General features: G+C 45.3%; 1 protein-coding gene across 1 annotated transcript; it reads right to left on the minus strand.

Annotated features, from left to right (window-relative positions):
* Nucleotides 1-66635: 66635 nt before the first annotated feature.
* Nucleotides 66636-112749, minus strand: adprs (ADP-ribosylserine hydrolase). Its single transcript, XM_072501135.1, has 6 exons — nt 112557-112749; nt 106989-107085; nt 87231-87438; nt 83796-83980; nt 72640-72734; nt 66636-70168 (listed from the first exon to the last, which is right to left on the minus strand). The coding sequence occupies exons 1-6, from the start codon at nt 112729-112731 to the stop codon at nt 69855-69857; spliced, it is 1074 nt and encodes a 357-aa protein (XP_072357236.1). The 5' UTR covers nt 112732-112749; the 3' UTR covers nt 66636-69854.
* Between the last annotated feature and the right edge of the window lie 31157 nt (nt 112750-143906).

Here is a 143906-nt window from a genome sequence, read left to right on the forward strand (position 1 = left end):
CTTCTTTTAACGCCCTAGGATGTCGGCCATCAGGCCCTGGGGACTTGTCTGCCCTCAATCCCAAGAGTTTGTTGAGTACCGTTTCCCTATTGATGCTGATTACCTTTCTATTACCTCTGAATTGCCCATTCCCAAAGGAATGGTACTAGTCGCCTCCACCATGAAAACTGAGGCAAATTATTGATTTAGCATCTTTGCCATTTCTGTGTTCCCCATTATTAACTCAGTAGTTTCATCTTCCAAGGGACCAACATTCACCTTAGCGACTCTCTTCCCTTTTATGGTCCTGCAGAAGCTTTTGCTATCCTTTTTAATATTCTGTGCTAGTTGTTTTTCGTAATTTACCTCAAGTTTTTTAAATTACTTTTTTAGTATCCCTTTGTTTATGTTTGAAAGTTTCCCAATCTTCCAGTCTGCCACTGGCCTTTGCAACATGATATAACTTAGTTTTTGTCTTTATAATGTCCTTGACCTCCTTGTTTGACCATGGATGTTTTTTACCCTCTTCCCATTTTTCTTCCTCACTGGGATATATTTTAGTTGTGACCATTCAATCCGCATAGCCCTGAACTGTTTCCAATTTGCCAAATATTCGGGATGAGAATCAAATCTCAATCTACATCAAGGTTTTCCCAATAAACAGGTTCAACACAGAGGTTGAAATTCATGAAAAATAGATTATCTCTGTTCCCCAAAAGCAAGTCTGAACCCAGATCATCCCCGCGCCCCCCCCCCCCCCCCCCCCCACCCCCCCCCCAAACCCCCTGCTTTTGCTGCTGATCTTTCCACACATCCCTTTGGGGTAAAAATTCTTGTACAGTTTCTCAAGGTTAATGTGGGAATATAGCTTAAAGTCTAGCGTATGCATTTAAAGAGAAAAAAACATTCCAATGTTGTGATGTGCCTGAGGCAGGATTTGTGTTAATGTGAAGATAATCAAGAGTTGTCAGCCACACAGACCCTGTCACACACCTGTAAGGAACGAAAATACAGCAAAACTCAGAAACAGACAGCGTCAGCACTCAAGCAAATCAACTGCTCAAGGCGTGTTAACCCTTGGAGCAATTTGGGAAATAAAGTATATGGGGAATTGACAGTGGGCAGTACAAGGTAGAGAACAGCAGAAAGATATCCTTTATTCTGTCATGAAAGATATATTTCTGGGCGTTATGAAGGTCTTTCTCACGACACAACTCAACTATGCATTCCATTATTCCTACCATACATTCAGTTTATGTAGCATCTATTCAATCTTATTGTTACTTGCAATTTTGTTTTGATAGGAATTGCTACAAGCACAAAGAGTAGTTCAATATCCTATTCTGCTCTGTGAGCGCTCTCTCATCACTGGATGGGACTGGGGCTGATTTCTGGATCAAGGTTCACGAAAAAAATCTGTGTTCAAAACATACTGCTCTGTATGGGAACACTATTTACGCCCAGCTTTATCCCGCCACACTGCACTACGTTTAAGACTGTTTTCCTCAAATCACTGAAGTAATCTTGCATAACATTGCGACCAAGGATTCACCGATTCCTTAGGATTTAGAACCCTTTGCGTTCCAACTCTGCGAGTTCAAAATACTGACACATGTTTGAGTGAAATGGTGAGCTCCTGGAGAAACACGCAGGATTTGGGGGGGATATGGAAATGAAGAAGAGCTTTCAAATGATGGGAATCTAGAAATAAAATCTGATGTACAATAAATCCATCAGCATCAGAAAAAAGTAGGCTAATAATGTCAGTTAAGCATTCGTCTTTCAGATGCTGCCAGACCTGCTGGATATTTTAAGCATTTTCTGTCTTTCTCTGTGAATTTGGCAATGCTGCAAGCAGTCCCAGTTTCTGTCATCATGATACACAAAGAAAATGACACAGGCATCTGTAAACAGTTCTCCTTCCAGAAACAATGTCAAGAGCAAAATTCACAAGTTCAAATAAGTTATGAGTGCTGTCATGGTAATTGGCATAAACACCCATGAGGACATTCCTAGGATAGCACAATACTTATCTTTTAATTGAATTTTTAAAATAGAACAATAGAACATTACAACGCAGTACAGGCCCTTCGGCCCTCGATGTTGCACCGACCTGTGAAACCAATCTAAAGCCCATCTACATTATCCATTAGCATACATATGTTTATCCAATGACCATTTAAATGCCCTTAATGTTGGCGAGTCCATTACTGTTGCAGGCAGGGCATTCCACTCCCCTATTACTCTCTGAGTAAAGAACCTACCTCTGACATCTGTCCTATATCTATCTCCCCTCAATTTAAAGCTATGTCCCCTCGTGCTAGCCATCACCATCCGAGGAAAAAGGCTCTCACTGTCCACCCTATCTAATCCTCTGATCATCTTGTATGCCTCTATTAAGTCACCTCTTAACCTTCTTCTCTCTAACAAAAACAGCCTCAAGTCCCTCAGCCTTTCCTCATAAGATCTTCCCTCCATACCAGGCAACATCCTGGTAAATCTCTTCTGCACCCTTTCCAAAGCTTCCACATCCTTCCTATAATGCGGCGACCAAAACTGCACGCAATACTCCAAATGCGGCCGCACCAGAGTTTTGTACAGCTGCAACATGACCTCATGTCTCCGATACTCAATCCCTCTACCAATAAAAGCTAACACACCCTCCGCCTTATTAACAACCCTATCAACTTGGTTGGCAACTTTCAGGGATCTATGTACATGGACACCGAGATCTCTCTGTTCATCCACACTACCAAGAATCTTACCATTAGCACAGTACTCTATATTCCTGTCACTCCTTCCAAAATTAATCACCTCACATTTTTCTGCATTAAACTCCATTTGCCACTTCTCAGCCCAGCTTTGCAGCTTATCTATGTCCCTCTGTAACCTGCAACATCCTTCCGCACTGTCCACAACTCCACGACTTTAGTGTCATCTGCAAATTTACTTACCCATCCTTCTATGCCCTCCTCCAGGTCATTTATAAAAATAACAAACAGCAGTGGCTCCAAAACAGATCCTTGTGGTACACCACTAGTAACTGAACACCAGGCTGAACATTTCCCATCAACCACCACCCTCTGTATTCTTACAGCTAGCCAATTTCTGATCCAAACCGCTAAATCACCCTCAATCCCATGCCTCTGTATTTTCTGCAATAGCCTACCGTGGGGAACCTTGTCAGACGCTTTACTGAAATCCATATACACCACATCAACTGCTTTACCCTCGTCCACCTGTTTGGTCACCTTCTCAAAGAACTCAATAAGGTTTGTGAGGCACGACCTACCCTTCACAAAACCGTGTTGACTATCCCTAATCAAACTATTCCTTTTTAGATGATTATAAATCCTATCTCTTATAATCCTTTCCAAGACTTTGCCCACAACAGAAGTAAGGCTCACTGGTCTATAGTTACCGGGGTTGTCTGTACTCCCCTTCTTGAACAAGGGGACAACATTTGCTACCCTCCAGTCTTCTGGCACTATTCCTGTAGACAATGACGACTATCTTCCTTGAGAATCCTAGGCGAAATCCCAACCGGCCCAGAGGACTTATCTATTTTCACACTTTCCAGAATTGCAAACACCTCCTCCTTATGAACCTCAATCCCGTCTAGTCTAGTAGCCTGTATCTTAGTATTCTCCTCGACAACATTGTTTTTTTCCCGTGTGAATACTGACGAAAAATATTCATTTAGCGCCTCTCCTATCTCCTCGGACTCCACGCACAACTTCCCACTACTGTCCTTGACTGGCCCTACTCTTACCCTAGTCAATCTTTATTCCTGACATACCTATAGAAAGCTTTAGGGTTTTCCTTGATCCTACCTACCAAGGACTTCTCATGTCCCCTCCTTGCTCTTCTTAGCTCTCTCTTTAGGTTCTTCCTGGCTAACTTGTAATTCTCAAGCGCCCTAACTGAACTTTCACGTCTCATCTTTACATAAGCCTCCTTCTTCCTCTTGACAAATGATTCAACTACTTTAGTAAACCACGGTTCCCTCGCTTATCCACTTCCTCCCTGCCTGATAGGTGAATACTTATCAAGGACACGCAGTCGCTGTTCCTTGAACAAGCGCCACAATTCAATTGTGCCCATCCCCTGCAATTTCCTTCCCGATCCTATGCATCCTAAGTCTTGCCTAATCACATCATTATTACCATTCCCCCAGCTATAACTCTTGCCCTGCAGTATATACCTATCCCTTTCCATTGTGAAAGTAAACGTAACCAAATTGTGGTCACTATCACCGAAGTGCTCACCGACCTCCAAATCTAACACCTGGCCTGTTTCATTACCCAGTACCAAATCCAATGTGGCCTCGCCTCTTGTTGGTCTATCTACATGCTGTGTCAGGAAACCCTCCTGCACACATTGGACAAAAACTGACCCATCTAAAGTACTCGAACTGTAGCGTTTCCACTCAATATTTGGAAAGTTAAAGTCCCCCATAACAACTACCCTGTTACTTTCGCTCCTATCCAGAATCATCTTTGCAATCCTTTCCTCTACATCTCTGGAACTTTACGGAGGCCTATAGCAAACTCCCATCAGGGTGACCTCTCCTTTCCCGTTTCTAACCTCAGCCCATACTACCTCAGTAGACGAGTCCTCATCAAACGTCCTTTCTGCCACCGTAATACTGTCCTTGACTAACAATGCCACACCTCCCCCTCTTTTACCACCTTCCCTGAGCTTACTGAAACATCTAACCCCGGAACCTGCAACAACCATTCCTGTCCCTGCTCTATCCATGTCTCCGAAATGGTCACAACATCGAAGTCCCAGGTACCAACTCATGCTGCAAGTTCACCCACCTTATTCCGGATGCTCCTGGCGTTGAAGTAGACACACTTCAAACTACCATCCTGCCTGCCGGTACACTCCTGCGATCTTGAAACCTTACTCATGACCTCACTACTCTCAACCTCCTGTACACTGGAGCTACAATTCAGGCTCCCTGCTGAATTCGTTTAAACCCTCCCAAAGAGCATTAGCAAATTCCCCCACCCCCCAAGATATTGGTACCACCTACCCCAGAATGAGCCCAATTATCCAGGTATCTGATCCCTGTCTCCTGCACCATCCCTGTAGCCACGCGTTCAACTGTTCTCTCTCCCTATTCTTCGTCTCGCTAGCACGTGGCACGGGTAACAACCCAGAGATAATAACTCTGTTCTAGCTCTAAGATTCCACCCTAGCTCCCTGAATACCTGCCTTACATCATTCCTTTTCCTACCTATGTCGTTGGTACCTATATGGACCACGACTTGGGGCTGCTCCCCCTCCCCCTTAAGGATCCCGAAAACACGATCCGAGACATCACGGACCCTGGCACCTGGGAGGCAACACACCAACCGCGAGTCTCTCTCGTTCCCACAGAATCTCCTATCTGTCCCCCTAACTATAGAGTCCCCAATGACTAATGCTCGACTCCTCTCCCCCTTCCCTTCAGCAGTATTAACTACTGTGCCACCATGCTGCCGTGTTAGAACTAGAAAGCTGGATGAAATATCTTGCCCTTACATGGCACCTTCACACACTCTGAAGTTGCCATGAATGCAATACAGTTAGTGATTTACTTTTTGAAGTCATTGCATCTTCCATCAGTGGTGGCCCTGCAGCTTCTGCATCTCTCAGTTCCTCAGTGTGGTGGCTCGAGACATACACTGGAGGTTCCAAGTAGTTAACCAAGGGGTTTATTGATGAAAAGCAAAGGCCGTTAGATAACAGGCATGCAGCATTATACAACAGGTCTTAACAGTTTGGCTCCCTGAGAAACCAACTCCACTCTGCAACCCAAATGTCAAGCATTTTCCGATTTAATTGAAAAGAACAATATAAAGTCAAGCATATTATAAAGATAAAGACTGAACAGAGAGGCAACATTTTCCCAAGCTCATAGTGGGCTTGGAGGCAGTGGGTGAGGGGTCGGTGGGGGGGGGAGGGGGGGTCTGGGAGCTGCATCAGGTAAGTACCCCCACACATTCCTGATGGCAGGGATTTTTCCCAGGGGCGGGCGAGAAATAGGATCAGCCACTGGCATCTCAGAAGTAGACAGTCAATTCTATTGGTTAAAGCCCTAATTCTGTGGGCAGGTGAGCCTGCACCTACAGCCCAAACAGTTCCTCTCGATGGGCTTTCCCTCTGCTCAGAGGGGCCTATTGGCTCTGACCCTCATAATCTTTGAATTGAACCTGGGGCGAAATTCTCCCCAAACGGCGCGATGTCCGCCGACTGGCGCCCAAAACGGCGCCAATCAGACGGGCATCACGCCGCCCCAAAGGTGCGGAATGTTCCGCATCTTTGGGGGCCGAGCCCCAACATTGAGGGGCTAGGCCGGTGCCGGAGGGATTTCCGCCCCGCCAGCTGGCGGAAACGGCCTTTGTTGCCCCGCCAGCTGGCGCGGAAATGACATGTCGGGGCGGCGCATGCACGGGAGCGTCAGCGGCCGGTGACAGTTTCCCGCGCATGCGCAGTGGGGAGAGTCCCTTCCGCCTCCGCCATGGTGGAGACCGTGGCGGAGGCGGAAGGGAAATAGTGCCCCCACGGCACAGGCCTGCCCGCGGATCGGTGGGCCCCGATCGCGGGCCAGGCCACCGTGGGGGCACCCCCCCAGGGTCAGATCGCCCGCGCCACCCCCAGGACCCTGGAGCCCGCCCATGCCGCCTTGTCCCGCCGGTAAATAGGTACTCTAATTTACGCCGGCGGGACAGGCAATTTATCGGCGGGACTTCGGCCCATCCGGGCCGGAAAATCGAGCGGGGGGGCCCGCCGACCGGCGCGGCCCGATTCCCGCCCCCGCCGAATATCCGGTACCGGAGACTTCGGCAACCGGCGGGGACGGGATTCACGGCGGCCAACAGCCATTCTCCGACCCGCTGGGGGGTCGGAGAATGACGCCCCATGTCTCCGAGGACTCCTCCATGTTGAGACACTCTTGTGTTCCCCAACTTGCATTAGCAGCTCCTACATCTCCTGATGGGGCTACTGAGGCTCCAGAATGCCACCCTCTGATTGAACTGACAGCATTGGGAGGTAATAATAATAATCTTTATTATTGTCACAAGTAGGCTTACAATTTTATTGCAATGAAGTTACTGTGAAAAGGCCCTAGTCGCCACATTCCGGCGCCTGTTCGGGTGCATGTGAAGGAGAATTCAGAATGTCCAAATTACCTAACAGCACGTCTTTCTGGACCTCATGAGAGGAAACCGGAGCACCCGGAGGAAACCCACGCAGACACAGGGAGAAAGTGCAGACTCCGCACAGACAGTGACCCAAGCCAGGAATCGAACCTGGGACCCTGGCGCTGTGAAGCAACAGTGTTAATCACTGCTACCGTGCAGACCGCCTCCTGAATGTTTGTGCCACTGGTGTCGTTGCTGACAAGTGCTGATTCTGGAGCCCATTTGGTCCCAACACTGGGGTCCCAATACCTGCTGAAAATCCATTCCTATGTGGCCTATTGTTTCCTCCCACCATTAGTGAATTTTGAGATGAAGATTTGCTGTTGATTTCCTTCAACTGCTAAATTTATCATTTGCGTCATGTGGTTATTCTCTAAACTCCTGTCCAATGATAACTGTTACACAAGTGTTGCTAGCTTCTTAATTTTCACACATACACTTTCTACAGCTTGCTGAAACCCTGGCTGATTTTCCCCTTCCCAAGGGCCACTGGCCAAATTTTATGGTGCTTAATGGTGCATGATCCAGCTCTAATATAGTGCAAAGTAGCTGTGCTACCCTGTAGTAGAGAGGGGGCATAGTGGTTAGCACTGCTGCATTCAATTCCAACCTTTGGTCACTACCTGCGTGAAGTTTGCACGTTCTCCCCGTGTCTGCATGGGTTTCCTCTGGGTGCTCCGGTTTCCTCCCACAACCCAACAATGTGCAGGTTAAGTGGATTGTCTATGCTAAATTGCCCCTTAGTGTCCAGGCGTGTGCCGGTTCGGTGGGATTATGGGGATAGGGTGGGGTGGTTGGTAGAGTGGGCCTGGGTACTGTTCTCTTTTCGGAGGGTCAGTGCAGACTCAATGAGCCAAATAGCCTCCTTCTGCACTGTAGGGATTCTATGCCGCCGATTAATCAGGACCTTTGTGCTGGACATGCATAAGTGCAATCGCAACCGAACCAAGATTGGTGTGTATATCCCTAGCAACTGAACACTCCAGGAAACCCCAACTTAAAATGACCCCTCAGGAAGCCAGAGTGCAGACTAGCATTCTCAGAGGTCAAATAGCACTCTCAGAATGAAGTGCTCTCGTAATTGGTGGCTAGCTTCCACTAATGACTGGAGCTGGTAGAGCCAGGTTGTAAAGTCACAATTCCATAGATAATTTATGATGACTGGATTAGATAAACAATACGTGAGAATGACCCGAAGGAAAGGCAATTTTACCTGGTGATCTGCAGTTTGTTATTTGAGGGTAGAAGAGTAAAAAGAGTTGATCTGGGAAGCAACAAGTCTGATTTTCCTGATTAATTAAAATTTGATTGTAAATCCTTGCCACATGTCTAAGACGGTAGTCACCAAATTTCCTCAGGCAATGAAAGTTGACTGAAGGTTTAAGACATCTACAAAGTAAAGTCAAATATCACCCAATGTTTTAAATGCATTATCAGTATATAGTAAGGAAAGGGATTCATTTAGGGAGGGTAGACAGATTGTAAGACTTTTAAGGGTGATTTAAGGAATAGAGAAAGAGAACTTGAATTAAAGAGTTCTCAGAAACACCTCAAAATGCTTTACATAGAACCAAAGCAAATATTGTTATTTCTATTTTTTAAATAAATTTAGAATACCCAGTTATTTTTTTTCAATTAAGTGGCAATTTAGCCTGGCCAATCCACCTAACCTGCACATCTTTGGGTTGTGGGGGGTGAGACCCACGCAGACACAAGGAAAATGTGCAAACTCCACACAGACAGTAACCCGGGGCTAGGATCGAACCCGGGTCCTCAGGATGGCAGCCGGTGACAAGTGGTGTTCCGCAGGGGTCTGTGTTGGGACCACAGCTATTCACGATGTACATTCATAATCTGGAAGAAGGAACTGAAGGCACTGTTGCTAAGTTTGCAGATGATACAAAGATAAGTAGAGGGGCAGATAGTTAAGGAAGCATGGAGGCTGCAGAAGGACCTGGACAGGTTAGGAGAGTGGGCAAAGAAGTGGCAAATGGAATAGAATGTGGACAAGTGTGAGGTAATACACTTTGCTAAGAAGAATAGAGGCATAGACTATTTTCTAAATAGGAAAAGGCTTCAGAAATCAGAAGCACAAAGGGACTTAGGATTCTTAGTTCAGGAGATTCTTAAGGTTAACATGCAGGTTCAGTTGGCAGTTAGGAAGGAAAATGCAATGTTAGCATTCATGTCAAGAGGGCGGGAATACAAGAGGAGGGATGTACTGTTGAGGCTGTATAAGGCACTGTTCAGACCCCATTTGAAATATTGTGAGCAGTTTTGGACCCTGTATCTAAGGAAGGATGTGCTGGCCTTGGAAAGGCTCCAGAGGAGATTCACAAGAATAATCTCCAGAATGAAGGACTTGTCATATGAGGAGTGTTTGAGAATTCTGGGTCTGTACTCGATGGAGTTTAGGAGGATGAGGGAGGATCTCATTAAAACTTACAAAATACTGAGAGGCCTAGATAGATTCGACGTAGACAAGATGCTTCCGTTAGTAGGAGAAACTAGAACCCGAATGCACAGCCTCAGACTGAAGGGACGATTCTTTAAAACAGAGATGAGGAGGAATTTCTTCAGCCAGAGGGTGGTGAATCTGTGGAACTCTTTGCCGCAAAAGGCTCTGAAGGCCAAATCACTTAGTGTCTTTAAGGCAGAGATAGATAGGTTCTTGATTAATAAGGGGATCAGGGGTTATGGGGGGAAGGCAGGGGAATGGGGACGAGAAACATATCAGCCATGATTGAATGGTGGAGTAGATTTGATGGGGTGAATGTCCCAATTCTTCTCCTAAATCTTATGGTCTTCTAGTCTTATTTTTCCTGGATAGTTGCTGACTGGGAACAGTCAGTCTGTCACCATCGAGCACACTGCATCTGGGAGAATGAAGTAGTGCCTGGATTTCCTCTGAGTTTCACCAGCAAATTGAACTATCTGGAGTTCAGGTGGAGATACAGGCCACAGATAAAAGAGGAATTGCAAAAGCAACTTGGCCCTTAAAGCCAGCAGCGCCATTAAAGTAACAGGTACATTAAAAGCTTAGAATACCTAGGATATAGTCAATTAGTACTGTTTGTTGAAGCTTAACCTTCGGGTGGCTAGTTCTGAGTAACTGAGAATTATATAATCCATTGTTAGCCTGAAGCAGAAATATGAAAGTCCCAGCTGTTCTTAAGGTGCTTCACTGCCCACAGTATTGTCATGTGAGAGTACTTTTAAGACATGGATGTTGAAGCAATGTACCTTTAAGAAAACAGTGATGTCAGAGAGTGGGTGAGGCTGAGGTCAGGTCAGCCATTTTGCAGTTTAGTTTTGACAGGTTTTTAGTTTCAGTTTTGAAAAGAGCTGGGTGTGTGTCTGTGTTTTGCAATGAACTGGATATCTGCCATGAAAGACTATGTCTGGATCATTTGGGTGATTTAAAATTATAATAGTGAAGCCTTTAACCTGATGTGATTTTGTTTAAAGGTGTTAAGTCTCTTGGAAGTTTGAAGGACCATTTTAAGGAATTATTTACGGTTGCAATATTTTCTGAGTTATCTTTGAAGTAAGGGGTGTTATGAGATCCAATGTTTATTTAAGATGTTAAGTTGAGTTCATGGAATAAACAGTGTTTTGTGTTTAAAAACCCACGTGTCCGTAATTGTAATCCCACAGAACAAGTCGTGTGCTAGGAAAAGCAACAATCACATTAAAGGGAGAGGTTGGTTGAACTCCATGATACATTTTGGGGTTCTGAAAACACCTCGCCCATAACAGTATCAATATTTTTGTGCTGCTATATCGTGGATGGAACTGCAGCAGCGCCGGCTCCACGAGTCTAGGTCTCCCTGCAGACTGTGTTGGAAGAAAGCTGGTAAGAGGGTAGCACCAGAGCACCATGAAGTGGAGGAATGGGGAAAATAAGTTGTGATTGAATTCTATGTGCCGCTGGCAAGAATGTTTCTGGTGAGGGGGGGCATGTAAATTGGGGTGGGCACCCATCCCACCACTTCCCTACCCAACCCAGAACTCACCACGGTAATACTGGGCGCCAAATTCAGCAATCCACCCGCCATATTTACATCAACAACAAAGGGCCAGTTAGGCTTGTTATTCTTCTGCACATTGGCCGGGATTTTTTCCCATATCCACAAAGGTCGATATTGGATGGGAAGAGCAGTGCTGAAGCCGTCAACAGCAATGCCGGCTTTCTCCCTTGTATGGTGCAGAACTTCAACGTACCGCTGGCGAGGCAGCCTCCAATTTGCCCACCCCATCAGCCAGTGCAAATTCAGCAATCCAGTTCACGTCCTGTCACCCCCCCCCCCCCCCCCCCCCCCCGTCTCCCAGCACTACTCAGGCACTCCTAGTATACTCAGGCACTCCTTGGAACTGCCACAACACTATTCTGGCACCCCCTGGCACTACCAGAGCACCCCATGGCACTACCCAGGCACTAACCCGGCACCTCCTGGCACTACCCAGGCATGACCCTCTCTCCCCCCTGAGCGAAGCACTGACATCCCCTGGAAGAACTGCTCGCTAGGTGCACATCTTCGGAGACCAGTTGTGCTTCATGCTGTTCTGACAACACGCTGCCATGGATGGATATTTTGATGTGGGGTATGATTCTGAGGTTTGGACCTGATAGTTATATGTAAATATATTATAATGAGGTTCCTGCTGTTGAATGTCAGGAAACATGGCCCGTCACTGACAGGGAAGAGGACAATCTCATCATGCTTCCATGTCATTGTGAAATGAGACTTTAGACTTCTCGCGATATTTTCTGCTCACATCGGCGAATATGCCCAACATGAATGGGGGCCTAAAATCCCAGCCAGTATATGAAGAATGTTATTGTGGGAATAGGAGGAGAGTGTTGGCTTTACTCAGGGCGTTGATTTTCATTCCCAGTATCATGGCTTAGGTTAATGATAAGGAGGGGAAGGAGTTTTTACTCTGAAGCAAGAGAGCAATTGTTGATGGCCCTGGAAGAGCCTAAACTTCAGCACCATTGATGGAATGCACTACTCAGCTGCCCCCAAATAAGCCAAATCACAAAACCAGTGTCCTTCCTCTCAGGCAGTCCTTCAAGATCGAGGATTACTTGTTTCCACTCTGGTTTGATGAATTTTTACATGGCTGATAAGTTCTATCTACATTCTGCACACTCTGCCACATGTGAGGCAGACTGTGTTTGCAGTTGGGTAAGTGGATAGTTTGGAGGCTTGTACACTCCCTCCAACCCCCAACCTCACCTCTACACTACTGATGAAGTCTCTCGGTGTATTTGTTGCCTCCTCAAATGACACTTCTCCATTTTTGTTGGTTGTTCACAAACCAGGGTCTCCCATGAGTCAGGAAGGTTGTTTAACCTCTCCAGGGATATTTTAGCACATCACCTGTGTATTCCCATTGTTCTCCTGAGAGTGTCCTGACGTGACTGAGTTTGGAGTAGAGCAATCACTTCGGTAGTCTGGTGTCAGGCATATGAAGAAAACCAGGGTACACACACAACTGAAAAAGGCTCCATCAGCGAGTGAGCAGAACTAGCACTATTCTGCCACAAATTCTGAAGCTGCAAAATAAAAATGTTTCCTGACAAGGCCAGCCTATTACTTAAAGCAGCAATCTCAATGCAGTAACACCAGTTTTTTCTGGAAGATATCTGCCCACAACCACATCAGGTACTATTACACAAACCCTTAGTACATGTGCATCAGATATTGCTGAACCTCAGACACAATGCTGTATAGCCACCTGAAATGTCACTGAGGAAATTCACAGGAGTGTAATTTATTCAGGTGCAGAATGGGGAGAATGATTAGCACCTATTACGACCCCGGACCAGACCCCAACAGTGGCTAGGATACTGGACAGAAACTCCAATATTTTAATTAATTTTGTAAGACTGTAAGGAAAGGATTCCTCGGTCCAGGAGTGATTTCATGCAAAATAGGGTTTTGGTATATTAAAACAAACTTTATTACAATGCAGTATTAAAATATCTTTAACTTCACACAATAAAATAGCTTACAATCAGCCCTTAAATAATATGAATCAATACAGTGACACAAAAACCCTTAACTGCTATCTTTACTTCTACTCAAACAACAGAACCATCTCAGATCTCAATCCACTTTTAAATACAGTTAGCAGACTCAGGAATACTTGATGTAAAGCAATTTCTTTTGGGGCTGTTTGAAAAGATAAACATAAACCCTGTCAGAACAACACAATCTCTGGCTGTATTTCTTCAGAAACCTCTCAGCTTGCCTTCCAGACACAAATTAAAGCTCCCTGAAAACCCTTGGCCCCTGACTGCTTCAACCCTGGCTCCACCCATTAACTACATCATCTCCCCAAACCGAACACAATGTCACTAACTACTCCGCAGGGAACCCTCTTAATAAAAACAAATATCCATTAACCCAAACTTTTACAAGACTTTAATTACACCTCCGGCTCCCAAAAAGCCTAGCTGTCTTGCAAACCAGGGTTGTTAAAAACACTACTGCAGCATGCTTTAAACCCTTTACTGCACAATTGCAGATAATACATCTAAAATTCCTACATTCATCACACACCTGTAAAAGTGACTTCTAATTTCCATATGAGCTTCCCAAACAGGATGAAAATTCAACATTTCAGACAAAGTTCAGTACCTACCACATCACAGCATACACTCTCCATGTACTCATAGGTCGCTTTTGCACCAGAAACTTCTCTCAAAAGCGAGAATGTTATGGACCCCTTGAAAGGGCCAGGTTGTGAAGGGCCATGTGACCTGATGGGCCATAGCACATGGATCCAGGGGACTGATCGGGGGTTTCCCCAGCAGAATCAACCCTGAAGCTGTAGAAGTCGCTACCACAGCCTAGTACTGCATACATGGTTATAGATATTCTAATTAATAGTTTGTTGTTGTTCAAACCTGCTGGTGGCCAATCACTCAGATATTACACTCTCGATTGAGCCAAACTGAAGAAAAAGTGGTTGAGGGAGACAATTTCACCGGAAAGGGGGTGCAATGGCCAAGAGAATGTCGTGAGTGATGGAACAGAGAAAGATTGTGGGAAAAAGCAATGACCTACAGCCCTGGCTGGAGACCATCAGGCAGGTAGGCTGGGTTGAGGCCATGGAAGAACCTGAAATTGAGGTAAAGGAGCTTAAAATCAATAGATTGCAGCCCAGGAAACAGGTGGAATTTGTACAGGATGGAGCATTGGGTATATATGACTTTGTTTGGAAAGCATTGAACTTGTGAAAGCTACTGGCAAGGAAGGTGTTGGAGAAGTTAATCCTAAAGTGATGAAGTCATGGATTAGGATAGCGACAGTAAGTGATCAGTATTCCAGAGGGAAAAGAATATGATGTGACAGATGTGAAGTAATAATCTCAGTTTGGGGGTCAACAAAGGGATAATTTTACCTCACTGAATTTCAGCTGTGAGGAAAGCAGGGAAAGATGATGGATATGCAATCTGAGGAACGCTGGACTGGCCGCCTTTTACCCTGCTTTCTTTGAGCTGAAAGGAATTTTAATCCCTTCAAAATTTGGAGTTGAACAAACATTTGGACAGGATAGCAAGAGCCTTAAATTCAGTGATGATCGATGAACCTACGTGTCCTGCTTACGGATTCCATCATTGGTCAGTCACAATTACTTCACAACTCCCCTTCAAATCTATTTTCTTTCAAGACCTCAAGTCTGTGAAACATCCCAGCTGGGCTTTTTTTAGGAACTAGTTGATGTATGATTTACACCACCAGCATGTGAGAATGCAAGTTCGACATAGCGACAGTACACTTGCTGCCAAGTAGACAGCAATTATTGAAGATCTTCAGATCTCATCTTGTTCATTTCTCTTGGATATGATGGTTACGCCGCAGATAAAACTGATCACTTGATGGATGATAAAGTTCTGAGTTTATAACTGTGAACAGATAACACTGGTCAAGAATTATAAAAACCATGCATCTTGGGCGTTGTTAGTATTTGTTGTTTGTCCGTGGGATGTGGGAATCATTGGCTGGACTAGCATTTGTTGCCTATTCTTAATTGTCCAGAGTGGCTTTGCTAGGCCATTTGGGATGGCATTTAAGAGTCAATCACACTGCTGTGGACCTGAAGTCACATGTAGGCCAGACCAGGGAAGGTGGCACGTTGCCTTCCCTAAAGGGGACTGAACAGTGGCACAATGGTTAGCACTGTGGCCTCACAGTGCCAGGGACCCGGGTTCAATTCCGACCTTGGGTGGCTGTATGTGTTGTGTTTGTGCGTTCTTCTCGTGTCTGTGTGGGTTCCTCTGGGTGCTCCAGTTCCTCCCACAGTCCAAAAATATGCAGGTTTGGTGGTTTGGCCATGCCAAATTGCCCCTTCGTGTCTAAAAAGGATAGGTGGGGTTACTGAGGTAGGATGGGGAATGGGCCTGGGTAGGGTGATCTTTCAGAGGGTCAGTGTGAGCTTGATGGGCCAAATGGCACTGTAGCGATTCTATGATTAGTGAACACAATGAAATGAATGAAATGAAATGAAATTCGCTTATTGTCACGAGTAGGCTTCAATGAAGTTACTGTGAAAAGCCCCTAGTCGCCACATTCCGGCACCTGTTCAGGGAGGCTGGCACGGGAATTGAACCGTGCTGCTGGCCTGCCTTGGTCTGCTTTAAAAGCCAGTGATTTAGCCCAGTGAGCTAAACCAGCCCCAATCGGTTTTTGTGACAATCAGCAACAGTTTCAAGGTCGTCATTCGACTTTTAATTGCAGATATTTATTGAATTCAAGTTTCAACATCTGCCGTGGTGGGATTCGAACCCAGAGTACTATCCTGGGTCTCTGTATTACTAATTGAGTGACAATGCCACCACACCATTGCTTCCTCCAAAGTCAGTGTTCTGTCTATTCCATAATTCCTTCACTCCACGCGCACCGTGTTTATGTGGATCCCGGCAATTTCCTTCCTACCATTGCCCCATTAAGAATAGTCAGACACTGAGTTTAAACCAGGAAGTCAGTTATTAAAAGCTTAAGTGAGAGAAGTGTGGTATTCCACTGCTACCCACTGTGTATTTGAAAGTTATTAAAAATTGACTGACAGGTTGATATTGAAAAGAAGTAAGACAGAACAGCATTAAATTTAGATGACATCAGTGAAGCTGAGATCAGTCTCAGGCACAGACATAATGACAGCAACACAGGCCTTCCACAAAATCCTCTGATTCATTTTTTAAAAATTTGCTACAAGCATTATAACTACAAAAGGTATATTCAATCATCTGGGTTGCAATTACACATTTCAGAAATATCAAACAATCGACCTGTATTAAATCCTGTGGAACTATACATTTTAAGCCAACACGCCATTGCCTTTCATCAAAAGTCAGTGCGGCAGCACTCTGGTTAGCACTGCTACTTCATAGAACCAGAGACCCAGGTTCGATTCTGACCCTGGGTGACTGTGTGGAGTTTGCACATTCCAGGTGGGTTTCCTCTAGGTGCTCCGGTTTCCCCCCACAGTCCAAAGATATACAGGTTAGGTGGATTGGCTGCGGTAAATTGCCCCTAGGTGGGTTTACAGGAATAGGGTAAGAGATTGGGCCTAGGTAGGTTGCTCTTTCAGAGGGTTGGTGCAGACTCTTCTGCACTGGAGGAATTCTATGATTCTGCACATGTAATATACATGGTAAAAAGTTTCAATGTCTCAGACATATACTTGACATCTTTTGGCAGGACAAGTTCATCAACTCAGAGGTCCCGCACCATTTTAATTCTATCACCATACAGTCATTGCTAAACCTATAATGTGTGCCCTGGCTTAACCACGTTCATCTGAAGATGGTGGACATTGATACTGAAAACGGGGAGACAGTCACTGAGGTTGTGACCTCTGGCGGCTGACTGTTTGGCCAAGACAGGGGCCCAGAGACAGCAGAGGCCAGCGAATTGTGCAAGTGTTCAGCCCAGTGTCTTCCTCTGCAGCAAATGTGGCTGATTCTGCCATGCCAGAGTGAGGCTCTTGAACCATACCAGGCGATGCTTAACACCAAGTTGATCAGCACAGCCCACATCATCACCTTACGAAATGGAAGGCTGACTTGTTTTGAAAAAAAAAATTTTAGAGTACCCAATTAATTTTTTCCAATTAAGGGGCAATTTATCGTTGCCAATCCACCTACCCTGCACATTTTTGGGGTTGTGGGGGCGAAACCCACGCAAATATGGGGAGAATGTGCAAACTCCACACGGACAGTGTCCCAGAGCCGGGATTGAACCTGGGAGCTCGGCGGCATGCGGCAGCAATGCTAACCACTGCGACACCTTGCTGCCGGGGCTGACACTTTGATAATAATGACAAGGGGCATCCACACTGAGTAAAATAAAGAAATGTAGTTTTATTTACACATGATATTTATACTGCTCGGTACATCCCCATCGGGTTCCTGTTCTGGTCGGTGGCCGGCCTTTTATACAGAGGTTAATTGAGATCCCCCGTCTCTGGAGGGGGAGCTCGTACTCTGCAAGGACCACGGGGAAGACTATCATTTCTACCCCACAGGCCCCATGCAGGCTATTACAGCCACCATCATACACATGTCTTTTTTTGAGAAATTGCTGCTGAATCACCGCTTTTTCTACCTTTATATATATATATATATTGTCAGGTAAAAATCCTGGAGCTCTCTCCCTAACAGCACTGTGGGTGTACCTACACCACATGAACTGCAGCGGTTCAAGGAGGCGGCTCACCAACACCTCCTCAAGGGCAATTAGGGATGGGCAACAAATCCCTACAACCCTTGAATGAAATTCTAAAAAGGTACACATCGTTAGCCTAGCATTGAACACAGTTTCTCCTTTGTGTATGTATGATGGTAAAGAACCAATTGTCCACCAGCCATCTTAAGCAGTAATTGCGATTAGTCCTTGCTGGTGAGAGCAAATTTCATTCTGCTCTATCATTGCTAGTGACCGGCTGCTTGACCCGGATGCAGGTCTTGTTGAATCGAACAGCTTTAATTAAAAAATACGTTGCTTATATTTTCATGTATCTTTATGTAGGTTTCAGCTTTTGATATTTACTATGAGGACTTCATACGCTGAGTGCCATCATGTGGCATGCCATTGTATTACATATGGAGCAACGAGAGGTGAATTGACAAGATGTTTTGTGTTGCTCAACGCCAATATTCACACTAACAAAGTAAACAGGATTTGTATTTATATAGTGCCTTGGGACACCCCAAAGCACTTTATAGTGATTTTTTGAAGGGCAGTCACCATTGCACTGTAGCCAATTTGTACTCAGCAAATTCCCACAAAAATTAATGTAATAATAACCAGATGATCTGTCTTAATGATGTTGGTTCAAAGATAGATATTGCCCAGAACATCAAGGAGCTCCCCTTTCTCTTCTTTGAATAGTGTCAGACTATTATCTGAATGGTCACAAATTGGAAGAGAGGAATGTGCAGCGGGACCTGGGTGCCCTTGTACACCAGTCACTGAAGGTAAGCATGCAGGTGCAGCAGGAGGTAAATAAGACAAATAGTATGCTGGCCTTCATTGCAAGAGGATTCAAGTAGAGGAGCTCGGATGTCTTGCTGCAATTCTACAGGGCCTTGGTGAGGCCACACCTGGAATATTTTGTGTGCAGTTTTGGTCTCCTTATCTGAGGAAGGATGTTCTAGCATTAGTCGGAGTGCAGCAAAGATTTACCGGACTGATTCCTGGGATGGCAGTACTGATGGAAGAGGAGGTATTGAATCAGTTAGGATTGTACTTGCTGGAGTTCAGAAGAATGAGGGGGGTGTGATGATATGCATAAGCAATCATGTACATAATGATCTAAACGACCTCCGACCAGCAGGTGGCAGTGTAAATCTACCATGTGACTCTGTACCTCGAGGCGTTTGGAAGATAGTCGTGTTAGTGGATAGTCACATTTGCAATAGCTCTAGGATAATTTATCAGTATCAGTAATTTGTAATATATTTCTTATATATTTCTTTACCGCAAATGTACAATTCACCTAACAAGCACATCTTTCGGGACTTGTGAGAGGAAACTGGAGCACCTGGAGGAAATCCACGCAGACACGGGGAGAACGTGCAGACTCCGTACAGACAGTGACCCAAGCAGGGAATCGAACCCAGGTCCCTGGCGCTGTGAAGCAACAGTGCTAACCACTGTGCTACCGTGCCACCCAAAGCCAAGTCAGCATAAAGGACTACCGATTGCACATGAAGTTCCTACCCGTCCTTGATACAAAATCACTTTCATGTCCATGGCACTGACTTCATCAAGATCGCCGACTACCAAGTACCCCATTATTCGACACTGCACATTACATCAAGCACAACTGTCACACACACTTGAAGTGCTATTTTCAATTTATTTGGTGTGCCTAGAGAGATCATTTTAGAGGGAACAGACGGGGTATAGAAGGATACAGGCGGTTAGTCTAAATGGGACTACTAATCGGCGCAGGCTTGGAGGGCCGAAGGGCCTGTTCCTGTGCTGTATTGTTCTTTGTTCATAACAGTTTGCAATTTATTGTGAAGCCCTTTCAGAATATGTGTGGGAAATGGAATATTGACCACACTACTTCTTCTTCTTATTACCCCAGATCTAATAGCCCAGCTAAACGAATTAACTGCATGGTAAAATCCTTAATTTTTAAATGTATACAGGCCAAGCAATGTTACATCTGACAGCGACACCTTTGAGTACAACTATTCCATCACCAGTATAGCCGGGTTTGGCAGACCAGTGTGCACCAATTTACCGACTCTTACCCATTAACAATGACACTGAAGTCGTCATCAAGGAGTGTGAGAAATGTCAAGAGCATATGCCAAGGCAGCATAAAGAACTACTGATTGCACATGAAGTTGCTACCCATCCTTGATACAAAATTGCATCCAACCTATTTCATGTCTCTCAGGAACTGAGTCATAGAGTCATATAGCATAAAAAAGACCCTTCGGCCCATCGGGTCTGCATTGACAATAACTATCTCTAATCTCACCCTAATCCCATTTACCAGCACTTGACCCATATCATTGAATGTGGTGGTTTTTCAAGTGCTCATCCCAGTGCTTTGTAAAGTTATGAGGTTTCCAGCCTCCATTACCTTCCCAGGCAGCTTTATCCAGATTCTCACCACCCCTCTGAGTGAAATTTATTTTTCTCAAATCCCCTCACAATCTCCTCACCTTAAAACTATGTCCCCTTGTGATTGACTCCTCAACCAAGGGAAACAGCTGCTCCCTATTTACCCTGACCAAACCCTCCAAAAACCTACACACCTCAATCTTATCCGTCTTTCAACCGTCTCTGCTCTGAAGAAAACAATCCAAGCTGACCCAGTCTCTCCTTATAGCTCAGATGCTCCATCCCAGGCAACATCCTGGTGAATCTTCTCTGTACCCCCTTCAGTGCTTTCACCTCCTTCCTTTAGCGAGGGGTCCAGAGCTGCATGCTGTATGCCAGCTGTGACCTAACCAACGTTCTGTCCAGCTCCAACATAACCTCCTTGCTCTTACATTCAGTGCCACGACTGATAAAGGCAACTGCCCTGCTTAACTGTCCTTTTCACCTGCTCTGCCGCCTTCAGGGATCTGTGAACAAGTACCACAATATCCATCTGTTCCTCTGAGCTTCCTATTGTCCAGCCATTCATTACACACTCCATTGTCCTCTTTCTTCTTCCGAAGTGCATCACCTTGCACTAATCAGGGTTAAAAAATAATTTGTAATCCTGCCATCTGCCACTGTTCTGCAGATCTGACCAACACATTTATATCTTCTTGTAACCTACGACCCTACGTCGGCCGACGCCGGAATTGGGAAACGCTAGTGTCACTTTGACACTATTGTGTCAAATTGGGCGAAGAACAGGTTCCGACGGCGAAATCGATTGCGCACCAAATCGCAATTCTCCGCCGTCTCGACAGCGGCGTCAATGCATTCCACTCCTCACGTACAGTAAACACCGTGTGCATATCATTAGCAGACCCGACCCGGTATTCTCCGGGGCCTCCGAGATTGTCTGCCTTCGATGGGCCAAGGTCCAGATGGCTTGGTTCACTTGTGCTTTTAAAAATCATGAAAACTGCATCGTGGCCAATGAGGGAGAAGGGGGGGTAGGACACGCAGAGGTGCGACTGCAGGCTGCTGGGCCGGACACTGGCTGGGGTGAGGGGGGACCCTGCCAGTGCCTGGGTAGTGGGGGGGGGGGGGGGGCGTGACGGGGGAATGTGCCGTGCCGGGTGGCTGGGTTGACCCTCCATGGGACTGGGGCAGTGCCCAAGAATCGACCTTCATTGCCGCAGCCTGCAAGGCAGCCATCTTGTTGCGCACCCCAGTGACCAGCCACCTTGGCCCCTGATTCTGTAGAGTGACACAAGCTTATGGGTGCCCCACACACCCCCACGTGAGCAGAGCTATCCCCTGAAGCTCCCCTGCCACCTGGCACTGTCAGTTCTGGAAGCCCACTCTGGTTTCAACCAGGGTCTGCATGCTCGCGGCAAGGGAGAACAGGGAGTGGACCATCACCTTCCGGGTCTGTGTCACATCAGCCAGTGATTGGGCCATCTCCCCCTGGCACTGGAACACCTCTCTGAGTCTGAGCCACATCAGCCAGCACCTCGGCAATGCCGCCGGTGTTCCCAGCCATGGCCCCCTGTGACTGGGCCACGCTCAGGAGCACCGCTACGATTTCCAGGTGGCTCTGTGAGATGGCAATCCTGTCCTGAGCCACGGCCCGCACCTGCACAGAATGCCCCAAATCTTGGACATGCTGATCCATAGCCACAACCCTCGGCCCCAATGCCTCCATCGCAGACACCACCTGTGCGGTGTTGGCCTGGGTGGCACGCATGGTCGGCACCACTTCCTGCTCCTGCTCACTGTTGGACTCCTCCAACTGCACCTGCACGTGCTAGGTAGATGTTCGCCGACACCCCTCATGTAGTCCTTGGCTCTCGACTGCACCTCCACTATAGTTGGGGCTGTCCGTTCCAGAAGCCCGAAGCCTGATGGCAGCTAATCCCTGGAGTCGGTCTGCCCTCCGACTGTCCGCCCCCTCGGGAGCTCCTACCTCTACCTGATATACCAGAGCAGCTGTGTGGTGCACTTCAGATAGTGTCTCAAAAGCCTCTTCACTCAAGTACCCAACCTAGGTGAATTCCTCTGGGATGGTGGAGGGTGTTGGACACAGCTGTGATGGGAAATCTCTGTCATCCCCGGACTCGAGCTCCAGGGTGTCTTGGGTCTCGCGTCGAGGGCTGCCGTCCATGCTGCTGTTATCATCGCTACTCAGCACATGGGGGTCGCTCAGGCTGTGGCTGTGTCTGTGGCACTGACTGGGAATGGGGAACACCAAAAGGACCCACCCCATCACTAGCAGGTCCTGCAAAACACAAGACAAGACTCATGATTAGGCTTGATTAGCAAGTCGTGGGGGGTGGGGTGGGGGAATGTGGGTGGTGGGGGGAGGGGGTGTAGAGGTGAAGATGGGGGTTGAGAGTGGTGGAGGTGAGGGCGGTGTGGGGGTGGCGTTGGGGGGGGGGGGGAGTTGATACACGTGGCATGGGGAACCGCAACTAAGCGGGGTCTCACTTCCTCGCCCGCGGCTGATCTCCACCCCGGTGACCTCCCTTACCTCTGGGCCTAACCCTAACCCTCCTCCTGGAGGGGGGTGGAACAGAAAATGACAGTGTTAGACGTGCAGCCCAGGGGGTGTGTAGCTAGTGGCCTCCATGGCCAGGGCATCTGGCCATGGCAGCCGGTATGAGTGCCGGAATTTGGTGCAGGGTGGGGGTTCGGACAACCTCCAGGTGGGGGGTTGGGTCAGGCTATGGGTGTGTGGGATGCGGGTTAGTGCTAGGGGCACAGTGCTGCCTACTCACCCTGGCTGCCCTGAGCAGGTCATGCAGTTTCTTCCGGCACGGTAGGCTGGTCCGGCGGACAGTGTTGCTGACGACACTAACCACCTCTGCCACCTGCTCCCTGGGCACAGCGAACGCCGGTAGCTGGCAGCGTCCTTCCCGGGCCGGGATGCCTCTCCTCCACCGCATCCAGGAAAGTCTTGAGTTCGCCATCAGTAAATCTTGGCATCTTGCTGCCATCTTGTTGGCTGGGGTGGTGTGTATGGGGAGTGCAGTGTGTATATGCGGCTGCAGCTTGTCAGCCTCCTGAGCGTCAGTCACGAAACCGGTGAATCCTGCCCCATTGGGTGTTCCACGTGGCGCCGGTGCTAGCCCCTCAATAGTCGCTGAATTGGTCCAGGTACAGCGGCAGTCTTGCTGTCGTAGAACTCCACAAGTCCTGCCCGGCATCAACACTTCGTTCAGGAACGGAGAATCCCACCACATATGTTTCAACCTTCTCACTCAGTCTCCCATGTGGGAGCTTGTCAAATGCTTTGCTAAAATCCATTCAAACTACATCAACTGCACTTCCTTCATCAACACACTCAGTCACTTTATCAATAAATTCTATCAAATTTGTTAGGCATGACCTCCCTCTGACAAAGCCATGCTGACTATCCCAAATTAATCTTTGCCTTTCCAAGTGGGATTAAATAAATGTTCTCCTTCAGAATTTTCTCCAATAGTTTCCCTATCACTGATGTGAGACTCACCAGCCTAGAATTCCTTGGTTTAACTCTACCACCCTTCTTGAAAAGTGGAATACCATTAGTTGTTCTCCATTCCTCTGGCATTTCCCCCATAACCAGAGAGGAAGTAAAAACTTGCTTCACAGCCCATGCAATTAACCTGCCTCACCTCCCACAGCAGCTTGGGATGCAATTCATCTGGGCCTGGGGACTTGTCCATTTTTAAGCCCGTCAAAGTCTCCAATACCTCCTCACTTCCTATATCAAACTGCTCAAGGTACTCAAAATCCTATTTCCTGAATTCTATACTTACGTCCTCCTTCTCCCGAGTGAAAACTGATGAGACATAGAACATAGAGCAGTACAGCACAGAACAGGCCCTCCGGCCCTCGATGTTGTGCCGAGCTTTGTCCGAAACCAAGATCAAGCTATCCCACTCCCTGTCATATTCAATTAACACCCTAGCAATGCCTTGTGGCTTCACACACAGATTGCCCCCTTGGTCTCTAAAGTACCCTGGGCGGAATTCTCCAACCCCGCGCCTGGTCGGAGAATCGCTGGCGGGCCGCACCACGCTGCCCCGATGCCGGGACGTGATTTATAGCGGAGAATCGGCACCATTGGGGCCGCGATTGGGACCCACCGATCGGCGGGCCGGCCTCTCTGTCTCCCGGCCTCCTTTCGTCCGTGCTGGCGCCTGTACTCCTGCGCCATGTTGGGTCGGGGCCGGGACGGACAAGGGAGACACCGCGCATGCGCGGACATCGTACCGGTGGCACTGCGCATGCGCGGGTTCGCGTCGGACCTACTGCACATACGTGTGAACCGCTCCAGCGCCATGCTGGCCCCCTGTAGAGGCCAGAATTGCTGATCCTGGGGCCGTGTTGACGCCGTTGAGAAACACTTAGCCTCAGGATCAGAGAATCCTGCCCCCTATTCGTTCCCTGGTTAACCTCTCCCCCTTACTGCTTTTAAAGAATATCTTAGGCAACTCATTTTTCATGCCTTCTTTTTGCTCTTTTAATTGCTTTCTTAAGTTCCCTCTTGCACTTCCTATATTCCTGATATGTTCTTATCAGGTTGCTTCCATTGGTCGGGGAAAGCAGAACTAGGGGGCATAGCCTCAAAATAAGGGGAGGTAGATTTAGGACGGAGTGTAGGAGGAACTTCTTCACCCAAAGGGATGTGAATCTCTGGAATTCCTTGCCCAGTGAAACAGTTGAGGCTCCTTCTTTAAACGTTTTTAAGAAAAAGATAGATGCCTTTCTAAAGAATAAAGGGATTCGGGGATATGGTGTACGGGCCGGAGAGTGGAGCTGAGTCCACAAAGATCAGCCATGATCTCATTAAATAGCGGAGCAGGCTCGAGGGGCCAGATGGCCTACTCCTGTTCCTAGTTCTTATGTTCTTATGTTCCCTAGGGCCGCAGCTGATTTTCTCAAAGCCTTTCTCTTCTTCCTTGTCCAGTCCTAGGTTGTCCTAGACATCCAGGGTTCCCTGCACTTATTGTTCCTACATTTCCCCCTATAGGGAAATGCTGGACCTGTACTCACCCCATTTCCTTTTTTAATGTCCTCCACTGCTCCGCTATAGATTTTCTCGCAAGGAACTGATCCCAATCAACCTTAGCCAGATCCTGCCTTATTTTAGCAAAATCTTTCGCATGTCATCTTTTTCCTTGTCCATAACAAACGTGAACAGTACCATGTTGTGGTCGCTATCACTAAAATGCCACATTGAACACTTGTCTGGCTTTGTTCCCCAGAATCAGATCCAGAACTGCGTCATCTCTTGTTGGGCCTTCTACGTATTGATACAAAAAACCTCCCTGATTACATTTCAAGAAATCAACCTCCTCTAAACCCTTTACACTATGACTATCCCAATTTATGTTGTGGAAGTTGAAACCACCGAGTATAATTACCCAATTATTATTCATACACACCTCAGTAAATTATCTACTTAACTGCTCCTCTATTTCCCACTGACTCTTTGGAGGCCTATAATACACTCCCAGTAATGTGGCTGCCCTACTTGTATTCTTAAGTTCTATCCATGAAGACTTGTTTGAAGACCCTTCCAAGATACCATCTCCCCTCATTGCAGTAATTGATTTCTTAATTAATAGTGCAACACCACCTCACTTTTTACATCCACCTCTGGTCTCACCTAAAGATCCTGTACCCCAGAATGTTAAGTTGCCAGTCCTGCCCTTCCCTTAACCATGTCTCTGTGATGGCAACAATACCACAATTTCATGTGTCAATCCAAGCCCTTAACTCTTCAGTCTTAATTATTACACTCCTAGCATTAAAATAAAGACCATACTCTTACTCTCTGGACATTCAACATAGCTGAACTCACTCTGATCTGCTTCCTTCGCCATAGCATGATGTGTCTCTATTTACTGATACTCTGTGTCCCCACCCCCCTGCCAAACTAGTTTAAACTCCTCCCAACAGCACTAGCAAACCTACCTGCAAGGATGTTGGTCACAATGTGGTTCAGGTGCAGACCATCCCTCTTGTACATGTCAAACCTTCCCCAGAAATGGTCCCAATTATCCAAGAATCTAAAACCCTCCCTTCTGCATCTGCCCTATTTTCCTATTTCTATACTCACCAGCATGTGGCACCAGGAGTAATCCAGAGATTACAACATCGGAGATCCTGCTTTTTAATCTACTGCCTAGCTTCCTGAATTCTTGATACAAGACCTCATCCTGCAATCTACCTATATTGTTGGTACTATTCACCCTCCTCTTTAGGATGCCCTGCAACCATTCAGTGACACCCCTGACCCGGGTGCCAGGCAGGCAACGCACCATCTTGGAGTCACTTCTTTGGCCACAAAAATGCCTGTCTGATCCTCTGATGATTGAATCCTCTATTAGAACCATAGAATTCCTACAGTGCAGAAAGAGGCAATTTGGCACATCGAGTCTGTATCCACTGTAATGTTCTTGTCGCATGGCCTGATTTATATTACGAGAACACTTGTAGCTAAAGCTATAAACTATGTATTAACATTAACTGTGGGTCAAATGTATACAAACAACAGATGAATAATAGTATGAACTTGCACAAGTAACCTCTCTCTCAGCACCCTAGTCAGTCTGAGGCACCTGACTCGAGCATTCATTTATATACTAATGAGACTCCTGGTGGTCAGATGGTGAATTACAACACAACCATGATATCACTACATCTCATTTCCTTTGAATGAATAAATGAATACATTATCATCACTATATTTACATTAGCCTGTGAGTCTAAAAGTATTAATTTTTATGTTTAAAATTTTTAATACTGGTCTTGATCCGAGATTGACTATAAAATCATATTGAGTTGCCGTATATAGATTATGTGTTAATTAAAATAAAATAAATGTAATTTTAACTTGTGAGTAACGTATAATACGGTTCCAGTTTTCACAGGGTGAGATCTTACTCTTCCACCTCTTATCTCATTATTATTCTTGGTCACTTTCTTTTTCTAGCCCTTGAGTGGGGTGATCTGTGCAGGGAGAAAATTCACTTCTTTGTTTTTGTTTTCGATTGCAGTTATCTCTTTACATAACTTGTGTTTATTCCATAATCTATATAATTTGAATGTGATCTCAGAATAATTGGATTGATACCCCTTTCTCTCTGACACTCCCCATTTGCAAATCATCTCACTCAAATATGATTCAAAATAGCATTGTGCATGGACTTAAAATATTCTCCAGCTCTCCAAATTGTCTGTATCCATCTTGTGGCTATTCCTCGCCAGGTTTACTTGCTACCAGGCCCTTATGTGTTCTTATCCAAATGATTTACCCTGTCACTTCAATTGTGCTCATTTTGACAGGTATCAGTGTGTTTGATGCGATCCCAATTATTTTAAAGTCAGTTTCTCTATGAAATATGTGCCAGTGCCTTGATCACTTAATGATGTTGTTTCACTCTGTTGACCCTATTGACCATTTTCAGCCATGCTGTTTGTCAAGCAGTGTGCATGCATGGGATCTGCTCTTCAATGCATAATGGTAAGGAGTTTCAAACCCCTGATACGGTCTATTGTGAACTGGTTTCCTGCCTATTAGTTACTTCACACATAACTCTGCACACGCACGTAGTACCCCCAATGTCATATCACACATTCCTGAACCTTTTGTGATCTTGTCAAACGAGCTCAAAGTTGTTGCTTATCTCTCCATGTATGGTCTAGATGCTTTGGATGGTGGCCAGAGTATCAAACTTTGTTCCCTTAAATAAAAGCATAGACAAGGCCACAAGCATTACCAAGAGACAGTATATAAATTTACTAGCCTCTAGACTTTCCCCTTCATATTAATGTCAGGTTGAAATATTCCATTGAATTGCACCCAATATTCCAATTTCCATTTCCTGTTTTGATTTCCTGTTTCAATTGCCGACCCTCAATTACTTAATCCTACCCAGCCATAAGCCCTGGGGAAATCTTGCAGTCCAATAAAATACCTTCATGTTTAAACCAGAAATCAAACATTTTCATTTTATTCCAGGTAGTAACATTCTGATTGCTTGTTCTTTGTCTTAAATTACAATTTTTTTTGAACATAACTTGCAAAATTATATTGCCTTACTACATCCAGAATTGTCCCAAATTCAAACAACAGTGTTGTCGGCTTTCAGATTTTTATTAATGTCCAGTTCATCTCTCCTTTGTCTTAAGTTGTAGAATCGCTTCTTCAAAACAGGCTTTGTCCTTATGTCCATAGGCACCAGCTAACTGCAAATCTTGATCCACTTGCAGTTACCTGTGAAGTAAAACACAAAAGATCCATTCTGCTTGGGGCAAAAAGTTAATTAATCGGAACATATCTGACAATTCAAACTTAAAATTTGTAATTCCCAATTCCTGCAAAAATATTAACACATCTTCAGCTGTTAACAGGCAAGGGTTAATTTTCTGCTTGTTTGAAATAGGGTGGAGTTAAAGTTTTCAAATGGACTCCATTAGGTCACGACCTCTCTTTGTTTCGACCAAAGGAGCGAACATGATCATGAACTTTTCTTTAATGATCCCTGCTTTACAATCCGATCTCAGAATTTTCTGTCTTTCTTCTTGTATCAGTTGTGTTAGAAATATTCTTTTTAAAATTCTGACAAGACATTTTAACACAAGATAAATTCAACACAGGATTGGTTAAAATCATTTTGGAAACCAAAATTCCAATAAATCCTATCAAATTAAAATGATCTCACTCTTACATGTGTGAATTTGTATCCTGATTAAAATTCCCACATATTGATCACAAATATCTGGAATCCTCTGGCCGGAAAAACATGACTCCAGGTTTTGTTAGCTGGTTGCTCAAATATTACAATTTTGACAGAAAATATGAAGACTTAAACCTTATATCGAGTAATTTAGACACTTAAGTTTCTGGGCAATTTAAAAATCAATCAATTGCCTCCTGAAATAGTTAACTTCTGAGCTCCAATTTATTTTCCTTTATCCTTTATTTTTTTTCTTTAAACTGATTTCAATTTTGTTACTTAACCAAATTTTAAAGAAATCGTAACATTTCAATTTTAACTTGTTTTGAAGAATTCAAATTGGATCACTGCCAAACTGTAAGCTATAATCCTGACCTTGACTAGACAATACAAGCTTGTATTTTTCTTGTCTGGATATGTTTGCGCAGTACTTTCAATTGGTCATTCATATGTGTTGTTTCCCCCCAGACCCTTTTAATATCTTCCAAGGATTTCCAGCTACTATTTCAACTCCAAAATAGTTTTTTCTAACCCTGGGCCTCAAGTCATAGACTATTCTCTAGTCGGGGGATTGCTATATATATATATATATATCTATTATGCCATATAATACATATATACCATCATCAGACGCCTCTCTGTTACTGGGACTTGGGCCAATTTCAACCCGGAAGTGTTCGTAAGGAGTGCATAGGAGGTCATCTGACTCTAAAAGGCCGCAGACGTGAAGGTCTCTTACCTTGAGAGTCGACAGCCCGGTTAATTGGTGTTGTCAAAAATACAACTTTATTGCTAATTATTCACTTGAATACACTTGAATAAGAACTGAATCAAACCGTAGAAACAAAATATCAAACATTACATACAAGGGTCAAACAAAAAAAAGCATTAAACATAAAAGCATAAAGAAATCACTTTGAACGTAAACAAATGGATAGAAGATTCAAGAACTCAGGAAGGCAGAAAACCAGGAACAAAAACTTGACCATGAGGTCTTATGTTTAAGGGAATCTTTATCATTGGTCTAATCCCTCATTTACTCTCATTGGTTTCTAATTCTTAGCTGAGACCTCCTGATTTGTTCAATTAGATGTCTATTATTTAGAGGATAATTTATAATCAAACATTGGCCATTACTTCAGATTGACTAGTACCCATTAGGAATAAATTAGTGTCTGCGTGCACGCCTCATGAGGATAGATTCCTCACGGCACTGCTGGCCATTGATCTTATTGTAACTAATTATTTGATACATTTTTATTACTAAATGCACTGAATTACAATGTCTATTCATTATATGGAACATTTGTTAAAACAATGTCTGAATCTCTACAGAAATTACCCTAAAGTTCAATAGTTGATTTATCATCTGAAATAATCAGTTTGCATTTTTTAAGTGCTGGAGAATTTTTTGATGTCTCCAAAAGATTATTTTTCTCTGTTATTACTCCTATAAACAATGATGTTTCATCACTGGAGACTGTCTTCAACTGTGCTGACTGATCTGGGGTTGAGCTGAGAATAACAATTCTGAGCACAGTGATTTTTCTTCCTTTGCACCTGGAACAAAACTTGCCAAACGTTGAGCACTGTCTTCATTTGTGCCTTTAACCACATCTTTTACACAGAAATACTTCATCCTGATCTGTAACCTGTTTGTTGGTGTGCGAGGATAATTTAAAAACATTAACTGTGCGTCAAATATACACAAAAAACAGATGAATAACAGTATGAACATGCACAAACAAGGGGCGGGATTCTCCATTGCCCAACGGCGATATCGTAATCGGCGATTAGGCAGAGAATAGATCCGACGTCCAAATAAGGGACTGCGCTGGATTACGCCGGACAGCATGCTCCTCCCCCTCAAATATGGCGTCATCGTGCCGCGCACCACGTGCCGTTGCAACAGCTTTGACTTGTCATCGGCTGTCTCTCCAGCGATGCTCCGCCCCCGATGGGCCACGTTCCCAACAGGGCGGGACATGTGTGGTCTCAGCAGTCGAGAACCCCGCGTGGTGACTGCAGACTGTGTCCAGCACCGCCACACTCGGCCGGGATCTATGCCGCTGGTCAGGGGGTTTCCGCGAGGACTGGGTGAACTAGTGGGCGTGGCCAGCGGATGGCCAGGGAATGGCTTGTGGGGTTCGCGGTTGGCGGGTCGGGTCCGCGCATGGCCAACGCCATGTTTTACAACGCAACTGCTGCAGATCATCAGCCATGTGCATGCGCAGCCAGGGAGCCAGCCATTCTCCGGCCGTATTCAGGGCGGGAGCCGATAGTTTCACCTGGCGCCGCTGCTAGCCCCTCACCAGTCCTGGAATTGGTAAGGGGTCAACACCGATTTTTTTTTCCTGGTAAACCTCCCGCAGATTCTCCGTGCAAGCTGGCACTTAACCGCAGAAATGGAGAAGCCAGCCCAACTTCTCTCCCAGCTCCCTAGTCAGTCTGCGGTCACCTCACTCTAACATTCACTTATATACTAATGAGACTCACAGTGGTCAGTTGGTGAATTACAACACAACCATGATATCACTACACCCACCCTCTGAAGATAATTCTGCCTAGACCCACTCGCGCACACTATCCCCATAACCCCACCTACCTGCACAGCTTTGGACTGTGGGGAGAAACTCACACAAGCATGGGAAGAATGTGCAGACTCCACACAGCCAGTCACCCAGGAATTGAATCTGGATCCCTAGCGCTGTGAGGGAGCAGTGCTAACCAATGTGTTAGACTCCTCACATGTGACAGGCCACACATTCCATTCAACTGTCCTCACCTGATATGTCTTAAAAGTAAAAATCTGTGGACTCGGAGCCCCCGAAGTCAGGGTGTGGGTCAGTGACATGGCTGGGTTTCTCCGGCTCGAGTAGATTTTTTGTCCTGAGGGGATCGATGCTGGGGTTTGCCTGGAGGTGGCAGCCGTTTATAGACTTCTTTGGGAAAGATTAAGCTGTCAGCAGTGGGGGTTGGGAGTGCCGGGGGGGGGGGGGGGGGGGTAAGATGGGGAAGGTTAGTGGGAAATTGGGATTGGGGAGTTGTTTATGTAAGCCATGTTGGCTGGGTTTTGTTGTTGGTTGGTTGTGTGGTGTTCATCTTGCTCTATTGATGTCTTGTCAAAATTGTTAAAATTATAAATGCCGCAATAAAAATAAATTTTTAAAGAGTAAAAATTTGTGCGTTAGACTAGAACAAATCTAGATACAAGTAATACTTTTCCAATTAATAATACATTCTTTTTAGCTTCAACTATTTAAACACAGTACCTAATATCAGTTTCTCTCCAACCAATCAGCTTTCCACCTTCCTGTGATGTCCCTCGCAGGTCCGATGCTCTCTTCTGTCTGAAGATAAGTGAGTTACCAGAGAGTAACTTTTAAAAATGCAAGAGAAGATGACCAACGTCCACAATAACAATGTATGTACAGAATCGTCAAGTTTACAGTTGGAAGGGCAGCACGGTGGTGCAGTGGGTTAGCCCTGCTGCCTCACGGCGCTGAGGTCCCAGGTTCGATCCCGGCTCTGGGTCACTGTCCGTGTGGAGTTTGCACATTCTTCCTGTGTTTGCGTGGGTTTTGCCCCCACAACCCAAAGATGTGCAGGGTAGGTGAATTGACCACGCTAAATTGCCCCTTAATTGGAAAAAAATGAATTGGATATTCTAAATTTTTTTTAAAAGGAGAAAGAAAAAAAAAGTTTACAGTTGGGATAATAAGTTCACATCTAGGATCCCACAGAAGTTACATGGCAACCAGCCAAAGTGACAAGGATTTGTTTGGAACCAAGGTCCTATGAAGTAATTACACACAAAGGTACAATGGTGAGGCATAACCAAGAACAAATCTGTTCTATTCCATCTCTTTAACCACCATGCAGTCCCAATGCATTGAGGGAAATGCAGCCAGGAACAATATCCAAGAATGACAATCCCACAGATCACTATGTGCGATGAAAGAAACCTCCAGGCACAGTTACCACCACAATATCTAGGCTTACAAGCAAATTACTTCTGCGCTTTAGAAACTCATAGATTCATCAGTTCTAAATACTTATATAATGACAACTAGACATTTACATATATTGTAAATAGTTATAATTCTTTGGAACGGGGAATGTATTTTTAAAAAGGAAGCAGAAAGTTGTAATGTGTCTTTAAGGAATAGCAGAATGCCATCACTAGAAGGGAAGTGTGTCATGAGATCCAGTCTCAGCTTAACTTTGGCACATGGGTAGAGAACACAGCACGCTGTTCGACTGCTGATGTCTTGAACATTATACCTCTATACATATGTTGTCATCTGCCTAGTCTCAATAACTGAACCCAATTGTTTATCCAATCCTTTATGAGTGATCGGTGTCTTATTGTAACAGCAGAGCACTATTAGTGATAATTTGCTTGGAAGACTTAAGGCTCCTGACTGAAGACGTCAGAGTCTTGTTACATGTTATTTAGCAGATTTACTTAGCCATACTGAAAATGTGTTATCATCGTTTGAAAAGCTGCCAGGACCTGTCCGACTTTTGGAAAGAAAGCCCTCTGCTGGCTGACTGGCTGTAAGTAACATTGATGTGGCCATGAACATCATAGTTCAAATTGATCAGCATAGGGCAGCCCATCTCAGGGCAGAAATTAAATTGGGTGTATTGAATTTTGAGGAAACTTGGCGTGTCTGGTTATGGCATGGAGCTGTGCCGGGTGAATTTAATCAGGAGTAATCAGAACCTCAGTCGACACAAGTACATTTCATGTGAAATATTGTGTAGCTATTGTATCGATCACTTTTGTGTCAGTGCTTCTGAAAAACCAAATTCACACAGTGTATTTATTTTCACTACTGGAAGTTACAATCAGTCAGGTCGCAACAACCTATCAATGTATTACAAAAGGTTTAGATTCTTGCATTTGACAATCAGTAACAATTGCAACTGAGAAACTGCTCATACTGATCTGTGTCACAGTGACAGTTCATTATTTCATGGTGTCACTAGCAAGAAATGAAAGATATGTTTCACTCTTGCTTACCCACCTGTGTAAAAATGAGAGAACATGGCAAAAATACATTACAAATGAAGCAAATCAAAATCCAGAGTAATATGCAGGCAGCCCTATCTTTCTGGTCTGATTTATTGATGGTGATTTATTTTTAAAATTTCACCAGCTGTAAATAATTTTTGTTTCATTAGCTGTCCATTTCTGTTGTTTTACTCTTAATTTAAAATAGCAAATGGTAGTTTTGGGGAATGAATGAAGCCTGGAAGGTGGAGAGAGTATCAGTGGGAGAAGTGGTAGTGATCATAATTCAGTTAAGATTTAGCGTGGTCCTGGAAAAGAAGAAGGATAAAATAGGAGTAAAGGTTCTAAATTGGGCGATGGCCAATGTTTCTAGGCTAAGTTGTGACGTAGTGGTATTGTCACTAGACTAGTAAACCAGAGACACAGAATAATGCTCTGAGAACTCGGGTTCAAATCCTGCCACTGCAGATGGTGAAATTTGAATTCAATAAAAATCTCGAATTTAAAAAAAGTCGAATGATGACCATGAAACAATTGTTGATTTTCGTAAAAACCCATCTGGGTTCACTCATGTCCTTTAGGGAAAGAAAATGTGCCGTCCTTACCTGGCCTGGCCTACACTTGACTCCAGACCCACAGCAATGTGGTTGGCTTTTAATAGCCCCCTCGAGGGCAATTAGGGATGGGCAATAAATTCTGGCACAGCCTGCGACGCCCACATCCCATGAACAAATTTTTAAAAAGTGCGCCATCAATGGGACCGGAAGATCACGCTGGCAGGAACGGTCGGAAAGTACCGGCCCATGAGTTTAATAGTGCAGAAAGCCTCAATGAGGAGAGAAAATAAAGGGGTAAAGATCAGTAACTGGACTGATCAGTAGACAAATGGCATGGTTCCCTTTATTAGTCGAAGCACAGAATATAAGAGCAGGGAGGTTATGCTAGAACTGTATAAAACACTATTTAGACCATACAGTTTTGGTCGCCACATTTCAAGAAAGATATGAATGCACCGAGGAAAGTGCAGAACGGATTTATAGGGATGTTGCTAGGACAGGAGAATTTTAACTATAGGGAAAGATTAGATAGGCTGGGATTGTTTTTCTTGGAACAGAGGAGACTGAGGGGTGGTTTAAATGAGGTCTATAAAGTTATGAGGGACTTGGATAGGGTAAATAGGAATAAGCTATTTACCTTAGCAGAGGAGTCAAAAAACAAATGGCATAGATTTAAAGTAAATGGTGGGAAGATTAGAGGGGAGGTAAGGAAACATATTTTCACCCAGAGGTAGTAGGGACTCGGTACTCACTGCCTGAAAGAGTGAGAGGGGTAGAAATTCTCCCCCCATTTAAAAAGGACTTAAATGTTTACTTTAATAGTTGTGGCCTACAGGGCTATGAATCCAGTACAGGAAGGTGGGATAAGGCTAGATAATTCTTAATTTACCAGCCCAGACACGATGAGTAAAATGATCTCCTCCCATGCCATAAAAGTTCTATGATTTATAAGAAGGCAGGTAACATGTCTGCCAACTGAACTTGGGCAGCACAGTAGCACAGTGGGTAGCATCGTGTCTTCACAGCTCCAGGTTCACAGGTTCGATTCCTGGCTTGGGTCACTGTCTGTGAGGAGTCTGCACGTTCTCCCCATGTCTGCGTGGGTTTCCTCCGGGCGCTCCGGTTTCCTCCCACAAGTCCCAAAAGACGTGCTGTTAGGTAATTTAGACATTCTGAATTCTCCCTGTGTACCCGAGCAGGTGCCAGAATGTGGCGACTAGGGGCTTTTCACAGTAACATCATTGCAGTGTTAATATAAGCTTAAATGTGACAATGAAGATTATTATTATTATTATGTCCAATGTGAAGGGGTTCCTGCTTTTGTCCTTGCAAGTCAGGTGAACCATTAATAAACATGGAAGAAATCAAAAATAATTCATACAATTCAATTTCAACAACTCAATCACCTCGCATTATTCAGTTAAAGCTTATTGATCAATGGAAGAGAGGAAGGAACACAAGTAATAATGAGGATGGGCGTCATTCTCCAACCCCCCGCCGGGTTGGAGAATCGCCGGGGGCTGCCGTGAATCCCGCCCCCGCTGGTTGCCGAAGTCTCCGGTACCGGATATTCGGCGGGGGCGGGAATCGGGCCGCGCCGGTTGGCGGGCCCCCCCCGCTCGATTCTCCGGCCCGGATGGGCCGAAGTCCCGCCAATAAATTGCCTGTCCCGCCGGCGTGGATTAAACCACTTTTTGAACGGCGGGACAAGGCGGCGTGGGCGGGCTCCGGGGTCCTGGGGGGGGGGGGGGGGCGCGGGGCGATCTGACCCCGGGGGGTGCCCCCACGGTTGCCTGGCCACCGATCCGCGGGCGGGCCTGTGCCGTAGGTGCACTCTTTCCCTTCCGCCTCCGCCACGGTCTCCACCATGGCGGAGGCGGAAGACACTCCCCCCACTGCGACCGCTGACAGTTTCCCGCGCATGCGCCGCCCGGAGATGTCATTTCCGCGCCAGCTGGCGGGGCAACAAAGGCCGTTTCCGCCAGCTGGCGGGGCAGAAATTCCTCCGGCGTCGGCCTAGCCCCTCAATGTTGGGGCTCGGCCCCCAAAGATGCGGAGCATTCCGCACCTTTGGGGCGGCGCGATGCCCATCTGATTGGCGCCGTTTTGGGCGCCAGTCGGCGGACATCGCGCCGTTTTGGGAGAATTTTGCCCAATATTGTTAAAGCTGAGGCCTAGACTAACAAGTCCTCAGGTCCTGATGAGTCTTAAAACAAGTAGCTAATGAGATAATTGATGCGTTGATTTTAATTTCCCAAAATTCCCTAGATTTAGGAAAATAAGGAATTGTAACTACTTTATTAAAAAAAGGGGTGGTGGCGAGAGACAGAAAGCAGGAAACTACAAGCCAGTTAACCTAACATCTATTAGATGGAAAATGTTGGATGATATTATTAAAGATACTGTAGCAGGGCACTTGGGAAAATTTGAGGTAATCAGACAGTCAATACAGTTTTGTTAAAGGGAAATCATGTTTAACCATTTTGGAGTTCTTTGAAGAAGTAACATGAGTTGTGGATAAAGGGTAACTAGTGGATGTACTCAATTTTGATTTCCAGAAAGCATTTGAGAAGGTGCCACATAAAAAGTTATTGCAGAACATAAAAGATCATGGTGTAGGTATAACATATTGGCATGGATAAAAGATTGGCTAGCAAATAGAAAACAGAGAGTAGATTTAAAGTGGTCATTTTCTGGTTGGCAAGGTGCAACAAGTCATGTGCCACAGGGATCAGTGCTGGGGCCTCAACCTTTTTACAATTTATAGAAATGATTTGGATGAAGGGAGCAAAGGTATAGTTGCTAAATTTAACAAAACTGTATTGACTGTCTGATGCAAAGACAGGTAGGAAAGTAAATTGCGTAGAGATCGGAAGCTAACAAAGGTATTTCGATCGGTTAAGTGAGTGGGCAAAGATCTGGCAAATGGAATATAATGTGGGAAAATGTGAAATTCTCCATTTTGGCAGGAAGAATAAGAAAGAAGCTTATTATCTAAATTATGAGAGATCGCAGAGGGACCTGGGAACCCTTGTGCATGAAGCACAAAAGGTTAGCATTAGTATGCAGGTGCAGCTAATAGGAAAGCTAATAGAATGTTGCTTATTGCGAGGGGAATTGAATACAAAAATAGGGAGGTTATCATTCAGTTGTCCAGGGCATTGGTGAGATCACATGTTGAGTACTGTGTGCAGTATTGGTCTCCTTATTTAAGGCAGGGTGTAAATGCTTTGGAAGCAGTTCAGAGAAGGTTTTCTAGACTAATACCAGGAATGGGTGGGTTGCGTTATGAGGAAAGCTTGGACAAGGTAGGCTTGTGTCCGCTGAGTTTCAAAGTGTAAGAGGTGAGTTGACTGAAACAAAAAAGATCCTGAGGGATTTTGACAGGGTGGACGTGGAGAGAATGTTTCCTCTTGTGAGAGAATCTAGTACCTGGGGCGAGATTCTCCGACCGCCCGCCGGGTCGGAGAATCGCCGGGGGCTGGCGTGAATCCCGCCCCCGCCGGTTGCCGAATTCTCCGGCACCGGATATTCGGCGGGGGTGGGAATGCGCCGGTTGACGCCACCCCCCGGCAATTCTCCGGCCCCTGATGAGCCGAAGTCCCGCTGCTAGAATGCCTGTCCTGCCGGCATGGATTAAACCACCTCTCTTACCGGCGGGACAAGGCTGCGCGGGTGGGCTCCGGGGTCCTGAGGGGGGCGCGGGGCGATCTGACGCCAGGGGGTGCGCCCACGGTGGCCTGGCCCGCGATCGGGGCCCACCGATCCGCGGGCGGGCCTGTGCCATGGGGGCACTCTTTCCCTTCCGCCTCCGCCACGGTCTCCACCATGGCGGAGGTGGAAGAGACTCCCTCCACTGCGCATGCGCGGGGATGCCGTGAGCGGCTGCTGACGCTCCCGCGCATGCGCCGCCTGGCAATGTCATTTCCGCGCCAGCTGGCGGGGCACCAAAGGCCTTTCCCGCCAGCTGGCGGGGCGGAAATCAGTCCGGCGCGGGCCTAGCCCCTCAAGGTTAGGGCTCGGCCGTTCAAGGGGCGAAGGATTCCGCACCTTTGGGGCGGCGCGATGCGGGACTGATTCGCGCCGTTTTTGGCGCCGGTCGGCGGACATCGTGCCGATTACGGAGAATTTCGCCCCAGGAGTCACTGTTTAAAAATAAGGAGTTGCCAATTTAAGACAGAGATGAGGAGAACTTTTTTTCTCTCAGAGTTAGTGAGTCTCTGGAACTGTCTTCCTCAAAAGGCAATGGAAACAGAGTATTTTAATATTTTTAAAACAGAGCTAGATAGATTCTTGATTAATAAGGGGTGAAAGATTGTTGGGGGTAGGTGGGAATGTAGAGTTGAAGTTAAATCAGATCAGGCACAATCTTATAGAAGGGAGGCACAATCATATAGAGGGGTGGAGTTGGTTTGATGGACCGAGTGGCCAACTCCTGCTCCTAATTCATATGTTCGGATGAAACAAAAATGTTAAAAATCATATTGCTTTAAACATTGACATTTCAAAGCCCTATGGCCATATCCTTGAGAACAAGGTCACTTTAACAATTGATTAAAACATGAGTCTTCTTTCTTTACAACGATGGTTATATTTTAAGGGAATAATTGATTTATTTCTGTAATAAATCAGAATTAATACAGGCTTCACTCATTTCTTTATTCAGTCCAGTGTTCAACAGCAATGTGAATTCTTACAGCTTTAGTGTGATTGACTCGTTATGCATTGCTTTATTTTTTCTGTTTATAAAATGTAAAGTGGTATTGAACATTAGTTAGGAATTATTGTTTACTGATCTCGAAGGCTGAATCTCCCAAAACAAAACTGTAGAAATGGAGAGCCAGATGCAGCTCTTTATTCAGTGTGTTCTGAAGAAACTTCAAACAGTAACTTTTATATGAAACACAAAAGGCTGACTATTATGTCACGCTCCAATAGGCAGGACTTGCACCCAGGAATGGATGGTTCCCCAACTTCTTCCCCCGCTGCATACAGTACGGCAATCATCCAATTACTGGCTGCAGGGTAAGTTTGCAGCCTGCAAAGTTGTTCAATTGTCATTCCCTCATCCAATCACAGATGGGGACGGATATCCTGCCACTGAATTTGCAGGCCAATACCCAGAAGGAGGTCACGGTCGCTAACTTAAAGGCACCTGTCACCGGACAGAGCCTGCTACACCTGTGATTTACTGAAGGTGGAAGCAAGCAGAATGTTTATGAATTTTGCAAGATTGACAAGCATTGGCTGAAAAAAGTTTTATTAAAGTGGATAATGTGTGCCCTGACCTGCAGCTCAGGAGACCAGAGCCAGGGTGACCGGGATACAGGGAGCCTGGACATCCAGCCATCTCCTTGGACCTCACAGGAAGACAGGGAGGAACAATCGGTCCTCGTGGTGGATTGAGTAGCAGATGCTGCCATCTGGAAGCACCTCTCAGGGCACTTCTGATGGAGCGGCCCCCTGGCGTTGGTACAATCACCCTCAATTTCTGCAGCAACAGAAGGTCCACCTGCCAGTCAGCAAGATTCTTCGAATGTGGCGGGGCCCTCAAGACCTCAGTCACACAGAAGATGCCTGTCAAAACCATCCAGAGCAAGAGGACGCCTGTCAAAGTCATCCAGGGCAAGGGAACAAGCAGCTCAGCAGCCTCTCTCCAGTACAGAAAGTGAGGGCGGAGCACTACACCACAGCACACAGGAAAAAATTAAGAATATTCCACAGTGGTCACAGACCAGATCACATGAGTGTGTTATGTTCATGTATTCCTTAGTGGGACCTTCGGCAATTTGTGAATAAACCATCTATCTATTAATCTTCATGCGGAGGTTGATAAAAAAAATCACAAATTTTAATGTTCGTCAGGATTCCAGAACGTCCAAGGTACTGAGAGTGAGTTTTCTGAGAGTACTTTCTCGTGAGCTTGCACTGTAGATGGAATGATATTGAGTCACAGGCAGTACATGCATTTCAGAGGCCAATAATGACTGACGTACTAAAACCACTGCCTTATTAAGGCCTCCCACATATAACAGTCACTCCCAGCAAGCACTTGCACTTCTCCTTCAGGGTATTCCAGCACCTCCTCATCAACCTCACTATCAAAGGAATTTTTGCTATTTTACATATCCCCTTCCTCTAGGGTATCCCCTCTCTGAATAGGAGGTTAAGCAGAGCACAGGACAAAATGACCATCAGTGAAACTTTGGATGGAGTGTACTACTGTGCTCCACCTGCTCTATTTAGGCATTGGAACATCATCTTTAGCAGCCCAATTGTTTGCTTCTCAATGGCGCTGATAGTCCTGTGGTTGTCATTCTAGCTCTTCTTCGTGTCGGTCCTAGGAATCCGCACTGGCATCTTGAGCCATTTCTTCAAAGGTAACCCTTGTCACCCAGAAGCCACCACCCAGGGAATTAGATCCATTAAATGTGTCTGGCTCCTGGGAGGATTCCTGAGAATGTCGGAGTCGTGGCTACTGCCAGGGTATCTTGTTGTGCAGATCTGCATAATTCTTTGATGGTGGTCACAGGGCAATTGGACATTTAAAGAATGATAGCCCTTCCTGTTTATAAATGTACAGGGCTGGCCTGCTGGAGCTTCAATGGCAATGTGATTGCAGTCGATTGTTCCCTGAAACATGGGGAAATCTTCCATTACCGCAAAGCCTCTGGCTCTTTCAAGTTGACCGTGGCCGTCCATGCAAAAGGCAATGTACTGACCTGCCCTTCAGAACATTGCACCCGTAAAGACCTTAATGAAGTTGTGGGCAGCAGGCTGTGTAATGTCACTGAGGTCTCCAAACGTTGCCTGATAGGATCCAATGGAAGATAAATTCAGTGGCACAATGACCTTGATGACTGTAGGCATTATCTCCCCTGCCAGCATCTCACAGAGAGAGATCACTCTCAAGAGCCCCTGACACTGTGTCTCAGACATTTGAAGGTAACTCATTCTCTGCCCAGCTACTCAGCTGGCATTATAAGTTCTCACTCTGCATCTCCATGGTTGCAGCATCCTGCCTACAGCAGCTATTTGCTTTGGCGTAAGTCTGCCATTCTCATTCATCTCCAATGCTTCCTGCCCCTGACCATCTGGCCTATCTCCCTCTCAATCTCCGTCTCCTCATCTCCTCCTCACTGGAGGACATGCCTCCCAAGGACACCACTATTCCCATCTTTTTAAAACCAAGCAGGCTGATAGCACAGTGGGTAGCACTGTTGCTTCACAGATTCAGGGCCCCAGGTTCGATTGCCGGCTTGGGACACTGTCTGTGCGAAGTCTGCACGTTCGCCCCGTGATTGCATGTGTTTCCTCCGCATGCTCCGGTTTCCACTCGCAAGTCCCAAAAGATGTGCTTGTTAGATAAATTGGACATTCTGAATTCTCCCTCTGTGTTCCCGAACAGGTGCCGGAGTGTGGCGACTAGGGGATTTTCACAGTAACTTCATTTCAGTGTTAATGTAAGCCTACTTATGACGATAAAGATTATTATTAAAACAGCAAAAGCATACCTTGGAACCACACACTCTAATCGCGAATGAAAACAGCACTGGCAGCAGCCAGTCAAACAAAGGACCCAGCTGCAGTCTTTAAACCTGCCTGCCCTTACAACCATTGAGTTTGCTTCACATCTCTAACCATTTCATTCTTGCTTTGTGTCAATCAAGTAACTAATTGAACTAAATCAAATAAACTGGGCGACAAATTAAAGAGGCAGACCCATAAAGGGATACTACCGCAAACAAAAAGCTAATCACAAATTAAACTTAAAACCTAACCATTTTATTGCTCCTAGCACATACTATTGCAGTAAATTGCACCTCTACTAAGCTTAACTATCTAATTTTAAACAATTTGAACATGGTGGCAAACTATTAAAATCTAAGGCTGCCTGCCTAGTGTATTGTTGCGCTCTGCCGTAATGACATTGGCAACGCGACCCGATGTCATCAAACCTAATAAAATGTCAGCACAGGCAGGGCACCGGCCTATTTCTGCCATGTAATATTCAGCTCAAAGTGAATTCATTTTGTTTGTCGGCAATAGAGCACAAAGGGCAGGAAAACTGTTGGCAAATGTCACAGAACCTGTTTTTATAAGCTCTCTCATCAAAAACATGTGAACGGTTCATGCCATTTTCAAATCACGTTGAAAACATCTCAAGCCATTTTCCTTGCTGCTGTGTTTGTACCTTTTCTTTCTTGCTGCCATTTATTGATTTTTATTTTGGTCGAAGCAGCTTCACAGCCATTTTGGCAAGCAAATCCCAACATTGCTGTCCCTTAGTCACCACAAACTTTAAAAATGAAACACTGCCTGGCTTCATCAGCCTGAGAAGAGCAATTAGATTTTTCTGTTTCCTCAGATAATTTTATCTCCTCGATTTACTCAGCATTGTTAATTTGCTAATTAATTTTGCATGCAACCACAATTAATAATGTTGAAGAAAAACATCCACTAATTGCCAACAATTTGCTTACATCAAGACTTTGCTTATCAGGATTGCAAAAAAAGGTGAATTAATTCTGTGCTTCAGCAATTTATGGTCTCAATTAATTTGGCAAAAAGTCTCATCTAAGTTTAACAGATGGTCAAAAGGTTATAAAACACGGATATAAATACGAAATGGTCCTCGTAATGATATGCTGGCTTTGTCCCAACAACATTCTCAGCAGAAACAAGCAGCTGCTTTCAGAAACTGTGCCAAAAGCAGATGTTCCGATACGTACAGGTCAGTGACAGGCAGTTTGAAACCTTCAGCAGTTCAGCCACTTCAACTCGAGCTTCCCCATTCTCCCATTGGGTTTAGGAGTGCCGAATGTGAATGAATCAGAGCGTGAGTGATTCAGATTCCAAATCTCACCTCGCAAATTAGCCAATGGATTAAGGGTGATACTCAGTCGAGAGTAAATCACACATTTAATGATGGCACCAATCTTGCTGCATATTATGAATAACAGTGGAAACGAAAGTGAGAGTATCTGACATTGATATAATCCAACAGGACTGCGTCTAACATTGCCTGTGGCAGAATACTCTTCTTTCCCTACCGTACCATTTTAAAATAGATCTATAATTCATTGGAGTGCCGTACAGGCAGTGCAGCGCTTATCCTCAATTGAGAAAGATGACAACAGCACAAAATCAGATAAATAGATGTGACAATGTTGCTGCTCCAGTAAAATAAAATAAGTTTCCTGTCCCCTCTGTTTTCACATTCAGTTGTCTTCATCCAGAAACTGGCAAAACCTGTTTCAGGTTTCTCAAGAAGTAAAACTGTGACACTTGTTGTGTTCTGTGTTATGGCTGTAGTGATGATGTACACGGAACATCTAGTTCTTTAACTAGAAAGATGATTTATTAACAAACGCATGGAAACATAACTAACAAACTATAATACAGCCAATTGATTATGAATTAATTCAGTAAATTCTCCTGGAGCTACTCCAAGTGACTATCCTCTTATACGACTTACTACTAACTGGCGGGTGTCTCAAGTCACATGATAGATCTCTATCACCACCAACTGGTTGGAGGTCGCATCGCTAACTATATACAGAACTGTGCACAGGCATATCCCCTTCCTCTGGAACTGTTAACATTTACATACAACTGTAACTGTCTTACAAAACATGATCTGCATCCTAGTTTTAAACATGCCATATGTACAAATGCAACTGTGCTTTACAAAACATGATATGCCTGATAACTTTAAATGTGTCCCTTGTGCACAGCTTATTGGATATTCACAACAACATCACCCCATCGGCTACTGATGTCACTTCAACTTTCGGAAGACCGGTTTTCTGGCTGGCTGTGTGTCCTGAAGACCGGTTTTCTTGCTGGTCTTCTCTGCGTCACCAACGTTTTCAATTTTCTAACTCGATGCTTCCTACCCCGTCTTTGTTTGTTTTCTTGCCTTTTGGCTGCATTGCCGATGCCTTCCTCTTCAGTGTCGTGGGTGCTCACGGTCGACCCGCTGTATCTTCAAATCCTCAATTCTTCTTTTCTTCCACTTCCTTCTCATGGGAATGATCCTCTGACTACGCCTCCTTTTCCTTTTGACTTTAGTGACATCCTTCTTGCTGCTGGACTCCGCCATGGGCCTAGTTGCTTCTGGCGCTTTTGCCATAGTAACTGCTTTTGGATCACCTGCAGTGCAAGGTGATTCTGGCTCTTCTGCCACCATGGCTGATTTCGGAGCCTTAGCTGGACCCAGGAGCTTTGGTTGATCCATGGCGCTTACGTTCAAATGTTGAACTACATGCCCACCACCTGGTGAAACATCCCTTGTCGGCTTACTTTTGGATGATTGTGCAGTTGCAGTTAAGTCTGCAACTTCAGGAGGGACCTGCAAACCCTCGCATTCCGGTATCTTTGTATTAATGTCCTCCACGTTAGGCATTGCTTCTTCACCTTGTTTTAACCTCAACTGGTGGCTCATCCTCACTTGGTATGATGATATATGGTTTTTCTTTGGTTGGGGATCTGAGTAGTGGCTCATCCTCAGCCGATATTACAATACCTGCGTCGTCTTTTGTTGTGGAACTGCACGCAGATGTATCCATCTGCTCTTCTTACACGTCTTTTGGAGGAGTGTCCTCAAGAATTGGGTGTCTGCTACAGGAACCATTCCATGGGCATAGGATGATTCATCGTACTGCCCTGGAGCCAATTTCTCCAAAATGGGGATTATTTCTTCAATTATGTTTGTTGTTTGCAGTTGATTTGCTCTCAGCTGATGTAGCTACTGCTGCAATCTCATTTTCAACCTCTGCACACGCCATTTCAGAAGTTTCACACTTATCGTTGTCCTGTGCAGATTGGGAATTCCTTGTGACCACCTCATCACTGCTGCCAAACCACCTGAGTAGCATTTCATAGTCGCCCTCTTCTGGCTCATCATCTGAGTCTCCATTCCCCTCATCGCAATCATGGTCATCAGAATTATCATCGTCGTAATCATCATCAGAGTCATCATCATCTGCAAAGGCTTCTCCTGCAAAGTATGACATTACACATGGAATTACGTGTTGACGCACAAAGTGACCAATTTCAAAGTCAGCAGCGAGTCTTACTGTAGAACTTTCATCCAACACTCCATGCTCTGGAACTTCAGGAGGACTGAAGAAATTGAAAAAAAAGTCATTTGGTGCAATTTTCATAACTGTTTTACCAGTGTCCCATCTCTTATGGTTCTGCTTCGTTTTCATGGTTTTCAGCTTGACATTTTTTCCTTTCTTCTAGTCGATCTGGCATCCTGTGCATCCCATGATTTCTGGTTCGGTAAAGAATAAAATGTCTACCTCGTCAGGCTGCGACTCCATCTGGTATGTTTCTGTGACTACCTCATTTGTGAAATACTTATTCAGCTCTAACTTAAACTCGGGAGTGAAACTCATTGGCTGTCCAGTCTCTGAACATTTTACTTTAACATCTTGTAGATGCTTTAGGATGGGCTCTTTATGCTCCTGTATCATGTCATTAAGCACATCCACATTTCTGAAGCCTGTTAACCAGAATTCTGGAATTCCCTTTGGCTCCTCCATCTGGTTTGTCATCCTCCACTTTAACTTTTGCGTGTTTCTCATCGGATAACTACATCAATATATCTCATTGCCAGTCACAATGATCCTCTGTCGCAGCACTGTCTGGAATGTACAGCCACTCTACGAGGTTCAAGGCTTCACACGCTTCCATCCCTATGATGGACTCGCATTTTGTGTCCACAATAAAAATGGTATGCTGTGTCTTCTGCTGTGTACCCATGCTTCGAGTTCACATGCACCCAGCATTGCAATCCCATTCCCATTGTAGTTGTTCAGCATTCTTGTTTGATTGATGATTTTCAATTTAACTCACAGCCCGTTCAGATCGGACAAGCTGAGGAGGTTGTCTCTCGCTCCCATGTCGAGCTTACATTTTATCAATGTGGCATTCAGCATCACTGAAATTGTCCATCTGTCTTCGATGGTATCAGCTTTACCAGCGCTACTGCCACAACTGGTCAGTAAAATTGCAGCTTAAAATGGCCACCTGCACCGGGTAGACCATGTTTTTTTATTCACTGCATCACAGTGTTTGCAAAATGTTTTAAGTTAAGCGTAATAATCTGCTGTGCAGCTATCTCACATGCATGGCCAATCTTGATAGTGTTTTCGAATTTCAGGTCTTCTTCACTCAATAACCTCTCACGTACTTTACCATTCAATGTCCCAAACATTATCTGGTCGAGGATCATTGACGACATTAAAGTACTAAAATTGCATGACTGCACCTTCAACTGCAAGTCAACAAAGCTATCAAAAGACTTGCCTGCTTTTTGGGTACACTTATGAAATATATAATATTCAAATATTTTGTTTTTCTTGGGAGAGCAATGCCATTCAAAGTACTTTATTACTTCATCAAAGCTCTTGCTTTCCTCTTCGCTGGCGAACATGAAGGTGTTGTATATTTCTATTGCTTGAGGACCAGCTACTGTGAGCAGCAACGCAATATGCCTCTTGTCAGACTGTGGCTGCAGGCCAAGGGCTGCAACATAGTCTGAATTACTGCTTGAAAACACGCCAATTTTCATTTATGTTACCCGTGACTTTAAGCTGGTGGGGTGCCTTCAAACCTTCCATCTCTAACTTCAGTCTTTCAGTGCGTTGAGTTCCAGTTGTCTGTAGTTCACCAGGTAGGCAGAAGAAATTTCTTTAAAAAAATGTTTTAAAAAAGAATTCTCCTCCTTTTTCATATTTTCTCCCACATTTACACCCATCAACAATATTGCCATGCGCCCACCAACCCCGGCAGAAGAAATTTATTTTTACTTTTCTTCAGCCTGTTCCGTCCCACCTGCTCCATTGTTATCTTTAATTGTTCTGCACTCCTGGTACCATGTTGTTTTCTGTGTTATGGCCGTGGTTATGATGTACACAGAACATCTAGTTCTTTAATGAGAAAGATGATTTAACAAACAAGTGGAAACACAACTAACAAACTATGATACAGACAGTAAATAATGATTGAATTCAGTGAACTATGCACCAAATATCCACAACACTGATGAGAGATCAGGGGCTTGATTCTCCGCCCCGCCACACCACTTTTCTATTTCAGCATGCCGGTGGGATGCTCTGTTATGCCGGCCGGTCAATGGGGTTTCCCATTGTGGGGCAGCCTCATGCCATCAGGAAACCCCCGGGCTGCCAGCAAAAATGGAGCATCCCACCGGTGGAGAATCCAGTCCCTGGAGTGGGAACTCTGGTTCTTTTCCCCTCCTATGCACAGAACACCAAGACCCTAATAGCTCTACTGATGCTCTAACTGAACGAGGAAATTTGTCACATCCTGGGTAGCAAAATCTGAGCTGTGTTCTTTTGAAGTACCATATAAGCTGCCAATCACATATGCACACCATCACCAAGACCTCCTATTTCCATCTTTGTAACACTACCCTACTCTGCCCTGCTTCATCTATGTTTTTGTTAACTTTAGACATCATTATTCCAATGCACTCATGGCCGGTTTATCACATTCTAGCCTCCGTAAACTCTGCTGTCATGTCCTATGTCGCATTCACCCATCATCCCATTGCTCACTGACATATATTGGCTCTCAATTAAGCAACATTTTCATCCTTGCTTTCAAATCATCCCTTCCTCTCCCTGCAATCTTGTCCAGCCCTACAATCCTCCAAGATATCTGTGCTCCACCAGTTCTGGCCTCTTGAGCATTCCCAGTTAGAATTGGTTCACCATTGGTAGCTCTGCCTTTAGTTTTGAACCTAGGTTTTGGAATCTCTTCCTTAAACATTTCTGCCTTTCATAATCTCCTTCCTCCTTTGAGACACTCTTTAAAACCTACCTCTTTGCCCAAGTTTTTGGTCACCACGGCAGCACAGTGGTTAGCACTGTTGCTTTACAGCGCTGTAATGATATATATATATATATAGTCAGGATAGCGAAGGGTTAATAATTGCATCAATGTGTAAATCAAACACTAGAGGTCGTTACTAATTCACTGTATTTAAGACAGCCTCTCTAGGAATTCTGGGAGAAGCTGAAGAGAAGATGGAGAGAGCAGAGTTAAAATTGATTAGAGATATATAGCACGAGGTCAAGTCATAGTGTAGTTAGTGGTTAGATAGAATATTGAATACTGTAGTACAGATTCAATATCATTTGTTTATCATCTATAACTCAGTAGAGTATGCAAACTTAATTTAATTAGTAGTGTAATAATAAATTAGTTTGTTTCAATCTTTTGATTGGTATATTCTTTGTCAACACTACATTGGGTCATTCTGGAGGAAAAGACAAAGAATCCAACATATTACCAGTCGTGGTAATATAACAAGCGCCAGGGTCCCAGGTTCGATTCCCGGCTTGAGCCACTGTCTGTGCGGAGTCGGCAGGTTCTCCCCATGTCTGCGTGGGTTTCCTACCACAAGTCCTGAAAGACGTGCTTGTTAGGTGAATTGGACATTCAAATTCGCCCTTTGTGTATCTGAACAGGTGCCGGAGTGTGGCGACTAGGGGATTTTCTTTTTTTTTTAAAAAAATATTTTAATTCAAATTTTTTTTACATATTTTCGACAACCCCCCACCCTTTACAAAAATAAGAAAAAAACAAAGAACACATGAATAAACATCTTATAGCTATGTCACGTATTCCCCCAATATATAAGCCCCCCATTAAACGATAATAAACACAGTTGTACACACAAAGTACTACCCCCCCCCCCCGTGTTGCTGCTGCTGCTGACCACCTCCTAACGCTCATCTAGAAAGTCTAGGAACGGTTGCCACCGCTTGAAGAACCCTTGCACAGATCCTCTTAAGGCAAATTTTACCCTCTCCAGTTTAATGAACCCTGCCATGTCACTGATCCAGGCTTCCACGCTTGGGGGCCTCACATCCTTCCACTGTAGCAGAAGCCTCCGCCGGGCTACCAGGGATGCAAAGGCCAGAATACCGGCCTCTTTCGCCTCCTGCACTCCCGGCTCGTCCGATACCCCAAATAGGGCGAGCCCCCAGCTCGGCTTAACCCGGGTGTTGATCACCTTAGGCACCGTCCTTGCAACCCCCCTCCAGAACCCATCCAGCACTGGGCACGCCCAGAACATGTGAGCATGATTTGCTGGGCTCCCCGAACACCTCACACACCGGTCCTCCACTCCAAAAAACCGACTCAGCCTTGCCCCAGTCATGTGCGCCCTGTGCAGAACCTTAAATTGTATCAGGCTAAGCCTGGCGCAAGAGGAGGAAAAAGTTACCTTACCCAGGGCGTCCGCCCACGTACCCTCGTCTATCTCCTCCCCCAGCACCTCCTCCCATTTACCTTTCAGCACCTCCACCGAAGCCTCCTCCTCCTCCTGCATCTCCTGGTAGATCGCCGAGACCTTGCCTTCTCCAACCCACATCCCCGAGAGCACCCTATCCTGGATCCTATGTGCTGGCAGCAGCGGAAATTCCCTCACCCATTCTCCCCGGGACAAACCGATGGTTCTCCCGGATCGTGGACCACACCGAAGCCTCTGCCTCCCCCCTGTGGCGTCTCCACTGCTCCCAAATTTTGAGGGTCGCTGCCACCACTGGACTCATGGTGTACCTTGACGGCGGGAGCAGCAGTGATGCCATCACCAGCGCTCTCAGGGTCGTGCCCACACAGGCCGCCCCCTCCATTACGCATTTGTGCCACATTGGCAGCCCAGTAGTACCCACACAGATTAGGCAACGCTAACCCTCCTCTGTCCCTACTCCGCTCCAGAAACACCCTTCTCACCCTCGGGGTCTTTTTCACCCACACGAATCCCATGATGCTCCTGCTGACCCGCTTAAAAAAGGCCTTAGGGATCAGGATGGGGAGGCACTGGAATATAAAAAGGAACCTCGAGAGCACCGTCATCTTCACCGACTGTACCCTACCCGCCAGGGAGAGTGGCAGCATATCCCACCTTTTAAACTCCCTCTCCATCTGCTCCACCAGTCGCGTCAAGTTGAGGTTGTGTAGGGCCCCCCAGCTCCTGGCCACTTGGATCCCTAGGTACCGAAAACTCCTTTCCGCCCTCTTCAGTGGAAGCTCGTCTATCCCCCTTCCCTGGTCCCCTGGGTGTATCACGAATAGCTCACTCTTCCCCATGTTGAGCTTATACCTGGAAAAGTCTCCAAACTCCCTGAGGATCCGCATCACCTCCGGCATCCCCCCCACCGGGTCCGCCACATACAGTAACAGGTCGTCTGCATACAGTGATACCCGGTGTTCCTCCCCCCCCCCCCCCCACCCCGCACCAGCCCCTTCCCTCAGAGCCATCGCCAAAGGTTCAACTGCCAGCGCAAATAGCAGGGGGGGTAGGGGGCACCCCTGCTTCGTCCCCGGTACAGCCGAAGGTATTCCGACCTCCTCCAATTTGTGGCCACACTCGCCACCCGGGCTTCATACAGTAGCCTAACCCAATAACGAACCCCTCCCCGAACCTCCTCAACACTTCCCACAGGTACCCCCACTCCACCCTATCGAAGGCCTTCTCCACATCCATAGCCGCCACTATCTCCGCTTCCCCCTCCACTGCAGGCATCATGATTACATTTAGGAGCCCCCACACATTGGTGTTTAGCTGCCTTCCCTTCATGAAACCCGTCTGGTCCTCGTAGATCACCCCCAGGACACAGTCCTCAATTCTGGTAGCCAACACCTTCGCTAACAGCTTCGCATCCACATTGAGGAGCGAGATTGGCCTATACGACCCACACTGTAAAGGATCCTTGTCCCGCTTCAAGATCAGCGCCCTGGACATCATTGGGTTAGGGCCCTTCCCCCCCAACCCGCCCCCTCGCCTCATTGAAAGACCTCACCAGTAGTGGGCCCAACAGGTCCATATACTTCCTGTAAAATTCCACCAGGAACCCATCTGGCTCCGGTGCATTCCCCGCCTGCATACGCCCCAGCCCCTTAGTCAGCTCCTCCAGCCCTACCGGTGCCCCAAGTCCTGCCACCTGCCCCTCCTCTACCCTCGGGAACCTCAGCCGTTCCAGAAAACGACGCATCCCCCCCCCTCCTCCGTCGGGGGCTCAGACCTATACAGCCCCTCATAGAAGTCTCTAAATACCCCATTTGTTCCCACCGCACTCTGCACTGTGTTCCCCCCTTTATCCCTAACTCCCCCAATCTACCTCGCTGCCTCCCGCTTCCGAAGCTGGTGTGCCAACATCCGGCTAACCTTCTCCCCGTACTCATACACCGCCCCTTGCGCCTTCCTCCACTGCACCTCCGCTTTCTTGGTAGTCAACAGGTCGAACTCGGTCTGGAGGCTTCGTCGCTCCTTGAGTAGTTCCTCCTCGGGGACCTCTGCATACCTCCTATCTACCCTTAAAATCTCCCCCACCAACCTCTCCCTCTTTCCCCTCCTTGTGGGCCCTAGTGGAGATTAGCTCTCCCATAATCACTGCCTTCAGCGCCTCCCAGACCACACCTACCTGCACCTCCCCATTATCGTTCACCTCTAGGTATCTTTTAATGCACCCCCTGATCCGCCCGCTCACCTCCTCATCCGCCAGCAAACCCACCTCCAAGCGCCACAGCGGGCGCTGGTCCCTCTCCTCCCCTAGCTCGAGCTCCACCCAGTGTGGGGCATGGTCTGCGATGGCTATGGCCGAATACTCCGTGTCCTCCACCCTCGGGTTCAGCACCCTGCTCAAAACGATGTCAATCCGGGAGTAGGCTTTATGGACATGGGAAAAGAAAGAGAATTCCCTGGCCCCCGGCCTAACAAACCTCCATGGGTCCACTCCTCCCATCTGGTCCATAAACCCTCTCAACACCTTGGCCGCCGCCGGCCTCTTACCCGTCCTGGATCTAGAGTGGTCCAATGCTGGATCCAATACCATATTAAAGTCCCCCCCCCCCCCCATTATCAAGCTCCCTGCCTCCAGGTCCAGAATCCGGCCCAACATACGCCGCATAAATCTGGCATCGTTCCAATTCGGGGCATACACATTCACCAAGACCACCCGCACCCCCTGCAGCTTACCGCTCACCATCACATACCTACCTCCCTTGTCTGCCACGATGCTCAGCGCCCCAAACAACACCCGCTTCCCCACCAAAATCGCCACCCCTCGATTTTTTGCGTCCAACCCCGGGTGGAAGACCTGCCCTACCCATCCCTTTCTCAGCCTAACCTGGTCTGCTACCCTCAAATGCGTCTCCTGGAGCATGACCACATCTGCCTTCAGTCCCTTCAGGTGCGCGAACATATGGGCCCTCTTGATCAGGCCTCTCACATTCCAAGTTATCAGCCGGATCAGGGGGCTGCCCCCACCCCCCTCCTAGGCCAGCCGCGTGCCCGCGCCTCCTGCACTCTCCGTTCCCCCCAGCGGCAGACCCCCGCCCTGTCTCTCTCTTCAGGCTCCAGCTCCTCTTTGGTCAATTCAGCAGCAACCCAGTTCCCCCCCCCCCCCCCCCCCCCCCCGCAAGCTAGGTGACTAGGGAATTTTCGCAGTAACTTCATTGCAGTGTTAATGTAAGCCTACTTGTGACAATAATAATAGAGATTATATCTCTCCTACTATTTCCTTCTGTGACTCAATGTCACCAATTTCTTTGGATAACATTCTTGTGAAGTACCTTGAAATACGTTACTACGCTAAAGGCGTTGCATAAACATAAGTCTCTGTTGTCCTGATGGTGTAATTCGCAACTCAGCCCAGCCAATACCTTTCTTTCTTAACTACAGAAAATTATTTTAGAAGGCTTATCAATAAATAAATGTGGGTTAAAATAGCTTTTGACCTTACTGTTTTTATCATTTGTTGTGCAAGGCAAGTTGATGTCAAAATGCCACGGCATCGATCAACCTTTTTTGTTCGAAGACCTTGGCTGGTTACACTATGCAAGTGTCAGGACAAGAATAATTTGTCCTTGCGAATTAGAAATTCATTCAGCAAGGCTGAGCTGTTGAAGGATAGTGTTGCAATGATCCAACAAGGATGTGCATTCTATATGGATTGTATTAGGCTATTGGTCTTCACCTTCATGAAATGGAAAAACCGCATGTATCGATTTAGTTTAAACTTTTTAAAAAATTGAGGACAATCTCAATTCCTAAAAAAGTCTTCAGGCTGCTTTTATTTATAATACCTCTGTTTATTTTCACTTCACTTGCATTTCTAATGTACAGTTTTCTGCGATGATTGTGACACCACAACCTGATTGCACTCTCGAGCTTGGTAGTACTAAATGCAAACTTCATGTTCACAAATAAACTGAATAGTTTGGAAAGTAAATCTGTATTAGGGAACCTCTATTTATCAACATTTAGATCAATTTGGGATATATGTTCTTTGTACCACAACAAAATATTAATGTAAAACAATGCGGTAACTGACCTAACACCCCCATAATGTATATATTACAGGAGAAAATATTTTTCATTTGCTATTTGTTTGTCATGTTGTAGAACGAGGGAGATTTTTATTCCATCTCTAGCGCAATGAAAAGAAATCTTCCTATAATATTCAGGTCTAAATTCTTTTGACCCGTCTAGAATGGAACTTCAAAGGCTTGTCGGAGTAGAGTTAAGAGAGAAATCAGGAGAGCAAAAAGAGGACATGAGATTGTCTTGGCAGATAAGGCAAAGGAAAATCCAAAGAGCTTTTACAGATTATAAAGGATAAAAGGGTGACTAGGAAGAGGGTAGGGCCTCTTGAAGATAAACAAGGTCATCTATGTGCAGATCCATTAAGGATGGGAGGGGTCCTAAATGCATATTTCTTGTCAGTATTTACTGTTGAGAAAGGCACGAATGTTAGGGAAATAAAATGTGATGTTTTGAGGAGTGTACATATTACAGAGGAGATGCTGGAGGTATTAAAGCGCATCAAGATAAGATGAATCCCCAGGACATGAAATGTATCCCAGGATGTTGTGGGAGGCTAGGGAGGAAATTGCCGGCCCTCTAGCTGAGATATTTGAATCATCGCCAGCCACAGGAGAGGTGTCTGAAGATTGGAGCGTAGCAAATGTTGTGCCCTTGTTTAAGAAGGGCTGTAGGGATAAGCCTGGGAACTACAGACCGGTTAGCCTTACTTCTGTAGTGGATAAATTGTTAGAAGGTATTCTGAGGTACAGGATCTACAGGCATTTAGACAGGCAAGGGCTAATTAGGGAAAGTCAGCATGGCTTTGTAAGGGGAAAGTCATGTCTCACGAATTTGATTGAGTTTTTTTGAAGGGGTAATCAAGAAGGTATATGAGGGCAGTGAGTCAATGTTGTCTACATGGACTTTGGCAAGGCCTTTGACAAGATACTGCATGGTAGGTTGTTGCAAAAGGCTAAATCTCATGGAATCCAGAGTAAGGTAGCCAATTGGATACAAAATTGGCTTTGCGACCAAAGCCAAAGGGTAGTTGTGGAGGGTGATTTTCAAACTGGAGGCCTGTGACCAGTGGTGTGCCTCAGGGATCGGTACTGGGTCCACTGTTATTTGTTATATATATATATATATATTAATGATTTAGATGAGAATGTAGATTTATCTATCTTGATGTGCTTTAATATTATATATGTATATTAATGATTTGGATGAGCGCAGAAGGCTTTGGGATGATCTTATAGAGGTCTATAAAATAATGAGGAGCATAGATAAGGTAGATAGTCAACACCTTTTCCAAAAGGTAGAGGAGTCTAGAATTAGAGTGCAGAGGTTTAAGGTGAGAGGGGAGAGATACAAAAGAGACCAGAGGGGAACTTTTTTCACACAGAGGGCGCTGAGCATCTGGACTGAGCTGCCAGTGGTAGAGGCAGGTACAATATTTTCCTTTGAAAAACTGTTGGACAGTTAGATGGGCAGGGTGGGTATAGAGGGATATGGGCCAAACGTGGGCAAGTGGGACTAGCTTAGTGATAGAAACTGGGCGGCATTGACAAGCTGGGCCAAAGGGCCTGTTTCCATGCTGTAAGCATCTATGGCTCCATGACTCTAAAAGTCTTTGATTCTATAAAAACATTTAAAAGACCAAACCGGCGATATTAAAGGAGCAACAGGGAAGACTAGGCATAGAAAAGTTACAACACAGAAGGAGGCCATTTGGCCCATCTTGTCCATGCCAGCTAGGACACCCAGGTTCCCCTTCTAATCCCACCTTCCTGCATTCAACCCATAGCCCTGTAGCTTAGAGCACTTAACATGCAAATGCAAATCCAGTATGTTTTAATTGAAAGAGCTTAGAGTCTCTACCTCTACCACCACCTCGGGCAGCGAATTCCAGACTCCCACTACCCTCTGGGTAAAACATTTCTTCCTCATGTTCCCTCTACACCTTCTGCCACTTATCTTGAATCTATGTTCACTGGTTCCAGAATTCTCCGCCAAGGGAAGTTGATGTGAATTGATGTGACTTCGTGAGCTAAAGGGTTCACTATTCTGAGAACTTATAATAGTAAAAAATTGGAACTTTGGTGTTGAGTGTTGCTGAAGCACTGGACAAGATCAGCTGTGCGTATAGATTGCTGCAATGCTACATTATCTTTCCAGCTGGTATAGTACTTCCAGCAGTTGCAGCTGGTTCTAACATCCAAATTTCTGCCGAGTTTTAAAAACAATTTAAACAGAGTTTTTAAACTCCCAATCTTGTCATTAGGAACAATCTTTTTTGAAGCAAAGGAGCCGTACAATTTCCCAAACTTAAACTGCATAATTGAGGCAAAATGTTTGTAATCGGTTACTTGCCTGGGAATGGATGGGGAAAAGAGAGAGAGACATGAATATGAAGAGAACAGGGAGACTGCTGTAGCCACCTGGTTTTGGCCACTTCCCGACTTAAAATGGAGAACCGCAAAGACTGAAGGGAAATTCAGCCAACACAGGCAAAATTCAGCAAGTGCAGAAATCATGTGTATTGAAACTTGCAAAAACCAGACAGCACTGCATAGTAATGAGCGATTCCAAGGCACAATCGCAACACTTAAGGTGAATAAAGCCAAGCCAGACTCCTCGGCGTCAGCAGGAGCCAAGACAAAGGAAGGCAAACGGACATTTAGGGACCGCCCAGCGATCAGGGAACAACTCCAGTATTGGAAAAATCGATCCAAATGATCAGAACGCAGTCCAATCATTTGCAAACAGGTACGGGGTCCGCCCTGAAGGGCGGGAAGCCCCTGGGGACTATAAAGTAAAGCCCCCAAGTTCAAATCATCCTTCTTTGGCAGGGTCACTCAGCAACTTGAATCAACCAGTGAGAGTGACCTGTCTAAGCTGCCGCATCAACCAAGTAAGTCTCCAGTCAATGCTCGCTACGAGATAGGTGCTCCTAGCTCCAAGTCCATACCAGCTTTTGAATCCTGCAGACTCAGGACCTGAACGAAAGGCCATTTGTTCCCCTGACCTGGTGGGCCAATTCCAAAGCTAAGTATAGGCCTTTTAGTGATAGAAATAATCTAGAAAGTAGAGTTATATGCATAAGTAGTGACTTACTGTATATAATAAATGTGTTTTGATTTGAATCTTACTAATTGGTGTGTTGAGTTATTGATCAGTTCTTGAACTTGAACCTCGTGGCGGTATCATAAAGATACCTGGTGACTCTAGAGCAAAGGTTAAACAAACAGAGCAAATTACGAATTAAGAGCCAACCAAAAGTCAGCAACACTGCTCACAAAAAAAAATACTTTATAGAACAAAAGAGAACATTCTGAATGGAGGGAACATCTAGCAGTGGCAAAATACAGAGCACAGTTTCAAAAAAAAAACTTATTAATCATGAGGTAATATATTGCAAACATTAAGTACAGAAAAATCTCAGGAAAAACAGCATCACAGAAAAAAAAAATGGAGCACACATTGTGCAACGTTCACAGCTACTGGCTCTGCCTGCAGACTGTATTCTTCTGAGGCAGAAAGTTGGCAAGGAGAAAATATAGGTATTTTGTTTCTCGGGTAAGAAATATCACTGCTTATGAGTTTGTTCAAAATAAAATAGTGCTGTGCTGGTCAAGGGTTAATTTTGCCTTGCATCATCTTCAGTTACAAGGGTATGAGAGTTGGCATCCCCTCATTAAAGAAGTCAAAATGAGTACAAGGTCTTTTAAGAAATGTTGTGAAGCTCCAGGAAGAGACACAATGAACATCATGTCCTCAGCGAAACAGATTCAAGCTGTTTGCTACTATAGAGTAACAATACTGAATGGAGCCAACTCCTCGACAGTGGTTCCAATTCGGAGATCATGGTTAACCACAAACTTATTTTGCAACAACTTTAAACTGAACTAGAGAGATGCAACTTGGTGCTCTAATAACCTACAATCAATACATAATGACCTCATTAATGGATTAATATTGCATTTTCTTGTTGATTGCCACAATTTCCATTACTTTCATAATCCTACATAGTCTCTCATCTCACAAATGGCTTAAGTTTACATTTTCAATTCACCATCAATCTAGGAAAAAGAATTATCTCACCAAAACCCAAAAGAATGAAAAATGAGCACCAGGGCAAAGGATCAGTGGCTCTCTATACCCAAGGAACTGTAATTCAGTCAGGGCTATCAACTTCAGCATAAGTGTCAGGTAACTGTAGTTTTAGGTAATTTGTATTTGTGGCCATTAGAAACCAGGAATATCTTTAAGTAAGGTTAATATTGTTTTTCTGTACAAAGGTTAAAACTTTAGTTAGCTTCATGCTAAACAAAGGTGCATGCATGTCTGTGGGTTTTGGTCACTTTAAACTGTGTCTTCATTGTAATTAAATGGGTTACAATGTGAAAGAAACAGGGTTTAAAGGAAAATTAAGTTGTTGCTTAGTCACCCCAGGTTAGAAATAACATTTGAGGTTACTTTTGAGATGGACCCAGAAGCAGCTGGACAGGGCAACGGAGCACACTTTCCAGAAGAACATCTTCATACAGCCTGTAAAGCAGTAGTGTTCTGTTGGCATGGCTGGGTACCTGAGAAATTGTGTGGAATCTTGAATGCATGTGAAATAACCTACAATGAATGCATAATGACTTCATTACTGGATTAATATTGCAGAATAATACCTAAAAGAGAGTCTGAAATTCTGGAATTAGATCCTTGGTGAAGACATCTGAGAGAAAGCTTTGTTTGGAAGATTCGGAGACATGTTTTTTTAGAGTAGCGTTTGGAAACTCATGTGGAAGTCAGAGTACCAATGATATCAACTGACTCAGTGTGATAAGCAATTACGATTTGATAGGAAATGCACAGAAATTATATTGGGTGGCATCTGTTACTTGGTTTCATTGTCTGTCTGACCATATTTTGATGTTGGTTGACATGGACTGTGCACTTGTACACTTTTTAAAAATATATTTTTATTAAAGGCATTTCACATATGTACACGAAAATCTCAGAAGACCAAACGTCAACAGGAATAGAAACCTCAGGCCCCCAACATCCGCCGATACCAACACCCCCCCCCACCTTCCTATTTTTTCTCCCCTTATCTCCCCCCTCCCCCCAACTCACCTTGAAGTAATCAGTGAACAGTTTCCACCTCCAGGTGAACCCCTCCTCGCCCTCCTCACCCCCCCCCCCACCCCGACATGTGAACCTGATCTTCACCAAATGCAGGAATTCTGCCAGGTCCCTCGCCCATACCCCCGTCTTTGGTGGCTCCGAGGATTGCCAGCCTGACAAGTTCTGTCTCCAGGCTATCGGTGAGGCAAAGGCCAATACATCAGCCTCTCTCCGAACTTGGACTCCTGACTTGCCGAATATTGCCACCTCCAGACTCAGGACCACCCCCACCACACCCAGAATCTCGGACATCACATCCAAGAACCAACACCAGAACCCCCTCAACCTCGGACACATCCAGAACACATGAACGGGATTTGCAGACACCTCCCCGCCCCGCGCACAGCCCACACCTATCCTCCACCCCTGCAAAGAACCGGCTCCTCCTCATAACCGTCATGTGGGCCTGATCCACCACATTAAATTGGTTGAGGGTTAACCTCGCAAACCGCGGACACATTCACCCACCGCAGGGCCTCCTTCCACAACCCGGCCCGTGCCTCCCCCCACCAATTACGCTCGATTTCCTCCACCTGAGCCCCCTCCCTCAAATTTCGGTAAATGTTTGACACTCTCCCCTCCCCAATATCATCCTCCGACAACAGCTCGTCTTGCAACACCGGAGGCAGCAGCCCTGGGAAGGACAGCATCTCTCCCCTCACAAAATCTCTCACCTGCAGGTATCGGAAACCATTCCCTTTGGGCAGCTCAAGTCCCTAAAGTACTCTACCCCCACCTGCCGTCTCTCCCAGAACCTTGCATCCAGCCCCGCCAGTACAAACCTATGATTGTCGCATATCAGCGCTCACGACATTCCCTCTAACCCGAAATATTGCCTGCACTGGCACCACACCTGCAATGCTGAAACCACCAGTGTGCTCACGGAGTACCAGACCGGAGAGGAAAGGGCGCCAACAACAGTCCCCTCAGACCCACCCCCCTACACAACGCAGCCTCCATCCACCCCCACACTGACCCCCTCCTCCAATGCCCATTTCCTCACCATTGCAATGTTCGCCGTCCAATAATAATTCATCAAACCCGGAAACGCTAGCCCCCCCCCCCCCCCCGACCTCTCCAAAAACACCCTCCTCACCAGCAGGGTCTTCCCTCCCCAAACAAAATTGTCTGGTTTACCTTCCTAAAAAGGACTTGGTGACAAAGATGGGAAGGTTCTGGAACACAAACAAGAACCTGGGCATCACCGCCATTTTAACCATTGACTCCTGTGCAGCCAGTGACACTGGCAACACATCCCACCTCTTGAAATCCACCTTCATCCACTCCACTTCCACCAGCCGTGCCAAGTTCAATTTATGTATCTGTGCCCAACTCCGCACCACCTGGATTCCTAAATACTGAAAACTCACCCCCACCACCTGGAACAGCAACTCCCCAAGCCTCCTCTCCTGCCCTCTAGCATTAATCGGGAACACCTAGCTCTTCCCCATATTCAATTTATACCCTCAAAAGATCTCCATGACTCTTTTGAAGATGTTTACCAGGTCCAAGATATCTAACAAGAGCGTCCGCATACGGCGAGACTCTGTTCAGCAACCCCACCCCAGCTCAATCCCTTTCCAACCCCTCGACACCTTAAGTGCCATTGCCAGCGGCCCTATTGCCAAAGCAAAAAGCAACGGGGACACCAGAAACCCCTGCCTCGTCCTCCGATGCAGCGAAAGTACGCCAAACTCATCCTGTTCGTCAGGACACGAGGCATCGGCGTCCTATACAACAGCTGAACCCACTCCACGAACCCCTAGCCAAACCCAAAGCGACCCAGCATCTCCAACAAATATGCTCACTCCACCCGATGGGACGTTTTCTCCGGAACCTTTGCCACTAATACTTCTACCTCCTGCCCCTTCGAGGGAGTCATAATAACATTAAGAAGTCTATGCACATTTGCCGACAACTGCCGCCCCTTCACAAATCCTGTCTGGTCTCCCCCATCATCCCCGGCACACAATCCTCTATCCCTTTGCTAACACCTTCACCAACAACTTTGCATCCATATTAAGCAATGATATCATGCAGTACGATCCATACTGCTCCGGTTCCTTGCCTTTCTTCAAAATCAGCAAAATGGATGCCTGCGACAATGTGAGGGGGAAGAGCTCCCCCCTACCCCTTGCCTCACTGACAGGGGCCCCAACTCCACACCAAACTTACTGTAAAACTCCACTGACCCTCCACTGTCCAGCCCCAGGGCCTTCCCTGCCTGCATCAAACCAATGCCCTCCATCACGTCCCTCAGCTTGATTGGGGCCCCAATCCCTGCACCCTCGCCACTATAGGGAACTCCAACCCATCCAGGAACCACCTCATACCCTCCTCCCCCAGCTGAGGCTCCGACTCAAACAGCCTTCTGTAGGCCTCAAATACCCCATTTACTCCCTTTGGGTCTGACACCATCTTACCCATCTCATCCCTCACCCGAACAATCTCCCTCGCCATTGCTTGCTTCCTTAACTAGTGGGCCAGTGTCCTATTCAACTTTCCCCCGTACCCGTACACCTCCCCTCTGGCCCTCCCCAATTGCCATACCGCCTTCCCCGTAGACAACAACATGAACTCCAATTAGAGCCTCAGTCTTTCCTTTAACAACTCCTCCTCTGGCACCGAGTACCTCCGCTCCACCCTCAAAATCCCATCTACTAGCCTTGCTCTCTCCTCCAGTTTCACCCGCTCCCTATGCACCCGGGTCAAAATAAATTTGCCCCTAACTACCGCCTTAAGTGCCTCTCACAGCATGGTGGCCGAGACTTCCCCCTTGTCAGACCCCTCCACATACCCTTGAATGACACCCTCACCCTCTCACACACCCTCATCTACCAACAACTCCATCTCCACTGCGGCCATTGGGCCTCCCCCTGTGGCGCCCACAAATTCACTCAGTGCAGTGCGAGGTCAGAAACCACAATTGCCGAATACTCCGGGTCGGCCATCAGCCCCAGCAGCGCCTGGTCTATCACAAAGAAATCGATCTGGGAGTACACCTAGTACATGTGAGAAGTACAAGAATTGCTTCGCCTCGGCCTCCCAAACCTCCATGGGTCCACCCCTCCACAGGTCCACGAATCCCTTCAGATCTCCAGCCACCACCGACACCATTGACGACTTGGTCGGTCAATCCTCCGATACATAACCATGTTAAAATCACCACCCGTTATCAACAGATGTGTGGCCAGTTCTGGGATCTTCCCCAACACCCACCTCAAAGTCCACGTTGCCCCAATTTGGAGCATAAATATTCACCAGGACAACCGGCATCCCCTCCAGCTTCCCACTGACCATCACAATCCTGCACTTCCCATCCCGGATCAGCTGCAATGCTTCCCACCTCAACAGCCACTTTCCTACTGACCTGCACCATCATCCCCCTTATCTTCATGTCCAACCTCGAGTGGAAAACCTGCCCCACCCATCCCTTCCTCGCCTGGCCCTCAACTACAGGTGCATCTCATGCAAAACTCAACGTCTGCCTTCAAACTCAAGCACACAAAAACATGCGACCACTTAACCAGCCCATTCAACCCTGGCACGTTCCAAGTATCCATCCTGGTTGGGGGGGGCTCCTCATCCCCTTCCCTGCCGATCAGCCATAACCCTTCATTAGCCAGCTACCCCAGCGCACGTCAACCACTCTTCCAGGCCCACCCCAAGATGACCGCCGTCCTCACCCTTCCCAACTGCGACACACCAACCACACCCATGTCAGCAGCCCTCCAACAAAGAACCAACCCATTGCCCCTTCCCCTGCACCTTCCTCCTGACAACCCCCCACTTTATTCTCTTTAACAAGCCGACCGAGCTAGCATGGTGGCCCCTGACCGAGGCCTTTGACTACCCCTCATCTCCCCAATCCGTCCCTCCAAACAATCATCAAAGGAAAACAAAAGGCACAGTCAATCTCACTGCTCCCCCATCGTAACCTGCCCCAATGCACCCACTCAATGTGCCCCATAATTTAAACAGAACCACACCCCAAATTTCAGTGTTCTAACACTCCTCCAAGTCCATGGTCCTTCAAAGTCCATCGCCTCCTCCGGCGAGTCAAAATAAAACTGCTTTTGGTGCGTCATCTACAAGCGGGCAGGGTACAAAACCCCAAACTTCATCCCCTTCTTGTAAGGGCGGCCTTAATCCGGTTATGCCCGGCCCTCCGTTTGGGCAACTCCACACCTAGGTCCTGGCAAATCCGCAGCTCACTCCACTCCCAGGTACTCTTCTTGGTCTGTCTCGCCCACCTCATTTATCAAAGAACGATGCAGCCCCACCACCATCGCCCTTGGCAGCTCCCCACCTGCGGTCTCTTCAGCGCCCCGTGCACTCGATGCATCTCTAAAGGGCCGGCCAAAGGCCCCCTCCTGCATCAGCTCCTCCAACATGCTCGCCATATATTGGCAGCCTCTGCCCCTTCGGGCATCCCCACAATCCACAGGCTTTGCCTCCTGGAGCGATTCTCAAAGTCCTCCAGCTTCTTCTTCAGCCTTTTCTGGCTGCTCAATACAATCCCGCCTCCAGCAGTCACTGATCCTCATGCTCACTCACTGACCCCTCCACCTTTTGGATCACCAGGCCATGAACCTCCTGCCTCTGCTCCACCCGCTCAATCACAACCCTAAGCGGCTCCACCAAATCTTGGTCAAATCCTCAGAGGCCTCCTCCTTCCGCTGCTGAAATTTGCTATTGAAGAATTCCACCAGCTGCTCCATAGACCACTGTGCAGCCAACACTGCTCCTTGACTGCCACCATCTTCTCCTGTGTCGCACCACAGAAACTTTCTTGCTCCAGTTGCTGTCTCTTCCGTGTGGCACTCCTTGACCAATGAGTCACAACTTCATACTTGTGACAATAAAAGGTTAAAAAGAACACACCAGAGGAGTATTACATTCCCTGGGCACTCATGCACCCGTTGCCATTAAACATCACACCATTAGGGTGGGGACATACCAAAAAACCACAGTGAGCAGAAGCCACCAAATGTGCAACCACTCAGGTCATGGCCACCACAAGTCATGAACTGTATACTTGATGAGAACATTAGAATTTAAGATATGTTGCAACTCGTTTAATCCTTATAATTGTATATATCCATTAAGGTGTAGGGGGAGTAAGGCAGTAGTGTATTATAATTATATTTTTGTTTAATAAATGTTTTATTCTTTTGTGAAAAGTTAATTGGTAATACTTTGTCTCTGTTCATCCATGTCTAAACAAAAAAAAAAAAGTTAATCTATTGAGCCAGGGTTTCATTCTGAGACCTGACTGTCCAATGGTAACAGCAGCTAGGGTTGTAACAATAGGATAAGGGGAAAAGATTGAGCTAGAATGCCACAAAACATGAACTTTATGGATTACTTTCTATGGCGTTTCTTCTTCCTTCCCTCAACTGTTAAGATATTCAGTGGTGGAATGAAAACGTAAACTGCGTACATCTAGAACTGCATTGTTGATTCTATGAACTGTTAGCTTCCAAGTACTTGCATTGTCTGCTAAGTGCAGCACAGGCTAGGTCTAGGATCACAACCAGATGCGCGAGTGACACTGATCTATGTGGTTGTGTGCACATTGTACATTCAGTCAAATGGAGTTATCTTCTAACGTTTATGCTTTTTGAAAGCTGCTATAGAATTGGATAGTAATAGGTTTGAGTCTAAGGACAAGGTCATTATTTGAAGCTACGAATGATAGCAGAAAATTGTTTATCAATTCATTCCCAACCTGCCAGGTGGAATTTCTGCTTTTCTGCAGGGGAGGAAAAATAATCCTAGTCAAATTCATATCCACTAACATTTTGACCGTGCACTCAACTTAATAGAATTATTAAGAGAGCATTCCATATATGGTTGTGCTTGCCTTCATGCATCCATATTTCACCAGGAGAGTCTACTTGCTCAGTACTCTTGCTGCAGTTAATAACCAATGCACAAGTAGGAGGGCGGGATTCTTTTTCCTGGTACATCAAGAGAGGGAACCAGAAATTTTGTATGATAGCTTGGAAGTGAGTAGATACACTATTTCCTACCATCATTAGTCATTTCAATTGATAACCTTGACATTGGAACCAAATCTATCACTATACAATTTGTAACAGTTTTCAAAAAGCATAGGCATCAGAAGACAACCTACAACTAGGGCACTAAATTTAATGGTTTTAATCACATTTGAAATTCTGCACTTTTAAACAAATATCTATACATTTTTGATTGCGAGCTTTATGGTCACACAAGCTACAATTTAAATCCTTTAGCATTCAGAAACAAAGAGCTACAGCATTTCTCAGGGTACAAACTGTTGTTTATTTTGTATCTCGGAGTTATGCAGAGATGATGCACCAGCCTATATATGTATAACAGGCATTCATTCACAGTGGTTTAGAATGTCTGCTTTCTCAAGCTTTGCAGCTTCTCAAGTTTGTTTGCTTATTTGAATCCACATCCAGGCTTAACTACTCAAGCACAGTGAGCATTAGAAATGAACTCTCAAAACGCAGAATAATTGAACGCTACATAAACCACAATTTAAGCACACCAAAAAGCTGTGCGTCATTGCCACCCTATCGTTTGGGGGTTGAGTGCTCAGAGGCAACAATGGTAACTGTTGAACAGAGACTCTGGCCAGGACGTGATATTTTTCCACCGGTTAATCAATAGAAAGATTTTACCTGCCCTAATTTTTCATTCTTTCAGTTCCCTGATGGACCATTCAGTTCAGGGCTCCAACTGGCTAATGAAGAACTTCCTAGGAAGCATCTGTAGTGGAACCCAATAGCGAACGGCGGGCAAAAACTGGGATTGGTTCTGAGGCTTCATTATACACGAGTGCATGATTTTTAGCTCCAAGGCCCCATCATGATGTTCAAAACTATTATAGACAAAGCCATTTGCTCAACAACTCCCCTCCATGCTCTAACTTTGGGGTGCACCAATCGTCAAGCATTAAAAAGGGGTTACAGTGGGAAAACATTTAGGAAGCACTAAAATAGGCACTTTATAGCCTTCTGCGCCCAACATAGGAGTTCAAAAGTTGCAGACCATTATCTCTGTCTCATCTGGTTTCCTTTTCTGTACAGCAGCTGTTTAGCATCCTGCCATTCACTTACTTTGGACACAACTGTTTCTTTATTGTCCCATTACTACTTCCTTTCGCTCTGCGCCACTCTTTTACCATTTAATGACTCCCATTTTAATCCTATCAAAGGGTCCCCCTTTTTCCACTCGTCCCCATTTTATTTTATAAAAACCATTTCTAACCATTCCCAGTTGAGGAAATGTCAATGACTGAAGCGTTAGTTAACTATTTCACTCTCCCCAGAGGCTGCCAGACCTGCCAGCATTTTTATTACAAGTTTCAGTGCTGCAATGGTTCACAGCTGGAAATGGTGGAAGATAAAAAGCTCAACAGCATTGAGATTTGGTTTAAGCTGTAGCTCGGATATTTGTGAGGAACACATAAAAAACACATTAGTTTGAAACCAAAGAGAAACCAACATTTTCTTGGTATAAGGATGTATTATGTATATTTACATGAAATAGGTCTTCTGGAGACTAGTAATCACAAATGATTTTTCAATACATTATTAATGCATTTTAATATGAAAAGCATTTCCTGGTTTTACTGTAACTGCTGGCTGGAAACACACTTTCCTAAGTTGCTATTCTCTAGAATTTAACACAAACGGCAGACAATGGCAACAGACTGGACAAACATCTTATCCTGTCACACTGTATTCTCAACTTTACACAGAAACAATTTCAGACCATCAAGCCTGCTTCAGGCAAGTTGCTTTTTTTTTTTAAAGGATTCACAATTAAGGGAAAAAGCTTTATTGAAGTGCAAATAATTTCGTAGATTTGTTTTAATAATGAAGAAACATGTTTTATGGGCTAGATTAGAGAATACATTTTAAATTACCTGGATGACAATGGCTGAAATCTTAATTCACAAGGGAAAGCCAGTGATGTCCTCATTTTTTAACTGTTTTGTCAAGTTGATAAAACTATTCAGGAAAAAACATACAAGATTCCCAAGTTTATAAAAAGAGGCTTACTGTGCAAAAGCAAAGCAGTAGTACTAAATCTATACAAATCTTAGTTGAGCTGTAATTAAATAGTGTCCATGTTTGGACATGCAACTTTTGAGATGGTATAAAAGCAATTTACCAAGATGTCAGGGGTGAGTGGCTTTAATCACAGGACAGGTCTAAGGAAACTGGGGCTACTTTCACCAGAACAGAGAAAGCTGAGGTAATCTGATATTCCAAGATATGAAGGGTTTTTGATAACATAAATCAGAAATAATATTTCTGCTGGTTAGTGAGTTATTAAAAATGACAGTGGTAGGAGGTATGTTTACATGAGCCACCAACACAACACACAAAGCAGTGAATACCGCACCAGAAACAGGTGATAGACTAATCCGTTATGATGGCTCATCGAGCCGAAACATTAACAGTTTCTCTCCACAGATGCTGCCTGACCTGATTATTTCCAGCAATTGTATTTCAGATTTCTTGCACCTGCAGTATTTTGGTTTTGAATTGAAGCAGAATTGATAATGGTTTCAAAAGGAAAATGGATAAATGTTTGGAGGGAAAAAAAGGAAAATCTAGGAAAGGTATTACAAAATTACAGCTCTGGAGAGAAAGGAAAGGCCATCTGCGTGGTGAAACTACTGTTTTTTCTGCGAAAAGTGTTAATGATAAAGGAGCTCTCTGATGATTTTAAACTTGTTTTGTGGGATGTCGGTTCATTTCATTTATATGTTCGAGCTTCAACAATATTACTAACAACACCTGGCAGCAAGACTAGAGAAGAGTTGAGGGGATTCCTTTTCACTGAGGGGGTGCTGAGGTTCTGGAACTCATTTCCTGAGTGGGTTGGAAAGGCAGAAACCCTCACTGCATTAAAAAAAAACATTTGGATATGTATTTGAGTATCCTACAAGGTAATGGACTGAGAACTGAAAAATGTATTAGGCCCGGTAGCTCATTGCCAGGACGATGGGCTGAATGATCTGTTTGTGATATTTTATATTTTATATACACAACAGTTGAACTCCACTCTTGGGTAATCAGACAGGACTTCAGTTAGATTTTAGATGGGCAATCCAATTATAATAATAATAATAATCTTTATTGTCACAAGTAGGCATTCATCAACACTGCAATGAAGTTACTATGAAAAGCCCCTAGTCGCCGCACTCTGGCGCATGTTCGGGTACACGAAGGGAGAATTCAGAATGTCCAATTCACCTAACAGCACATCTTTCGGGACTTGTGGGAAGAAACCAGGGGCGGGATTCTCCGACTCCCCCGCCGGGTCGGATAATCGGCGGGTGGCGGCGTGAATCCCACCCCTGCCGGCTGCCGAATTCTCCGGCGCCGAGGATGGGAATTCTCTGGTCCGTGATGGGCCGAGTGGCCGCCCGCTTTTTGCCGGTCCCGCCGGCATAAATTAGAGTAGGTCCTTACCGGCGGGACCTGGCGGCATGGGAGATGCCCCCACGGTGGCCTGGCCCGCGAACAGGGCCCACCGATCCACGGGCGGGCCTGTGCCGTGGGGGCACTATATTGTTCCGCATCAGCCGCTGTGGACCTCCGCGATGGCCGACGCGGAGAAGATCCCCCCTGCGCATGCGCTGGGATGATGCCAGCACACGCTGGCACTCCCGCGCATGCGCCAAATCACGCCGGCAGCCCTTTGGCGCCGGTTGGCGTGGCGCCAAGCCCCTTCCCCGCCGGCCGGCGTGGCGCAAACCACTCCAGGGCTGGCCTAGCACCTGAAGGTGCGGAGGATTTCGCACCTTTGGGGCGGCCCGACGCCGGAGTGGTTCACGCCGCTCCTCGGCGCCGGGATCCTCCGCCCCGCCGGGTAGGAGAGAATCCCGCCCCAGAGCACCCGGAGGAAACCCTGCAGACACGGAGAACGTGCAGACTCTGCACCGACAGTGATCCAAGCCGGGAATTGAACCTGGAACTGTAAAGCAACAGTGCTACCCACTGTGCTACCGTGCTGCCCAATTATCATGCACTTATACAAAGTGGTTTATATTCAGTTGCCATGTAACGTGGCAAAGTAATGCAAGGCAATACTACAAAGTCCTGGTCTTAGTATATCAGTTAGCAAACAACCCTCACCTAAAGAAGTTTGGGTAACCCCTAACCCCAGATTCATGTCATAAAACCGGCAAACAGCCAGCAACATTTAGGCAAGACAATATAATGTTCAGGCTCAGCAATGGTGTCATCATATTCTGCTTGTTAAGCAACAAACCTGAAGATAAAGACATTAAACAGGACACTTAAGCAATGATAGATTCACAGATGTGCTATCCTTGCAAATGTAGCAACGGCTGAATGACTGAAGGACCAGATAAAACCACCAATATTCAACAGATCCTTAATATGAGACAGTGTGACAAATTCAATTTAAGAAAAAGTTGTACTATTCATATGCTCCTTACTCTAGTGTTTGTGGATGAATCAAATAGGAGATTAAACAATTACAATTGAGGCTTCTTTGAATCAGTTCAGCACAATTATTTCAAGTTAGAAACAAAATTGACAATTTGAAACGGTGACTCAAAAAAAAAAATTTCTTGAACCATTAGATGCAGAATTGACCCATTTTGTCAAGAATACTATATTTTTCATTTGCAATTTCATTATTTATATTTCACCAACAAAAGCACATCCCCATTAAATTTATTTTATCCTGTTTTTAGAGAGGAGGCTAGGCGATTACAGTACAAGTCATACAATTTCTCCCCAAAATACTCTGCATCTTTATAGGCTTCACAGCTCTTCTGCCAAGACTGTGGTATATGATCTTTGCCATAATATGCCCCAGCAATTGCTCCTGCCATGGTGGCAATTGTATCAGTGTCTCCACCAAGTGAAATACTGTAGATTATTGTCCTTTCAAGTCCGTTGTACTTTTCTGGAATTTCTGGATCAGGATCCATGCACCTCAGGAAGGAATAAATAGCAGTTGGCACAGATTCAAAAGCTGCAATTCCGTTCCCTAAAGTAAACAAAAGCCATGCAAACCTTATAAGCTCAATACATAGAGATGACATCTTGAGTACAAACACAAAGCACTGTACAGGGTATACCCAAGTGGAGCATTTTTAGTTAATTATGGAACTTATTGAAAATGCCCACATAATTATAAATACCTTTATGTCACAGTTTAAATTATAAAATGGCAAACATTAATCACAAAAGCATAACCTTGGGGAGCAAAATCAATGTCCCAGTGCATATTGAAATGTGAAAAAAGGTGCAAGGCAGAGTATGGAAGTCTTACATAAAAGGCATTGGTAATTAATAATCTTAGAAGGGAGAGATATTTATTGCATGGTTTGAACACGAATATCCTTGGTTGATTAAATATTTTGATGCTCAGCAATAGGTTAAAAAAATTTTTTTAGAGTACCAATTCATTTTTTTCAATTGAGGGGAAATTTAGCGTGGTCAATCCACCTAACCTGCACATCTTTGGGTTGTGGGGGCGAAACCTACGCAAACACGGGGAGAACGTGCAAACTCCACACGGACAGTGACCCAGAGGCGGGATCGAACCTGGGAACTCGGCGCCGTGAGACTGCAGTGCTTCCACTGCGCCACCGTGCTGCCCTTGTTCAGCAATATGTTTGCCTGCTTCTCATGATCATAAACAAATTTAATTACATTAGACAAGAGCAACTGTTGCTGTTAGGAATATTGTAAATCTCAAAAACATGCCGTTTCCAAAATCAGGATTAATGGTGACCCAAAATGACATTGATCTTTATTTTATATGTTCATGACTTGTGGCTGCCACAGGTAAGGCCATTATTTATTGCCCATCTCCAAATGACCTTGAAGGTGGTATTGAGCTGCCTTCTTGAGCCGCTGCAGCCCATTTGGTGTAGGTACACACATAGTGCCGCTAGATTTGGAGTTCTAGGATTCTGACCCAGCAACCAGGAAGGAACAGCAATAAACTATCAAGTTAGACTAGTGTGTGACTTGCAAATGGTGACGTGTCTATGTGCCCACTGCCGTTGTTATTCAAGGCAGTAGAGGTTGAGGGCTTGGTAGGTGCTATCATAGAAACTTAGCACATGTCTGCATTGCATCTGGTATATGTGGCAATCATAATGCAGTGGTGGAGGGAGTGCCAGTTAATTATCCCGGATGGTGCCAAGCTCAAGTGTTATTGGAGCACCACTCATTAAGGCAAGTAAAAAGTATTCCATTACACACCTGACTTGTGCCTTGTAGATGGTGGACAGCTTTGGGGAGTCGGGAGGAGAGTTATTCACTGCAGAGTACCCAGCTTCTGACCTGTTCTTGTAGCTACGTTATTGACGTGGCTGATCCAGTCAAGTTTTTGGTCAATGGTAACCCCTAGGATGTTGATGGTGGGGATTCAATGATGCTAATGCCATTGAATATCAAAGGAAGGTAATTAAATTCTACATTGTTGAGGACGATCCTTGCCTGGCATATGTGCCAGGAATGTTACTTGCCACTTATCAGCCCAAGCCTGAAAATGCCCAGATCCTGTTGCATGCAAGATTAGACTGCTTCATTATCTGCAGAGTTAATGATAACATTAACTGAACACTTCGCATTTATCAGCTACCAGCCCCACTTCTAATCTTATGGAGGGAGAGGTTATCCATGAAGATGATGAACATAATTGCGCAGAGGACACTACTCTTAGAAACACAGGGTTGGCATTGGCTCAGGGTCAGAAAGTTGTGAGATCAAGTCCAATTTCAGCTATGGCTGTCACTGGTGACTGACTGGTCTTAGGGTACAATTTTTCCTTATAACAATTTCACTGAAGGAATGAGACACATTCTAGATTCAAACTCCAGATGAGCCTTGTCGTACTAAAGAAATATTTGCAGGGCTACATGGAAAGTGCTGGAGAGTGGTGCTAGCTGTTTTGATTTCGCACAGAACCAGCACCAGATGGATCAAATGGCTTTCTTTTATGCAGTAGCCATTCTATGACTCCTGCAATAATGAAATGGGGTAGAGATGAATGCTCTTCAACAACCACAACCATCTGCTTGTGTTAGGTATGACTCCAACCAATGGAGAGCTTTGCTCCAGCGTTCTTTGATGCCACACTGTCAAATGTTATCTTAATGTCAAGGGTAGTCACTAACTTGCCTCTACAATTCAAAACTTTTGTCCATGTTTGGACTAAGGCTGTAATGAGATCCGGAGCAAAATTCATACCATAAATTTATAAAATTAGATGTCAACAAATAGGTGAAAGAGTCAATGGGGCAGCAAAAACTTTGCTTTAAATTGCTGAAAACAGAGTTTGGCAGGAAACAGCTGCTATTTGAACTCCTACAACTAATTATTTTCCTTCCAGCTGGCACAGTTCTCTTTCCTCTCTCTTAATTTTGCTAAAGTTAATACACTTAAAAAAATAAATAAAACTACGGCTTAGTACAGAACAATTGAGGTAATAGAAGCATATTTTACCTAATTCATTAACCACCTCTTCCTTTGAAACATCCGTTCGGGATAAAAATGCTTTCATTTTCTTCAATCTACTGCAGTAGGGAAACTCATGAAAGCTGAAAAAGGAAGAAAATTAAGGAAATATTGAGGAATCCATTTAGGAAAGAGACAGTTCCTCAGACTGGAATGTTTCTAACTTGAGTATTCTATGCAAGTAAGGCACTGTACTTAGCAGCTACTTTGTGCCCTTCTCAAATATTCAGATTCATTGCAGAAGATGCTTTGAGCCAATACTTAAATACACCAAAGCCAGCCCATCAAATAGACTTTTTTAAATGTAGAAATGAAAGTTATCACTATCCTACATTTAATAAAAACTCTTTACTTCATTGTTACAACTTCATGCTTTAAAATTCCAGCAAGGTGGAATTGTTTGTAAAACTCCCAAATGTTAATGTCAAGAAAGGATGCTCCCCTGTCTGTGAGTAATACGTTCTGTTCAGTAATTTACTAGAACACATTTTTAGCATTCAAGCAAAGCAAGAAAGCTGAACTACAAATTACAAAAACAAAGGATCTGGAGAGGCACCATCAGTCGTACAGATATCACCTTAACATTTTGGATTATATGACATACAGTTGAACAGTGCTGCTTTAAGCAAAATATGCTTTACAAACTTATCCAAAGATGATTTCAGTTTTTAAGGGCAGTGACTAAAAGTCAACAAACTTTCAAATCTGGAATGATCTTTATTGGGTACATTTCATACACACAATTTTATATATTCTGCTCTATCAAGATGAAAGATGATGGGGAATGAAGTGTATTTTAGGCTAATACCCAACTGCAAGGTCATCCAGGTCCCATAAATGTGTATGTACCAGATACTGTGTGAAGCCACTCTACAGAGGTTACCACACAACTTTATTAGCCATCATATTAGCATGGCATTTGTATTTCCTGCACTAGTCTTCACATTGTGAAATCGCCACAAAACAAACAGTGGACTCCACTTCCAGGAAAGAACACTCATGAATTCAATTAGCTGCATGGAGTACATTTCGGCTAAAATAATCCGACACCAACAAAGGCCACTTGAGCCAGGGCTTGCCCAAAAAGAGTTACTGCCTTCAGGAGGATGGGAAATAAATGGAAAAACAATCTTAATAGTCCAGGAAATTTGAGGGCATCCAACTGTCTTATACTATAACCCAACTTGAAGCTTTTTGGATTATGTTTTAAGTGGATAGCATTTGCCCTCTTATTGCATGGGTTCTTCAGAAAACATTTTGCTGGAGGGAAAAGATTAGAACGCAAAACAAATTTCTCAGCATGTTATGATCAATATTTTAGAATCTTGCTCTGTAAACTGTTCATACCTTCACTCCCACTACATCCCCAAATACAACCATTTACCAAACGTGCAACAAAGATGATAAAGTTAAGCAAAACCTGGTTATTTATTTCAAAGCATCTTTAGAAGGATATTGTGGAAAATTAAACAAATTGAATTTTTTTTAAGCAAACCACATCTTCAAGGTTCTTTCAGAACCTCACCCCTGGATTCTTTGAAAACAGTACATCCTATTCCAAACATTTGTTTTTTTCCCAAGGCTGACTCCTTGTGATTTGCAGCTTCAGTAATTTTTTTTTAAAAAAAGTTTTATCTTAAGAATTTCTGAAACCTTTAACAGTTCAAAATAAATTTCAAAAGATCAAGATTGAAAATAAACATGAATTTGGCACGGAGATTAATCTTTTGCATCTCTTCCATGCTACACTACCATCACAGATAAAGAGCAATGGTCGGAGACTGTTGCTAATGTCACTAAGTATTCCATCAGAGAGTGCCCTCCTTTGCAGATGCAACACACAGTCTTCCAAGGACAGCTCACCATGTAGCAAATTAAATCAAATTAATTTTGCACCTCTTGAAACATGAATTTCATAAAATAAATGAAGGGATGCGGACAGTGCATACAAACTTATCTTCTAGCTGCAACATAAAACATGTGTGCACGGAAACTCCAGTACCCCAGAAGATGCACTGGCCCCCGCCCTCCCATTAATACTGCACAGGAATTGCCCAGAAGTTTAATTTTTCAATGGGCAATTATCCTGCACCGGGAACAAGACAATACATCGAATTAAATCAGAGACTTCAGATGGTTCTGACTCTGTCTTAGCAGAACGGTTACCCAGAAATGTTAGAAGAATTAAAACAACTTTCAAACTCCTGGGTAGTTAACTACACTGCTGAACCCCCATTGGTTTCTTCCACCACCTGCCCTGCCCACAACCCCTCAACCCCCAACCTCTCCTTGAACGCCAACTACCATCCCAAACATCCTTCATGCCCCCTATCCAACCTATCCTCCTCACCTGCCCCTGTCATCCTTCCCACTTACTTATCCTTGGGTTCAGATCCTATAAACTTGCCTGGTTTACAGAAGCTGGTGCAGTATAAAGTGGGAGTGGCTTCATTCTCCCCAGTGCTACTGCCCGGCACTGAAAGGCCTCAGAAACCAGATATGCTTGCTGCACATTTCTCACCAGGCCTGGGTCAAGTGAGGTGAGAAATGTGTCGCTGGGTAGGTAAAAGGAGTGAAGTGCAATCAGTCTGTGATTGCCACTACTCGGATGCTTTGGGCTAATACTTGAATGTGACAACAAATGCAAAGAACACAAAGTCAAATTCAAAAATATATATTTGTGAGCTGTAGGTAAAGGCTTCTCTTTACCTATTGTTATGTCACTCCCAAAACCCCATTGAAAGCAATTTAAGTATACTGGACAAGTTTACACTCCTTCTCAGGTTTTCCTGGGCAACATCCCAAAGGAAGGATAAAAAAACAATGTTTCAACCCACTTGAAGTCTAATAATTCCACTAATTTGAAGTGGCCTAGCATTTCACTAAAGCGTAAAAAGTGCAAAAATTGCATGATTCGTCACACAAAAAAACATTTTTTGTCTTTAGCTACTGTCATCCCTGATAATTGTCACTGTAGTATCTGCAGATATATTTAAAATCCAATTTTACGGCCTTTGTTTTTTGTCCAAATTGAGAGTCCTGGGATGCATGTATATCAATCATATCAGTGATAATAGTACAGCATATATGGCAGGCAGTGTGTGCTGATGTCCCGAAAATTGTTCTCCCTCAGTTCCAAGCAGATGTCTCAACAGAAATTGTCTCACAATTGTAAAAGCTTCACATTTTTACAGCAAAAATCACAAATTCACATTTTATGCTAAATCGGCAAAATAAACAGTGGTCAAGTTCGCTATGAGCTCAAGAAAGCGGAGCAGTCAAACAAGTTTAATCCAGCAAATTCAGTGAAAACAAGCACTCTGTTCCGCAGCAGACACCAACATACGTTTAGTGGAAAAGTTACATATCTTTCCAACATTAACACAAATCTTCCTTGTGCTGGCGAGCAGCAGCTCAGTTGGTTTCAGTGGAAAAATCAATTAAGAGACATAAGAAAGGTTAATTTAGGCAACGTTGATAGCTTCATAAGACAAAGTTATCAGAACGTTTTCCTTAAAACGTGCCCTACCTCCTCCACAATCACATCAAGAATCAGCAGCAAGACTTGCGTACCGCCATCTTCAAATTGAGCAAAGCACCACCTATATCAACCGTCAACTAATTAAAAGTTACTGAAGAAGTTCAACAATTGAACTTGAATTTGCTGTAGCAGTGATTGAAAAAAATCTAAAGGCCAATGTCTTCGGGCACAAGTCAGAGGCATGACAAACTATCCACTTCAGAAAATAAACTCATTATGAAAGATTACAAATTCAAATTGGAAACATTTAGTAATTAACAGTCAAACTGATGTTTAACTTAATTTCTTTTTAAATTATATGCTTATTTTTACATTGATGTAGTGGTTGCATTTTTACCGGGCGACTAATTGCGCCTTTTGTACAGTAGCTTTAACATCAATGTAGTGGTTGCATTTTTACCGGGCGACTAATTGTGCCATTTGTACAGTAGCTTTAACATGTTTTCTGGACCAAAATAGTTCAGGTCCACAGAACAATCCCATATATTCTATGGGCGTTTACAGCTGGTAATTTCTTTACAAATTGAAATGAATGGTGGTGTACTTTTTATAATAATCAATAAATCTTTCCCTCTGCAGGAATATGTTGTGTTTGTAAAGGAGCTTTTCACGGGTTTCCAAGAATGGGACCTAGCACTCGACAGATAATTTCCCCGTTTTATGTTAAATTTCATGCCCTGACAAGCATATATCCCACAAGTCTTTAATCCACTTATGTGGTGGAAAGGGCAGGGTTTTGGCAAAGTGAAGACACTTATTCTTGCCACAAGCAATTAAGTGTTTGGTTTGTCTGTGTAACTTATATCTCGCACTTCCAGATTTAGGCCTCAAAATCAAAGAATGGAGTACTTGGTTACCTGGATCTCATACTCTTAAAATATTAGAATTAAAGACAAATCACACTGACAATAAGTACTCAGATTTGAATTTCTTGCTGAATTACAGGAAACCTCAGTGTGGATAATGCATAATTTGTACTCGGACATCAGCATACATATTGCATGGCAGGGGGCAGCACGGTAGCATTGTGGATAGCACAATTGCTTCACAGCTCCAGGGTCCCAGGTTCGATTCCGGCTTGGGTCACTGTCTGTGTGGAGTCTGCACATCCTCCCAGTGTGTGCGTGGGTTTCCTCCGGGTGCTCCGATTTCCTCCCACAGTCCAAAGATGTGCAGGTTAGGTGGATTGGCCATGATAAATTGCCCTTAGTGTTGGGTGAGGTTACTGGGTTATAGGGATGGGGTGGAGGTGTTGACCTTGGGTGGGGTGCTCTTTCCAAGAGCCGGTGCAGACTCGATGGGCCGAATGGCCTCCTTCTGCACTGTAAATTCTATGATATGATACAAATTCATTCCAGGGTCCAAATTTTGCACAGCAAATAAAGGCTATTTGGGTTTAAAAAAAAATCTATAGATATTATTGTGACAACCATCAGGGATGAGTGGCTTAAGACAAAGATCTGATATTTTTATGCAACAAGGAATCACGCACCTATTGCACTGATTTTACAATCTGTAGTGAAATGCATATGTTTCAATACCACTTCAAATTGGTGTAATTGAGATTTCAAGTGGGTAGAAACATTAGTCTTCCCTTTGTCTTACTTCCTTTACCGTCAAGACTGCAACCAATCAATTTGTATCAAATCACCAAAGTGAAATCAGCATTTCAGCATTCAATGCAGTTAGTGCACATAATACAGGATGAAGTCCATACTAACAGAATATGACATGGGGGAACCTATCCTGGTCCTGGGAGGAGAGGGGGTGAGGGCAGAGGTGCGGGAGATGGGTCGGAAACCTGCGAGTCCTGGATAGGTTCCCCCTTGTCCTCACTTTCCACCCCACCAGCATCCGCATTCAAAGAATCATCCTCTGCCAGTTTCGCCACGTCCAGCATGATTTCACGACCAAACACATCTTTCCCTCACTCCGCCTGTCAGCATTCTGCAGGGTTCTTTGCCTCTGGGATACCCTGGTCCACTCCTCCGGCACGTCCAACACCTCACCCTCTTGCCATGTCACCTTTCCATGCAATTGGAGAAGGTGTAACACCTGTCCCTTTACCTGCTCACCATCTCAGGCCGTAAACACTTTTCTGGTGTGGCAGAGTTTCACGTGCACCTCCTTCAACCTGGCCTATTGCATTTGCTACTCCCAATGCAGTCTACTCTACATTGGAGAGACTAAACACAGACTGGATGGCTGTTTTGCAGAACATCACCAGTCCGTCCGCAGCCAGGACCCAGACTTTCCTGTCGCTTGCCATTTTAAAACTTTTTTAATATAATCTTTCTTGTCACAAGTAGGCTTACATCAACACTGAAATGAAGTTACTGTAAAAAGCCCCGAGCCACATTCCAGCACCTGTTCGGGTACACTGAGGGAGAATTCGGAACGTCCAATTCACCTAACAGCACATCTTTCGGGACTTGTGGGAGGAAACCGGAGCACCCGGATGAAATCCTGCAGACACAGGGAGAACGTGCAGACTCCGCACAGACAGTGACCCAAGCCGGGAATCGAACCTGGAACCCTGCTCTCACGTCCACATGTCTGTCCTGGGCCTGCTGCAATGTTCCAGTGAAGCCCAGCGCAAACTGCAGGAACAGCACCTCATCTTCCAATTAGGTACGTTACAGCCTTCCGGATTTAACATGGAGTTCAACTTCAGACTGTGAACTCTCTCCTCCACCTTCACCCCATTTTTGTTTCTATCAATTTATTTTCATTGATCTGTTTTTCCCTCACCATTGTTCCCCCTCCCCTAACTCCACTTGGGCCATCTGTTCCTAGTTGCCCTTTGACACATTGCTCACCTTTGTTCTGCCATTCATACATTCTAATCCCTTTATGTACCACTAACAGCACCCTCCATAGTCTTAATCACCCCCATTTACATTCCTTTTCTCTTCTGTCCTCGACATCTTTGTCAATCTCCACCTATCGCTGGCCCCTATCCAGCCCCAATGCTCCATGCCCCACCACTACAGTATAAATCTGACCCCATTTCCAGTTCTATCTTGCTTTGACAAAGAGTCATCCAGACTTGAAATGTTAGCTCCTATTTATCTCCACAGATTCTATCAGACCTGCTGTGATTGTCCAGTGTTTTCAGATTGCAGCATCCGCAGTAATTTGCTTTTATATTTATGATCTTGCTGGATTGTTTACATGTCAAACGAAGCAAAACGGAAGCAAAATGGAACAGTGCTTTGTAAACTATTTTACCACTTGAAAAGTAATGTGACCCCACACTCCAACAAAAAAAAGCAATAAAATAATATAGTGACAATCAGTCTTAAATTTCACGTTACAGATCAAATCAGTAAGTCATTTGAAAATTTGTGTTTTGAAATACTTTGCAAGAATGTTATTTTATGTACTTGTAGGTTTCAGCCTAAGCCCAGATACTAAACGCAGACTGAGTGACCGCTTTGCAGAACACCTCAGTCCATCTGCAAGCAGGATCCAGATTTTCCTGTCGCTTGCCATTTCAACTCACTGTCCTGTTCTCATGTCCACATGTCTGTCCTTAGCATGCTGCAATGTTCCAGTGAAGCCCAATGCAAACTGAAGAAACAACACCTCCCGATTAGGCATGTTACAGCTTTCTCGACTTAACAGTGAGTTCAACAGCTTCAGAGAGTGAACTCTCTCCTCCACCTTCACCTCATTTTTATTTCTTCAAATTTATTTTAATTTCTTCCATCAATCCGATTTTCCCTCGCCAGTGTTTCCTCTCCTCCCACCCCATCATGACTATCTGTTCCTGTTCAAATTTGTCCTTTGACACTGCTTACCTGTTCTGTCATTAACACATTCTATCTCTTAATGTGCCACTATCAGCACCCTTCTTTGTCGTAATCACCAGGTTAATTCCCTTTGTCTTTTTGTCCACAACATCTTTGTCAATCTCCACCTATCGCTGGTCCTCTAAGCTGTCCCACTGCTTAAAAGTTGGTTTTGTAACAGGAAACAAAGTGCAATGGTCGATGGCTGCCCATGCAAATGGAAAGTTGTTTCAAGTGGTGTTCCACAGGGCTCGTTGTTGGGATCCTTAGTTTGTGTTACATATTAATGATTTGGGTACGAACATGGGGGGCATGACTGGGAAATTTGTAGACGACACAAAGATTGGCCGAGTGGTGCGCAGTGTTGCAAATAATGTTGATGGGTTGGTGGAGTGGACGATAAAGTGGCGCAGATGGAATTTAACACTGAGGTCATAAATTTATAGGGAGTACACAATAAATGGGAATATACTAAGAGGGATAGGTGAGTGAGAGATCTTGGCGTACAAGTAAACAGATCCCTAAAGGCTGCAGTTAAGCATTAAAAGTAGACAAGGTTGTAAAGAAAGCATATGGAATGCTCTCCTTCATTGGCAGAGGTATAGTTAGGATATAATGTTGGAATTGTATTAAACAGCAGTGAGGCCACAACTGGAATACTGTGTGCCCTTCAGCACACCATATTACAGGAAGGACACAATTGCTCCGGAGAGAGTGCAGAGGTTTACAAGAATGTTGCCAGGGCTAGCAAAGAGTTGCCACAAGGAGAGATCAGATAGGTTGGTGTTATTTTCCTTGGGACAAAGAAGGCTGAGGGGTAACTTAATTGAGATGTACAAAATTATGAGGGGAAGTGAAAGAGTTTACAGGATAAAATTCTTTCCCTTGGTGGAGAATTCTAGAACCAGGGTACATGGATTCAAGATAAGTAGCAGAAGGTGTAGAGGGGACATCAGGAATAACATTTTAACGCAGAGGATACTAGGAATATGGAATTCGCTGCCTGCATTAGTGGTGGAGGCATAGACCCTAAAATAAAGTACCTGGATCTGCATCTTAAGTGTTGCAAGCTACAGGGCTGTGGTGGTGCAGGAAGGTGGGATTAGAAAGGGCACCTGGGTGTCCTTGGGCTGGCATGGATCGAATAGCCTCCTTCTGTGCTGTAACTTTTCCATGGTTCTATGTTTGCTGTTGTAATTCAACAAGCAGAGAACAAAGTGGTAGCAGTCAGTAAACCAGTGTCTGTTCACTACAGCCGGCCTCGAGTCGGACTACGCTGCTCCCTCCTCTGTCCCAACCCCCGCCTCACTTGTCAAAATGGACGGCTCCACTGAGTGGCCAGCAACACATCAGTGGGATAAGTGACAATAGCGGTGTTCTGGGATCCTCAGAGGAAATTTCTCTGCATCTCCATCTTACATGGGAGACCATTTAATTTGAAACTGTGCCCCCTAGTTCTAGATTCCCCATGAGGGGAAACATCCTCTCAGCATTTACACTGCCTCAGAATCTTTTCAATAAGATCACCCTTCATTCTTTTAAGCTGCAATGAGAGTATAGGCCCAACCTGCTCAACATTTCCCCATATCACCTCTTCATCCCAGGAATCAGCCAAGTAAATTTTCTCTGAACAGCCTCCAATGCAAGTACGTCCCTCCTTAAGGTAACCAAAACTGCAAACAGTACTCTAGGTGTGGTAACACTAAATCTCTGCAGCAAAACTTCCCTACTTTTATATTCCATCTCCTTAATCTGAAGGCCAACATTCGCTTGTGTTTAGTTACTTGTACCTGCATGCGGACTTGGAGATCCGTATAATGGATACCCACGTCTCTCTTTACCACAACATTCTGCAGTGTCACACCATTAAATAATACTGTTTTCCTTGTCAAAGTGGGCAACCCCATTTTCCCACATTATACTCCATGTGCCAAATTTATACCCACTCACTTAACCTAACCATATGCCTTTGCAGACTTTATCTTTCTGTGGTTACATACGTCCACCAAGAGAAAGGGGAGGCAGTGGCATAGTGGTATTGTCAGTGGACTAGAATCCAGACAGCCAGGATAACCATGACAGATAGTGGAATTTAAATTCAATAAAAACATGGAATTAAAAGTTGAATGGTGACCATAAAACCATTGTCGATTGTCGTAAAAACCCATCTGGTTCATTACTATCCTTTAGGGAAGGAAATCTGCTGTCCTAGTATGGCCTCCAGACTCACAGCAATGTGGTTGTTGCTGCCCTTTGAAATGACCAAGCATGCCACTTAGTTCAAGGGCAATTAGGGATGGGCACCAGATGCTGGTGTTTGCCAGTGATGCCCAAATCCCATTAAAAAATAAAGAAAAAATATCATGTCAAGTTTTTGGCTGTTTTTTAAACTTAGAAGGATGTGCGCGTTTGCAGAAAAAATGAATTTCACATCCACAGATGCTGGCCGACCCACTGACTCTTTACAGCACTTCATTACTGGCAGAGATTTTCAAGGCTGAGACTCTCTCCTCCTGGCTTTGGCCACACTGGAGGCTGCGGCGACTGAGTAGAATGAAAGGTCGGGAGATAATTTAAAAGGGTGGAATTGTATTATTCAATGCTGCGGAAATTCACCTTTCTTGAACTATGCGCTTTATCCTACATCAAAATGCCACCGCTTTTTCCTAGTTAGGAATGAACTAAGGACTGCAATGTACTGAATGATAGTTTTTCAGGACCTCATCTCCAGAAATCTAACTTGGGTCACATACCAAAAAAGATTGTAACAGTTCCCTTGTGGAAATCTCGAACAATTCATTACCTCATCCTCCAGAAATCTAACTCGGGTCACATACCAAGAAAGACTGCAACAGTTCCCTCGTGGAAATCTTGAACTATTTTTAATTGGCTGAAACATCAAACAAAAATTCCTCAAATTCACTTAATTTTATAAAAATCTATGCACTGTGACCCAGATTAAATCCATAAAAAGCAATAAATTTATACATTGTGATCAAGATTAATCCATAAAAAGCAGTTAATCTATGCATTGTGACCCAGATTAGTCCCATAAAAAGCAATATCTGTGAACTGTCTGAAAGATTGGGAGTTGTCATTTAGGTTATGATTAAATTTAAGTTTTAGTGATTTTATCATATTCTCAGAATTTAACTGCATTTTTGTTGATCAGTTATTCCCCCCTTTTAAGCAAAATGAGTTTTAAACTCGACTTTAAAAGTCTTTAACAATGAACACTTTAATATGCACATTAGAAGTTCCAGGTTTGATTTTGTCTGCAAAAAGTAAACTTGGGTTTAATAGTACAGCACAGAAAGACCATTTAACCCAGAATCTGTGCCAGTAACATAAGATGGGTTGCTACTTGGGATAGAAAGGAATATCATATGATCTCATGAACACTTGTGGCACATACATGTATACATTTCCCTCTGAATTCCAATACCTGGCCAACATTCACCGTCTAGGTTCATACATGGAAGAATTTAACACTTGAAAGAGGCATAATACACGTGCAGTGGGAGGCAAAAGGGGAATCAAAAGTAAAGAGAAAACATTTACTAAAAATATCAGATGACAGACCTTTTTGAAAACGGATTATATCACAGTAATATATTTCTGTCACTTTATTTTTAGCCTTTCGTGACAGAAAACATTAGATTTGTATTTTATCATGGATCCTAAATATTCAATGCTCTTCAACAAGGTCACCCCTTGCGTATGTTGACAAGATCATAAGAATTTCATATCAAGTTATCCAGAGAAATAAAGCAGTTAGCCACAAGAGGCCACCCTAGACCTGTACTCACTCTTTTGCATCTGACAGAGATTTTTCATCATTCTCAACCAAATGCATTTCTCCGATGAGCTGATCCAAGTACTTGTCCCTCTGCAACTCCCCCTGCAAAGCATGATGAACAGCAAGGGCTTGCAGGATAGCACCGTTGTAACCCAGTGAGGAAGCATGCGTCACTTCAGCATTTTTCTTTGCAAACTGTCCCAAAACAAAACATCAAAGTCAGCAAAGGGAGATTATTACAAGTTGTTCTTTTTTTACATTAAATCTAATCTACAGAATTGCATTTTGAATGAAAAGATGGAGCTGGTCTTGTGCTAATTAGCCACTGGCCATAATAGTTGTGTTTCCCTTTTTGGATAGCTTAACAACTGAAGCTGGTTTAGCACAGTGGGCTAAATAGCGGGCTTGTAATGCAGAACAATGCCAGCAGCGTGGGTTCAATTGCCGTACCGGCCTCCCCGAACAGGCGCGGAATGTGGCGACTAGGGGCTTTTCACAGTAATTTCATTGAAGCCTACTTGTGACAATAAGCGATATTATATTATCTCTTCCCAGTATTTAAACTTTACTTCTTTCAATGAGCAACAATTGATTGAAAATAAATCTTTCACAACTACCATAACGCTTGGAACACCACAGAGCGGTCTTTTCAGAAAGAATGCAACCTCACAGCTGGGTTGTGTCAAAAAATATATATTCTCTAGTACTTAAGTTTGGCACTTGAAAAACATTTCAAAAGTTGGCGTAGCTGAGTTTCTGACAAATAACTCAGTCTTTCACAGCACTGAAAGTTATTTTAGGTTAGGGTATATTATTCAAAAGTAAACCTCAATTAATTAAACAAATTATATTGAATTGGCTAAGAAAAAGCAGTGGTTAGTTTCTTTTTAAAAACAAGTGTTAATTTTAATAGTATAAGAATATTTCGTAATAAAACAACTTCTGAAAGCTGAAGAACATACTCGGGACATATTAGTGCCCAAGAGTTGAAAGAACAAAAGTAAAAAGCACCTTAAACTCCTTGGAGCTGCAAAAATCACTATACATGCAAACTCAAATTAGAGCGACACAATGTTCGGGAAACAAACACGCGCTTCCACCTTTAGCATACTTGGTAGCATTCATCCACCACTTTCACATTACTGAACACCCCAAATTCTCAAGAAAAAATATAACAGAACCGCATCCGAAGGGTTATGTCTAAGGATGGTGTTTTTATCTAATCTACATGTTGTGACATCACCAGACTCATACGCTTATTTTTGAAACTTTTTCTGAGGATATTTCACTGCAACTACTGAAATAGTAGCAGTAATCAAGAAAAATAATATAACAAACCAGTGGATCTCTCAAGCGGTCATTTATAGCATGTCAGAGGACAGGAGTATTATACCAAGTAATGCACATTATTCAGCTGCTAAAAATTCTATTGCACAAGTCAGATGATCTAATTCCTGTAGGGTCCTAAAGTCAATTAGTGATTAATTAGGATTAGGAGGTCAATTCAGTACTCTTCCTTGAGGGATGCTTTTTTGTCATTTGGAAGTGACTCGCTTTCTCTTTATGATATTTTTAAGTGTAATGTCAAAACATGCGTGTGTGACAAACTTGAACGTGGTGTAGCACAGTATTTCAATATTTCTATATCAGGTGGCATTAGGGATGTCCATGATACAGTCTGCTGGTTGCATTACTCACCCTTTGAAATTCTAATTTGATTCATCATCCTTTACCCAACTGTTTGGAATCGACAGATCTGCAGGTAGATTCAGCAGATAAAAACATAGGAGGTGATATGCCGCCTTTGTTCTGAACGCCTAATAGTTTATTAATCTGCAGCTGGCTCGCTTTGCACTAAACTGGTTGACCTTATTCTAGGATTAAACGTGTAGGTTTTGTACAGGGTCATGGACCAGCTCTTATATTTCTGCCCCAAAACATTCAACTGTCCCAGCCTGATTAATGCTCTGGCAGAGGTATTGATCAGGCCTATTGCTGTCAAAACCCCCCATTTTAAATACAGTAATTTGGGGGGGCTAAAGCATCAATGTCAACATTTTGGGGTTAATTTTCTTGGAAAACAAAAAAAGGTTGCTATTTACAAGGACTTCTGTAACATTACATGTGACAATTTCAAAGTACAAGTTTACATTTTATAATGACTTTTATATATTTGTAACAGCTCCCAGTTATCCATTTACATAGGGAGCACTAGGCAGCATGGTAGCACAGCGGTTAGCACTGTTGCTTCACAGCGCCAGGGTCCAGGTTAGACTCTCGGCTTGGGTCACTGTCTGTGCGGAGTCTGCACTATCTCTCCATGGCTGCGTGGGTTTCCTCCAGGTACTCCGGTTTCCTCCCACAAGTCCCGAAAGAAGTGCTATTAGGTGAATTGGACATTCTGAATTCTGCCACTGTGTACCCGAACAGGTGCCGGATTGTGGCGACGAGGGGATTTTCACAGTAACTTCACTGCAGTGTTAATGTAAGCCTACTTGTGACAATAATAAAGATTATTATTATTCGTAGAGAGATCACTATTAGTAAGGAGATCCTACAGACTTCCCAAACTCTTAACTGGAGATGTGCCCCCCCCCCCTCCCCCCCACCCACCCACCATACCCTCCGCCCACTGCAGCAGCCTCAAACTCATTATTAGGAATGACACATCAAATCCACGATTATATAAATAGAAGTATAGATTAGCTCATCTCTGTCCCATGCCAGAGGTCAATTCACTGGACCAATGGACAATTCATTACAAATGTAAACCAGGTTTTTAAAATTAAGAGCTGCTAACCTGGAAATTAAGTGCCATCCAACATGCTATTAGAAAATCTGAAGGCATTCCCCATTTTCAAATTCTAGGATAGTGTTTACTTAATAGTAATTATACTTATGACCTGGTAGTTCCATCTTGTATTAGTATTTCGGGCATTACATGAAATAATGCTCCTGGCCCTCAAAACAGACCACCATCTGACTTACCATAAGCAATGCCCCAGGTGATCCACTAATATAGATAAACTCTGGCAAGTGAACAAAAACATAGCAAAAGATTAATTATAAAGGCCACCGAAAGAGCTTCATCCCTTTCCTGCTGCTGCCACCCCATCATACATGGCTTCCATAATTGTCTCAACCCCATTATATATTATAGACTGACCGATTGGATCCAAGGTTCATCAATAATAAGCCAAGACAAAAGTACAGTGGCCAAGTGAATGCATAGAGCTTTTTCTTGAGATTAAGGAATAGCAGCCAGTGGTGATAAGAGAAATAATAATTCTAAAAATGTTTAAACGACAAATTCTGTTCAAAGAGGGTGCACCATTGATGCTAAAGGGGTGGAGGGTGAAAGGAAAAGAGGAGAAAGAAAGCAAATCAGTAATAAAATCTGTCTTACTTGAGCAAAAGTAAATTATGCAAGCTCCATCAGTCTGACCTTTTTAACATCCTGAATATCTGGATATGCCAGTGCAATAGGGGCGATCCTCATAGCGCCTCCATTTCCGTAGGAGCCCTTTCCCTTAAACTGTTCCCTTGCTGGTTTAAACACATCATTACAGTTTGGGCTTAGCAGTTTCTTAAATACACGAATGACACCACTTCCATACCCTCGATTGGGCTGTTCCTTGTATTCTTCAGCAAACCTAAGGTAGTAAAGAAAGAAATAGTTTTGATGTTCTTACATGAACCTTAAACAGTATCACATACAGATTATTAAAATCAAACACATGTAGATGAAATCAACCACACAGCAGAAAAAACACATTTTAAAATATATTTAATCTAGAACGGAAGTATCAGCACGGGCAATGTTACATTTTTCACAGTTCAGTCACCAGCATAAGCCACACAAACCATAAATGACTTGAAACATGACCCACCACTGCCATAATGACAAAATAGTATTTGATTTTCATGTTAACTGTACCAGTAAGAATTACAGATATGCAGCTGATCTAAAGTCACATCTTGGCTTCTAAACAACTGTCAGAAAACAGAACCAGACTATTTAGCAAAACTAAAGGCACGTTACTACGGATGCTGGAATCTGAAACCAAAGAGAAAATGCTGGAAAATCTCAGCAGGTCTGGCAGCATCTGTAGGGAGAGAAAAGAGCCAACATTTTGAGTCCAGATGACCCTTTGTCAAAGCTCATTTAGTCCAAGTTTGTACTTACACTTTTGAGAAAATAGTTCTAATCAGATTTACTGCCCTCTTCCCAAATGCCTTCATCTATTTTCTCCTCAGCCGTCTACTTAATCTAATCTTGAATATTATCAGTTTCCGTCACAATCATCAATTGTGGAATTAATTCCTAAAGCTTTCCAACTGTGTAAAGAAATTGGTCTTGCTCTAATCTCCCAAATATCTTATATCCGTAGTACATTTTACTGGAAGAACTAGAAACAATTGATCCACCCTCTCCCATCCCGACACAAGAACTTTAAAAAAAAAAATCATTTATTGGATGTGGGTGGGCATCGCTGGTTAGGCCAGCATTTATTGCCCATCACTAGTTGCCCATCAGAAGGTGGTGAGTTGCCTTTTTGAACCGCTGCAGTCCTTGAGGGGCAAGTACACCCACTGTACTGTTAGGGTGGCCCCAGTGACAGTGAAGGAACGGCAATATATTTCCAAGTCGGGGTGGTGAGACTTGGAGTGGAACCTCCAGATGGTGGAGTTCCCAGGTATCTGCTGCTCATGTCCTTCTAGATGGTAGTGGTTGTGGGTTTGGGGAAGGTGTTGTCTAAGGAACCTTGGTGAGTTACTATCAAGGTAGATAGTCCACACGGCTGCCACTGTTCGTCAGTGGTGGAGGGTTTGAATGTTTGTGGAAGGGGGAGTAATCAAGCGGGTTTTGTCCTGGATGGTGTCAAGCTTCTTGAGTGCTGTTGGAGCTGCACTCATCCAGGCAAGTGGAGAGTATTCCATTACACTCCTGACTTACGCCTTGCAGATGATGGACAGGGTTTGGGGGATCAGGAGGTGAGTTACTCGCCGTAGGATTCCTCGCCTTTGACCTGTCCTGGTAGCCACAGTATTAATGTCACTGGTCCAGTTCAGTTTCTTATCAATAGTAACCACCAGAAAGTTGATTGTAGGGGATTCAGCGATGTAGTGCCATTGAATGTCAAGGGGCGGTGGTTAGGTCCTCTCTTGTAGGAGATGGTCATTGCCTGGCACTTGTGTGGCGTGAATGTAACTTGCCATTTGTCAGCCCAAGCCTGGATATTGGCCAGGTCTTGCTGCATTTGGACATGGACTGCTTCATTATCTGAGGAGTCGCAAATGGTGCTGGCATTGTGCAGTCATCCTCAAACATCTTCACTTCTGACCTGATGATGGAAGGAAGGTCATTGATGAAGCAGCTGAAGATGGTTGGGCCTCGGACACTACCCTGAGGAACGCCTGCAGTGAAGTCCTGGAATTGAGATGATTGGCCTTCAATCACCACCACCATCTTCCTTTGTGACAGGCATGACTCCAACCTGGAGCAGGAGTCGGCCATCTGGCCCCACGAGCCCACTCCGCCATTCAAAAAGATCATGACTGATCTTTTTGTGGACTCAGCTCCACTTACCTGCCTGCTCACCATAACTCTTAATTCCTTAACTGGTCAAAAATCTATCCATCGTTGTCTTAAAAACATCCAACGTGGTAGCCTCAACTGCTTCACTGGATAGGGAATTCCAGAGATTCACAACCCTTTTGGTGAAGTAGTTCCTCCTCAACTCAGTCCAAGTCTGCTCCCCCTTCTTTTGAGGTTATGCCCCTAGTTCTAATTTCACCCACCAGTGGAAACAACCTCCCTGCTTCTACCTTTTTGTTTAAATTTAGAGTACCCAAATATTATTTTTCTAATTAAGGGGCAATTTAGCGTGGCCAATTCACATACCCTGCACATCTTTGGGTTGTGGCGGTGAGACCCATGCAGACAAGGAGAGAATGTGAAAACTCCACACAGTGACCGAGAGCCAAGATCCAACCGGAGTACTCAGCACCGTAGGTAGCAGTGCTAACCACTGTGCCACCACCCAGCTTCGGTCTTAACTATTCCCTTCACAATTTTATATGTTTCGAGAAGATTCCCCTCATTCTTCTAAATTCCAATGAGTATAGTCCCAGTCTATTAAGTCTCTCCGCATAAGCCAATCCTCGCAACTCCGGAATCAACCTAGTGATTCGCCTCTACACACCGTCCAGTGCCAGTACAGTCTTTCTCAAGTAAGGAGACCAAAACTGTATACAGTATTCCAGGTGTGGCCTCACCGGCACCCTATACAGCTGCAACATAACATCTCTGTTTTTAAACACCATCTCTCTAGCAATTAAGGACAGAATTCCATTTGCCATCTCAATTACGTTCTGCACCTGCAAACCAACTTTGCGATTCATGCACAAGGACACCTACATTAGGTCTCTTTGCACAGCAGCATGCTGCAATTTTTTACCATTTAAATAATAGTCCATTCTGCTATTATTCCTACCAAAACAGATGACCTCACATTTACCAACATTGTACTCCATCTGCCAGACCCTTGCCCACTCAATTAAACTATCTATATCTCTCTGCATGTGATATGGTACGAATTAAGTAATGGCATGTTGGGAAAATTGGTCAATGGGAAGACTGGTCAAAATGTTTGATACAATGCACGAAAGGCTGAACTACTCATTCCAGCTCACCAGGCCCATGTAAAGAATGCTCACAGTTCACCAGACCCCTGTCTAAAATGCTGCCCTAACCATTTCAGACTGTAAGACTGATAAGGCCAACTATGCATAACTTGAAGTCTGAAAAAGATCAGAGAAGGTCAAGCCATTCCAAAATACCGGACCTCGGCAACTCCTGATAAAACTAACTCGTCATAACCCAGGGCCGTAGGAATAAAACAAGATAAGTTCAGGAAGAAATAATTCTACTCCGATCATTCACTGTTCCCTCCAAGGACAAGATAATGGTATGAGTGATGCGATCAAAAAAGGTCTGTTTTATGACATTGCTTCCGTTTCTATTTCCGATCAAATTCCTGACTAAGCTGTTGTCACGCAATCTTGATAATGATAATGTATAAATATTGAGCTGATTCTCTGTGAAAATGCGAACTCGAGAAGGAATCAGCAAGTTTCATTAACTGCTCTCTGACTTTAAGTTTCAGCCATTACTGCATGCAGTCGTTTTGAAAATAAAGCTTGTTATTTTGTCTTAACAAGCGTGTCGAATCTTTCTACTACAGAAGCGGGAAAATATTGACTTCAACATGCAGACTGTGTGTATTCTGCACACTTTTTACTCTATCGCTCATCTTAGTGTCATCCACAATCTTTGACACATTACACTTGGTCCCTAACTCCAAATCATCCGTGTAAATTATAAACAATTGCGGTCCCAAAACTGATCCCCGAGGCACGCCACTGATCGCCAACCAGAAACACCCATTTGTCCCCGCCCTTTGCTTTCTGTTAGTTAACCAATCCTCTATCAATGCTAATACATTACCCGGAACACCGTGCACCCATATCTTATGCAACAGCCTTTTGTGCGGCACCTTGTTGGATGCCATCTGGAAATCCAGATGAACCACATCCACCAGTTCCCCGTTGTCAACCGCACTCAAATGTCCTCAAAGAATTCTATTAAATTAGTTAAACATGACCTGCCTTTCATGAACCCATGCTGCGCCTGCCCAAAGAGACAATTTCTATCCATTACATCACTTCAATCAATCATGTCATGCTGTAATCTGCATCTTGCTAAACAAAAGGCCCCAATTTTTCCAAGCCTGCCTTCATATTATGCTTTTCTCATGCCAGGCAGCAATCTAGTGAATCTACATTGGGGGTGGGGAAAGATTCTGCTTGTGCATGGGGGTGGGGCACCTCGATCTCAGGATTCCCGGCGTTACCAGTTTTTCCAAGCCATGCCCCATCGTGATGGCACGGGCCACACCTGAAGATATTTTCTGCAGTGCCGCACAAAGTGGGGAAAACACAGCCAGCGAGCTGCATGCCGGTTTTCATGCCTCAACCAGAACTCCTGTGCAACAATTGGAAAATTCCATCCACTGTCTTAAGGTGCAGTAAATACAAACCACAAAATCCTTCTGCGCTTCCCCAATATCAAGTTCATTTCAATTCAGAGCATAATTACCTGTTATTTCTCTTAATCGAAAATTAACAGTTCTAGTTATGCCATTTTGTTAGCCCATTCTCATATCTTATCAATGATTTTGTGCAGCTTTCTTTATCTTTTAGTTAACTATACCACCTATGTTGGTATCATTGCAAATGACATTACACACTCTAGGTCTGTAGCCAAACTATTGAAATACACAGTTCACAAAGTATCCCCGGAAGAGAACCCAGAGTGTTTCCAACCACCCGATTCAACACTTGCTCTCGTTTTCCCTTCTAATTAATTTTTAATCGTGTGTGCTTTCCCACTTAATTCAATATCTTTTATCCTTAAGTAATCTCCTGATCATATCTTATGTACTATACATTCACTGCAATTCCCCTATTTAAAATGTTGATTATTCCTTCAATTAAGTTTTTTTTTTTAAAGTGCTGTTGCTAACTTTTGGTTGGTTCAATTGGCTCTGTTTTATAACCTTTGCTCTAGAGTCACCAGGTATCTTTATGATACTGCAACGAGGTTCAAGTTCAAGTAATGATCAATAACTCAATACACCAATTAGTAAGATTCAAAGCACATTTATTATACACAGTAAATCACTACTCATGCATAAACTCTACTTTCTAAGCTATTTCTATCAACTAACAGGCCTATACTTATCTTCGGACTGGCCCACCAGGTCAGGGGAACAAATGGCCTTGCGTTCGGGTTCTGAAACTGCGGGATTCAAAGCTGGTATGGACTGGTAGCTAGGAGCGCCGATCTCGTAGCGAGCGTTGACTTGAGACTTACGTTCTTTGGAGGCAGCTGGACAGGTCACTGTCAAGGGTTGGTTCGCGTTGCTGAGTGACCCTGTCAAGAAGGACGATTTGAACTTGGGGGCTTTACTTTATAGTCCCCAGGGGCTTCCCGCCTTTCGGGGCGGACCCCGTACCTGGTTTCAAGTGATTGGACTTCGTTCAAATCGCTTGGTTCGATTTCTCCAATACTGGAGCGGTTCCCTGATCGATGGGCGGTCTTTAGGTGTCCGTTAACCTCTTTTGTGTTGGCTCCTACTGGCGCCGAGGAGTCTGGCTTGGCCTTGTTTATCTCAAATATTTTGATTGTTCCCAGGGATCGCTCATTAGTATGTAGATAGCCGCTACATTATTATGCAGATGGCTGCTTGTATCGATGTTGCTGGGCTTTTGCAGAGTTTAATACACAGCAAACTTGTACCTGCTAGTTTCTGCCTGCGGTGGCTGAATTTCCCTTCAGCCTTTGCTGTTCTCCATTTTACGTCGGGAATTGGCCAACCCAGGTGGCTACACTCCCTCCTTGTGATCCTAACGCGAAGCGTGAAGGATCACATAACTGGGTTGTTCTTTATTTCCTGACCCGGCTAGCACTCTTTTATGGCCTCTACACTGTCCATAACTATGCAAGAAATTTTTAACTGACAATTCTGAGGGACGCTATGTCAAAACAAGGACATGCATTACAAAATAAGAAAAACGGTACCTCTAACTGTCCTTAATAAACTATACTCACTCAAACATTCAATCATACTAACTTCCTAAACAATACAAACAAAATCATAGCAGCATTATTCACATTTTCCCTGGCTTGGCAGTCAAGCTCAGGATTGTACAATCGCTCATGAAACATTTCTTTATTCACAAAAAGGAACGCAACAAATGTTCTTTATTATAGATCGCGGGGGTTGGGGGTCTGGTCATAACCAAAAATAGGGGATCTTATCCTATATACCGGGGTGCGAGCGCGGTAGGCTCTCCTTCTCCATTTCCTCAGACGAATAGTCTGCACGACGCAGCAGAGTATCGCCAATACTAGTAGGGATTCTATCAAGTAGGACAGGGAGTACCAGGTTATAAACCCGTCACACCAAGATGGTGTGGTGTCGCTTGTGACTGGGCTCTGGGTACTATGGGGAAGTGAATCATTAACGGCTGGGGGGGGGGGGTTGGGGTCAGGGGGTTCGTGTTCGCGCACAACCAAATGTTCATGAGGGTGATGAGCAACACGGAGGATGTCCTCATGTTCTTCTTCCTTCTCTTCTGTTCCTGGAGCTTCTGGAGTTCTGTGGGATCAAGCATAGTGTCTGTCACTACCTTGTTTTAATATCTCATATGATAGCATGTCTGTCCTTTAGTGCCAATTACTCCCTTTATAATTGGTCATGCGTGACTCCTTCATTTTTTTTTCCAAAAACCGAATTTCAGGACAAGACACACTTAAAAATACTGAAACAGTGCGAGCCGTCTCGCAGGCTGTGCGATTTACCATCCAAATGTTTGAGGATGTAAATAGCATAGGGTTGGCAACCTAAGGATTACCTGAAAACAAAACAAAACGTTTTGAACGAAAATTACCGAAATGAGGTGCGTATGGGCTGCGACGGGTAAGATTTGGATGGAATCCCCGGGTAGGGCGGCGACCAATGCCGTGTGTGCCCTACCCGAGCGTAGCTGACCAGAGGGGGGTTCTCAGGCAGGGCGGGTCCCAATGCCGTTTCTCCACTGCCTGAGCAACCGACAAGAACAGGCAAGAAATGTAGTCATCGTGGGGGGTTGCCGTATTGGTTCTTCCCTCGAACCAGAAGGGCAGTTACGAACGGGGGTCTGGCAAGCTCTCAGAGGTTTCTGCTGATGAGCGTGCTGAAAAGTTCTCAGAGGTTTCAGCTGAAAAATAAGGCGTGGGGCCATGGAATAAATTTCCGATTTCACAAACAACATTTAACAGTACAACTACAAACAACATAAAACATGCTGCTGGTTCCATCAGAAAGGACACAGTTTTCTCCCAAGCGGTTCCTTTTTAAAACATCATCTGGACACCTCAGTTATCGGTTGCGAACAGGGTCACAAAGGGGTTCTCGTTTTGGGAGTCAGACTCAAAGTCGTCATCTTCTCTAGAGTGTATCAGGGCGGATAGGGCTGCATGGTGTGATTTGGGATCCCTCTCGTCATTCCGGACGAGTCTGTATGAATTATTTCGGTGCCAAAAGGTGGTGTCTAGTTCTGTGGGGACGGAATTGGGGTCGTCATTGTAGGTCGGTGGTTGGTGATGGGGTTTATTGAGGAATGTGATCAAGAAGGGATCGCTCGAATCGTGGTCGGATTCATAGAATTTACAGTGCAGAAGGAGGCCATTCAGCCCATCGAGTCTGCACCGGCTCATGGAAAGAGCACCCTACCCAAGGTCCACACCTCCACCCTATCCCCATAACCCAGTAATCCCACCCAACACGACTGGCAATTTTGGACACCAAGGGCAATTTATCATGCCCAATCCACCTAACCTGCACATCTTTGGACTGAGAGGGGAAACCGGAGCACCCGGAGGAAACACACGCACACACGGGGAGGATGTGCAGACTCCGCACAGACAGTGACCCAATCTGGAATCGAACCTGGGACCCTGGAGCTGTGAAGCAATTGTGCTATCCACAATGCTACTGTGCTGCCCTGGGGATGGGAATGGATTCGCTGGGTGTGGGTCCTGTTGCATGGGGATAGTAGGGAGGCGTGCTGTGGCCATTGTCCGAGTCACAGTTGCTGTCGCTGATGCTGCAGACTGTGGGTGTTCCGGGGCGGAGTGTACAGTTCGGGGGTGGAGTCGGGGTTGAGTCCGTGGCTGGGCGTGTTGGGGGAGGGTAGGGTTACATTGGCTGTGGGTGGGGCGTGGTCTGCTGCGTCGAGCATGACGTGGTGTGTGGTTAGACTGTGTTCCATATGCCTTAAGCTGGTTGATATGGAACCACGCAGTCTTTCCGTTGGGATACTTTATTTTGTAGACGGAAGGGCGGACTTTGTCCGCAATGGAGTACGGACCCGAATATTTAGGTGACAGGAATGTGCTGGGGTTGTATACGGAGAGCATGACTTGCTGTCCTACACTGAACTCAGTCGCATGTACTGCCTTATCGAAACAGGCCTTGCTCTGTTTCTTTCGTGTGCCTAATCGTACGGCGGCTGCTAGCTGAGCCGTTTTAACATTCTGTACCAGTTGTTCTACTGCTTTCTCGTGTGTGAGGACAGTCACTTCGGGGCTGGTCAAATCTAATTCTAATAAAAATTCTGTGCCTTTAATGGGGCGTCTGGTCATGAGGGTGTAACCTGTAGATGTTGAAACTGTATTTCGCAAAAACATCAGCGCAAAAGGGAGGACTGAATCCAAAGTGGTGATGTTTTGCTGGACCATTTTTCTGAGGGTGGATTTTATGGTCCGATTCATGCGCTCCACAATACCACTTGACTGGGGGTGGTATGCGATGTGGAATTTTTGGGTAATGCCAAATATCGTGAGGGCGTTCTTCATGACACGTCCCGTAAAATGGGACCCTTGGTCGGATTCAATGCTGCGGGGGAGTCCCCATCTCGTAAAGATGTGGTGGGTTAAAATCTTGGCTGTGGTCTTTGCTGTGTTCGTTCTGGATGGGAATGCTTCCACCCATTTTGTAAACGTGTCTATCACAACGAGTACATACTTATAACCATTCCTGCAAGGGGGCAATGTCCTATAAAATCAATCTGGAGGTTAGTCCAGGGGCCATTAACGGGGCGGGTGTGACTAAGTTGAGCTTTCTTGGCGTATCTGTCCGGATTGTTCTGGGCACAGTTAAGGCAATTCTCAACGTAGTGCGTTACATCTTCTTTTAAACTGGGCCACGAACAGAGCTGCCTGAGGTGGGCTGTAGTGGGATCAATTCCCTGATGTCCATGACTGTCATGGAACAAACAAATGAGCTGGTTCCTGTCCTGTTCAGGAACCACAAAAAGGGTGTCTTTTAACACCACACCGTCATGTGTGGTCAGTGCATTTTTAAACCTATCTTAAGGTGCCGTAAATTTTCCTTTCAAAATCTCCCTGAGATTGTTATCCTGCTTCTGGGCCTGCACTAAATCCTCGATATTAGTCTGCGAGACCTGAACTGCATTTACTGGTGCGCTTTCGGGGGGGGGGGGGGGGTCCAAAAATATCCTTGCCTGAAACCTGCTTTTGCCAGTACGTCGGCTTTTACATTTCCAGGGAGGGAGGAACGATGGTGACTTCGAACTTTAACTATTCCAAAAGACCTGCCCTGGGCTTTTTCTAAAATGTGACGGAGCAATGGGGCTGAGGGGAGGTGTTTTCCGTCTGCGGAAAAAAATCCTCTTGCTTTCCACAGGGGTAGGAATTCTGTAAGGCTATTGCAGACATAGAGGCTGTCTGAGTATAAGTCTGCTGTGCTGGGGAAAGAATCTGGGTGTTCTACAATGTACGCCACGGCTGCTAGTTCTGCCGCCTGTGCGCCTAAGTGGCCTGGAAGTTTTATTGCTATTTCTTCTAGGGTGCGACCTCGACATAAATGCCGCATCCTGTTATGCGCTTCCCTTCTAATATTGTGGAAGATCCATCCACATATATTCTTATGGGTTCGCACGTGTCTGTGTGCTTGAGGCTCTGGGTTGGACTACCTATCTTTCTGGGGGGTGTTTTAGCAATAAAGGGGCCTGCGTTGTGGTGCGGTGAGATGATTTCACATTTGTGGGAGGTGCCTGGGTACTGTAGGTTATCTGCTAAGAATGTGTGGGTCTTGGTCCTTTTAACAGTGATGTCCCGCCCCTGCAAAAGAAGGGTCCATCTGGCTGCTCTTATTTGACTGACTGTACCATCCTTAAGTCGTCCGTCAAGTAAAAGTTGGGTGGGGGTGTGTTCTGTGAGGATTGTGATGGGGTTTAGTTATGTAAGAAAAATATTGTACTTCCCAAAAAACTGCGAGCAGGTGCCTTTCACAGGCTGAAAATCCCTGCTCCACAGCATCTGAAACACTGGAGGCGTAAGCCACGGGCCTTAACTGTTCGTGCGGTTCCTGGAGGAGCACGGCCGAAAGGGTGCGGTCTGTGCTTGGTACCGCTATCGGATAGGGGGAAAGCGGGTCTGGAACTTGTAGTGCGGGGGCTGCTAGGAGTGCTCTTTTCAACGAGTCCACAGCATCCGTATGCTGCGGAAGCCATTCCCAGGGGGCTCCTTTCTTTAGGAGGTCTGAGAGGGGTGCTGCCTTGCTGGCGAAACCGTCAATGTGGTTTCGGCAGTAGCCAACCAGTCCTAAAAACGACCGGAGGGCTGAAACATTCTGGGGAAGGGGCAATTTGGCAATCAAGTCAATTCTTTTGTGCACGATCTCGTGTTTACCATGTGTAATAATTGTACCCAGATATATCACTTTGTTTTCCAAAATCTGGGCCTTTTTGGGGTTGACCATACATCCAATTTTCTGTAGGAGTTCGGCCAGAAACTCGATGTGCTCTGCCTTGGTGTCTGTCTGCAGTAATAGGTCGTCCACATACTGGACCAGACATTCGGGGCGAGAAAATTTTGATAATCCATTTGCCAGCTATCGGTGGAAAATGGAGGGGGAGTTGTGGAATCCTTGTGGCAGGCATGTCCACGTGTACTGCTGATTTTTAAAGGTGAAGGCAAATTTGTATTGGCACGCTTTTGCCAATGGAATGGACCAGAATCCATTACTGATGTCCAAAACCGGAAAGAATTGAGAGTTGAGTCCCTGTTTGAGCATGGTCTCAGGACTTCTGGCTACCATGGGGGCTGCTGCGGGGGTGACTTTGTAGAGTTCCCGGCAATCGATGGTCAGTTGCCATGATCAAACGGGCTTTCTCACTGGCCAAATCGGGGCATTATTAGTGGAGGCTACTGATCTGAGTACTAATAAGCTATCGATAACTTTTGCGATTTCCCTCTCTGCCTCTTGGGGAAATCCGTATTGCTTTTGGGGTCTAGGGTCAGGTCCTGTGATTTGTACTGAACCAGTCATCCGGCCACAGTCGTGTTTGTGGGTCACGAATGCTGACCTGTTCTTTTGTAAAACTGCCCTAACCTGCTTGTCCGTGCTAATTGTAGTAGGGTCAAACCAAAATTCACCTAATGCGCTAATCTTGTTTGAATATTCTCCTATGGTGAGCGTTGCGGGGGCTCTTGCAGATTTTGCCATTCTCCAGACACATTGGTTGACTGGATCAAAGGTCAGATTGTGGGAATTCATAAAATCTGTGCCTAAAATGTGTTCTGCTGTGTGGGGGAGATCGACTAAAACTATGGGGTGCCTGGTGGTGATGTTGCCGATTTGAATGAGTACAGGGGCTGTGATGTGTCCCTGCTGTGAGTGGCCTGTAAAGCCGCTGAGGGTGATGGTGGCTGTAGTGGGCCACGTGTCCTTTTGAAACATGGTGGAGGAATTTATTGTGGTGCGGGACCCTCCTGTGTCCCAGAGAAACTCGATGGGCTGTCCCCGTACCTTTGCTGCAACTACTGGTCGGCCGGACCTATCCCAAAGGGTGTCGCAGGCCCAACTGGGGGAGCCCGAACACCGTCAGTCCGTTCCGTTCAGGTCCGTCTGATCTGAATGGGTGCTCACACTATGTATGGGCTCTGTCTTATTCTTATTCAGGGTGCCTGCCTGCTGGGCTCTCTGTGGCTTTCGTGGGGCATTGCATTATCTTGCAAAGTGTCCTAACTGTCCACAGTTGTAACACTCCTGTGACTTTTGTGGGGGGCTGTTCTTGCCTTCATTTACCCATGCGGGGTTCTGGTGTGTTTTCACTGCTTGTATGTCTGCTTCTGCCTGCTGTTCTTTGGGAATTTTAACTGCGGGTTCGTTTTGCAGACTGCTCCCAGGCGCGGGACAATCTTTTTACAACCCATTTCTCATTATGAGCCTCCTCTGAGGGATCATAATTCGCACAAGCTTTTTGTCCTGTTTCTGTGACATGGGAGATAAGGGTGCGGGTCCATTTGGCCATGTTGTCTGGGGACAAATGGGCGCGGTCTAAGTCTCCGAAAACTGCTGCGAAATGGATCCACAGGCGTCCAGCAAACGCTGTGGGGTGCTCAGTTTTCTTCTGCCTGCACTTATTGAGGCCATCTACGGGGTCACCTCTGTTATACCCGATCGCGTCTAGGATCGCGGTATGCATTTCTGCAAGGGTGCCTCCTCCTACATTCTGTGGGTCGGGAAGGGCTGCTACGACCGAAGGGTCTACACTCAAAACTGTGAGCTTTACGTGCTCACACGCATCCAGGCCGTACATGGTAGGTAGCCTGCTGTTTTACTCTGGCAAAGAAGTGGTGGGGGTCTGAGGTGGGGAGGAAAGGTTTGATTTTATCGCACGCGTCCCGTAATTGGGTCACTGTTAAGGGGGTGGTGTACAGAAATTCCGTGTCGTCTGATGTGGCTATGCGGTGGGTGGTGACTAGGTTCATTGGAGCCTGAACTATCTGCTCTGTGGGGGGTTGGGGCGCTTTTCTCTTCTGGGGCTTTCCCTGCGCACATGTTCCCTGAACATATCTCTGCGCTGTCTCACTCATTTCTTCCCAATCAGGGCCGTCTTCCTCATCTAACTGTGATCCAAAGGTTTCCTGGAATCCTTTTTGAACTGAAAATAGAGATTGCAGTTCTGCAATCTGCTTCCGGCTCTTTGCGTGGTCTAAGGAGCTTTGTCTTTGCTCAGTGGTGGCAGCATGGAGTGCTCTTAACGCTGCCTTCAAGTCACTACACTGCCTCTGCAATGCCTCTACCTGCTTCTCGGTTTCCTCTCGTACCAGGACTGCACGTTGCGTGTCCTGATAGGCCTTTTCGTACTGGGATTGGAAGCTGCTTATGTGCGCCAGACAGGACTGGTGTGCCGTCTTGGCATCATCCACCTCTCTGTCCTTTGCCGCTAACTTCCTCCTTAACTCTACGTTCTCTTTCTCTACCTCACTGACATCGGCCTTGCTCATTCGATGTATGCCTTCTATCTCTTTTCGGAACGTCCTAACGACCTCCTCTGTGCCTCGCAATTGTGCCAAACAGGACACAATTGCCATCGGCTTGCGAGCTTTTACCAAGCTTTTCTTATGGATTTCGCTCAGGTTCTCCCACCAAGTATGTCCTATACTCCCGGGACCTGTTTCCTCATTTTCACAGAATTCGCTCAAAAGGGGTCATCCTTTCCCTTTCGAGGTACTTTCTGATTTCCTCTTCCCAAACGGGACACTGTCCTACTCTACTGCTGGTCGCTGCGACCATGAATTCTTCAGGGTTCATGAGGCGTTGCATTGCCATCTTTCCTCTCTGAATACTCTTTTAAAATTTGGAACAAGGGGTACTAAGGTGATGCTGTAAGGGGTACTAAGGGTACGGCTTTCGCTATTTTCAAGAATACAAACTCCCGACAGTTTTGTCACAACAAAAAATCTATCAGTATTACCTTATCGCACTGTTAGTTACGCATGCAAGAACACACTTCCGAATTATGAGGATTGATCAGAACTGCTTGAACGCTTGTGGTTTTTCAGTTTCCAATTGGATTTCCAATTCAAATTTTGGGTTCTCCCTGAGTGGTTAAGCCACTTCTAGATCGGGTCCCGTCAGGATGTCGCCAGTAATATGTTGCTAACTTTTGGTTGGTTCAATTGGCTCTGTTTTATAACCTTTGCTCTAGAGTCGCCAGGTATCTTTAGGATACCGCCACGAGGTTCAAGTTCAAGTAATGATCAATAACTCAATACACCAATTAGCAAGATTCAAATCACAGCACATTTAGTATACACAGTAAATCACTACTCATGCATAAACTCTACTTTCTAAGCTATTTCTAACAACTAATAGGCCTATACTTATCTTCGGACTGGCCCACCAGGTCAGGGGAACAAATGGCCTTGCGTTCGGGTTCTGAAACTGCGGGATTCAAAGCTGGTATGGACTGGTAGCTAGGAGCGCCGATCTCGTAGCGAGCGTTGACTTGAGACTTACGTTCTTTGGAGGCAGCTGGACAGGTCACTGTCAAGGGTTGGTTCGCGTTGCTGAGTGACCCTGTCAAGAAGGACGATTTGAACTTGGGGCTTTACTTTATAGTCCCCAGGGGCTTCCCGCCTTTCGGGGCGGACCCAGTACCTGGTTTCAAGTGATTGGACTTTGTTCCAATCGCTTGGTTCGATTTCTCCAATACTGGAGCGGTTCCCTGATCGATGGGTGGTCTTTAGGTGTCCGTTAACCTCTTTTGTGTTGGCTCCTGCTGGCGCCGAGGAGTCTGGCTTGGCCTTGTTTATCTCAAATGTTTTGATTGTTCCCGGGGATCACTCATTAGTATGTAGGTGGCCGCTACATTATGCAGATGGCTGCTTATATCGATGCTGTCTGGGCTTTTGCAGAGTTTAATACACAGTAAATTTGCACCTGCTAGTTTCTGCCTGTGTTGGCTGAATTTCCCTTCAGCCTTTGCTGTTCTCCATTTTACGCCGGGAATTGGCCAACCCAGGTGGCTACAGTGTGACCGTCCCTTTTGAAACTCATGCTGTCTGCTGTTAGCTGTTTTTCTAGATGCAGGGCAATTTCATCTTCAGATAGTCTAAAATGTACCACATAATTATGTTAAAAATTAACTGGCTGGCCATTGGCCACATTAGCTTGGGCTTTGAAAAACATGTAACACATTACCCATTTCTCAGCCCTCTGACATTTATCCACACTCAAAGCCCGGAAATATAATTTCCTCCCTCATTTACCTCAGCATCATAAAATATATCCTGTTGGGCCTTAGCACTGTAATCTTCTCTAGATTAACCTGGTGATCTAAAATTCCTTTTATCCATATCACGAATAATAAATGCAAGTACTTATTAAATATTTCTGCCATTTTCTGATCAACAAATTTGCAAGCCTCCCCCTTTCCTGAATCCCAGCTCAGTACTGGTCATTCCATTCTTTTTATTGACATAAATTGTAAAATTCTCGTGTTCTTTTTAATATTTCTTGCATTCTTTTAGCTTTTTTTTATCCTCTATATTTTGCTTTTGTTTTTTCATTATTCTTATTGCCCTTCTAGATTCACCTCCTCAATTAAAATTAGTTTTGAACCTCTAGCTATCGCATTGCATTTTTCTTTTAAATTGAGAATTTAAACTTTATTCTGCACCTTTACAATCTGTTTTAATATAAATACGCCATTGTTGCTCTACAACTCCAGGTGCCAATCTTGCCTTTCTGCACCGTTACAATCTGTTTTGTTTAATATAAATACTCCATTGTTGCTCTACAATCCTGAGTGACAATCTTGCTTTCCATTTCATTGAAAGCATCTTTCTAATATGTGAACGTGTCTCAATATAATTTGGTGTTGTAGTTTTTGTAACAGCATTCCCTTTCTAAGTGAATCTTAAACATCATTGGACCCTGGCCACACTAGTTTCTAATGTAACCTCCCATTTAATTATTATAACACAATGTAAATGTAACTCAATCATTTAAGAATAGTTCCCCTGTTTGTTCCAGAATCAGCACCACTGCCCACTTTCTGACACCATTATCTGACATTATATAGATTTCCATAATCTTTCAATGATATTCTTGCACATCCCTGGGTAAGGGATCCTGAGATCACTACATGTGAAATCCTGCTCCTGAGCAGTTCCATAATATAAATGGGGTACAAATAATGCTTCTCCTAATTGTGTTGGAGTACGCAGACAATTTAAAGTACATGATCCCATTAATCTTTGTATAACCGTACATGTACAGTAATTTAAAGGCTTTGACTTGTGCACAACAACCAATGCAATGACGCTCGTGTCTACATAATTTAGAAGAAACAATGGCTGCATTGACTCGGTGCGCCCAAGTTTCTTGTCACTTAATTCTCCACCTCTCTAACTCTGATTGTCCTGAACATTGAGCTTCATCGGAACAGTGTAACACAATGAAAACTTGAGGAACAGCCTCATTGTTCGACTTGGCACCCACAGCCTTCTAGATTCAATACAGAGTTCAACAATTTTAGATCACATCGTCGCCCTCCATCTTGCTGTTTTTTGCTGGTATGGTCATGTCTCATTTCTTTTTTTATCCCTTTGTGGTGCACTCAGACAGTGGTGCATTCAGACAGTTGCCTTGTAGCTATTCACACCTCATCAGGACACCTCTATTTCTTTCCTGGACCCGTTTGCAGTCGCTTGGTATGATGTAACCTTTTGTCATTTAATCTCCCCACCCTCCACCTTACCACAGACCTTTCCTTTTGTTCTTCTTGGCCCGCTGCCCCAGCTCAAAACGTATTACACATCTATCTTCAGTTCTAATGAAAGGTCGTGGACCTAAAACATTAATTGTTTTTTTCCCCACAGATGCAGGCTAGCCTGCTGAGTATTTCTGACATTTTCTGTTTTTATTTCAGATTTCCAGCAATCCACAGTATTTTGCTTTTGTATTGGTGATGTCTATTTTTGCCCAATTAAATGCAGTGGAATTGTACTTACTAGAAACCAGGTTAACCCTGAACAAATTTATTTCTCATGGGACGATTCTAGTTTGCAGAGATTCTTCATCACATCTCTCTCAGATTGCTTAAGGTAACAACTTACATAATTGAGCCCAGGAAGATAACTAAGGCAGACCTGAATTAGCAACAACAACCAGGAAGATCAAGTGGATCAGGGTGATTAATGTAGTTTTGAAGGGGGGGACGGGGGCGAGAGTGCCTTTGAAAAGAGGATAACTGAAGACACAAGCCAGCATAGAATGTGGGGTGGGAACGGAGAGAGCAAGAGCCTGGAATTGTTTCCATCCTCCAAGATTATCCTGGAATAACACACATTTTTGGCTAAGAACAGCAAACTCTGTAACACTAAATCTAATGGTTGACGAATAAACCACAAGCTCTGACTTGAGAGTTATTAAGCACCTTGCATGACCTCAGCGTCTCCCAAAACACTGGAGAGTTTTGTCCAAAGGTGTATGATGAGAAAAGTGGGACTAAAGGTGGGCTGAAAAACAAGTCGCAGAGATGAGAAATAAGTCGGCTGCATTTCAACAGTGCTCAGGCATTAGTGGGAGGAATTTTATGTGCAAAAGAAGTGAGGGCTGCAAAATCAGAGAGGAGGCAATGAGTGAAGATGGAAATCAGAGAATAGAGAAATGCTTAATGGAAGAAAGAAAACATAGGACTGTATTTCAGTAAGGAAACCAATTAAAATCTTGGGGAGGAGACAATCAACAGAAATGTAAAGGTAACAGAACAGTGCATTAATCATTTGAGGATGTTATTGCACCCACTTAAAAACAAAATCACCATTTTTTTAAAAACCTCACTAAAACCATTAATAGTTAAAAAAGATTTCTACCACACATACCAGAAACAGAACGCTATACAGGTGATACTTTTGGCTTTGTCCTACACTTCTCAGAATGACCTGTATATGTCAGTTATTACGTTACCCTTGCTAGTGTGATATAAATCACCAATTGTCTCCTGTGCAACATGCTCCAGGTATAGTACTTAATCACTGCCAATAATAGAACACTAGAACCTAGTTCTAGGTGGGTAAAAAGTAGGCTATAGTCAGGAGTCTTTTACAGAAAGAGAATTTTACATGGTTTCACTATGAAGGAGCCAAAAGCAAAAGCATATGCACAGACTCAGCATCCAATTGTGTTTTTATCTCCTGATTATTCTTAATGCAAAATCAAGTATGGCCAATCCACCTAACCTGCACATCTGTGACTGCAGGAGGAAACCAAAGCACCTGGAGGGAGCTCAAGCGACACAGGGAGAATGCGCAGACTCCATACAGACAGTCACCCAAGATCGGAATTGTACCTGGGTCCCTGGCGCTGTGATGCAGCAGTGTTAACCACTGCGGCATCCTGCTGCCCCTGTTGTGGCAACCTGTGTACACATCTGCTGCAGTGTTCTCTATGTTGTGACAGTGATTACACTTAACGCACTTGATTAGCTGTGAAGTAATTTGGCACATGGAGGTTGTGAAAGGCACTAAATGCAAGTCTTTCTTGATATACTGGGAGATACAGTGTCTATCATACCAACCTAGTCTGTGGTTACTACTTTTTATATATTCTTTCATGAATTGAAATGTTGGCAAGGCCAACATTTGTTGTCCATCTCCAAATTTCATCTAAACTGAGTGGCTTGCTAAGCCATTTAATAATAATAATTTTTATTGTGACAAGTAGGCTCACATTAACACTGCAATGAAGTTTTTGTGAAAATTCCCCCACCCGCCACACTACGGCGCCTGTTCTTGTACATGGAGGGAGAATTCAGAATGTCTAATTCAGCTAACAACAGTGCGGCCATCCTTTTCCAACAGAAATCAGTATTCCAGATACCAAAAATCAGTATTTTGGCAGTAAAATCGGTATTTCCGTTTCAAAGAAAAAATGTCCACCAATCTGAAGTACAGCTTTACACCTTTATTGCACAAATCTAAAACACAAATAGAAAATGCAAATCCAAAGCTTTTACATACATGTACAGGCACATCTATGAGAGACCATGTGAAGCATCACATGACACGCATGCTCTGTATAGTGTGCGGAGAGGAGATGAGAGGGGGTGGGGCCCCTGCACGAGGTCCTGTCTTCCAGCAGCCGTCGCAAAGGAAACCAATCTAAGCATTTTGAGAGGAATGCATTCACTGTGGCTTGCCAAATCAGCTCCTCTACACCCCCCCCCTCCTCCCACAACGCCAGACAGCCCTTTACAGCAAGCTGCCTCTTAATACTTTTTTCTTCCCTCCCAAAAAAACTCCTCTCCCTTAAATGTTTTCCTTCAGTACGGCTTCAGGTTGGAATTGACCGAGGGCTGCAGTGGATTGCGTATTTCAACGCGAGAAATCGTATTGCTGTATTTGAGCGAATTTTCCGTATTTCATTGTGATAAATGAAGAAAGCAGCAGATCACAGTCCTAACTTTGCAACAGAACTAGAAATGTTGTGACATGGAAGCACAGTTATTACAAATAGATGCAATGTGAAAAGACAAAAACTACTTTCCTCAGATGTGTTCCGTTCCATTTCAGATAACAGAATATAAATTTCAAAGATCAACTATAACAGACTGAATTGGCAATAGATTTTACAAAACACTGATGGGCCTATTAGCTAAGAGTTTAACATATTTACATGACTTTTGGGTTAAGTCAGAACACCATGCCATATGACAACTTAACAAGATTGTTGCAGTACAGTATTTTACCCCTTTGGATGCAGTAATGTGTTACCTTTTAGCCATATCCACTTCATCAAAGTCTTGTTTGGTTATCAGAGACTGTGCCACACACCTCATCATTGCAGTATCATCTGAATACACTAAAGAACCTGAAAAATAAATTCAATGTCTAAAAACTTGGTGTGAGAAACTAAAAGAGACAGAAAACACTTGAATATAACAATAACATTAATAAAACACAAGCCTCACAGTACAGTGCCAGTTAGTGCATGACCATAACTCAAAACATCTACCACATCGATATAAATAGCAACTGAGACCCGAGGCATTCTTGCAGGCCGACAAGTACAGGTACAATGGCAAGAGGCCATCCCATTATTTAGTTTATAAAAGCCACACGATAGAGTTTTACAGCACAAAGAGGCCCTTTGGCTCATTGTGTCTGTGCCGGCCATCAAGCATCTATCTATTCTAATCCCATTTTTCAGTAAAATATTGAACTGTCAGGGAAGCAGAATGGTCAATAACCTGAAATGATAACTCTGCTTCTTTCTCCACACAGATGCCGCCTGACCTACTAAGTGTTTGCAGCATTTTGTGTTTCTATTTTAAACCTTTTCAACTCGCCTGCTTTGTACGGATAACACATACATGATGGCGGCGCAGCACAGCACAAAGGTGGAAAAACAGCAAAGCTAAACTTCTTGATGTCGAGGAGCTAAACATGTGAGATCAGTCTCTTGCAGCCACTGTATTAATGCAGTTTCTGGTCAATGGTGAACTCCAGGATGTTGTTGGTAGGGGATTCAATAACAATTATTAATGAAGCAGCACAGAATGTTTGGGTATAGGATACTGCCTAGAGGAACTTCTGCAGCGATGTCCTAAAGATGAGATAATCTGTCTTCAACAAGCACAAACCAGTTACATTTGTGCTCGGCATGATTCCAGTCAGTGGAAAGTTTTCCTCTTGATTCCCACTTAAATTTTACTTATTTTTATTAAATTTTTCCAATTAAGAGGCAATTTAGCGTGTCCAATCCACCTACCCTGCACATCTTTGGGTTGTCGGGGTGAGACCACGCAGACACGGGGGAAAATGTGCAAACTCCACACGGACAGTGACCCGGGGCAGGGATCAAACCCGGATCCTCGGTGCAGCGAGGCAACAGTGCTAACCTCTGGGCCACCGTGCCGCCCCAATTCAACTTTACTTGCTCAAATGTAGCTTTGCTGTCAAGGGCCGTCAGTCTCACTTCACCCCTGCAATTCAGTTCTTCTGTCCATATTGGGAGCAAGGCTGGAACAAGGGATCCTGAAAAATCACTGGGTGGCATGGTGGCACAGTGGAGCTGCCTCACAGCTCCAGAGACCCAGGTTCAATTCCGGTCTCAGGTAACTGGCTGTGTGGAGTTTGCACTTTCTCCCCATGTCTGCTTGGGTTTCCTCCGGGTGCTCCGGTTTCCTCCAAAGATGTGCAGGTTAGGTGGATTGGCCATGCTAAATTGCCCTTAGTGTCCCAAAGGTTAGGTGGGGTTACTGGCTTACGAGGATAGGGTGGAGGCGTGGAGTTAAGTAGGGTGCTCTTTCCTATGGCCGTGAACTCGATGGGCCGAATGGCCTCCTTCTGCACTGCAAATTTTATGAAATGATCTATGAAATCCCAAAACAGGAAAAGGAATTTGTGAGTAGGTTATACATAGACATACATAGAAAATAGAAACAGGAGGAAGCCATTTAGCACTTCGAGCCTGATCTGCTATTCATTGTGATCATGCTTACACAGCAGCTATGCTAACACGAGCAATGTTGAAAACATCTTCTGTCATTTTGCTGACAATGAAGTCGGCTGATGGGACGACAATTGGTTGATTGGCTTTGTGCTGCTTTTTGTGGTTAAGACACACCTCGGCAATTTCCCACCGTCAGGTCTTGTAGCCATTTGGCTAGCTCTGGAGCACAGTTCTTCAACATTACAGCCAATATGGCATCAGGGTCTAAAGCCTTTGATACAACCATTGCACTCAACCATTTCTTTACATCACATTCTGTAACTTGGATTGCCCGAGGAGAGGTAACTGTAATTATGGGAACCTCAGAAAGAGGCTGAGATGAAGCATCCAATTAACACTTCTGGTTGAAGGTCATTTAAACTTTCAGCTTTTCCTTTTGCACTCATGTACTGGGCTCCACCATCGAGTCTGGGATGTTGACAGAGATTCCTCCTCTGTCAGTTGGTTGTGAACAATTAAATGCTCGTGACCAATGATCTCTCTAAGCTGCATGGCCGCACAACAGGCTATGCACAAGTCAGTCCATTTATTTTACCACGTGCCTAAATAACCTGCTGCGCTCCTACAAAAAACAGAGCTTATCATTCAATTAGGCAAGAAGGCCTTTGACAAGGTGCCGCATAGGAGATTGTTAAATAAGTTAAGAGCCCATGATGTTAAGGTAAGATCCTGGCATGGATAGAGGATTGGCTGACTGGCAGAAGGCAGAGAGTGGGGATAAAGGGGTCTTTTTCAGACTGGCAGCCGGTGACTAGTGGTGTGCCTCAGGAGTCTGTGCTGGGACTACAACTTTTCACAATATACATTAATGATCTGGAAGAAGGAACTGAAGGCACTGTTGCTAAGTTTGCAAATGATAAAAAGATCTGTAGAGGGACAGGTAGTATTGAGGAAGCAAGGGGGCTGCAGAAGGATTAGGATAGGCTAGGAGAGTGGGAAATGAAGTATCAAATGAAATACAAAGTGGAAAAGTGTGAGGTTATGCACTTTGGAAGGAGGACTATTTTCTAAATGGGGAAATGCTTCGGAAATCAGAAGCACAAAAGGGACTAGGGGCTGGTTCAGCACAGTGGACTAAAAAGCTGGCTTGTAATGCAGAACAATGCCAGCAGCGTGGGTTCAATTCCCGTACCGGCCTCCCCGAACAGGTGCCGGAATGTGGCGACTAGGGGCTTTTCACAGTAACTTCATTGAAGCCTACTTGTGGCAATAAACAATTATGATTACTTGGAAGTCCTTGTTCACAATTCTCTTAAGGTTAACGTGCAGGTTCAGTCGGCAGTTAAGAAGGCAAATGCAATGTTAGCATTCATGTCAAGAGGGCGAGAATCAAGACTAGGGATGTACTTCTGAGGTTGTATAAGGCTCTGGTCAGACCCCATTTGGAGTAATGTGAGCAGTTTTTGGCCCCGTATCTAAGGAAGGATGTGCTGGCCTTGGAAAGGGTCCAGAGCATGTTCACAAGAATGATCCCTGGAATGATCAGCTTGTCGTATGAGGAGCGGTTGAGGACTCTGGGTCTGTACTCGTTGGGAATTTAGGTTGAGGGGGGGGATCTTATTGAAACTTGCAGGATACTGCGAGGCCTGGACAGAGTGGACATGGAGAGGATGTTTCCACTTGTAGGAAAAACTAGAACCAGAGGACACCATCGCAGACTAAAGGGACGATCCTTTAATACAGAGATGAGGAGGAATTTCTTCAGCCAGAGGGTGGTGAATCTGTGGAACACTTTGCAGCAGAAGGCTGTGGAGGCCAAATCACTGAGTGTCATTAAGACAGAGATGGATAGATTCTTGATTAATAAGGGGATCAGGGGTTATGGGGAAAAGGCAGGAGAATGGGGATGAGAAAAATATCAGCCATGATTGAATGGCGGAGCAGACTCAATGGGCCAAGTGGCCTAATTCTGCTCCTATGTCTTATAGGCAGTTTACAGTTTTCTGGACTCAACACCAAGTTCAGATCATAACTTCTTGAGCCCACATTTTCAACCAGCATTGTTAGTCATTCTACTATTCATATTTACACCTCCTCCAGACCCACTGTTTCCTTACTTATCCCTTTATCACCTTTGCCATGCACCATCATCCTTTTCCTTTCTGCCTTCCAACCTACCAAAGACCTTGGGCTGGATTCTCCGATTTTGAGATTAAGTGCTGACACCGGAAAGGGAGCGGTGGCATTTTACGACTGGAAAACAGCACAAAATGTCCACCGATCTTCCATCTGGTGGGGGGCTAGCAGGCACGCAGCGTAGAGCCCCCAACTGCGGATACAGCCAGAGAATTGCTGGGTCCATGGCCACGCATGGAGACAGCTTGCAGCAGCTGCGGCGTGCAATATGGCGCCAGCCGCGTGCAGACCCAGCCTGCAAAATAGTGACCCTCTTTAGCCAGGCTCGCCACCGCCGGACCACCCCCCACCAGTGCCCCTGCCAAAGGCCCAACTGCCTACGGATTAGCTCCCCCTCCCAACTGTGGTGGTGCAGAACTTAGTCTGCAGCCTCCACGCCGAGCTCCCGAAAATAAATACCACACGCGACCGACGCCGTCAGGAACTCGGCCCATCAGGGGAGGGCCTCAGGCCGACAGCGTGCGGCGTACTCCTAGAGTATGCCGTTTTGGCAGGGCGGAGCATCGCAAAAGCAGCATCACCACCGATTTCGGCACCAATGTGGATTTTCTAGCCGATCACCAATCGCAATTTCGCTGTCGGTGGCTGGGGAATCCCGCCACTTACTTTTGTTATTTTTCCCTTCCAGGCCTCTTTGTTTAAACCCTGTTCCACCCCAACCTTTTCCAGTTCTGATGAAAGGTCATCAACCTTAAATGTGTTTAGCTTCTCATTACAGTTGCTGGCTGGAGTATTTCCAGCATCTGTGGTATTTTGCCTTTGTATTGGCTATTACCATTGAAATTAAAATACAGCCTCAAGAACACGTCCTCACATTGCTTTTAAACGGTGCTCAGTTCCCAATGCACTATTGATTTTGTCACACCTGTAACATGGGTAAGCCATTTTTAAAAAAATTGATTAAAGCTACCCTTGCATAGAGATTAGAAGCAAGTGTGCACATAGAACACAGTGCAGAAGGAGGCCATTCGGCCCATCGAGTCTGCACCGACCCACTTAAGCCCTCACTTCCACCCTATCCCCGTAACCCCATCTAACTTTATTGGTCACTAAGGGCAATTTATCATGGCCAATCCACCAAACCTGCACATCTTTGGACTGTGGGAGGCAACCAGAGCACCCGGTGGAAACCCACGCAGACACGAGAACGTTCAGACTCTGCAGTGACCCAGCAGGGAATCGAACCTGGGACCCTGGTGCTGTGAAGCCACAGTGTTAGCCACTTGTGCTACCGTGCTGTCCGGTGTTTTGCACAACATTCACAACTTCCCTATTAACAGGTCAAATTTTTAACATCAGATACAAAGAATATTCATTGACATTTACTAAATTTAAGGTCTTTTCCAAATCCTAAAACAGAAAGATGGACTTGCCTGATAAAAAAAATTATACTATCCCTCACAGAAGTAGACAGAAAAACAAGGACCCTGAGGGTTATGGACAAGTTGCATTTTAGAAACTCCCAATAATTGGATCTATAGGTTTTAGCTTCAGGTGTGGAAGTAGAAGTGTTTGTTCTGAGTAAAGGTCACAAACATCTGTGCAACTGGAAAAGCACCTACTCTCAGGAGTTTGGAGTCTTTCAGGGCACTGAATGCTGAGAAGAGCTTGAACCAGTCACACAGCCTTAAAACATGCATCTCCTCGGGGCTCTGTACACTGACCCATCAATACCCGGTGGGTATCATTACCTTCCTCCTGCCTCTGCTCCTCCAGGGCGCGCACCGCTTCAATCACATCGTGCACTCTAACCAGCTCCTTCCCCTCGAACTCCCCGCCAATGCAATCCCCCAACAACGCCCCGGTCATGGCCCCACAAAACTGGGACAGGGTGGGCAGAGTCAGGACCTTGCTCACCGCCGACATCTTGGCTCGAGCGGAAGGGCGAAGAGGGGTAAGTGGGAGGGTAGATTGGCGGCGGGGCTGTCCAATCACAAACCAACGCAGTGACGTCACTACGAAGCCGTAACCAATGATTAAACGAGGCTGGAGGCGGGCGGCGTGTTATCCAATCGGACCTGCGGGAAGGGCGATCAAGCTGGCCAATCCCGTTGCGGTGGGGGGAGGGGCGGGAATCGACTGTTGAGGCGATTTGAATGGGAGTCGGTTGGTTCTCTTGTCGCTGAGCGTCTTGTCAGGCGCCTCCTGGGGTTGTGAGTTAAATGGCCAAATTTGCATGTTTACCTCATTAGGGAATTTTTACAACACCAGGTTAATGTCCAACAGGTTTGTTTCAAATCACTTCCCCAGGTGAATGAAGAGGTAACATATATATAGACAAAGTCAAAGATGCAAGACCATGCTTTGAATGCGAGCATTTGCAGGTAATTAAGTCTTTACAGATCCAGAGAGAGGGGCAATCCCAGGTTAAAGAGGTGTGAATTGTCTCAAACCAGGACAGTTGGTAGGTATCCCAGGTCCCGGTTGAGGCCGTGCTCATGTGGGCGGAACTTGGCTATAAGTTTCTGCTCAGCGATTCTGCCTTGCTTACCCGGAGATCAGAGGCTGAATGCCCTTGACTGCTGAAGTGTTCCCCAACTGGATGGGAACATTCCTGTCTGGCGATGGTCGCGCGATGTCCGTTCATCAAACAAACCATTGTTTGTAGCAAACTACCCAGCCTTCAGATCAGCGACCACGACACCACACAACCCTGCCATGGCAATCTCTGCAAGTCATGCCAGATCATCGACATGGGTACCACCATTATCCGTGAGAACACCACCCACCAGGTATGCGGTACATACTCGTGCGACTCGGCCAACGTTGTCTACCTCATACGCTGCAGGAAAGGATGTCCCGAAGCATGGTACATTGGCGAGACCATGCAGACGCTGCGACAACAGATGAACGGACATCACACGGCAATCGCCAGGCAGGAATGTTCCCTTCCAGTCGGGGAATACTTCAGCAGTTAAGGGCATTCAGCCTCTGATCTCCGGGTAAGCATTCGCCAAGCATCCTTCAGGACGCGCAACAACACAGAATCACCAAACAGAAATTTATAGCCAAGTTCCGCACACATAAGTACGGCCTCAACAGAACCTTGGATTCATGTCGCATTACATTCACCCCCTATCATCTGGCCTGGCCTTGCTAAATCCTGCCAACTGTCCTGGTTTGAGACAATTCACACCTCTTTAACCTGGGATTACCCCTCTCTCTGGATCTGTAAAGACTCAATTACCTGCAAATGCTCGCTTTCAAAGCATTGTCTTGCATCTTTGACTTTGTCTATATATATGTTTCTGGAACCTACCTTTTCATTCACCTGAGGAAGGAGCAGTGCTCCGAAAGCTAGTGATTTGAAACAAACCTGTTGGAATTTAACCTGGTGGTGTAAGACTTTGTACTGTGCTCACCCCAGTCCAACGCCCGCATCTCCACATCATCATTAGGGAATGTCCTTCTGGCGATTCATTGGGGCAGGGGAGACGGTGGTGTAGTGGTATTGTCACTGGACTGGTAAATCACCTGGGCACCCAGGTTTGAGTATTTAGCTGGGGGGAATGGGAGTGCGGCCATTGCAGATTTAATAAAAATCTGGAATTAATATTCTCAGGATGACCATTGTAAGAACCCATCTGCTTCACTAATGCCCTTTATTTAGGAAATCTGTCATCCTTACCTGGTCTGGCCTACATGTGACTCCAGACCTACAACAATGCCCTCTTGAGGGAAATTAGGGGTAGGCAATAAATACTGGCAGAGCCTGTGACGCCCACGTCCCATGAATGATTTTTTAAAAAATCCTGTGTAATATAGGAATAACCTATGGTGCTGGAGTAGCTTGGCAACAAAATGATTATTGTGTACTGTAGCCATCTGGGTTGGCCACTTCCCGATTACAAAATGGACACTTTGCAAAGATTGCAGGGAAAATGGACAATGCTGAGAAAACAAGGAGATTCAGAGCTTGTCTATATTGGAGCCGCGGCTCCCAGACAAGACCAAAACTGTAGGCCCATTAGCATACTAATGGCCCATCTCCGGGAACAAAAGAGTAACATTTGAGTAACCGATACTAAGGCAGACACCCCGGCACCAGAGGAGACCAGAACAAAGCAGGCCAACGGCCACCTAGGACACGCCCAGCCATCAGGGCACGCCACCCCTTTAATGGATGAAATCGATAGGAATGATCAAGAAACGGCCCAATTGATTGGGGCCAAGTTCAAGGCCCGCCCAAAAGCGCGCGAAGCCCCTTTGGGTATAAGAAGGAGCCCCCAAGAGAGAATTGTTCTCTTGGACCCGGCTCTCACCGAAGAGAGACCTGTCCACCAGCTGCACCAGAAGCAAGTAAGTCCAAGGTCAATGCACGGTACCAGACAGACGACCTTAGCTGTTCCCCTGTACCAGTTCGACCCCAGCAGCCTCAGAACCGAACAACGGCCATTGTTCCTCTGGCTGAGTGGGCGCCTGAAGCTAAGTATAGGCTTTAGCAGTAGTTGATAGTTTAGTCTGTAGAGTTTTCGTGCATGAGTAGATTTAACTGTGTGTAAGTAAATAAGCATTGACTTTGAACTAACCAACTGGTGTATCGAGTCTTTGATCAGTATTCGGTTTTGAACCTTGTGGTGATATCGAAAGATACCTGGCGACTCTAGAGCAAACGTAATTAGAATTAAGGAAGGTGACCATATTGACCGCCATATTCAGAGCCAACCAAAGAGCAACATTTACTGGCGATTCTGGTGGAACTCGAATTAGAAGTGGCCTTGTCACTCGAGAGAACCCAAATTTGAATTGGAATCCAATTGGAAACAGAAAAACCACAACTGTGAGAACGATACCGATCAAACCTCCAAGATTCGGAAGTGTGTTAATGCATGCGTACTAACAGGGATATAAGGTAAACCTGAGAGATTTTGTTGCGTAAAACTGTCGGGAGTTTTGTAGGCCGGAAATTAGCTTAAGCCATACCTGTGTTTACATCACCACTTTATCACCCCCTGTTCCAAATTCAGTAGAGAACCCAGAGATAGAAAGAAAATGGCAATGAAGGCAATGGAACGCCTTATGAACCCCCAAGAATTCGAGGTCGCAGCGACCAGTAGAGTCGGACAGTGTCCCGTATGGGAGGAAGAGATCAGATAATATCTCAAAGGGAAAAGATGGCCCCTTTGGAGTGAATTCTGCGCCAATGACGAAACAGGTCCCTGGAGTATCGGACATACTTGTTGGGAGAACCTGTCAGATTTTCATAGGAAGAGCTTGGGGAAAGCTCGCAAGCCGATGGCAATCATGTCCTGTTTGGCACAATTGCGAGGCACAGAGGAGGTCGTTAGGACGCTCCGTAGAGCGATTGAGGAGAGAGACAGAAATAGTGAGGGAGATGTGAGCGAATTTGAGAAGGAGAATAAGGAGTTAAGAGAATAGTTAGCAGCGAGGGACAGAGAGGTGGATGATGCAAAGAGAGCACACCAGTCTTGTCTCACCCATTTGAGTAGTTTTCAGACCCAGTACGATAAGGCCTACCAGGACACGCAACGCGCGGTCTTGGTAAGACAAGAAACCGAGCAACAGGTAGAGCAATTGCAGAAACAGTGCAATGATTTAAAAGCAGCCCTACGAGCGCTCCACACTTCCACGACGGAATAAAGGCAGAGCTCCGTTGATAATGCAAAGTGACGGAAGCAAATTGCAGAATTGCAATCCCTGCTTTCTGTCCAAAATGGGTTTCAAAGTATGTTTGGACCCCAGTTAGACCAGGAAAACAGCCCCAATTGGCAAGAGTTCAATGAAACTGCCCACAGATACGTACAGGGAACATGTACACAAGAAAAACCCCAGAAAAGGAAAGCACCCCAACCCCCGACTGAACAGGCAGAACAGACCCACATGAACCCTGTAACCACACATCGCAGGGCCGCAGCAGAAGGAGACGCAGATTTCCTATATACAACCCCGTTAACCGTGACCCAATTATGGGACGCGTGTGGAAAAATTACACCGTTCCTTCCCACATCAGACCCCCACCAGTTTTTCACTAGAGTTAAACAGCAGGCTACCATGTACTGCCTGGACGAAAAGGAGCAAATGAAGTTCACAGTTTTAAGCCTCGACCCTTCAGTCGTGGCAGCCCTTCCCGACCCACAGAATGTAGGAGGAGGCACACTCCAAAAAATGCACACAGCGATCCTGGACGTGATCTGCTATAACCATAAGACCATAAGACATAGGAGCGGAAGTAAGGCCATTCGGCCCATCGAGTCCACTCCACCATTCAATCATGGCTGATTTCAACTCCATTTACCCGCTCTCTCTCCATAGCCCTTAATTCCTCGAGAAATCAAGAATTTATCAACTTCTGTCTTAAAGACACTCAACGTCCCGGCCTCCACCGCCCTCTGTGGCAATGAATTCCACAGACCCACCACTCTCTGGCTGAAGAAATTTCTCCTCATCTCTGTTCTAAAGTGACTCACTTTTATTCTAAGGCTGTGCCCCTGGGTCCTAGTCTCCCCTGCTAATGGAAACAACTTCCCGACATCCACCCTATCTAAGCCATTCATTATCTTATAAGTTTCTATTAGATCTCCCCTCAACCTCCTAAACTCCAATGAATATAATCCCAGGATCCTCAGACGTTCATCGTATGTTAGGCCTACCATTCCTGGGATCATCCGTGTGAATCGCAGCTGGGCCCGCTCCAGTGCCAGTATGTTCTTCCTGAGGTGTGGGGCCCAAAATTGCTCACAGTATTCTAAATGGAGCCTAACTAATGCTTTATAAAGCTTCAGAAGTACATCCCTGCTTTTATATTCCAAGCCTCTTGAGATGAATGACAACATTGCATTTGCTTTCTTAATTACGGACTCAACCTGCAAGTTTACCTTTAGAGAATCCTGGACTAGGACTCCCAATTCCCTTTGCACTTCAGCATTATGAATTTTGTCACCGTTTAGAAAATAGTCCATGCCTCTATTCTTTTTTCCAAAGTGCAAGACCTCGCACTTGCCCACGTTGAATTTCATCAGCCATTTCTTGGACCACTCTCCTAAACTGTCTAAATCTTTCTGCAGCCTCCCCACCTCCTCCATACTACCTGCCCCTCCACCTATCTTTGTATCATCGGCAAACTTAGCCAGAATGCCCTCAGTCCCGTCATCTAGATCGTTAAACATAAAGAGAACAGCTGTGGCCCCAACACTGAACCCTGCGGGACACCACTCGTCACCGGTTGCCATTCCGGAAAAGAACCTTTTATCCCAACTCTCTGCCTTCTGCCTGACAGCCAATCGTCAATCCATGTTAGTACCTTGCCTTGAATACCATGGGCCCTTATTTTACTCAACAGTCTCCCGTGAGGCACCTTATCAAAGGCCTTTTGGAAGTCAAGATAGATAACATCCATTGGCTCTCCTTGGTTTAACCTATTTGTTATCTCTTCAAAGAACTCTAACAGGTTTGTCAGGCACGACCTCCCCTTACTAAATCCATGCTGACTTGTCCTAATCCGACCCTGCACTTCCAAGAATTTAGAAATCTCATCCTTAACAATGGATTCTAGAATCTTGCCAACAACCGAGGTTAGGCTAATTGGCCTATAATGTTCCATCTTTTTCTTTGTCCCTTCTTGAACAGGGGGGTTACAACAGCAATTTTCCAATCCTCTGGTACTTTCCCTGACTCCAGTGACTTTTGAAAGATCATAACCAACGCCTCCACTATTTCTTCAGCTATCTCCTTTAGAACTCTAGGATGTAGCCCATCTGGGCCCGGATATTTATCAATTTTTAGACCTCTTAGTTTCTCTAGCACTTTTTCCTTTGTGATGGCTACCATATTCAACTCTGTCCCCTGACTCTCCGGAATTGTTGGGACATTACTCATGTCTTCTACTGTGAAGACTGACGCAAAGTACTTATTCAGCTCCTCAGCTATTTCCTTGTCTCCCATCACAAAATTACCAGCGTCATTTTGGAGAGGCCCAATGTCAACTTTTGCCTCCCGTTTGTTTTTAATGTATTTAAAGAAACTTTTACTATCATTCCTAATGTTACTGGCTAGCCTACCTTCAAATTTGATCCTCTCTTTCTTTATCGCTCTCTTTGTTATCCTCTTTTTTTTTGTAGCCTTCCCAATCTTCTGACTTCCCACTACTCTTTGCCACATTATAGGCTTTCTCTTTTGCTTTGATGCATTCCCTAACTTCCTTTGTCAGCCATGGCTGCCTAATCCCCCCTCTGATAACCTTTCTTTTCTTTGGGATGAACCTCTGTACTGTGTCCTCAATTACTCCCAGAAACTCCTGCCATTGCTGTTCTACTGTCTTTCCCACTAGGCTCTGCTCCCAGTCGATTTTCGTCAGTTCCTCCCTCATGCCCTGTAGTTACCTTTATTTAACTGTAACACCTTTACATCTGATTCTACCTTCTTTCTTTCAAATTGGAGATTGAATTCGACCATATTATGATCACTGCCTCCTAAGTGCTCCCTTATTTTAAGATCTTTAATCAAGTCTGGCTCATTACATAACATTAAGTCCAGAATGGCCTGTTCCCTCGTGGGCTCCATCACAAGCTGTTCCAAAAAGCCCTCCTGTAAACATTCAATGAATTCCCTTTCCTTGGGTCCACTGGCAGTATTATTTACCCAGTCCACCTGCATATTAAAGTCCCCCATGATCACTGTGACCTTGCCTTTCTGACATGCACTTTCTATTTCGTGGTGCATTTTGTGCCCCTGGACCTGACCACTGTTAGGAGGCCTGTACATAACTCCCATTATGGTTTTTTTGCCTTTGTGGTTCCTCAACTCTACCCACACATCATCCGACCCTATGTCGTTTAGTGCTATTGATTTAATTTCATTCCTAATTAACAAGGCAACCCCACCCCCTCTGCCCACCTCTCTGTCTTTTCGATAGGTTGTGAATCCCTGGATGTTTAAATGCCAGTCCTGAACCCCCTGCAACCATGTCTCTGTGATGCCTACCACATCATACCTGCCAGTCACAATCTGGGCCACAAGCTCATCTACCTTGTTCCGTACACTGCGCGCATTTAAATATAGCACCTTTAATTCTCTATTGACCGTCCCTTTTTGTTTTCTTAGTGTGGTGGACCTTGGTTTACTGAGCCTTTCCATACACTGTGTCATATTTTGTGGGATGGGGCCAATCGTAACCACTCTTGCGTTTTGTCTGTTCGTGTTTTTTTTTATTCCTAAGCAGCTACACTCCCCGCTGATTACTTCACCTCTTGGTTCCCTGACTTTCCCTTCCCCACCAATCTTTAGTTTAAAGTCCTATTGACCACCCTATTTACTTTTTTCGCCAGAACACTGGTCCCAGCTCGGTTCAGGTGGAGACCATCCCAACGGTATAGGTCCCCCCTGTCCCAAAACTGATGCCAGTGTCCCATGAAAAGGAACCCCTCATTCCCACACCACTCTTTCAGCCACGTGTTAACTTCCCTTATTCTTGCCTCCCTATGCCAATTTGCACGTGGCTCGGGCAGTAATCCGGAGATTATGACCCTTGAGGACCTGTTTTTTAATTTGAATCCTAGCTCTTTATAATCTCTAAACAGGTCCTCTTTCCTAGACTTACCTATGTTGTTGGTAACAGAGGAGAAGGCCGTAGAAGGCCAAAACAAGTGTAGGCAAAAGAAAACAGAGCACCCCACAGCGTTTGCTGGATGCTTGTGGATACATTTCACAGCAGTATTTGGAGAGTTAGCCCACATCTATTTGTCCGCGGATAATATGGCCAAATGGACTTGAATCCTAGTCTCTCATGCGACAGAGGCAGGACAGAGAGCTTGCGCAAATTCCGACCCCTCAGACGAGGCTCACAACGAGAAATGGCTTCAGAAAAGATTGTCCCGCACTTGGGAACAATCCGTCCAAGGCAAAACCGCATTTGTAAAACCAGAGGAAGAGTTGGCAGACATGCATCCAGTTAGGACGCACCAGAACCCCGCATGGGTAAACGAGGGAAGAAACAGCCCACAGCAGACTAAATCCCAGGAGTGTTATAATTGCGGCCAATTAGGACACTACGCACGAGAATGTCAAGCCCCCCTGAAACAGCAACGGAATCAGCCCACAAATGCATGAACCAGCAACAACACCAACAGCACCAACCCCCCACCCAGGGAACCATACTCAAAGGAACGATACCCCAGAGAGCATGCTCCATCTTACATGCCCCAGGGGTCATGTTACAACTGTGTGCAGTCAGAACACTTCGCCTGAGATTGCAGGAGACCCCCACCAGCTAGACTGGCCCCCAGATATGAAGGAGAATATCACCCACAGCAGTTGCAAGGACCCAGCCGCCCCATGCAAACTGTGAGCGCTTACCCACCACTTCGCATGGCAGGGACACCTCAGCAATGCCACGTCATTTTTGTTTGTCTCCTCCTTCCCCTCTTCTTCGGTCAACTACACTGACTCCATATGCTAGTTACACCCCAAGCCAAATGTGATTTACGGTATCCCTTTCCGATGGAACCTGCACCATGTTGGTCATATGTTTGTTTGTTTAATGTACATGTTAAATGTTGTTTGTGAATTTAAAAGTTTTCATGGCCCCACGCCACCACTCTTTTTACGCCCACTGGGACTGGCAATTAATGGAACAAATTTGTCAACAGAAAACCGTTCAGAGGAACTAGTTTGTCGGTAGACACCAATCATGACTACTCTCCTAATTTGAAGGTAATCACAAGAGCCAGCCCCCACGACGACCACATTCTTACCCGTTCTTGCCGGTCGCTCAGGCAGTGGAGAAACGGTACTGGTCTCCGCTCTGCCTGAGGACACCCCACTCTGGTCAGCTACGCTCGGGTAGAGCACAAACGGCACTGGTCACCGTCCTACCGGGGATTCCACCCAGTCTTACCCGCCGTGGTCCATACGCACCCCATTTTAGCACTCTTAGTTCGAAACTTTTTTTGTTTGTTTCTGGCGACCCTTACGTTGCTTCCATATGCTATTTACATCCTCAAACACTAGGATGGTAGATCACACAGGCTGCGAGACGGCTCGCACTGTGTCAGTATTTTTCTCGGATGTCTTGTCCAAATATTCGGTATTTTTTAAATGAGGGAGTCACAGATGGTGACCAATTATAATGGGTAATTGGCAACAGAGGACAGACAGACAGACATATCAGATCTTAAGCAAGATAATAACAGATATTATGCTTGTGTCCACAGAACTCCGGAACCTCAGGAAGCCCAGAGGAAGAAAAAGAAGAAGACCGACAAAAGGAAAGATGAAGACAACCTTCATGCTTTTCACCTGGATCTTAGCGGGATCCCTTCAGTTGTGCGGGGACGCTACCCCCCTGACCCCTACCACACAGGCCGTGAATGATTCCCACCCCATCCATACACTGTACCCTGAGATAGTTACCCCCGAGACAGTTACCGACACCCCGACCAGTTTATCACCTGATATTCACTATCTTACATCATAGAAGCACTCTTAGTACTGGCGATACTCTGCACTGTCGTGCAGACACTTAGACTCAGAAAATGGCGGAGAGCGTCCCGCAACCACACTCCGATATACACATTTAGATCCCCTATCTTCGGACTCCAACAAACCCCCAACCCCTTTAAGTGAATTAAAGTGCATCCGTGTTTTTTTTTGTGTGTGTTTTCATTTAATAAAGAAATGTAAAACTCTGTGCTTGACTGCCAAGCCAGAGACTTGTGTTGCTGCTATTTCTCCAGTTTAAAATGTTGTAGATTGTTTTGATTGGTTAAGTGAGGATAGTTTATTGAGGATAGTTAGAGGTTTTTTTGTTTTGTAATGCATGCCTGAATGTCTTAGCGCCCTGTAGAATTTTATAATGATGTATGTATATAAAATAACTTAGGTAAAATTGCAATTCATAGGACAGAGCAGTGTAGAGCCTATGAAGTGCTTATAGGTGCCCAGCTTGGTCAGAGAACGAAGACGACGCAGTAATGTGATCCTTCACGCTTCGCGTTGAGGATCACAAGGAGGGAGTCTAGCCATCTGGGATGGCCACTTCCCGATTACAAAATGGACACTTTGCAAAGATTGCAGGGAAAATGGACAATGCTGAGAAAACAAGGAGGTTCAGAGCTTGTCTGTATATTGGAGCCGCAGCTCCCAGACAAGGCCAAAACTGTAGGCCCATGAGCATACTAATGGCCCATCTCCGGGAACAAAAGAGTAACATTTGAGTAACCGATACTAAGGCAGACACCCCGGCGCCAGAGGAGGCTGAAACAAAGCAGGCCAACGGTCACCTAGTACACGCCCAGCCATCAGGGCACGCCACCCCTTTATTGGACGAGATCAATAGGAATGATCAAGAAACGGCCCAATTGATTGGGGCCAAGTTCAAGGCCCGCCCAAAAGCGCAAAGCCCCTTTGGGTATAAGAAGGAGCCCCCAAGAGAGAATCATTCTCTTGGACCCGGCTCTCACCGAAGAGAGACCTGTCCACCAGCTGCACCAGAAGCAAGTAAGTCCAAGGGCAACGCACGCTACCAGACGGACGACCTTAGCTGTTCCCCTGTACCAGTTCGACTCCAGCAGCCTCAGAACCGAACAACGGCCATTGTTCCTCTGACTGAGTGGGCGCCCGAAGCTAAGTATACGCTTTAGCAGTAGTGATAGTTTAGTCTGTAGAGTTTTTGTGCATGAGTAGATTTAACTGTGTGTGTAAATAAATAAGCATTGACTTTGAACTAACTAACTGGTGTATCGAGTCTTTGAGCAGTATTCAGTTTCCAACCTTGTGGTGGCATCGAAAGATACCTGGCGACTCTAGAGAAAACGTAATTAGAATTAAGGAAGGCGACCATATTGACCGCCATATTCAGAGCCAACCAAAGAGAGCAACAGTACCACGGCTGTGCAGCAAGGAGATAACAGAAAGTCTCAACACGTTTCAAGAGCATGACTGAGACTCAATTGAGAAGATAAAGGCGGTGGCATAACAACCGTGAACGAAGCTAGATATTATTGATGTACCGTGTTCATTTATCACACAAGGTCCATCTCTTTTTTCATAAGTTGAGAATATCCAATTAATTTTTTTCAATTAAGGGGCAATTTAACGTGGCCAATCCACCTATCCTGCACATCTTTGGGTTGTGGGGGTGAAACCCACGCAAACACAGGGAGAATGTGCAAACTCCACACGGACAGTGACCCAGAGCCGGGATCGAACCTGGGAGCCCGGCGCCCTGAGGCAACCGTGCTAACCACTTGCAGAACCGTGCTGCCCTCACAAGGCCCTTCTCTGATAACTTCCTTGTATAACACCTCTCAATTCCTCCACTATTGCTAAATTATCAGGCATCTTATCCAGCACTGTGAGCGAAGCTGTTGTTTTCAAGTCCTGCTCTAAACTCCGTTCCCTAACTGAGGACTCAATCCCTCTCCCTGGCAATCAGCTTGAGACGTTTCATTCTGTTAAAAATGCTACATAACAAATCAATCATGGCATTTGTGTTGGGGAAAAAGAATCCTAGGATCCAAAAGAGCATCCTACAAAGAAGTGGTTATGACGCTAGGCTAGTACTGTGGGCAGCAAGGTAGCACAGTGGTTAGAACTATGGCTTTGAAGCGCCAGGGTCCCAGGTTCAATTCCCAGCTGGGTCACTGTCTGTACAGAGTCTGCACGTTCTCCCCATGTCTGCGTGGGTTTCCTCCACGTGCTCCGGTTTCCTCCCACAAGTCCCAAAAGACGTGCTTGTTAGGTAATTTGGACATTCTGAATTCTCCCTCAGTGTACCCGAATGTGGCGACTAGGGACTTTTCACAGTAACCTCATTGCAATGTAAGCCTATTTGTGACAATAAATATTATTAGTTCGAGATTTTCATGCAAGAGGAAACATGCTCTGCACATCCGATCTGTCAAGACCCCTAAGGTTCTGGGGCAGGATTCTCCGACCGCCCGCCGGGTCGGAGAATCGCCGGGGGGGGGGGGGGGGGGCGTGAATCCCGCCCCCGCCGTCTCCCGAAGTCTCCGAACGCTGAAAAGTCGGCGAGGCGTCAATCGCGCCGCCCGCCTCGGAGAATGGCGGGGGCCGGCGCAACGCTATGGACCCCAGGGCTGTCCGTATTCTCCCGGCCGGATGGGCCAAAGTCCCACCGACATGACCACGGGTCACGTCGACTTAAATCAACACACCTATATAACTGCGTCAACCAGTGCTGATGGTTGACGCCGTACAGCGTGGAGGTAGGTCACGGCCTGGGGGGTGGCCGCAGGAGAAGTGACGGCTTGGCCGCAGTCTGTGTGTGTGGGGGAGGGAGGGGCTCTGTGGGGGGGGGGCTGAGGGTGAGTGCCGGGGTGGGGGAATGAAAGCGAGTGCCGGGGAAGGGGAGTGAGAGCGAGTGCCGGGGAGGGGATGAGAGTGCCGGGGAGGGGGGGTGAGTGCCGGTGGGGGGGGGAGTGGGGGTGAGTGCCGGTGGGGGGGGGGGGTGAGTGCCGGTGGGGGGGGGGGTGAGAGCGAGTGCCGGGGAGGGGATGAGATTGCCGGGGAGGGGGGGAGAGTGCCGGGGAGGGGGGTGAGTGCGAGTGCCGGGGAGGGGGGGGGGTGAGTGCGAGTGCCGGGGAGGGGGGGGGTGAGTGCGAGTGCCGGGGGGGCGGGGGGTGAGTGCGAGTGCCGGGGAGGGGGGGGGGTGAGTGCGAGTGCCGGGGAGGGGGGGGGGTGAGTGCGAGTGCCGGGGAGGGGGGGGGGGTGAGTGCGAGTGCCGGGGAGGGGGGGTGGTGAGTGCGAGTGCCGGGGAGGGGGGGTGGTGAGTGCGAGTGCCGGGGAGGGAGGGGGGAGGGGGGCGAGGGCAAGGGAGGTCGTCCGCCTGGCCAGGTGCCATCCTCCAACAGTCGTGCCCATGCAGCCCATGGCACCTGGCTGCGGGGGGCGGGGGGGGGTAAGGGCAATGATGACATGTTGTACCCCCTCCCCCCCCCCACAGGCCGTCATGTTTTCTGATCAGCCAGATATGTTGGCCACCGTGGCGGCAGCCGCTATTCTACATGTAACCCTGGAGGAGGAGGAGCGTGCCAGAGAGGCAGCACAGGCTGCCACAGAGGAGCAGGCGGCAGCCGCCCAGGCTGGAGGGTCACCCGCCCGACTGGACGAGGAGGAGGAGGAGCAGGGGGAGCACGAAGAGGAGGAGGTGCACGAGGAGAGGGAGGAGGACGTCGTGGCGCCACGGCGACGGAGAGGCCAGAGGAGACCCCGTGTGTACCGGCCCCGTTCGTCGTACCAGGACCTCACGGACCGGGAATGCAGGAGGAGACTCCGGATGAGTCGGGAAACCGTGGCACACATCTGCCACCTGCTGGCACACCTGGCACCACGTGGCACTGGGGGAGGACACCCTCTCCCCGTGTCCGACATGGTTACGGTGGCCCTGAACTTTTATGCCACAGGGTCATTCCAGTGGGGACCTGTCCGGCATCTCGCAGGCATCGGTGCACCAGTGCCATTGCGGACCGCTACATCCGGTTCCCTGTGGACCGGGCCAGCCAGGATGCCCGGGCCGTGGGCTTCTCTGCCATGGCCGGTTTTCCCATGGTCCACGGCGCTATCGATGGGATGCACGTCGCCGTGCGGCTACCTGCAGGTAACAGGGCCTTCACCAATAGGAAGGGGACCGATTCCATGAACATCCAGGTGGTCTGCAACCACTGCATGATTATCCTGCACGTCTGTGCCCAGTACCCGGGAAGTGTTCATGACTCATACGTGTTGTCGCGGTCTTTCATCCCTGGCATGTTCGAGGGACGCCACCCCCGGCTGAGGGGCTGGTTGCTGGGCGACAGGGGTTACCCATTGCGGTCGTGGCTGATGATGCCTATACGGAGGCCACAGAATGACGCAGAGAACGGCTACAATGATGCACATACAGCAACCAGGGGTGTGATAGAGAGGTGCTTTGGCGTGCTCAAAATGCGTTTCAGGTGCCTGGACATCTCTGGGGGAGGCCCTCCAGTACCCGTCAGATAGGGTCGGCCACATCATTGTGGTGTGCTGCGTCCTGCACAACATAACCCAGCAGAGGAGGGGGGAGTGAAGGAGCAGCAGGAAGAGGCGCAGTCCTCCCCAGACAAGGGGGATGGGGGCAATGGTCAGGGCAGATGGGCTGGTCATGGGCAGGTGACTGCCCACCGTTACCGGCTGGGCCAGCGGGCACGGGACAGGCTGATAGCCGCCCGGTTCACTGACTAAGGGGCGTGGGAATCAACGAGTATGGCCACATACCGCACACCATGGCAATATCCGACCACCCTCAGCCCCCCCCCACCCACCCAGCACCAACATCCTCACCCCCCTCACCCACCCAGCACCAACACCCTCACCCCCCTCACCCACCCAGCACCAACAACCCTCACCCACCCAGCACCAACACCCTCACCCCTCCCCACCCACCAACCACACCCACCCCACCTGCATGCATACCACCCCTCCATTGCGGATCCACCTGCGGCATGACGGGCCGGGGTCACATGGTCGCCGGTGGAAGCGTGTCTATTGCAGGCCATGGAGGATGATGACGACCCGCACTGCGATGAGCTCCTGGCGCCACATCGTTGGACAATGTCTGACCCAGTACCACCATCCACCCGGACCATCCCTGCTTGCGGCCGTGACACTGCAGCGCACGGTCCCGTCCACTGCCCGGGGGGATGGCGAGGGTGGCCCAGGGGGAGGGGGGGCACACTCACCTGGGGCCGACGTAAGACCACCCCTCACACACACACTGGCACTCAACGTACATGACACCCCCCGCACGCTTCGGACAAAGCACAAAGGCAGATTCTGTAGGTGTGAAAGTGATTTTAATAACAAACAGTCCATACACGTGCCCTAGCCCCTAAAATACATCTGTGCCCTGCGACGTGCCAATTTACTCAGTGTCTAATTGTTTGGCCTTACGGGCCCTTCGACTACGCCTAGGTGGTTCCCCAGATGGGACAGCAGAACTGGAGGTGGACTCCTGCGATTCCTGCCCTCTGACTCGGGATCCCTTTGGCGGCCGTTTCCTGGGGTGGCCAGGCCTAGATGGGCCAGGCTGCGGCTCGGGCGACTGGGATGGCAGGCTGCCAGCCTGTCCTGCCCGTTGCCCACCAGATGCACCTGGGATGGAAGGGGGGGAGTCCGTGGTGCTGCAGTGATCCGGGACCTCCCCTACAGGGGGACCTGGGACGGGCCCCAGCACCTCCTCCTCCCTCGGGGTGCCCGATGGCCCCCAGGCCTCTACATGGGTCAAGGGTGTGAATGGACCGGCCATCCAACGCCCCCCCGACAATCAAACAAAGTTGGTAGGTAGAGCTAGTGAAGTGTTTGCATCACTATCAGAGGAGATATCTGGGACATATGAGGAGGTAGGAAATCCACCTTAGCTGCATATGAACTAGTGCCTGAAGCTTACAGACAAAGGTTTAGAAATTTAAGAAAAAAACCTGGTCAAACATACATAGAGTTTGAAAGGATCAAACAGAGTACTTTTGATAGGTGGATAAGGGCTTTGAAAATAGACCAAGCATATGAAGCTTTTAGAGAAATGCTAATTTTGGATGAGTTTAAAAATTCAATTCCTGATGTAGTGAGAACTCATGTGGAAGGGCAAAGGGTTAAAACTGTGAGATTAGCAGCAGAAATGGCAAATGATTATGAATTAGTTCATGAATCAAAGTTTCGTTTCCGACACCAGTTTCATCCTGTGATGGATAGAAACTGGGGAAAGGAGAGATACTCAGGTGATAAAGGTAAAAGGGATCTGATGGGAGATAATAAGGATAGTGCACCTCACATTAAAATAGAATCCAGGAAGGTGGAAGAGAAATGAAAAGTTTCAGATGTTTTTACTGAAATAAACTAGGCCATGTAAAGTCACAGTGTTGGGGGTTGAAGAAAAGCACTGAGAAGGCTATGTGGTAAAACAGGATAAGCCAGTGGAGTTTGTTAAAGTGGCAAAGGAAAGACCAATTGAAGCGAAGGAGGTGCAAAAGATTGTACAGCCTGATAAAGAGGTGATTGATAAGAAGGTGCCAAATCTCTTCAAATAATTTACTTGTGTGGGTAAAATTTACTCATGAGTACCAGGAGGAGTAGGAAAAGAAGTCAGAATTTTAAGAGATATGGGAGCTAGTCAATCTTTGATGGTAACAGATGAGGAGTTATGTATTTTGGGAGGAATATTGCCAGCAAAGGTGGTAATATGTGAAAGTTAGGGTGAGAAGAGTAGTGTTCCATTATATAGGTGAGGTTGGAAAGTCCAGTGAAGAGTGGTAAAGTGGTAGGAGGAGTAATAGAGAAACTATCTTGTCCAGGAATACAGTTTATTTTGGGTAATTATATACCTGGATCACAAGTGGGAGTGATGCCAACTGTGATTGATAAGCCAGTGGAAAATCAATCAACTGAATTGTTGAAGGACAAATATCGTGGGAAATTTCCTGATTGTGTCGTGATAAGGTCGTAAAGTCACAGGTTAAGACAGGAGAAATCAAAGAGTGAAGATAAAGTTGAAGTTCAGAAACAATTTTTGATCACATGGTTGGAAAGAAGAAGAACAGGTGGAGGATGAGGCGGATATTTTTTGTTCAGGAATGATGGCGGAGTTACAACAGAAAGCTATAGAAATAAAATGGATGTAACTGAAAGCATACATGGATGAGGAATCTAAATGTATATCAGAATGTTATTACCTGAAAAATTATGTCTTAATGAGAAAATGGAGACTTTACAAATGCAGGTGGATGTAAAGTGGGCAGAAGTTAATCAAGTGGTATTGCCGGTAGGATATAGAAAGGAGGTGTTGCGAGTAGCACGAGGTACCAGTAGGAGGTCATTTGGGAGTAAGGGAAACTCATGCTGAAATACAAAAATATTTTTATTGGCCTAGACTACATAAAGATGTAGTTAAATTTTGTCGATCATGTCACCTATATAATGGAACAAGTGATAGGGAAACCTCAAGCGGTGATAAAACCAGCGGTGATAATACCCATTCCAGCATTTGAGGAACCTTTTACAAGAGTCTTAATTGATTGTGTAGGACCGCTTCCTAAAACAAAAAGTGGGAATCAATATCTTTTGACTATAACTGATGTGTTTACTAGGTTTCCAGAGGCCAATCCAGTACGCAGTATTACAGCTAAAATGATTGTGGAGGAGTTACTTAAATTTTTACTAGATATAGACTACCCATAGAAATACAATCGGATCAAGGATCAAATTTTACCTCAAGGTTAACAAGAAGGTTATGGTTAGCTTAGGAGTAAAACAATTTAAATCAATTGCATACCATTCAGAATCACAGGGAGTGTTAGAACGGTGGCATCAGATGTTAAAGACAATGTTGAGGGCTTATTGTCAAGATTATCCAAAGGATTGGGATAAAGGAATTCCATTCGTACTGTTTGCAATTAGGGATGCACCTAATGAGTCAACCAAATTCAGTCCTTTTAAACTAATTTTTGGTCATGAGATAAGAGGACCACTTAAATTGATTAAGGAAAAATTGGTGAGTGAGAAATCGGAAATTACATTATTGTTTTAGTATTGTTACCAGTGGTAGGTGAACCTTTAAAAATGAGGTTTTGTGGACCTTATCAGATTGAAAGGAAATTGAGTGAGGTGAATTATTTGGTAAGAATGCCAGATAGAAGGAAACTCAATGAGTGTGTCATGTGAATATGCTTAAAAGGTATTTTGAAAGGGGAGGAGAGCAAAAGGAGGAGGTTTTAATTCTTCAAAGTGGAGAACCAAATCCAGATAACCCTGAATTTGACATTCCTCAAATTAAATTAGATCATGAGGATGTTCTTAAAAATTGGGATAAGTTATTGAGTTACCTTCCAGAGGAAAAACAAACTAACCTGAAAGAGTTATTGATATCACATGGGCAAGTTTGTGGAAATAAGTTGGGATGTACTAAAATGTTTATACATGATGTAGATGTGGGAAATGTTGTTCCAATTAAACAACATCCATACAGACATATCCCTTTAAAATTGGCACAGGTGTAAAAAGAAATTGAAAGTATGCTTAAAAATGGCATAATTGAATTAGGTTTCAGCCAATGGAGCTCACCCATGATGATGGTACCAAAACTGGACGATTGTATGTGGACTATAGAAAGGTTAATGCAATTACCGTAAATAATTCACAAGAACAGACTCTTATCCTATATCACGCTTGGAGGACTGCATTGAGAAGATGGGACAATCAGCTTTTATCTCCAAATTGGATTTACTGACAGGTACCTTTATCCGAAAGGGCAATGGAGATTTCAGATTTTGGTATATACCAATTCAAAGTTATGCCATTTGGCATGAAAAACACCCTAGCCACATTTCAATGGTTAACTAATAAAGTCAGAGGCAGCATGGTGGCACAGTGGATTAGCCCTGATGCTTCACGGCGCCGAGGTCCCAGGTTCAATCCCGGCTCTGGGTCACTGTCCGTGTGGAGTTTGCACATTCTCCCCGTGTTTGCATGGGTTTCGCCCCCACAACCCAAAGATGTGCAGGCTGGATGGATTGGCCATGCTAAATTGCCCCTTAATTGGAAAAAATGAATTGGGTATTCTAAATTAAAACATGAAAATAAAACTAATAAAGTCATTTCAGGATTACCCAATTGTATGGTATACATAAACAATCTGGTGATTTTTAGGCAGACATGGAAAGAACATTTGAAGCACCTAATGGAGTTATTCGATTGACTTCAGGAGGCGAGTTTGGTGGTAAACCTAGCCAAAAGTGAGTTTGGAAAAGCCCAAGTCATGTTCCTTGGCCATACAATTGGACATGGACAAATGGTCCCACGGGATGTGAAAACAAAAGTTATTGGGCAGTTTCCAATACCCTCGACACAAATGGAAATAATGCGATTTCTTGGCATGAGTGGTTTTTACCATAAATTTGTGCCGAATTTTAGCAGCGTGGTTGCTCCACTTACGGACTTGCTGAAGAAGTGTAGCAAATTTCAGTGGACGGCAGAGTGTCAACAGGCATTTGATGGCTTGGAGGCTGTGTTAACCTCTGCTCCTGTGTAGGCCACCCCAAATTACACAAAACCATTCAAGGTGGCCATCGACGCGAGTGATGTGTGCATAGATGCTGTGCTGTGCTCTTGCAAGAAGACAACGAAGAAATAGAGCGGCCTATTGGATATTTTTCCAAGAAACTAAATGATATAAGAGGAAGTATTCAACAATTTGACTTTGAGCTTGGTGCTGGCTTTGCAACACTTTAACATTTATGTTACCAGCAATTCGTCTGAAACAATTATATATACTGATCATAATCAATTGACGTTTTTGGAGCGATTCATGAATAAAAATGCCAGACTGTTTCGATGGAGTATATTATTACAGCCATTTCATTTAAAAATTATACATGTGGCGGGACGAGACAATGTGATAGCTGGTGCTTTGCCATGAATGTGATGAAGAGAAGCAGGTTCGATGGTGGAAGAAGAACCAAAATGGATTATATTATAATCAATGTTTGCCTGTTTTGTTTTTGTTTAAAAAGTGTATGTTTATTGTCAGTTGTTATTAACGGGCAAGCGAAAAGGTGAAAAATGAAACCATCTTTGAAGTTGATGGTTTATTGTTTTTTCTTAGGGGGAGGTGTCATGGGAGTGTCCCTTTAAGAAATGTTTTTGTCTTATCAAATGGTTTCAGTGATGTCATTTTTATGGGTGGAGCTGGGTTGTGGCTCTGTGGGTACTTTCGCTTTGAGTTTTGGACTGGTTTGAACTGCACAGGTTGAAAGAAATGTTTTTCTTTATCTTCATTTTAAAAGCTGTTTCCAGACTGCTTGGTAACTTAAAAGAGATAATTGCTTTCTGGAAGGAATTCAAATCTGCTGTTTTCAAAAGGGGAACAAGTCTTATACCAGCTGGGCCACGCCTTTGAAAAGGGGTTTCTGGTTTTACTTGGATTTTGTTCTTGAATTTGAACAGTTAAGAGGGAATTTATTAAGGGTTATACATAAATTATTGTAGCTGTGTGGGGTTTTTATGTTTTTAGTTGATAACATTTTTTGCTGTGTGTGTTTATACAAATGTTAACTAAATTCTTCGAATAAAGCTTGTTTTTTAAATTAAAAGCACCTAAGAACTCTGTTGAATAACACCCGAAAGACAGGCTCTTGTGCTCATTGTAACTAAAATCAATAAACAATTATAGGTCAGGTGAACTCCATAATATACTTTGGAGATTTTTAAACCCTGGCCCATAACAGTAGAGACATCGCTTCTACACAGCGGAAGGGATCCTGGGTGAGTCTTTCACTGGGTTTTTGTCAAGATTACAAAAGATAATATGGTACATCCCTGTTGGAAATGCTGCACAGCCGCTTGGTAGACAGCATCAATATGTGGCCACTCAAAAGAAATTGTTGGCTGAACCATCACTAATCCTGTAGAAAGCTGTACAAATCTCCCTGTCATGCGAATGAGGGGAGCAGGAAATCCAGGGAATGTAAGTGAATGCCTCAGGGCGTGCCTCCTCCCGGTGATCAAACCCCTCCCCCTCAAAGGCCGGACCCCATCCTGGGCAGAGTGTCATGCAGGCCCGGTCCGGTGGTCGAAGATTGAGTCGTCCCGACAGCTTACCTCCCCAGAATCTGCAGAGGGAGAACCAGGCCTTTGTGGGACATGTGGTCGTAGGCCTCTAAGTGAGTGCAAGCTACAGGTCAGTCAGAGGTCCCGGGGTCCCAGTAGACGTAGACGCCTGCCTAGGGCCCGTACTTTTCATTCGGATGAATCAGAGGAGGAGGATTGCATGCAGCTCAATTGGGTTGCAGCACCTTGAGTTGTGCCCATCAAAATCGCTGTGCAAGTGAAGGGACACCTATGAGATATGGAGCTTTATACTGGCGCTGCAGTTTCCATTGTAGGGAGGCAGACTTTCGAGCGCATTGAGAAAGGAGTGCCACAGTTGGATTTTAGGGACACTGATGCACGATTGGGCACATATACCAGCAGGTCGCTGGACATTGTGGGCCCACCATGGTCCTGATGATTTATGGATAGTAGGCAATGTGCCTCCCGCTAATTGTAGTGAAGGGGCATGGCCCTAGCTTGCTGGGCCATGACTGGTTAAACCACCTGCACCTTGATTGGCAACACATCTTCCAAGTGGAATCAGGAGGCCTGAGCAAAGTAGTGGGAAAGTACCCTGAAGTCTTTCAGCCTGGATTGGGGAATATTAAGCATATTATGGCCAAATTCCATGCCGATGCAGCTGCGCAGCCAAAATATTTCAGGGCCTGCCTAGTCCCTTATGCCTTGCTGGCAAAAGTAGAGATCGAGTTCAGTCGGCTTGAGGAATTAGGGTCATCCGGCCCGTGTATTTTGCAGACTGGGCAGTGCCGGTGGTTCTGATATTGAAGCCAGACAAGGCGGTCTGGTTATACGTGGAATACAAACTGACAGTAAATACGGCTTCGCATTTGGACCTCTACCCGATGCCCAGTATTGAGTACCTTTATGCTAAATTAGCAGGTGGACTTTCTTGATATGAGTCCTGCATATTCGCAACTCGAATTGGACTCGGCTTCACACCATTAAGTCACGATCAACACACACTGCGGCCTGTATGAATACATCAGGGTGTCTGTCGACCTGTGATCAGCCTGTACTGTATTCCAGTGGATAATGGGGAACATCCTGTGTGGGTTACCGCACGTAGCGGTATATTTCTATGACATGCTGGTCATCAGAGTAATGGAGCAGGAGCATCTGGACAACCTGTCAGAAGTTCTCTGGTGTTTTTTGGAATCTGGTGTCTGCCTGCAAAAGGCCACGTATGCTTCTCACGCCAAAGAGGTGGTGTATTTGGGCTATTGGGTGGACCGCGAGTACTTACACCCGGTTGCAGAGAAGGTGAGCGCCATTCAGCAGGCCCCTGCCTCTACGAGCATCATGGAGGTTTGATCGTTTTTAAGGTTAGTGAACTATTATGGCAAGTTCATCCCGAAACTTGCAATGATGCTGGCCCCTTGCTTCTACTTTTGAAGATATACCCAAGAGTGGGCCGCAAGAAAGGCTTTCAAGCAGGTGGAGAAACAGCTTTCGTCTTCTGGGTTGTTCACTCACTATGATCCCACCAAGCCTCTCATCGTCACGTGCATTGGGGCCGTTCTCTCTCACAGGATGGCAGGGAGCAGCCGATTGCTTTTGCTTCCCAGATGCTGGCTGTGGCCGAATCCAAACACATACAGATAAAGGAGGTCCTGGTGATGGTTTTCGCAGTTTAGAAATTCTACCAATAGGTGTATGGCCGCCATTTCACCCTCACCACTGACCACAAACCATTGCTCAGTTTATTTAAGGAGGACTGGGCCATCCCGCCTTTTGCTTCGGTGAGAATCCAGGTGTGGGTCCTTTTAATGGCCGCCTACGAATATTCGCCACCCTGAACTTCATGGTCTCATTGCCGGTCACTGGGATCCATGAGTGGACCCAGTTCTTTCTAAGGTTCGACATCTCCTGTTATATGTGGACAGTATTGACAGCTCCCTGTGAATTATGGGCTTACTCATCTAAGATATCCGGATTTAGTGTGGAGGACGGTGCCCTGCTTTGGAGTACATGTGTCGTCGTGGTGCCAGAAAAGGTGGATAAATTATCTGGACTGGATGGACTGCACCCTAGGGTTCTAAAGGAGATAGTGGAGGAGATTGTGGAGGGATTGGTGGTGATCTTTCAGGAATCACTGGAGGCAGGGAGAATCCCAGAGGACTGGAAAATGGCTAATGTAACACCCCTGCCGATTGCGCACCTCCACCCTTGGAAATGGCTAGGGTGGCTATGGACGCGGTTGAATGCTGATTTTGCCGGGCTGTTTCAGGGGTTAATATTCATTCTCCTAAATGACACCCATTCCAAATGGGTGGAGGTCCACAAGTTGGGGGCGACTACCTTCAGGGCTACGATCGAAAAGCTGCATTTGTCTTTAAGTACCCAAGGCATACCCGAGGTGTTAGTCATGGACAATGGCACACCTTTTACGAGCAAAGAGTTCTCTGGGTTTCTGAAGGCCAACGGAGTATGCCACATTTGGACTGCTCCATAAAACCCAACTTTGAATGGACTAGCGGAGAGGGCGTCCAGATGTTCAAATGAGGATTACAAAAAACAGTCTTCAGAGTCTATGGACACCAGGCTGGCCTGTTTCCTGTTTTGTTACAGGAGCACCCTGCACACCATGACTGGGGTGTCCCCTGCTTAGATACAGATGGGACGGAGACTTTGGACCCGCCTTAGTATGGTCTTCCCTGAAATCGGCGGAAAGGTGCGCCACAACCAAAGCCTGCAAGGGTGTTGCCCCATTTGATGTCGACCATCCAGGTTCTTTGTACCAGGTGACGCAATGTATGTTCAAAGTTTTGCAGACTGTGCCCAGTGGACCTCCAGGACCATAATCCGCCAGACAGGGCCGGTTTCCTACCAAATACAAGTCCAGGATCAAATAATGCTTAAGCACGTGGATCTCATTAGGTCCAGGTGACCAATTCTTCTTAAATTCCTTGTGAATGAAAAGGTTGTGTCTAGCACACCCTGATGCCTGACCTGACCATATCAGAACCCCAAAGGGGTCAAGACACCAACATGAGAGAGGTCATCAACACAGATTCAGAGATGGCGACCAGGTCGTCTCTGACGGAGAGTCCACAGTGCAGCAGCCTCCAGCAGAGATTCTGATTTGGCATTCCAGATGGAAGCGATGTTCGCCTTCCCGGTGCACACTGCCTGATCCTGCGCTATGGGTGCACAACGCACAGCCAGAGACAAAGTGAGTTTCGCGTCCAGCATCGCCACAGTCATTGGAGGATTCTTCGCACTTTGGAGGGGAGGAGTGTTACAACCTGCACTTATGTTCTTGTCGGATGGCCTTATTTATTACAAGAACACTTGTAGTTAAAGCTATAAATGATTTATTAACATTAACTGTGGGTAAACTATATACACAACAGATGAAAAACAGGAAACTCATGCACCGGCAGCCTCTCTCTTCGACTTCCTCTAGCCAGTCTGAAGGATCAGCTGACTAACATTCACTTATATACTAGTGAGACTTCTAGCGGTCAGTCGATGAATTACAACTCAGCCATGATATTACTCTATGCACGGGATTTACAATGTGGCAATGATTAAACTCTCCGTGGGCTTTGCTGAATATGAGCTTCCCCATTAAAGGGGGTGGGGAACCGTAAACCATGTGTAGCTAAACATCTGTATAAAGTTGGCCAGTTTTGGTAGCGACATAGAGGAGAGACCCGCCTGGGATCTTTTGTGTCCTGTAAATAATAGCTATTGTAACAAAAGTTTATTTCTTTCTACAACTCGGTGTGGACTCCTTTCGTAGTCTACTAAATTTTGAAATAAACCTATTCTTTGGACATTTATAACAAAAGCATTATTGTAAAAATAAAATATCTGCACTTATGTCCATGCAATTGCTGCATTGGCCAATGGCAGTATAACCGCTAGTTGCTTAAATACGGAAAAGGGGAAAAATATGCCCACATGGAATCTTAGATATCCAATATGTTAAATCATTGCTTGTTTAAGGAAATATCGTCCACCGCACAAGCACTACCCCTGTTCCTGTAAAGTTGCTCTATTAATCCTCACATTCTGGGAGATGAAAAATGACTATATGGTGGGCAGATTAATTTTGTCACATAATTTGTATCAAAAGTTGCCCTCCCACTGGAGGTGCACTAAAGAAGGATTCTCTAAGCTATTAGTAGCCATGTGTAAGTGATTTATTGTGTGATGAACATAAAAGCACAAAGAAGCTATCAATATAAGTATAAATCCTATCCCATTTTATGCTCCATCTGTTCATGCTGTGATTGAAACAGATAATTGCCACACAGCTCACTTACAAGATGTTTGCACAGTACAGTGTTTCAATACTAACAGCATTATATTTGTGACAACTTGGTGACAGGGCTTGGACAGTTTTTATTCTCACGTTGCTCGATTGCACCGCGTTAGCTATGCATAGTAGTTAGAATGAGAGGAACTGTACAATCTCGTAAGTAAATCTTGCATGCATGGAGTAGTTGTGGAGTCCATCATCATTTTTTCAATAATTTGTGATACAGAATAATTTCAAAAATATGATCAAAGTAGGATGGATTGGCACACTGTCCTCTGGGACCTAATTTTCTTTGCAGTGCAGAATCGTGGGATGAAAATATTTGTAGGATCCAAGAAAGTAAAGGGAAATGGGGATCAAGTGGAAAAGAGGACTGAGGTCAAAGATCAGCCATGATCTTAATTGGCAGTGCAGGTTGGAGGGACCGGATGGCTTACTCCTGCGCCCGTTTCTCACATTCCTTTGTGACAGGAGGTCAACTATTCTGTACCTCGGTTTCAAGTGGGTATAGGCTAAGAGCACTAAATTGGCAACAAAAACAGAAAATGCTGGAAAATCTCAGCAGGTCTTACAGCATCTGTGGAGAGAGGATGGAGCTAGCATTTCGAGTCTGGGTGACTCTTTCTAAATTGGCAACCTCAGCTTTATGACTGAAATTTAACATTGGGAAAGCAGCTCTTTTATGAGAAATGTTTTCTTGAAGTTGGGATATTACTGAAACAGGTTGTACTCTACTTGATGACTCTGGGTGCACAAGGTGGAAACAATACTATTCCTTGGCAACTGAGAATATTATATGCAGGAGAAAGGATTCCCTAAGGAGTCAGGGACAGAATCTATTTGGTTAGAATTAAGAAACAGTAGAGATGCCATTTCATTATTAGATGTATTTGAAAACCAGCAACTGATGCGAAATATGTGGAAGAGTAAAGTTCCAGGGAAATCACAGAGAGGACCATGAACTATAGAACAGTGATAATATGGGACTTCAATTATCTTACTATATAGTGGAATAATAATAATGTAAAGGGCAGAAGAGAGTAGAGTTTTTGAAGTGTGTTCATGAGAATTTTCTTGATCAATATGTTTCACCCCATGAGGAAGGCAGCATTGCTGGATCCGGTTCTGGGGAATGAGATGAGTCAAGGGGCAGCACGGTAGCATAGTGGTTAGCACAATTGCTTCACAGCTCCAGGGTCCCAGGTTCGATTCCCAGCTTGGGTCACTGTCTGTGCGGAGTCTGCACGTTCTCCCCGTGTGTGCGTGGGTTTCCTCCGGGTGCTCCGCTCCCACAGTCCAAAGATGTGCAGGTTAGGTGGATTGGCCATGATAAATTGCCCGCAGTGTCCAAAATTGCCCTTAGTGTCGGGTAGGGTTACTAGGTTATGGGGATAGGGTGGAGGTATGGACTTGGGTAGGTGCTCTTTCCAAGAGCCAGTGTAGACTCGATGGGCCGAAGGGCCCCCTTCTGCACTGTAAATTCTATGAAAAAAAAAGTAGAGCAGATCCCAGTCGGAAAACATTTCGGGAACGGCAATCATAGTCTCAAAAGGTTTAGATTAGCTATGGAAAGGGACAAGGAAATCCTAGAGTAAAAATACTTAATTGAAGGAGGGCCAATTTCACTGGATTGGGAACAGATCTGGCCTGGATAAATTGGAATCAAAGATTGACAGACAAGGTTTTGCAAATCAATGGGCTGCTTGTGGAGAGGATATGTTTTGGGCACAATCAAGGTACAGTCCCAGGAGGAGTAAAGGCAGGGCAGCCAGAGCGCCCCGGATGCTGAGAGATAGAGGGTAAAATGAAGCAGAGAAAGATTGTGTATAACAGATGTCAGGTTGACAATAGAAAGCCTGGTTGAACAGAGAAAGTTTAAAGGAAAAGTGAGAAAGCAGTAGAAAAATCCAAAGTTAGAAACATAGGAAATAGAAGCAGAGGAGGCTATCTGGCCCGCCATTCATTATGATCATGGCTGATCATCAAGTTCAATACCCTGATCCCGCCTTCCCCCCCCTATCCTTGATCCCTTTAGCCCCAAGAGCTATATCTAATTCCTTCTTAAAATTATACAACGTTTTAGCCTCAGCTAATTTCTGGTAGCGTATTCCCCAGATTCACCACTCTCTGGGTGAAGACATTTCTCCTCATCTCAGTCCTAAAAAGTTTACCCCTTATCCTCAAACTATCACCCCTAGTTCCGGACTCCCCTGTCAAAATCGGAGCATTCTTTCTGAATCTACCCTGTCTAATCCTGTTAGAATTTTGTAAGTTTCTATGAAATCCTCTCACTCTTCTAAACTTAAATGAATGTAATCCTAACTGATTTAGTATCTCCTCAGTTGACAGTCCCACCATCCCAGGAATCAGCCTGGTAAACCTTCGCTGCACTCCCTCCATAGCAAGAACATTCTTCCTCAGATAAGGACACCGAAACTGCACACAATACTCCAGGTGACCTCACCAATGCCCTATACAATTACAGTACAACATCCCTATTTTTATACTCAAAATCTCTCGCTTTGAAGGCCAACATACCATTTGCCTTTTTTACTGCTTGCTGTACCAGCACGCTTACTTTCAGCGACTGATGTTGAGGACACCAAGGTCTCGCTGAGTATCTATCTTTCAATTTACACCCATTCACGGCGAATGTCTCCCTGAATAAGAGGCAAAGAGAGAACAGGAGAAGAAAGTGTTCGCTAACAGGAAGTACAAAGGTCTCATTTTGGCAGTTAAGTAGTAACATGGTAGTAAGACGAGGGCTGGGGCCCATTAAGGATGAAAAAGAGCACGTATGCATGAAAGCAGAGTGCATGGCTGACGTGTTGAATAAATACTTTGCATTTTTACCAAGGAAGAACATGCTGTCATGGCCATAATGAAAGACGGGTGTAATTGAAATACTAGATGGGCTAAAAATTGATAAAGAGGAGGTATTAGAAAGGCTGCCTGTACTTAAAGTTGAGAAGTTACCAGGACAAGATGAGGCACACCTAAGGATACTAAGAAGTAAGGGCGGAAAATGTGAAGGTACTGGCCATAACCTCCAATCCTCCTACGGCACAGGGGTGGTGCTGGAACATTGGAGAAGTGCAAAGGTTACATCCTTGCTCAAATAAGCTTGTAAAGATCAACCCAGTAACTACACACTAGTCAGTTTAACCATGATGGTGGGAAAACGTTTAGAAATTGCCAAAAATAACAATCACTTGGGCAAGTACAAATTAAAGAAGGGAAGTAAACATGGTGTTGCCCTTTCTAAACCACAGTGCCTTAACCTGTATATGGCAGACAAATGACTATAAGACTCAGTTTATAAAACAGAACAATATTTATTCACGCACACTAATGGTTATGGTTATTCAATCACACACATCCAATCATAGGTTAAACTATACACCAATAGTTCCAAGATCTTAACTTAACTTGGCAGTGACCGACAAGTACTAGGCAGATACGCAGTGCCGGACAGCACGGTAGCATAGTGGTTCGCACTATCCCTTCATAGCGCCAGGGTCCCAGGTTCGATTTCTGCTTGGGTCACTGTCTGTGCAGAGTCTGCACGTTCTCCCTGTGTCTGCGTGGGTTTCACTTGGGTCCCCTTGTCCCTGGGAGACAGAAGTTCCAAGATTACCATTAAGATCAAATACTATTCTCTCAATGTCTTTATCCCAGCCTTTATCATTCTGATTCTTTATTATCCAATCCTTTACTTTTCTTACAGACCTCTCAGCCATTCCATTACTCTCCGGCACACATTTCACGGCCCAATTGATTGCTATTCCTCTGTCAGCACAAAAGTTAATAACGGTATTATTTCTAAAGTGCGACGCATCGTCCATCCGGATCGATTCTGGCCTACCTCTTGAGGTCATCATTTATGCCAATACCTTTTTGGTAGTGGCTCCATTTGCTTTGCTGGTTGCTCTGAGGTCGATTTCTCCCGTGCAGCTATCAGTTTTGACTAAAAAGTACAAATTACCTTTGCTGCTTCTAGGAAAAAGCGGTCCTGCATGATCTAATGACCATTCTTGCATTGGTTTCTCAGTTTTTATGCTCCCATATGTTTTATTCCCTCTCTGTCCTCCACAGGCCATACATCTTTCACATTTTCTCCTGACTGCCGTTAAGTGTTGTCTCCATTGGCTATTTTAATTCCTAACTTTTTCAACTCCCTTGCGACTACAACATGACCTCCATGCCCTGTGGCTTCATGTATTTGCTTAATTACCATTTGAAGGTCAGCCGCTGTGTTCCCAAGAGTCCCCAAGATTATCGTTCTAAGTCTGGCTAATTCATCCACTTCCTGATTCCCCTTACACAGCTCCCCAGTTCCTTTTGTGTGTGCTTTTTGATGAATTGTCCGGATTTCCATATCTGCTAAAATGTTATCTATCTCTTCCCACTGTTCTTTCTGTTCCAGTAGTTTATTTCTACCGTTCGTTCAACCGTTTAGTTTCCAAAACTTCAATTCTTTCTCCAATCCTTGCTGCACAAAAAAGCTATTGGTGACAACGGTTACTTCCTGCAGCTTTCTCTGCTGACACTCCTTTAACCCTTGCAATACTCCCTCTATCTCGGCTGTCTGAGCTGACCCAGTGATTATTCCCCATTCCTCCACTACTTTCTTTCCTGTATTTAAAAAAATGAATGCCCACCTGGCTTGTTCTTCGTCCTCCTTGACTTTACTACCATCAGTATATAATACCCAAGCATTCACCAACTCCGTTTTACTAACTGGTTCATCAAGTTCCTGTCCCTTTTTAATGTTATGAATAAACATTAAGTCAGGGTTTAGAAGAATGGTTTCCCATCTTTCCCATCGAGCTGTATTTGCACCTTGCTGGCAAATCTGTCTCTTAGTTAGCTCTTTTAATTCTAAAAACTCAGTCGTAACATAAATTTTCTTACCAACCGACAAGTTTTCTATCTCTGCTATTCTTTTTGTTATAGCTGCCAGACATTTCTCGATGTCTGGAAATTTTTGTTCAGCTCTCGACCAGTTACCTGTCAGATGTTTGATAGGTGTCTGATTGCTATGATTAGCGAGCACCATACCATATCCATTTTTATATATGTCTAATTTAATGCTTAAATCATCCTCTACTTGCCTCCCAACTAATGGTCCCGATATTGCAACTGCTGTCTTTAACTGATCTAACCCCCTCTGGGCCTTGCTGGTCCAAATAAAATCCCCTTTCAACGTTTCATAAATGGGTTTAGCATAAAGACTGAAGTCCTTGACTACTGGCCTTAAATATCCCAATATTCCCATTATTTTTTGAACCCCTTTTCTCGAGACAGGTGCAGTAATTTCAGCTACCTTCTTCCTCATTTCAATACTGGCCTCCCTACCTTCCTTCGATACTGAATAACCTAAATAGTTGACTTCGCTTCTCCCAATTTGACATTTCTTTAGTCCTATTTTAAAGCCTGCTACACTAAGTGTCTTAATAATCCTGGCCACACTTCCGGGTGCGGCGATGACCAGCTGAGTCGCAGGTTTCGGCAGCTCCCGGTGGAACGGACTTTTGGGCTCGAAATAGGAGCCCCAACGGCAATTTTAACGGCTAAAAACACTGTGCGGTAAACCAGAAGGGAATTCCCCCTGGACACAGATGGAAAAAGGAGAGGAAAGTGGCCGGATTGCGGAGGATCCTCTAGAGTAGCGGCAAGGAAAGCAAGCACAAAGCAAGATGGCGTCGGAAGGTGGCCGTTTGCTATGGGGCCCAGACCAACAAGAGTTCCTGCGGCGCTGTGTGGAAGAGCTGAAAAAGGAGTTGAAGAACGAGCTGCTGGCCCCAATATTACAGGCGATTGAAGGGCTAAAGGAGGAACAAAAGACCCAGGAGCAGGAGCTTCGGGTCGTGAAGGTAAAGGCCGCTGATAATGAAGACGAAATACAGGACCTGGTGGTGAAGACAGAGATGCACGAGGCACAACACAAAAGGTGTGTGGAAAGGCTGGAGGTGTTGGAGAATAATGCGAGGAGGAAGAATTTAAGGATTCTTGGTCTTCCCGAAGGTGCGGAGGGGGCGGACGTCGGGGCATATGTGAGCACGATGCTTCACTCGTTAATGGGATCGGAGGCCCCGACGGGCCCATTGGAGGTGGAGGGAGCTTATCGAGTTATGACGCGAAGACCGAGGGCTGGAGAAATACCTCGAGCCATAGT

This window comes from Scyliorhinus torazame, chromosome 1 (genome assembly GCF_047496885.1).
Source record: "Scyliorhinus torazame isolate Kashiwa2021f chromosome 1, sScyTor2.1, whole genome shotgun sequence".
Taxonomy (NCBI): domain Eukaryota; kingdom Metazoa; phylum Chordata; class Chondrichthyes; order Carcharhiniformes; family Scyliorhinidae; genus Scyliorhinus; species Scyliorhinus torazame.

Excerpts from the sequence above, each read along its gene's own strand:
- adprs (XM_072501135.1), bottom strand. The coding sequence starts at position 112,731 with ATGTCGGCGGTGAGCAAGGTCCTGACTCTGCCCACCCTGTCCCAGTTT. Across the intron at positions 87,439-106,988 it reads GAAGTGGATATGGCTAAAAG|GTTTGCTGAAGAATACAAGG; the intron begins GTAACACATTAC and ends TTACTACCTTAG. Across the intron at positions 83,981-87,230 it reads ATATTCAGGATGTTAAAAAG|TTTGCAAAGAAAAATGCTGA; the intron begins GTCAGACTGATG and ends GTTTTGGGACAG.